This window comes from Rhopalosiphum maidis, chromosome 3, assembly GCF_003676215.2.
Source record: "Rhopalosiphum maidis isolate BTI-1 chromosome 3, ASM367621v3, whole genome shotgun sequence".
Lineage (NCBI taxonomy): Eukaryota > Metazoa > Arthropoda > Insecta > Hemiptera > Aphididae > Rhopalosiphum > Rhopalosiphum maidis.
This window is the reverse complement of record NC_040879.1, coordinates 57,704,290-57,848,468: the sequence shown is the minus strand read 5'-3', so window position 1 is coordinate 57,848,468 and position 144,179 is coordinate 57,704,290. Positions and strand designations below refer to the sequence as shown.

The 144,179-nt window shown below is 26.7% G+C and overlaps 8 protein-coding genes across 10 annotated transcripts; 6 read left to right on the top strand and 2 right to left on the bottom strand.

The window, feature by feature from the left end:
* Positions 1 to 3,457: 3,457 nt before the first annotated feature.
* LOC113556503 (probable G-protein coupled receptor Mth-like 5) lies at positions 3,458 to 27,718 on the top strand. The gene is made up of 6 exons (XM_026961476.1): positions 3,458 to 3,771; positions 20,923 to 21,148; positions 22,537 to 22,837; positions 24,316 to 24,588; positions 25,812 to 25,947; positions 26,963 to 27,718. Exons 1-6 carry the CDS (start codon positions 3,458 to 3,460, stop codon positions 27,255 to 27,257), a joined length of 1,545 nt encoding a protein of 514 aa, XP_026817277.1. The 3' UTR covers positions 27,258 to 27,718.
* Positions 27,719 to 46,814: 19,096 nt separating this feature from the next.
* Positions 46,815 to 58,479, top strand: LOC113557142 (dynein heavy chain 6, axonemal-like). The gene is made up of 24 exons (XM_026962474.1): positions 46,815 to 47,237; positions 47,306 to 47,730; positions 47,804 to 47,942; positions 48,010 to 48,546; positions 48,620 to 48,871; positions 48,971 to 49,406; positions 49,484 to 50,153; positions 50,388 to 50,834; positions 50,948 to 51,120; positions 51,224 to 52,121; positions 52,439 to 52,684; positions 53,358 to 53,595; positions 53,667 to 54,161; positions 54,542 to 54,714; positions 54,815 to 54,995; positions 55,068 to 55,247; positions 55,308 to 56,081; positions 56,149 to 56,389; positions 56,468 to 56,770; positions 56,836 to 56,987; positions 57,072 to 57,422; positions 57,487 to 57,579; positions 57,641 to 57,959; positions 58,074 to 58,479. The coding sequence occupies exons 1-24, from the start codon at positions 46,815 to 46,817 to the stop codon at positions 58,301 to 58,303; spliced, it is 8,376 nt and encodes a 2,791-aa protein (XP_026818275.1). The 3' UTR covers positions 58,304 to 58,479.
* Positions 58,480 to 66,655: 8,176 nt separating this feature from the next.
* Positions 66,656 to 70,165, bottom strand: LOC113558515. The gene is made up of 4 exons (XM_026963996.1): positions 69,976 to 70,165; positions 69,619 to 69,897; positions 69,254 to 69,533; positions 66,656 to 66,918 (listed from the first exon to the last, which is right to left on the bottom strand). Exons 1-4 carry the CDS (start codon positions 70,086 to 70,088, stop codon positions 66,772 to 66,774), a joined length of 819 nt encoding a protein of 272 aa, XP_026819797.1. The 5' UTR covers positions 70,089 to 70,165; the 3' UTR covers positions 66,656 to 66,771.
* Positions 70,166 to 72,490: 2,325 nt separating this feature from the next.
* LOC113556090 (N-terminal kinase-like protein) lies at positions 72,491 to 79,639 on the top strand. Its single transcript, XM_026960827.2, has 16 exons — positions 72,491 to 72,894; positions 74,224 to 74,373; positions 74,490 to 74,615; positions 74,690 to 74,877; positions 75,737 to 75,827; positions 75,892 to 76,203; positions 76,278 to 76,401; positions 76,611 to 76,708; positions 76,768 to 76,860; positions 76,934 to 77,069; positions 77,157 to 77,348; positions 78,204 to 78,335; positions 78,442 to 78,560; positions 78,730 to 78,843; positions 79,274 to 79,355; positions 79,408 to 79,639. Exons 1-16 carry the CDS (start codon positions 72,778 to 72,780, stop codon positions 79,536 to 79,538), a joined length of 2,205 nt encoding a protein of 734 aa, XP_026816628.1. The 5' UTR covers positions 72,491 to 72,777; the 3' UTR covers positions 79,539 to 79,639.
* Positions 79,640 to 93,152: 13,513 nt separating this feature from the next.
* LOC113557086 (protein transport protein Sec61 subunit beta) lies at positions 93,153 to 96,448 on the top strand. Its single transcript, XM_026962391.1, has 4 exons — positions 93,153 to 93,311; positions 95,709 to 95,806; positions 95,986 to 96,087; positions 96,348 to 96,448. The coding sequence occupies exons 1-4, from the start codon at positions 93,309 to 93,311 to the stop codon at positions 96,433 to 96,435; spliced, it is 291 nt and encodes a 96-aa protein (XP_026818192.1). The 5' UTR covers positions 93,153 to 93,308; the 3' UTR covers positions 96,436 to 96,448.
* Positions 96,449 to 97,235: 787 nt separating this feature from the next.
* Positions 97,236 to 111,997, bottom strand: LOC113558503 (WD repeat-containing protein 78-like; the record flags this gene model as incomplete). The annotated part of the gene is made up of 13 exons (XM_026963983.1): positions 111,802 to 111,997; positions 108,757 to 108,920; positions 106,943 to 107,041; positions 106,753 to 106,828; positions 105,557 to 105,670; positions 105,382 to 105,491; positions 103,875 to 104,116; positions 103,191 to 103,336; positions 102,531 to 102,694; positions 99,673 to 99,849; positions 98,385 to 98,558; positions 98,238 to 98,315; positions 97,236 to 97,313 (listed from the first exon to the last, which is right to left on the bottom strand). Coding segments are annotated over exons 1-13 (1,716 nt in total), but the record flags the coding sequence as incomplete, so codon positions are not given.
* Positions 111,998 to 114,053: 2,056 nt separating this feature from the next.
* On the top strand, positions 114,054 to 119,214 carry LOC113556684 (sphingolipid delta(4)-desaturase DES1). The gene is made up of 6 exons (XM_026961777.2): positions 114,054 to 114,444; positions 117,166 to 117,342; positions 117,434 to 117,573; positions 117,838 to 118,051; positions 118,146 to 118,357; positions 118,772 to 119,214. Exons 1-6 carry the CDS (start codon positions 114,363 to 114,365, stop codon positions 118,910 to 118,912), a joined length of 966 nt encoding a protein of 321 aa, XP_026817578.1. The 5' UTR covers positions 114,054 to 114,362; the 3' UTR covers positions 118,913 to 119,214.
* Positions 119,215 to 128,317: 9,103 nt separating this feature from the next.
* Positions 128,318 to 139,803, top strand: LOC113556764 (protein PAT1 homolog 1). Of its 3 annotated transcripts, none has more exons than XM_026961897.2 (14): positions 128,321 to 128,559; positions 131,173 to 131,263; positions 131,601 to 131,677; positions 132,791 to 132,922; positions 133,032 to 133,166; positions 135,145 to 135,273; positions 135,817 to 135,952; positions 136,858 to 136,952; positions 137,110 to 137,250; positions 137,641 to 137,772; positions 138,296 to 138,430; positions 138,501 to 138,659; positions 138,781 to 139,005; positions 139,147 to 139,801. In XM_026961897.2, exons 1-14 carry the CDS (start codon positions 128,527 to 128,529, stop codon positions 139,417 to 139,419), a joined length of 1,893 nt encoding a protein of 630 aa, XP_026817698.1. In that variant the 5' UTR covers positions 128,321 to 128,526; the 3' UTR covers positions 139,420 to 139,801. The 3 variants fall into 3 exon arrangements, with proteins under 3 accessions (XP_026817699.1, XP_026817698.1, XP_026817697.1); XM_026961896.2 differs by having other exon boundaries at positions 128,327 to 128,559; positions 137,107 to 137,250; positions 139,147 to 139,799; XM_026961898.2 differs by lacking the exon at positions 135,145 to 135,273 and having other exon boundaries at positions 128,318 to 128,559; positions 137,107 to 137,250; positions 139,147 to 139,803.
* Positions 139,804 to 144,179: the final 4,376 nt, after the last annotated feature.

Below are 144,179 nucleotides of genomic sequence, written 5' to 3'. Positions count from 1 at the left end.
TACCGAAAAATTATACTATTTTTTTTATGAATATTTGAATTTTATATAATATTATTTACAACGTTGGATATTCATACATAAATTAACTAGGTATTTCTTCTCGGTTGATTTTATTATTTTATGGTTTTTCAAAGTTACTTCATAACTTTGAAGTTAGTACTCTAAGTATTTCGAAGTATTACGATTTAAATAATTTGTTTATTCAGATATTATAAAATGTTTAATTTTATTTAGTAACTGCGAATTTCAAGATACCACACGTTTGTATAGTTGTTGATGGTAATATGTCATATACCTATACTGTGATATTTATCGTGTATTGTTACTGTAGTCGGATAACGTCGAAGGTATGTTTCGTTGTTTAGATGCGTTATCTTGTGTACGTGACGTTTACCAGAAGTCCAGAAGTAACAATTTGTTATCATTATTCACGAAACTATCCAGATGACCTTAATTAAACCAGCTGCCGTACTTACTCGCCGGTGATAACATCTCAAATACACACATTGATCTACCTTCACCCCTCCCCCCATAATATAGATAGCGGATATAAACTACGTTTATATTGGTTACTTTATTCACCATTTTAATACAACTCAATTCAATCATTTTCATAAGTAAATATTTAAATACTGTTTATAGGACCTACAGAATGTAGGCAAACACAGTATAATACAATGAACTGAGTGTTAATCATCAAATTTCACATAAACATCATAAACTATTCTAATTCTCGAGAATAAAAGACATCGCGACTCATGAGTACGATACATTTTTATGATTGTTAGGCGCGTGATTATAGTCGTCGATAGGTATATAATGATAATCAACCGTAAAATTTTTACAAATATTTTTATCACCGGAAAAAATAAACACTATTATTTCAAGTAGAATTATATAAATTGTGTGTCCGTTACGACGTTATCTACACGTCGATCGTCAATATAATATGTCATTAGTCACAAATGTATTCTCATAAGTTATATTTAGGAATAATTTTTCGTGTAGGTATATATAGACATTTACCGATTGTCGTGTAATAACGCATTTGGCAATTGGCGGGGCGAACAGCGAAAATTATCTCATTTCAAATTCTATTGAACTGTTTGAAATGTCACAAATATATAGCCTAAGAGACTCGGGCCGTATTGATCCGCTGTGCTTACTCTTAAAACGTTGCTACGAAATTTCCCGAAATAGAATTTAAATAATGCAAACTGGATAATATAAAGAGATGTCGCAGTCGGCAGGAAAAAAGTCTCGGGATAAGATTTTCATTCGCGTGGAGTCGGAAATTTAAATATTCTATAGATACTAATATAAATTGTTTATGATCGCACGTCTGTACCTACATAGTCTATACAGTTAGCAGTTACTAGTTAGGCATCACATTCAGTGCCGCAACTTGGTATATATTGCAGGTGGGTGTGCAAGCAAATATTATAGGGCCCATTTAGCCAAGAACCTAAATGCCTAATAGATCCTTAAAAATATAACTTTCTGTTTGTAGCTATATAGATTATTGTACATCGATGGATGAGGAGCAAAATGACTTGCAGTAGCTCCTAAAGAGTCTATTGGTTTTACAATTTCATTAGGATAAAATTGGGAAATTGGGAAACATCAATAATGTTTGTGTAAAACTATTAATATGAAAATAGGTTTCTTGTACTGTTATTTTTTTGTGCTTATTGTATTGTTGTTATAAATGTCACTACACAAAGTGATTTTTCAAACATGCACACCCCATTTTTATGCTTAAATTATGCATATATTCAAATTCTGATTTTTTTTTTTAAATCTTTAACTGTAATTATAAACGATATTTTTGAGTACTTATATTTTTCACAACATTTAAGGTATATCTTGTATTCCTGCGGTGATACCAACTTTATTTTTTTAAATGAGAACATATATGTTTCATGTTTTAAAGCAAAATGTCAATCAGGTAATTTTTCTGAAAATGTTGACGTATTGTAATCGAGATTTGAACGAAAACTTTCGGAATTATTTATTATATTTTATATATTGAAGGAATTAGAATAATAGACCATATAGGTGCAATATTAATCCATAAGCATTTAGTAATAAGTAGTAATTATATTCACGAATATTTTATATTGCATACCGAATTATAATTATCGAGCTCGTATCTATTTAAAAATTATTTTTGTATAATAGATTATTATCCTTAATTCTTAGTATTTAAAATAGAATAACTCCAGTAGTTTTCATTCAAATTTCGATTATAATACGTCAAAATTTTCAAATAAATTACTTGATTCACATTTTGCTTTAAAACATAATATATGTTCTCATTTGAAAAATCAATGTTGTTATCGCTACAGGATACTTCAAAAATGCTGTGAAAAATCTAAGTACTCGAAACTATGGTTTATAATTACATTTATAAATTCCATAACTCAGAATTTGAATGTGTACATAATTTAGGCATAAAAATGGGGCGAGCATGCTTAAAAAGTTACCTTGTAATATATTATAGTATACTTATTAGTTATTACTTATATGAAACGTGTTGTGGTGGGTGGCGCGGTGCGATAAACTATTTGGCATACATTAATTTTATACAAAATCCTTCTATTTTTAGATAATAAAAAAATAATTTAATTTCTAAGTACACAGAATTGTTATTATTAGCATTATTGAATTACAATGCTCCTATAGTTTAAACAATTTTCATTCTGATCAGACATATAATAAATCGTAACCATAATAATATTTAGAAAAAAAAGTTAGTTTTAAAAATGTAGGGCCCAGGGGTTTCGTACACCCCTAGCACCCCCGGTAGTTGCGCGGCACCGATCACATTAGTATAAAATATGGTCCGTTTTATAGTTTTTGGATTTTCCAAATCTCAAGTTTCGTTAACCCGTTTTCCACCGGCACTCAATCTCCGGAAGGAACTTAATTTTTATTTTCTGTCCTTCTTGTTCTTCCTCATAAAAACGAAACACTCGAATAATCGCGACGTCACAAACACGTTCGGCGTAGGTACGGCGGGAAACGTGTGCTGCGAGTGCGCGCCGCGTCCGGCTCGAACACCGTCACCACCACCACATGACGGCGGCGTCCGGTCCCCACCACTCGGAAACCACTGCCGCCGCCACACACCGCACCGGTCGACGGCGGTTAACGTGAGCGCGCGGTGGCGACTGACAATGAAAAAAACGTAACGAAACCCACCTGAAAACTACGAAATAATAAAACCAGACCCGCGGTGACCGGGCGCCGAGCTCGGGCGCGCGCGCACACGCGCACTCGAACCACAACCGCCGCGCAAGGCGACACGATCACACGCGCGCACGTCACGTTCTCCGCAACCGTCCGTCCGTCCGTCGCCGTATCGTGTCATCCTCTGCGCCGCGAACGCGTCGTCGTCATCGTCCACCGGTCCGAAGGCGGCCGCTCGCCATGTCGTGAACATGCGGCGGACGCGATGCGCATCATCAGCAGCCGGTCGTTGAACGGCGGCCGCGGCCGCGCTCTGCTGCGGCTGGTGTTCGCGGTGTTCGTGCAACTGCACGCCTGCGCGGCCGGACTGCAGCAGAACGCCGCGGCCGCCGAGAGCGCGGCCGCGGCCACGGCGGTGGTGCACAAGTGTTGCGGCCGCGACGAGATCGTCGTCGTCAACCGGTGCCGGCACGCCAACGAGACCGGCACCGCGCCCTGGACGCCCGAGTTCAGCGCCAGCCACGAAGACGAACCCGCCGCGGGACAGAACACTCTGCCGGCATCGTCCGTGTCCTTCAAGTGAGTCATCGGCGTGTCGTCCCGAACACATTATGTTGTATTATCGTGTAATAGTTTATAATATAATACATTCAGTGCTCGAATTGGGGGAGGGGGTCGCAGGCGGACGGATTCCGCTTTCGTTTTTTCCATAGATTACAGCGTCCGCCTTCATTTAATCAAGCGAGGAAAAATACTAGCTTTATAGTACCTTACTATGTGTGCAAGGGTTGTGGGGGACAATGTCCACAACGGGTTACTTTACTGCAATTTATCTGCCGTGGAACGGTGTTTTCTGAACTAAAACCAGCGTCCGTCCTCAATTCGTTTTCCAATTCGAGCACTGAATGTATTGCGTGTAACGTCCGCGAGTCGCGCGCGAAGGAAATGTCCATCTCCGACGTTAATACCAATGACGACGGCGTTATGGTGATGGTGACATTCCTACTGCACACAAACCGCGTTTGAATTTAACGGCGAAAAGGCTTTCGGATTGCGCCGCGATCCCATATAAGCGCCGCGTTGGTTTATTGTTTGTTTTTTTTTCTTACCCTAAAACGAAAAGCCGTTACTAAATCGATAACAGAACCCTCCCGCTCGACCATCGACCCCCAATCATCCCCCTTCGAGTGTCCCCGCCAATTATCTGCGGCGCACGCGACGTGGGCGCACACGATAACAACGCTCGGAAATGTTTCCGGCGCGTTTTTCCAGCGCTACGCCGGAGTCACCACTTCCTGCAGTAGTTGCCCGTGTTATTCATTTCGACGGTATGTATACACCCACTACGTTATTACGGTACACCTATACTGCAGGCGATACAAATGACAATGACACCATCTCCCGGCGCAGCTGCTGCTCGAGTCGACACGTTTAATGTCACGGAGAGCATTCAAATTTCATTTCAACCGCAAACCCCCTCGTATATTGTAATAATGTGCACGACGCAGTACTCGCGCCACTATATGTATTTACCGGACAAACGCTCTCGACGGAACGTGTTGTATAGAATGAGAATTTAACGGTACTACGCCGCACGTGTGTGTGTGTGTGTGTGTGTGTGTATGTGTGTAGATACTCTGCGAGCTCATCCGTTGTTCCGGGCTGTATATTATAACAATACGGCGACGGAGCGTAAGTAGGTACTATATAGATGAGCTATGCGATGTACTCGACGGGGTGTGACGACGGCGGTTTGTAATAGTACTGTGATTTAATAGTTTATACATTTTATGCGCGATAGTATCATCATCGTGTGTATGTTACGATAATAATATTATGCAATGATGCAATCGTATCGAAGGACATGACGTAGTCGCTGCAGCGTATACGTATATAATAGTAATTAATATTATTTTGTCGATTCGCCTGAGTAATATATTAAAAAAATAATAATAATAATAACAACAGCGATAATAATATAATAACCGGCACACGTGAAGAAAACCGTCACGACGCGGTGCTACAGACGGCGAAACGGTGACGGTCGATGGGGTGGGGTGAGGGAGAGAGACGGGCAACACACTCGTACAACAAACACGATCATTGTCACATTGTACGTTAGATACCTATCGCATACACCATAATAATATACGCATTGTATACATATTATTTATACATGTAGTACCTACAAAAGGGTAGCGCGTCGACAACCGAAATAGCGAAATAATAATGATGCGTTCAAACTGCTATAAGAGTGTGCGATTATCGAACAGCATGCAAATAATATTATCATGTTCGTAGCTATAACGTTTTAAATAATACCATTAAGTAACGCTTCTTTGATTTTATAATGTACCGACTACACCGATAATATACATTCTTAGAGCTGTATCTTTGTACTTTATCTATATACATATATTGATCTGATTCCATCATATTTCGGTATTCGTCCGCTATTATATGGTCAGGACTTTTCTGTGCGACCCTTTCAGCCTTGAAATTAATTTTTATTTCCTCCTACAAGGAAGGTATCTCTATTCTCTATCTTATATTTTAGTACTCGAAGACAATAATAACTGCTTAATACTTATACCGACCTTATTGACACAATAGTAATTATATCCATTTCATTTGTTTTTATGTATTTTATAATATTTGATTGAATTGTTGCCAGTTACTGCAGTTGATCCATATGACGTGTTTTGTATTACAATTATTTTATGCTTACAACAACTTATTTTTAACGTTCACTATATTGGTGCTCGAGTGTTGCTGTCGAAAATGATTTTTACGTACGAATGATTCACGTTCGTTGTAAACGCTTATTATGTTCAAAAAACATACAATACATGTAATACACACAATATAATAATAATAATAATAATATGATAATACGATATTCGTCATTCGAGAGTCATCGGAAACAGGTGTATGGCATACCAATATCATATATTACGTACCCACGCATGTTCGTTTTTTTTTCTGAAATCCGGTGGCTTATACCGACGATGATTACCTGACTTAACGTCTTAAATCCACACAACTATACACAATCATATTTTAGTAGATATAATAAAACAAATTTAGTCATTGGAAACGTACAGAAACTTTAATTTTAACTTATTTTGAATCTTTTTTTCTCCGTGACCTTAATTGAGGCGGAAAGGAGGCACAGTCCCCTTCGTGTAGCAGCTTTTAAGCACACATTTCAAAATTTTTGTCCGAAAAGTATGAAGGAGCGCTTGGAATTAAGCCGGTAAAGTAAATAGTTGCCTCTGCCAAATTAAAATGTTAGTGCTGGGTTACATAAACAATCACTGAACATTTAATGAATTTAGCTAATATGTGTTAATAGTCCCTTAACATAATTTAGTGGCTTATAATTGGCTTAAATTTGAGTGAACCGTTTAATTAATTAATTTTTTTACAAACGAGTTTATAGGTATTTTGGAAAAAATTTCAATTTTATTAAATTTGAGTTAGAGTTTTGATACATAAATACAAATCTTTGTAGCTTTGTAATTATCATAAATTTAGTCATTTTTTTATATTTTTTCAATGAGATATTATTATTAGGCATTATGTTTGATACTAGACGAAATCTGATATCTAGTGAAACCGATATTTTTCTTAAAAAAAAAAAAAACAAAAAAAGTGAATTATAGAAACATAAAAAATGTGACATTTATAAATTAGTTAAACCTCATATTGTTTTCGTTCTATTAATTGTGTTCAACAATATATCATTTTTAGCTCAAAAGTCTTGTATTAATTCTCAATTTTCAATTCACAGCCCTCTTTCCCTTAAGTTTTTCCACATTAAGCTATAACATTTCGTTAACTATAGCACTATAGTGCATTACGTAAAGAAATGTGCAGCTGGACAGTGTGCGCCCGGAATCCCGTACGCTTCCGACTTACTAGATCTCCCTGAAAATCCGTAAGCTTAGCTTAACCAAATAAATTACGATTTTGATAATATTCAATAACGATATGGTTCCGATACTGTCCGATATAACTACCAATCGGAGCAATGGAGTCGATTATTATTGATCATTATGGGTTAACTTTCTACAGCGGCGCCGCTGGTTGTGACAACGACGATGACATGTCAATAAAATATATATTATATAATAATAATATAATTCACACGCGTAATAGCGATTCCGACATTTTTTACCAGATAACACAACACCGAATCGGGGGAATCGTATGACTCGATATTTAGGGTGAGCTTTTTTTAAACACCCTCCCTCATCGTGGTGCCGCCGTGACGTGAATGCGCTTTGACTGACATCTATTTTAATTTAAAATAAATCGAAAATATATTAGGTTTTCGTCGACGTCGATCATCGATGACGTGCATTGCCGCATTGGTGGAGGATTTGTATGATACGCATACGTAAACCGTCGTTCAGAACAAACCGTTTCAGCACATTTTCTTCAGAACGCGTGAAAAATTATGTAGGTAAAACGTTTGAATTGAGTAGATATCACGCGATCGCGTATCTTAAAGGGATTTGTATATTTTCACTCGTTTCGTTTTGCTGGTTCTTTTGTCGGAGAGTCGACTATCCTGCCTATAAAACATATAATATCGCAGGCGCTGCGAACATAGGCGAGTTGGCTGTGAACATATTAATGACGATTATAATAAATAATAATATATACCCCGCCAATAACCGAGCCGTCGTCGTGCCGTGTGTTTTTTCTTCGTCTCGTTTATGTTTTTTTATGTACCGAACCTTATGTACTACGCGTGTATGTGACCGCGTATATATGGGCATTGCGAGCCGGCATTCCGGAAACCGGTTTTCAAAAACGTTCGCCGATTCGCATTGTTTTTCTACTATTTCTTACGCACTACATCCCGCGAATGCGTTTAGTACGTACGCGACAGATATATTGCTATTTATTTTTCCATCGGGACGGCTGACCATACGCGTAAAAGTGCGTTGCCCGCAGCGCCGCACGACTGTATAATATTATAATGATGATGAGCGTCCCATCGATTTAATATCCTCGAAAAGCTTGAAATATGATTCATTCGTTCGCCTCCGAGTAGATATATTTCGCCTTAGTATTATTATATTGTGCTGTTTAAATTCGAAACAGTATGCGAAACAGTGACGTGTTTTTTTTTTTTTTTGGAAAAATATTCCAATTTTTCTCTAGTTCTCAGTATACGCGCAAAAATGTTTTGTGCTAGGGTTTGGAATAAAATAGGATCTCGTGAATCTAGAATTTTTGACCACGGGCTATAGAAATAGTGTATAGAATTGATTATAATTAGTCATCCATCACATAATATCTTATCTCAGTACATCATAGGTTCATAAAAAAAGTTGCTTTCACACAATACATAATTATCTTTTTGAATAAAAAAAAAAAAAAGCCAATATTATAATAGTTCTAGCCATGTGTTATTTTGTTATGGGAAATAATAAGAAAGCAAAAAATGAAGGAAAAAAGTATTGACTTGATTTATTATACATAGTTTTATAATTTGATATATTGATACGGAAATGTTAACGTATTTATTCGTTTACTGTTTAGTTGTACGATACCTAACTTACCTTAACCAGTGTCCAGAACAAAAAAATACTGAATACATCACTTATTTAAGTCATTTTAAATTTATGATTTTTTTTTTCATGACATATTGATGATTGATTACTAAACATTTTCCATTTTTCTATAAAAGTCAAAAAGTATTATCATACTATAAATGTTTATTTTACATAAAGGAAAACAATTGATTTTTTGTACACATTACGCACATCTAACACGTCATGTATATTCCCAAATATGACAAATTCTTGAAAAATTCCGTCTACCCTAAAATATGATCTTATATGATATTCAAAATAAACGTTTTGGTATTCGTGTTGACACATCTTACTCTCTTCAATCACATACATACTTACACACAAAATGTATGTAAAAATCCAGACCCTTTAGTGTTATAAACGTATAATATTATGCGTAGGCAATATCGCCAGATAAGTAGAAAAAAGCTTTATGACTTTTATTTTTACTCTTTATTTAAAAAGGAAGTAATAATAATAATAACAATTATAGAACACCAGATGGGATACAAAATATGGACAAAAAATATATATATATATATTATACTTGCGGCCAGCTGGAATTGTTTCTGTTCAATTGCTACAGCTCAAGACTGTTTATTGTTAGTGTGGTTATTTTATGGCGACGATGGCATAATTATAATTTATTTTCTTTTTTTAACGTATAGAACTTATTTAAACTATAGATTGCGCACTCTTTTATAGTTAATTTAGCAGGCTTGTAAAAACAATCGTGTTTATATAAAACTGACAGAGTTTATTATGAATATCATTTAAGTTCGTTTTATTCAATTAAAAGCTGAAATATGCAAAGAATATAAGGTGTAAAACCGTTTGTTGAAAAAATAAATTTGAAAGTTTGTTGTTATATTGCCTTATAAAATCGTAATCGATAACTTTATAGATTATTATTCGAACAAATAGGTATATTATTAATCGTTATTGTCTAGATAAATAGATTCATTTCACTGAGTACCTAATAATATTTAAACTATAAAATATTATTTAATGGACCATTCGATTTGCGGGATTCCAATAATAATTGAATAATACATCGTTTTATAGCAACAGTATAGCATATATTATACTGGTTTTTAATACATAATTATGGCTCGTAAGATACTGCATTTGCATGTTTATTTTTTATGCAAAAATTAACTCATTTTTTGTTTTTTTTTTTTAATTCAATTTTCATTCAAAAATGTGAACGCCAATATTGTTATAATGTATGTATTATATATGTATATATGAATTTGTTATACGTAACCATAAAAATAACATACTACGAAAAAGAAATGTGATAACTTTCGATCCCTAAATTTGTATTTATTATCGAAATTAAAATCTTAAAATTAGATATTATGGCCTATCGGATTCTGGTGGATGGGTACATTATATTCGTCACGAATGAGATATGCATTAAGGGGGAGGGGATGGCTTCCGCGTGTACAATACACACTCCTCGCGGCGCTCAACAGTGTATTGTGGCACTGACCTTAACACTGACGAATCGCTCAATACGACATAATACACGTCTTATTATATAATGCACATTATTATAATATGAGTGTGTAACGAGTTATGTGGAATCGTACCATACAAGGACGGTTACTGCAGGCATCGCCCTCTTAGAATTTTTTTTTTACTTAGCTGGTATCATATATATATAATATAATATAATATTATGTATATATTATATACTGTTGCACGGTAGTGGCGCCGAACTTTAAGTGCAATTATTTTACTCGTAACCTTAATTACAAAAAAAAAATTATCATTATTAGTGCGTAATAAAAGATACGTATATGACGGTTATGTCTGGTTGAGTGACTTTGGTTTCTTGTTATTATATAGTATTTTATTTGATATATTTATATATAATATACCAATAACTTACCTTACTGCATATATTATTCACTATCTAGTTCAAAGATTCTCAATTTTTTTTTGTTTTTCGTGTACCATTCATGTGGTGTATTATATAGATCAGTTTTATACCACTAATGACTAAAAAGTATAAAATATTCAATAATGCAATACATTTATAACAATAATAACATATAAACATAATCATTATAAGTACATATTTAACAGTGTTTTGTGTAAGCAAATTCCAAAATAATATTACACCTGTTACAAATATCAGTAAACATATTTATTCAATAGTTTTCCGTACTAGCTCCACGAGTCTTGCGGCGTACCACAATTTGAAAACCATTTTTCTTACTTCAATATAGGTACATCGATACGATATTGGACGGTTATAGGACAACGAGCAAACAAAAGGTCTAATTATTGTATTTCAATCAATAGGTATCACAGAATTATTAATAAACAATAATGGCATGACACGACATTTTAATCATTTTGATATTTGTTTTGGGTTATGTGGTGTAATTATTTATTTTTTTACTATCAAAGAGCGAAGATTAAGGTAGGTGTGTTGCGAGAGAGGAGTGATTAGTATCAATGGGAAATTTAGGACAGTCCGAGTTTCGTATTGCTGTTTGGATAGAATTATTTAAGAAATGTATAGCTATGTTTGTATAATTTTCTGTTATAAATGTTCGTTGTTACTGAAAATTTATTGAAATTTACTCCAGTTTAATATGCTATTAGTTATAGTGTTGTTGGAAACATAGGGAGATTTATTGTTGAGAGTTGGGTGGATTTAAGAATGATACGGTATATGGCCAAGAAGATTTTTGACACTAAAACATGTTTGGTATCTTAGTATTTAAAATATATATAATAACAACTTTTTAGTATCGAAGTTGTAACTTAATTAGGTATTTAACTAATTATTGAAATGCTAAGTTCTGATGTTGCTACATCATTAACAAGATCTAGAATTTGCATGATTTTATTTTTTTTTATTCCATAAAAAAAATTAGTTTGCCTTTTGTTTTTCACATATTATTGTTTATTTTCGTCGAATATTCTTGTTTAATAAACATATTTTTCTTATTTTTAATAGTTTATCGATTTTAGAATAAACAGTTTTTTTTTGTGAACATTGGTGTTATAATAATTTTATTTTTATTTTAATAGTGTTATTATGGTAAATAACGGCTGGCATACTGATTATCATCTTTCAACATACAGTTAAACAAAAAAAAAAAATGGATAAAAAAAAGAATAACAAAAAAATGTAATAACGACAAAACATTATTGTTTTTAACTTTAATTTTTAATTTTTTGTCAAACGAAAATTATTTTTACAATCATTCTTATTCAATTTTACAAAAAAATTTTATTATACGTATATACAAAATACTATTTTTACGGTTTTAATTTAATTTTTATAAATACTCATAATTCATATTGTGATAAACAATAATACTACAATAGCATAATACTGTACCTATTTAGTGTTTATCTAAAACCTACGTATTTATGAGAAAAAAATAAAGTTACATAATTAGAAAATTATTTAAAAATTTATACCAAATTCCACATCTCTACTTTATAACGATTCGTTGAATTTAGTGTAGGTAGGTGTCCAATTCCCAAATATTACTGGCACTGGTTTTAAAAGTAATTATTTTACTGAAAATAGAAAACAAAACGTGTGACTTATTTTCATACAACTATTTTTTTACAAATTTAAAATACGAGTATACACTTTATTTATTATATTACCCGAGACAGGTTAGACTTTAAGTGACTATTGGGGCTGTTATATTGTGTTCAATTTGTCTGAGTACTTTTTTTCTAAGTTCGATGGCTGTTGCAAGAGGTCAAACTCTTATATAAATAATATCTACCTCATTTATTTTTTTCTATTTCGTTGAATTGAGTTGTGTTTTTTTTTATTTTGTAGAGTGAATTATATTTTATTACAATGGTAGGAGGTGATTTAATAAAGCTCGTTATCGAACACTGCAGCCAATACCGATATAAATTACGTGAGACCATATTATTTTTGTGACTTTTACAATACGTATACGCGATATATTATACAAACATTTTTATTTAATAATTTTCACAGAATATATTTTTATAAAATATATTTTAGTTGATTATAATTTATAATAACAATCTATTACAAACACCTTACAATGCCTTTTAATTAATTATTCTCATTTCTTTATCTGCAGTATTGATAATTATATTATTTTATTTATATTATGTATTACTTATTTAGATAATTTATAGTCCGTTAAGATTTTAGATAGGTATACAAATTTATACGTCATATATTATGATATAAAATAATCTATTTTTAATAAATTTGTAAAGCGTTCGACGATTTGGACTTTATTTCCTTAACACTGTTTTTTAAGTATTCTAGTTCAGTTATTGTTATTACTGTTTTTATAAACAAGTAATTTGAGTACCAATTCATATAAAAAAAAAATATAATAATATTATGAGGTACAAGAAAAATATTCGTATTATTAGAGATAAGATCTAGTGTGTTTAACAAGATTGTTTTAGGCGAACGGCATTCAACTTGATAAGCCTTTATATACTATCATACAAATACAATTTATGATTCATAATTATACTTATCATGTTACTATTATGAGACGTCCACAAATTTAAAATGTATTAACAGTGAATAATAAAAATGATTATTAGTTATTAATGAAACATGTTTTCAAAGCAGTTCTATTGTTATTTCGTTATTTACCAATCGTGAATCGACCAGCTGATGCATTATTAAAGATTTAATGGATTCGACTAAAAGCAATAATCTCCCGTAGGTCGTATTTAATCTGGAGATTTTTTTTTATTTGAAAACTCGATTCTTAAAAGTAATATAGTAAAATATAAACATGTATAACACATTAGCCACTAGTGCGTTTTGAAGTTGTATGACTTCAATTTTTACCAGGGTCGGGCAATCGACGGACCGTGTACCTTTTTTATTTAGCCTGTGCTACATTTTCAAATTACTTTATACAATTTTATTTATATTTTATTTTTTTTTTTTAAACTTAAAACATGTTGTTAATATAAAAAGTAAATGTTACTTGTACATTTTATTAACCTTTTTTCTCCCTCTATATTATTTCGCCTGCTAGATTTTAAAATTCTAAAAATTGGCACTCTAGTAACTTTGAGTTTCCCATCCCTGATCTATACCAAGTGTTTCATGACTGTATATGTTTATCAAACATACTAAGATTATAAGATATTTTCCAAGTATTTTCCAAGAGAAGATTTAATACATTTTATTCGATAATTCATAAAAAAAAACCTTATCCGTTCGGTCAACCATGTTTTTCTAAGCATAGAACCACCTATCCCTATAATCTTTCGAATACCTACATATATAATTATTGTAATTAATTGACTTATACCTACACAATTATTATCTTATAGAAATTATTATCATTATTGTCTTAGTGCTAAATACAATAATTGCTGATTGTTATGTTATGGTCTTAAAGTTATAAATACTTCATAAACACATCATTCTTCGTATACAAAACAAATAATACTTTGTATATTAATATCATTCGCACACTCTGATTTTTCGAACAAAATATAAACAAAAACGATTACGAGATTCCCTGTATTGTTTTGTTGACTTACATGAAAAAAAATTGTTTTTTTTTGCGTTTCAATAATGTATATAGATATTCTATTCGTACTAAAACTTAATGTAAAAATACGTCTTTTCGAAAAAGTATTCTATCGTAACAAAGAAAACGTACAATAATTTCTATCGGCACAAGATCGATACCGGTTCAGTACTAAAAGTACCTATACTCTTTAAACATTGTTTTTCTATCTAAATTCTACAGGCTTGGTCGTGTCCATTTGTTCGGGGAATACGAGCAGTTGGTTTCGTGGCCAATCCTAAAATCCCAATTATAAAAGTAAAATTTCGTTTAATATTTAAAAAGCGCTATACACATTAATAACTTTGTATATATACCTATACGCGTGCGTATGACGATCAATTAAGTAAATTGGGTTAAATACCGTAGGCCATGTTATAAAGATCAAATGGATACTGTAAATAATCTTATACACATTTGAATATTTAATGCTTTTATTATTTCCTCTACTAAAGTCTACAAATTTACTACAACTAGTGTGCCATTATTACCCAAATAGACACATAATATTTAATAGGTTTTGTATTTTTAAATTGTAATATGACTTAATTTTTATAATGTGGTATCAATATAAAATTCATAAATTATTGAAGTATAATAATTTATTTGGGTGCATGTAAATTATTTTGATTTTAATGACCTGAAAACTAAACCTGGTTGAAAACTATAGACTTAAAATCAATCGAGTACCTATATATTAATATAATTTTGTTTATACATCATAATTGTTTCATTATAATTTGATGTTTAAAATTACATGAAAATACAAATTTAAAAAAGGCAAATTATATAGATTTTAGTAAATAATAATATAAATTAATTTTTTTTAGCTAAAAACTTATTGTCGAAATAGCGAAATAGGTACTAATAAAAAATACATAGATATTAAATTTAAGTGTAAGTCGAAAATATAAATTGTACTGTTCCAGTACACCAATTTTGGACTTATAATTTAGCGATAAATTTTAATTATATATAGTGTAATAAAAACTGCCGGTAATACATTACATTTACATAAATAAAATTGACCCTGGTAAGACTATACCATCGGGAAAATTTAATAATTTTAAAAACTAGAAGAGTTTATCATACAATGTGGAGTGTTTATTACCATCAAGCATTTATTTTATCGACTGGATGAGCTATGATGACACATCAAATAAAATAGTTTTTTTTTTTTTTATCCAAACACATTTATTATTGTTTTCATCACATTTTAAAAAAATATGATGTTCTTTGTGATCATCTGCGATTAGCCCCAAACTTCACATTAGGTAATTTTTTTCTGGAAAAATGTTGATACCTAATGGCTAATAGTTTATATAGGTACCAGGTACCCATAGCTACTTTTTTTTATTTTTTAGCATTTCGTGTTTATTTATTTTGACTTTTTTTAATTAATATATTTTCAACAATTAATTTTAAACTGAATATAAAATTCTATCAAACTTTCGTCTCTCATTATTTACAATATTGTCAAGTGTGATAATATAAAATGTATTCGGTTTGAATAACATAGTTGACGTCCGCGGTTATTTATTATTATATGCAATGACAATAGAAAATAAATAATAGTATAAGTATTATATTAAACGTTTTTTGACATTCACTGAAATGATATACAAAATCCATTTCGTTCTCGGCTTTAAGTACCTCTTTATTGTTTGCATGCGAAAAATATATGTTTTAATATATTAAAAAGAACATTTTCTTAACGCCTCATAAAGCTAGGTATAAAATATATTATAATTGCAATATAATACCACATGCGATTATTTATTCTAAAACAATGTCCATGTTAATTGAATTGTTATATTGACGATTGTGATTTACCAAAAATAAAAATAAAATAAAACGTGAATTTAAATTGCTTTTCTGATTATTTTGCAAAACGAACATAAAAGCGAATTGATTTTGTTTTAATAATACAAACCGATATAGTTTCAAATACGTTTAGCCATTCGTGTAGGCAGCACGTTTTACGAGAAAGGCGGTATTATGAATATATATATATATATAATTGTACTCTCTTATTGCCCGGGATAAGAAGCCCTAAGGGTGGTTGTAAATTGTATCAAAGTTTACTCAGACGCAATTAACCAACCGACATCGGTGTTTGTAACTTTATGGAAGATAATAATAAGGACGTAAAGTAAAATAATTTATTATACTGCTTTCAAAGGAATACAAATTCCCGTACAAGCACGTCATTGACGTAGAAATGAATAATTAACTAAACAATATAACTCTTTGACTCTTTTTGGCTTATGCACATGATAATAGCTGTTAATATTTTATAATATGATGTTATATTGAATATTATTATACGACTTTAACACAAATAAATACACCTTCGCCACAATTATGAGCATGTAGGTACCTAATACATCACGAAATTGGGTTACTTGTATATGTAAAGGAAACCAAACAACTTTTTCGGAATGAATTTACATATAAAATACAATTAAACCGTTTAGATATTACACGAAGTAACATGTATTGTAATATAATAGGCACTGCAAAAATTCCCAATGTGAAAAGGCTTCAAAATTATACTGTCCTTAGGTTATAGTTTCGAACAAAATTAAATCAAAATAAATACGTCATGCAATTAGTTAAAATAATATCAAATCCCTTGCGCTTAAAACATCAATGTGATTGCAACTAAAAGCAATTATTAATACAATTATTGGTTATTATTACTATAAAAACCTTACCGTAGAATTTTTAAATTTTATTCTTAGAATTAATGTACAATTTTGTTTTTGTTCATATTGTGATAGACAAAGAAGCATTTCGACCAATACTTATATAGTCGTTGGATATAAGTATTGGTCGAAATTACATTCGAATGTTAAAAAATGACCTAGTAATAATATGCTACACGCACTGAATCCCGAATAATATTGTACAGGTACGCATCAAACAACTTGGGCGTGTTTAAATATAGGATTGAACGAATGGTAATTTTGAATTTTATTTGCCATTATAAAAAACGTGTGAAAAATATTTGTGAGAAATAATTCATTCACTTTCTTTTATAACGTATACTATTTACCCGGTTTTGTATTTTTGTATTAATTGTATTAGCTCTGCAATTATACGAAACGTGTCGAGTTTTGTGTTATTTTTAATTTTATTAATGTAAAATAGTTGATTGCTAAAAAATTAATATAGCAGCCATATAATCACATAAGTGTAATGATTGTAATATTTCCCAGAACAGTGGACAATTCATTTAAATTCACTACAGTTCATGTCTGGTGGATAAATATTATTAAATACAAAAATAAAATAAAATTAGCTATTTTTGTTATTATTTGTTGGTATGTAGCTGGACAATCACCGTTAAATTAAAAAAAAAAAAAGATAACACAAAAATGTCCGAATATGGAGCTATATTGGGCATATTATGTATCAATATTAATTTTATCAACAATAACGACCAATGCAGAACCGCAATCTCGATTAAGAATAATTTTGATTGCGCACGGAGACGTAAAAAAAGTATTATTTGGCGCATTGCATTCATAAGAACAACTATATTCGCATTCTTTAAAACATAAAAGGAAATCGTTTTGATTGTTCTTTCAATGCATGTAGGTATAACCGGCACCCTAAAAACTGCACTAATCGTCATTATTCATTGTCCATATCAAAATGTATGTGTAGTATAGGTACTTAAGTGTTACGGATAATTTTATAAATTGTAATATATTATATTATAGTATACGTATAACATATTACGGAAAACACGTGTCTCTGCGAATCATGGATGTATATCTACAACATATCTCATTATAATTTTTATATTTTATTTTATTCTAACATCCGAAATTTTTACTGTGCGTGTAGTTGAAATGATAATACATTCATCTATAACTGACTGCTGTCAATTAATGTTAACAGTATATTATGATTATAGTACAAAATTGTATGTATAAGTATAACTAATATACGTACGCGTCGCAAACTTAATGAGCATCGCGTTCATCATAATGATTATTAGGTAGTTCTCATAAGTTACTCGTATATTTTTTTTTTATCAAGCACAATAGATACTGACGATAGTGTGTAAGACTAATCATATATCATAAAATAATTTATAACCATTTTAAGAGCTTAGTGCTATAAATAATTACTCTTTTACCCTGTTAAGTCTGTTAATATAAGGTCGTTTACACATTTAGTGTACCTACTACCTATACCGTGTGCGGTGCGCCACACTGCCACCTGGCACCTGCCATCTACATTGTCTATTACCGAGTTAAGCTGCCCAACATATTATATTATTTGTATAACTGTGTGTGGGCGGTATTTTTGGTGTACTTATTCATACTATTACCGAGGTGAATACACAAATACCGCTTTAATAGTAAAACAATATAATATTATTAAAATATCAAAATAGGTTAGGCTAGGTATACCATTGTACCATATAATACTAAACAATTTTAATACTGTATAATAACAATTAATTAAAAAATTAAACATTATGTCGTTATTACAACATATCGCTAAACTTCTTTGAAAAATTTAAATTATTAATTAAAAAAAGGTATGCATGTATATTGATGTACGAGCACTCTAAGAAAATAACTATTAGACACGGATTTTTGAACACGGATTTACGTATATTTCTTATTATTTTATAGATGTGCCAATGATATCTAAATGTAATTAATCCAATAACTTAAGACTAATAACAAAGACTTAGCATAATTTAAAAAAAAAAATTACACCTACCTAACTACTTCACAAGCTTTTTAAAATTTAATTTGGGATTTTTAACATTTTTATCACGAAATATATTATTACTAGGTACCTCCTTTGTTTAACTATAAATTCAACTCTATTCTGAGTTAACATAAAATCATCAAACAAAGTTTGCAGGTTTATGTGCTTTATACCACAGCCCACCTAATACAGTATTATTTGTTGTGTTCGTATTATACAGTAATATCTTATTTTACATGTACATATTACAATGAATCTATCCAGTCCAACTCGAGTGTTTTTATAAAGGACTATTACTGCCTTTCTGCAGGTGTACATAATTTTTACAGCGATATCTTAGTAAAAAATGAAAATAAAAATGTTTTTGATTTTTGTCTTTTGCGCCAATCTCGTATAGTGCAACCCGTCCGATTATGTACGATAATAAATATTTTAACGCATTTGTTGTACCTATGACATCCATCCTGCTCGAGAAATAATAATATCATATACTGTGTATAGGTATTCTGGAAACGAGACGACTACGCGCAAAAAGTACGCACGATGAGTGCTTTGAGCGAGGTCTCCGCTCGGCATCAAACCCCCGGGATCAGTGGGTGGGACTTAGGGTGGTTACTGGATAATGGATATATTATATATATGTGTATGTATGTGTACGAAAGAGCGAGCTGAATCCGTCGACGACGGTGGTGTGTGCGTATACGAAAGCAATAAGGCGACGATGCTCAATCATGTTGTCGTTCGAAAGGTGCAGATCGATACAGACCGCACTCGCTTAACCGTAATAATCCACCGTACCCAAAAAATATACGTATTCGTGCGATATATGTTGGTGTTGGGGCTGTGCAGCTATACACTATTACACTCGCTCTGTCAAATAAAATAATACAGCAGCATTTTTGGAAAAAAAAAAAATTTAATAATTCAACATTACTTATACATATAAATAGACAATGGCGAACACGAAAATCTAATTCACGGCATACGGGGAGGTCGTTTATTAATCATAAACAAATAAATGTAATAATCAATACAAAAATACATAATATCATTTAATATGATACTATTGCGTTTAAAATATTATAATATTGATTTAAATATTACCAAGAACATAAAAAACGGCTGTTGAAATCGTATGCTAGACAATACTTTATTTTGGATTACATCATATCGTATAATATTACAGTTATTGTAATATATTCAAAGGGACTTCGGGATCACGTGTGTGACACAAAGGCGGGTTTTCGAACATTATTGCTGTTACTGCAGAGTTATAGAACTGGGTTTATACCTATCATGGTGCACGTCAATTGTTTGTAAATTATTAAGTCTATTTTATAATATTATTATTGTTGCACATTATACATTATTTGATGTGGGTTCACATTTCTTAATACGACAACGGTAATTCATTTATAGTGACAGTTATCTAATACAATTCAAAAACAGTTAAATTCGCGTCGTATTTTCGGTCCCATCTGGATTGCCCAAATAAAAACGTCTGATTTGCATAACCATATGCGGTTCATTATAATATTATATGTACGTTGGTATGGAGCTTATAAACTTTGAAACTAAAACAAATGTTTTTTGTACTTGAATATATAATTTACAATTTACATAAATTGCCAATTTCGTAGACTGCAGTAGCAACTCAATATTTTTAATTATTTTCGTTAATTTATAGAAAATAGAGCTTAATATATTATGATTGACTAATAACCATTAGGTATCGCCTAAATGTTTCCGACGTAGAACCATTAATGTTTTAAATTTTGAGACTGAACATACATTATAATTAATAGTTATCTTTTTTTTAAAAAAAATTTTAGATTAGCTACCGGGTTCCCAAACTGTAAGACCCGTCAACAATGGTTGGTGTACCATTACCGCGGCTCTGGCGACCGTTTGGTGTTGTATCCGAGCGGAAAACTCAGACACTACGTCCTCAAACACCAACACGGCAGCAATGAAGAACAACAGCAACAGCATCGAGACTTCATAGTGGATCACGAACGGTCCTTCGATTACGAACAAGGATTCTACTGTTTGGACAAAGTAACGATATAATTATTATTATATATTATTTGGCCATTGTGATCCTGCGCTTGCTTCGACAAGCGAAATATAATGGTTTTCGACTTTTGGAATATTTAATTGCTTGTGCATAGTGGCATATTTACAACTTTTTTGCTAGAGGAGGGGGGTTTGAAAAGTTTATTACATTATATGTTTATATGTATAGGTCAAAGAATAATATGAAATCAAGCTCTCTGTTCTTATTTGCTAAATCATCAATCCCTGGAGGGGGGAGTGGAAATCCCCAGAACCGCCCCCGTAAATACACTATTACTTGTGCATATTAATGGCATGATTATAGGGTTTAGTTAAAGGGGGAATATGAGAGAGAAAATATAAGGACAATATTATATTTATAATTATTTATACATTTCTGCTTAGCATTTACTCCGCTCCACACGAACTTAGAATTATTTACCTAAAAATGCAATATGTGACAATATTCTTCAATATATTAAGAAAATTTATATTTTTATACAATTTGTATAAATCAACTTTTCCCGGGAAAATGTTAGCACACATAAAATTATGACATTATTCCGATGTATCAATGTTTTAGTGTATCTCAGTTAACGGGCAAATCAGCAACGGTGTACCTCGCTTTGTGAACTAATTCGACTGAGGTGGGCAATCCACCTGTGACGTATTGGATCTAACACTTGGTATATTTTCGAAAGTGTTTTAAACTATTCCCTAAACTTTTCTGATATATTTAAGAACAACCTTATAACTTCCGTCAAAATCGGTTAGTCTTTGAGTCTACATAATGTATACAAACATGGTAACATTGCCTTTGGTTGTAAATTTATATAACAAACAATAAATTAAATATATTTTTTTTAACCCCCATAGCAACAAATGGTGGGTCATCTAGTAATTCTAGTCTATATCAATTTTTATTTTTAATTTATTAATGTAATCAATGTGAACCCTATATTAGATAGACAAAAAATTATTTAACTATCGTGAACAAAAAAAAAATGTACAAGTGAACCAACCTTTATCAGCCTATAAGATTAAAACATTAAACTAAAAACACCTTCCGAATTTCAAAGAATCTATTAATCTTACTGAAATTGGACTGATATTTTTTATAATATTAACGCGTTCAAACATACAAATTCTTTAGCTTTTTAATATTAGTATAGATATACTCGTATATAATATATATCATCCACATTTGAGGTGTTACTGGGGGAGGTTTATTTTTATTTCAAAACATCCTTGGCATTAGTTCAAATTGTTTAGCATTTAACTTTTTATACAATAATATATTTATTAATTGAAACACATACAATATGGTTATAAATAAAACATTTTAGTAGCTTTTTGAAGTGTTTAATTGTTATCATTAATGTTTCTCGCAGGTCATTGACATTGATCGTCCGGACATAAACGCACAAGTGGCCGTCATCTGTACGCCACAGATACCGTCACCCTGGACGGACTCTGATTTCGTTATGCGAAGGATCGTGAACCCTATTTGCCATGCCATTGCAATGGCTTGCTTGCTGCTCGTCGCCGTCGTCCATTTCGTGTTACCACAACTCAGAGACTTGATCGGAAATATGGTCACTACTCTAGCCGGTTGTATGATCGTAGCCCGAATTGCAAACATCGTTCGCATATTCGTCGAATACAACGGTCCCATCAGCTATTTAACAGCTGGTATGTGCATTGTGCATAATATGTATTTATGTATTTTAGGTACCAATAGGTATATTATATTGACCGTACATAGTAAATAGTTGTACTGAGACCACTGTCTGGAACCTTTTGAATTTTCCCGTTTAAATTAAAATAAATTTAATAATGTCAATTAAATGTATTCGTTTTAAATTACGTGCTGATACAAACAGAAGAGATTGCAGAGTATATTATTTAGTGTATTTTTTAGTATTTTAGTATTTTATTTATTTGTATAGGTAATAATAATAATAATAAGAAAATTACAAAAATCATTAATAGATTTCATAATAAAAAAGTATAATAACTACCAATAATTATTGATGAATACCTACTATAATATTAAGTTCGTTCAGGCGGTGAAATGTTCATTCGTTTTACACCTATGAACCCTGGGAACCTTTAAGTCTTAACCCTCTACAACATTAATATAAACACCTTTACTCCGACTTGTCGGCTGACGATGATGTTGTGATATTTATAGTTCAAAACATAAGCATATTATACATAATACATGCAGTTCTGTAACAGCGTTAAGTGTGTGTATTACAATCAAATCATTGACACGTGTACATTGCCAAGAAAAATACTGCGATAAATACCATTGTCTACGCCGAGCAACGCGTAAAAATATAAATCTGTTACAGTGTAATTACAAAAATGTAAATCAATGGTTAATGATTATCTGCTCCTCGGATAAATATAAATGATATATTGAAATTCAAAATCATACAATACTATAGGTACGCAAACCTCTTAGCATCGTTGTTCAGTTTTACTGCGAGTGTTTCAGTTAAATACGCATAATATTTGGCAGGCGTTTATCATAAGTCATGAGTCATAGTCCATAACATTTAAACTCTTTAGCAGTGTATATTATAAATCATTTCGCGTATACCTAATACCTATATCAATACGCATTTAACGTTGCGTTAATCACCGTCGACGGACGAGTGCTGTTGTGTATTATTTTATATTTTTATTTTTTGTTGTAAATTAAAATGGTGTATACTCCTATTTAATACCTACCTACGGATAACGTATAGCTTCTCAATAGTGCGTGCGTAATCGAAAGAAATTATTAAATTTATTAGTAGACAAGAGGATCGCCCCCCCCCCCCAGCCCCGTTCACTCAAACAAAAATAAATAGTTTGAAGTCCCTGATTTTAGTTTTTGACGTAATCATACTTTAAGGGTAACAAAATTATAGCGATATATTTTGTTATTATTATTACTATAAAAAATATATTTATTTTTTGTTCCGCACGAGACTGTGGAAAGTAACACATGTATATACCTTAATAAATACTTTATCAAAATAAATGTGTGCTCTTTAAAAATCGCTCCCCCTCCGCCCCGTTATTTTGGTCAGGATCCACCACTGCATAATTGTATTATAATATATATATATATATCCATTATCCGCGTGTATTATGTATGATTTTTATTTTTCCTTTAGACGCGTTTCTTTACACGTCCACGCTCGGTTCGTTCTTTTGGCTGAACGCGATGGGATACTACATTTGGCGTACATTCAAATCACGGAACGTATTCCTGCGCATTACCGATGGACGCAAATATTGTTATTACTCGCTGTACGTGTGGGGTTGCACGTTAACCATGGGTGGCATGGCGCTTTTTGCACATCTAATATTGGATTCACGTCACAACAACGTTAATAGAAACTATTCGTCGCATCCGTCTACGACCACGTCAATAGAAGGGGCCATAGGTAAGTCGAATCGAATATACATACGATTACTTGACGATAAATTGGGCCGTATCATTTTCCTCCAATAATAAAATAACGTTTTCCTCCGAAAAAAATTCTTTTTTTTTTGAACTCAAATCATGTCTATTTCCTTTCAAATATTAAAGTCATTACAATAAAGAGACAAATTATTTTATTTGTATTCGTGCATTTATAAAAATTTATAACACTCCTAATATTAATAATATATCTATTGTAGCCAATTAAGAAGTTATAATTTAAAAACTATAATTCGTACATTATATTTTAATTTGTTGTTATTATAATTCTAAATTATTAAAAAATATATTTTTTACTGTATTTTATCACAATAATATTTAATTTTAATTTATTTTATAAATTATATTTTTTGTTGACCTATGTATAACAATAATATCGAACAACACTTTTGAGTTTTGACCAGAAAATTATAGTTATCCATTTAAATTAATAAGAGCGTAACAATTTCTTATTTTGATAAAAAAAAAAAAAGGATAATAGTCGCAAGCTTTTTGTTTTGAGGATAATGAACAGTGGAGAATTACGGTACCTTGTTTTCATACAAAATGACTACAGCCGATAAATTATGTGAACATATTATAAATCTACCTCACCGGCGTGTTTTCCGTATGAGAATCTTCAGTTATAATTTTATAAATTATAATTTACATGATGACTAATAATGTGTGCGATAAAAGTTAAACATTTTCCAATAACGTAAATAGCTATATTATATAGCTACACATGAGAATCAAACATTGTTTTGCATTTACTTTTTTTCATTATTTGAATTACATTTATTTATAGATAATCCAAAAACGTATCTATGACTTTACAAATTCAATGTCATTTTTTTTTTAATCGTTTCAATTCAGAGAATTGTTTATCTTATTTATATTATACAATATTATATATCGTTGAATCCAAATAAATTTAACACATACATTGTAGTGATTCATTCTACACCTAATGTACAATAGAGTAGTATTCACTTGCCCGCCTTTTTTGTGTTTGAAATATATTTACTAGAACTCTCAATGTAAAATATACAAATATATCAATAAAAAAAACCCATATATTTGGTGGTTCTCTGTGAACTGCGAAAAACTATGTACAAGCTGCCTTTGCAGACGTGTAATATAATTACTTATACAGAAGTTGTTATGTCTGAAAACCTAAATTTTATGTTTTTTTTTTCTTCTCAGGGTGGCTCGGAATTGCAGTCATATTCGTCCCAGTCATATGTACGATTCTAGTCAATTTATTCTTTTACGTTTCCACCAAGACGGTTATCAAACGGATGTCGACATATGGTCAAATCCATCACAAAATGAAATATAGGTGAGAGTAATATTATTGTTACAATAATAATATTAATTAATGTTCAAAGAAGACTTTGATGTCGATGGAGTGTGTGTAAAGTATATAATATATGCTAATATATTTAAATATACTAAAAAATAATATTGTATTCGTTGTAATAATAATGAATTAAAAGGTTTAAAATTCAGTGGTAAATTTTTTCGAACAGTGTAAACTTGATTATTTACTTTCAAACTGCCTTAACAAATTCATCACAACTGTAGTTACTTTTAGACAAATTATTTCTCAACGTTTCAAAAACCTCTTGTGAGTCCTTGAAATATTATTTTGCTAAAACATAAGCCTTTTTTAATAAACTTTCTGGAAGAAATTATAATGTTTCGAAATTTAATATTAAAAACTTTGTAATCTTACAAGGAGCCTTTAGAACTCTTTTGTTAGAAATCTTTTAGATATGATGAATAAAAAATATAAATTCTTATCTTAAATTATTATTTTTGAATCAAATATTTACTTAACAAACCTTACAAAAATTTAACATTTATCAATTTATCTTAATGATGAATATTAAAAATATTAACCAAAAGCTATACACACAAATATTAAAATATAAAAACACTGTACTTTATAAATTACTGTCGTGTCCACTCGATTATTTACAACGATAAATAACTTTTAGATATTTGATGCTTACAAAACTTGGATTATGAAAAAAAATGTTTTATACACACAACGTCTGCTAATACAACAGATAAATAAATAATAACAAATAATTGAAAATCTGTTCTGTGAACACGACTTTGGTATGTGTTGTACATTTGCGAGACACCGAGAAAACACACGCGGAATCGGCGTCTTATTAAGAAATAATCGTATTATATTTTTTTAATTTAATACACTTACCCAGTGGCGTAGCCAAGGGATGTTTTATATGTTGAAATTACTCGTGTCTTACTCGTAGACCTAACATGCTAGTCGATAGTTTTATTACGTTTTTAATGAAGCTTAACGATATTTTATTTTTCGCCCGCAGTTTCGACATGTTTTCCAAACTGTTCGCGATCATGGTGGTCGACCTGACGCTGTTCATCTTGTCGTGGACTCAACACGACTCGCTGTTCTACGTGCACGTCGTCTTCAATCCGATCCAAGCGGCGCTAGTACTCTACGTGACCGTCATCCGACCGAAACGCGTTAAGTTTCTGCTGCGCAAGGCCTGCTGCTACGAGCGGTGTATTTTGCCGTGTTGCCGACCAAAAGAAACAGACGTACAAGCTGGCACCGAATGGGGAGAGGAAATGATGGCATTCAACACTTCTGACTATTAGCGATTTTTTTTCACCCAAATTTCATTTGACGAAACACGTATTACGTAATATGTTTTATAAGAATGTACGTACTCTGTGTAAGTCAGGTAATAATGATATTATTATATAGGTACTAATAAAAACGATCGTACGAAAACGAATGTCGTCGTATTTATATAACATTATGTCCTTATTCGATAGATATTACAAACCATAATAATTAGATTTTACATTTTTATAATTATTTTTATTATATATTTTTTTATATATATATACAAATCGCCATTACAATAAATGCAATAATAATATTTATACAAAATATATGTAAGATTTAGCGTGTACTTATTATAACTGCTGCTATTTTATCTACAGTGCCTACCTATTCCTCATTCCAAGTCAAATATAATAAGCAAATTTACACTACTACTTTTACTATAGGATATGGGTACAAAACATTCAATACTTAGTGATCTTGTTAAGTTATTAAAATTATACAAATGTGAGAAGTACTCCAATTATTGTTTTTATAAACAAGTACAATTTTGAATATTTGATATATTTGTAATAAAGAATTATTAACGGCTGCAACTTATTTGTGCACATTTTTTTACCTGAAAAATCGAAACTTTTTTGGGGGCACACGATGATGTTAAATGTATAACGGGTTTACGCACACGACAATAATTGTTATTCTCAAAATACAATCGGAAACAGAATTAAAAATAACATCAATCAATAAAAATATCAATAATTATCGCCGAAAGAAGTCAATAGAATCAGTTGAGCATCGTATAAACTCATAGACAAAATACCACAGTGTGAAATAGACCAAATTAAATACTTGCAAATAATGGGGAACTGATGAAACTGTTATTACGGAAAATAATAGACACGTAATTCTTAAGACCAAATTAAGTATAATACTCGTGTATTCAATTTATTAATTAACAACTATTATTTAGTGATAAGCAAGTATTAACCAAATCTATGAACTGGATACATTCATAGACAGTCCTAAGTCTGTTAAGGGGAAAAGAAAATGTATGTAAATACTTTTAAACAAGTACTTATTATTAACAATTATTAATAAGCAAATATTAACATGCAAGGTAACTAAAAAGTAACTGTGAGCAAATCATGTGCATATATGTATGGTTTAAAGCTCAACTGTTTTTTGGTATTTGTATTTTTTTAAATTACAAATTATTAAAGTGTATTATGTAAAAATAATTATTTAAGTTATTTTTCGTTTTAAATATTTAATTTTGTCATAGTCTAAACTTCTAACAGTTATGAAAAAAAAATTGAACGTGTGTACTTTTATGTATTTAAATTGCTATAAGTACAGTTCAGTAGGAATCTTGTATGTAATATTTTATCATAAATTAATGGAAAACTTCAAATGTCAAGTATAAAAATAAAAATATAAAATAGTAAATAGAAAGTTTAGAAAATACTAATGCAAATATTTGATCATAATTTTGAGTCATTCATTTTTGAATTTTTGTATTTATCATCGCATTTTGGAGATTCTGTAAACATGCTTTGATTTTCAACTTTGATGGTGGTTTTTAACAGAAAATTGAATCAGCTAGACTGCTAGAGCTTTGATAAAAGTTTTAAAAATCACAGTACCTACTAAACAAAAAACAAACAGAAGAAAACAATATTTCTTAGTTGACAATTCAATACACATTTTTCATAAGTTTTATTTTAAGTAACAAAGTTACTGAAATGAAAAAAAAGTTAAATATATATATTCACAAAATAAATTATTTATAAACGTTTGACGTTTTAAATTTTGACGAAATTCGTTAAAACCGTGAACATTTTCAAATGTTTTTGTACTTAAGAAGTTTTGAATTTCGATAGTTTGAAAATATGCTTCACGTAAAAAGTTCTTACCAAAATCTCAAAAATACAAAATCTGATTTTTTTTTAGACATAATTTAAATTTTAATAAAAAAATTGGATATTATTTAACAAAATATAACAAATTTAATTATTTTGTTTAATTGAGAAAACATTTTTCATTCATGGGAACTTCATACAAGAAGAAAGTTCAAATTTTTCACCACTTTAATACAGAGTACATATAATAAAACATTTAATTTATGCGATCTTATTGATCTTTTTTCAAAATTATTTCAATCTATCGTATATTTCAATGATATAAAAAAATGTTGTTTATTTTATCTTACATATGCATTTTATATAATAATTTTAAATTACATTTATCAAATTGTAAAATGGAAAGGGGTGAAACCTCCAGGGAATTGGTGTGGGTTATTAAGCTAATAGTCATTGATAGAAAAATAAATTACTCATAAAAATTAGTAATTTCATCGTAATATCGTATACAATCATTTATCATTTTTATTGAAATTTTACAATTCCATTACTGCTACCTATACTCGATTTGGATATACATGATTGTATTATGATATATCTAAAAATTAAGGAGGTGTGTTGTCTCTCAGCCTCTGTCTTATTAACGTATACCATACCAAAATGTATGTTCAGTGGTTTCAATTTTTTGTGTTCAGCTTAAATATTATAGTGAAATTACCTATTATAAAACTTAAATATAAGAACATAATTCGTGTTTTATCGATGATTTTTTTACGGTATTTTAATTTTTAAGAAAGTTAGGAGTATTTTATATTTTAATATTTCAAATTACAAAAGTACTTCCCCGATTTTGATTTTTATATTTCCTGATTATTTTGAAAATGTATTATTTTCTATTGATTATACCTAAGCTTAGGTAAAACTTGCGAGTTTTGGCCGTATTTTTGATATGAGTATCAAATTATTATTATTAAAAATAATAATTGAATTATTACTTGTTTCATTGATTTGTTATCGATATTTTACTTATTCCTATTATATTACCGATTACTCTTATAAGTGCAGAAATAAAATTCTCAAAACTTGAATTAATTAAAAACTATCTCAAAAGGACCATGTCTCAAACGCAGCTTAGTGGACTTGTGTTGATTTCAATAGAAAATTAGTGAGCTAAAATTATAAACTATGATAGTTGGTCAAGTCGTTTGCTCATAGAAGCTGAAAAACATTTTTAGTGTAATTATATTATTATTAAATTATTCAAGAAATTATTTTTTACTTTACATATTTGATACATTTTTTTTATTGATTGTTGTATACCAATTATAACAGACCAGTGTTTAATAAATTTTGTTTTCTGTTAAAATAGGGCCTTCAAAGAAATTGTATCCATGGAACTCAATAAACGTAATCCCACCATTGCCTATAGTCATTATTACTCATTGATAATGAACAATAAATAGAGAATACAGAGCATTAAAATCTAATAACTACGTCATAGTAAATAATAAATCTGTCAATTAACTTTTAACAATTATAATAATTACGTATAGTATACTATAATGTATATCATATTCTCACAAAAAGATTTCGGTGTTCCAAATAGTAGATTGTTAATAAATAATTGTATTGAATTAAACATATTTCTACTAAGCCATTAATTTCTAATTATCGAAGGTCTTGTATGTTTTTGGTCACACTTTTTCTTTTTCACGGGAATAGTGTCTGATTACCTACGTATGACGATTAATACGTTATATGCAATTATTGTTTTAATTGTGGTTATTATTTTATTAATATTGATATAGTATTATAATTTAAAATAATATTTTCAAAGTTGATACTGTCTAAATCCAGATGTTACAAGAAACTACCACACTCGAAGTGGAAGATTGGATTTTTAAAATGTAATGAAAATAAAAAAAAAAAAACCACACGCATTGTTGTAATGTTATAAAACGTAGAACACATAAGTAATATAAAAAAAACTAACAAACAGATAAATAAAAGAATATTTAATTCCTCTTTTTGCTGTTTGTACGAATGCATATTCTAAGCAAATAGGATTATTGTATAAAAGAGACTCACATAAGTCATAAACTCATAACATTACCCCGTGGTACTCCACAATTAATTGCCATCTCTTCACCAGTGATGTAATTTATCTTAACAGTTTGTTTTTTGTTATTTATGTAGCACTTGAACTAATTTAAACTGATTTTTTAAACCAATATTCGGTAATATGTTGACAATTTCATGATGATTAATCGATTCAAACGCAAGATCCAAAAAAATTGCTATAACCTTATTACGATTATTAAGTGCGTTGTATGTCAATTTATTAGCATTTTACAAGACATTTTTTGTTTTTAACCTTGGTTTTCTAAATTTTTCAAAAACTTTTAATCTAGCTTTTATTATTTTTTTACAAAATGCTAGTGAAACTGCTCACCATAAAAAATTATACTTATAATTATTAACACTCGTAGTAACTCCAATTTTTAATAGTGGCTTAATAAGTGCTAGTATAAGTTTATCAGGAAATAAACCTTCTGTTAAACTTAGATTATAGTTATATGTTAAGGAGTATTTATATTTTCGTACATAGAATATTAGACTAACATTTTTACTGAAACTATCGTCATAACCTACATAAGTATTATATATTTTTAGATTTGATATCATTTTTAAAATTTCATAAATTTGCAAGAATTAAATATTTTCTTTAAAAAACAGATCAAATGACTCTTTTATAATTACTTAAGCACAATTTAAATTTGATTGTTTAATTTTATTTGCTAAATAACTACCAATATATTAGTAAAATAATTATTAAACAGTAAACACATTTGAAACTTTGACTGGATCTTTTGATGAAACTATATTTTCATTATTAACAGTATTAATTTAATTTTGTCTTAATTTCTTTTTTTAGAGATTGTAATCATATTCATCAGCTTTCAAGTTAATTCTTTGCTATAGGGAACTCATTAAATTTTTTTTTTATAAAAATGAATTTTGGCATTTTTTTAAATTTAATTTAAGTTAATATTTAATTATTATTATGATATATATTTTAACCATTTTTTATAAACATATTATATAACTCAACATTAAATAACACCTTTCTCTAAATACCAAAAAATAGTAAAAATAAGTTCATAGGTATACTATGATATGATAGAATTCCGATTAACCGGACTAATTAATTTCAAGGGTGGTCCGGATAAGCAAATATTCGAATGATTGATATATGACATATCAAAAATTATATAATTATATAATTGTATGAATATATTGTATGTATGTATTTATTATTAATACAATTATTACTATAACTTAAAATTGGTAACAATAAACAAATAATTTTATTATAATATTTAACTAAAAAAGAATAAGCTATAAATACAATAACATATTTTAAAAGAAATTTTTAAGCCGTTAAATCTTTTTTCTCGTCCGGTTAGTTGGACGTTCGGTTGATAGGCGTTCGGATAATCGGAGTTATACTGTATATCTACTATGTTGTTCGTTTTTAAATAACAACAAAAACCGTTTTACGAGAAATATTGTCATTATATTGGTGAAATCCAAATTACAAATTTGAACTTCAAACAATCATAAGAAATAAATGTGACTTTCCTGTAAACTTTTTATTTTTGTTATAGATACAAAAACTAATGAGGAATTTTGTATTTTATTTTTAAATCTTATAGATATGAAAATAAAATTGTTACTATATTATGTATATCAATGGCCGTACATCGTTTGCGCATCACTCATTGTTGTTCATTTCGACCCTTTTGTAAAACCGTTGCGCTGCATCATTTGAATTTTGGGTTTTGCTTATGCATCGCTTGCATATAGATAGCCTGTTTACCATAAGTTTAATTATCATATATAATTTACACATTGGTATATTATTTAAAAACAAAACTAAAAGAAATTAAAATTATCCAAAATTCCAAAAGCGCAAGTTGTTTAATAACTTTCAACTTAAAATGTATGTTTGTAACATTCAATTTGCATGTATGATATATGAGTTGGAGTAGATATTTCTAATATAAACGTATATAACAAGATCAAACAACTTGAATGTTCGAGTCTCGGGTGACATGTAACCACGACCATTCCATATAGTTTTAGTCAAAGAAAATTTGTATTAAATACGATGTTTATTAGATACAATTTTTAAGCATTAATACTTCCGTTTTAATTTAATTTAAACATGACAGGTATATAATTTTACAGAACACAACTGCACACGACTGTACTGCACAAAAAGTATTAACAACTTTGAGCTGACATATTATACTAATTATGATTTTAGATAATAATTACGTGCACAATATCTTTCATTACAAAATATATAGGTAATATTACAATATATTATAAGCTAAACTGATTTAATGTTCATTGAATTGTTGTGTTTTAAACTATTTTGATTACACATAATAATAATAATATTATTGATATTGTAAACGAAATAATTTTGATACTTCGATAATATTATACAAGATAATAATATCGATAGCTTGTCATTTTTTTTTATACAAGTCAGTTACGTGTATTTCAAATAAAATAGAAAAAGCGAACAAAAGTTATATATTACTTAATACTTATTAGTTATTATATAGTTCTGCAGCATATTACATAATAAAAATACGCGAGCAAATTCGTCAATTACGTATCTATACTATATATGTTAAAATTAATAATTATATCTCTATTTAACCCTAGAATGCTATTACCTTATTTGCAGGTCTCGAGAGTTCTAGCAAACGCATAGTTTTTTAGTAAACCACACAATATCAAAAGTAAGATACAAATGTTTTCCACGTATTCCCGATGTCGTATAAAACATTTTATTTTACTAATTTAACCATATAATTTACGGTTTCTTGTGCTATTTTTACTAATTTACAGTTTTAAGTGCTATTTATAAGTATATTATTTATATAAGAAAGGAAATAAACCAGCGGTTTTCAACCTTTTTGGTTGCGTAGACCACCAATTTTGTGAAAAAATCTTTGAAGCCCACTAATAACACATCTATATAGTATATATACCTACCTATATATTCGCGGGTGTATCGGAGCGTATATGGGAGCATACACCGTATACCAACGTATACAGCGTGCTCATAACAATGTATACGTGAAAAAAAATTTCATTTTATAGGTATACGGTACGGTGGGTAAATATTGAGTATACGGTGAATCGTGGCAAATGGAAAAATAAATTGGCTTTTTAAATTATATTGCATAAAATTAAAATTAATATTTTACGGTTGAATATTACTTATCACGTCATATACGCTATACTCGTATAATCTAAGACCGTTATGGTATAATCGAATATAAGATAATTGTTACGGCTGTTATTGTTAGTATCATTTGCATTGTACAACGGTAGATATGTTTTATATAAATATACAATTTTTTGAGCGTATCGAGAACAATTTTTGGTATAAATATTGACTAGCGAGTAAAGTAAAAAAAAACTTTTTGAGATACATTTTAAAAAAATATGGAGTATACTTAAGTCATTATTTACCAATACATCCCTGCATATATATATATAAAACAATTATTTATCAATAAAAAAAATATTGAACCTAATTACAAGTTAAACAACTTAGGCAATGAGATTGTTTACATTGCTTATCTCCTACAAGAGAGTCAATATCTATATAGATTGAAACTGGATAGTTTATTGCTTAAATTCTGTAATATTATATTATGGTCCATGGCCTAGTCCCATACTACTCGTGGCCCACTGTAAGCCACGGCCCTTAGGTTAGGAACTGCTAAAATAAATGATTAAACTCCAATAAAGTATACAAATATGTAAACGAAAATATCGGACAATTTATTTCATTCATTTTCAATAATTTGATTATTTTTAAAATATTAAAATATACTGCAGTTATTGAATTCGTCATATTTACGGTCCAGAGCTGACCAAATACCGATGGTTCCTAAATACCTACTACCATATTCAAAAAAAAAATTTCGTTGACAATTGTATTTTGCATATTTACCAATTTTTAATGCTAATTTTTCGCTTATTTTTGGTATTTTTAAGCGCTAAAAATGCACTTTTTAATTTTTTAGTAAAAAAATATAAAATAAAATAAGTATTGTTTCAGATCGTTCTAGATGTATTTATTATTAACAATAAGTTAAAACATCAACGTGACTTTTTCGGACTAAACCGTCACCGACTAACTGCAGATGACTCACCACTCATAGCAGTATTATGTTTTATTTTATTAAAAAGTAAATACTTCTAATACTACTTTGTTCATTAAAATTACCAAAATGCTTAAAATATTTTATAGAATAAAATGTATAACACAATATAGTTATAAATATATATTATAGTAATATAGTAATATAGTATATAGTTATACATAGTTCAACATTTTAATACAAGCTTCATTTTAAATATTTTAAAAAGGTTGAGCTTTATTTAAAATATTTTTTATATTTTTGCAGTTTAAAATTATACGAACGATTTATCATCAAACGAATCGTTGCTAAATTTATTGAAACCAAAAAAATATTTAGACTAGTTTTATGCTATTTTTTATTTTATTAGTCACTCATAATTTCAAATTTAACACATCCATTGCAATTACCTGAGGCTGTAAAGGACATTAGCGAGATAATAAATTATAAAATAAATTAGTTACTTATTTAAAACGTATTATCTTAAAATAATTTTCATTGAGGTGGCCTACTTAATGTAGAGGTTCCTTCGAAACATTTCATACTTTAAATATACGATTAATTTGTCTTAATCAACATTACATTTGATTTAAAAATTAAATGATTTAAAAATCTTTTTACATTTTAATAGATCAAATATTTTTTAATTTCCTGTTACAATATTATTTTATTTAATAAGTAAAATAATATGCAATCTATTATTATTATTTATACAATCAATTATATTTTAGTTTATTATTATAAACCGTGAATATCAATATAACTTACTAATGTTTTATTAATAAATATAAATTTAAAATACATAAAGTTATATAGCTATAATCTATTATTAGTGCAATCATTTTTCAGAGAGCTTTCTAACATTGACTTATTTATACAAATCCAATAATTCATGTCCAAAAAAAAAGTTTAAAAATTAAATAACATTAGGCTTCTTAAATTATATTATGGTCTACGAAAGATATAAATAATATAATATAATAAATCACTATTCTCAACTTCTCAAGTATAAGTACCTATTCTAATATCAATTTTAATAACTAATCGTATTTGTGTCAAAATTACCATTATAACTATTGAAGTTAGTACCATTTTTATTTATGAAATACGATTATTATGTTTTTATTATCATTCTTAAAATTTATCTGATTAACTTCCTTAAAATAAAGAAATATTTTATTATAAAATAATATATGTATTGTACTTTATAACTTTTAGAAACATTTTATTGAGTATTGTATTTTTGATAAGGTATACTAATTATTGTTTGCTTGTAGAAAATGCTTAAGTCTTGGCTCTTGGGTAAAAATAAAGTTTAAATTAGGTATTTATTGTATTTAAGTTAGTACATAATAATTTATATTTGGCCATTTTTGTAACGTGATTTTTTTTAAGTAAATAATATTCAAATATTTCTATACAATCCATCAAAGTTTTACTACGGTTCTGGAATGCTTGTTAAGAACGTATCCTTAGCGACGACCTTTGAATCGATACAAACTAAATAGAGAATTAACGTAGGTACATTCAACCTATTGGTATGTTACAGTGTTTGTCTTGTTAGTAGGCCATCGCTATTTGGTAACGCCTTAGATGAGTGTTGGTATGTCAGCTCAAAAGAGTTTGTCAAAAAAAAAAAAATCAAAAAAAAACAGCAAGTATGATAATCTATCTTTTTATACCGCTGTGTAGGATCGTATAACTGTAATTTTTATTTTTATTTTGTTGGTAGTGATTCGAATAATTTTGTAGAAAATAATTTCACAATAGAATTGTCAAATGCTAAATATTTGCAGTCTGTATTAAACGAAAAAGAAGAACATGGACATTCAGTGAGTTTCCATAATTTAATAAAAAAATAACAAATATAATTATAACCTTATAAGATAGTTCTTACAAGTATCATTTTGAATGTTATCATTAGAGCTAGGATTTCTATGCAATAAAAAATTGTAAAATATGCATTTTATTTACCAAAATATGCAATACATAATATGCAAAAACAATTTTGATTTAAATATTAATTAATATTATTACATGCTATTATTAAATTATGTTTTATAAATTTTCAAACGTGAACTTAAATTCCATTTAAAATTAACAAGATTTCCAAAAATGTATAAATATGCGCAATTATATGCATTATATTCAAAATATGCAAAACCGTACTATTTAATCAAGAATAAGCCAAATTGTGGACATAACTGACAACCAATCAATTTGTACTTAATGAAAAAACATGCAAATGCATAGAAATTCTAGCCCTAGTTATCATTATTCACATGATGTAGCTATTATGTTTTATTAGTCCATCTCTGAACGGTATACTAAAACGAGAGAAAAGAATGCATTGTTCTGCAAGATTGATAAAGAAGTCGAATTAGACGACACTAATTATTGTAAGCATTTACTGTTATTGCCTAGATAATATTTGATTGTGATTTAATACATTTCGAGATTATACCATGTCGAGTTGAATGTTGTTTAGTTGTCGTCGAAATGAACGAGTCTAAAGATAAAACTATCGTCAAAGATGGAAAAATGCTAGTTAAAGAAGAACCACCCTGAAATATTGAACCTAGATAAGACCATCGAAGAATTTAAGACGGCGACGGAATTCAAATTTATTTATCTAGTTTACGCAGTCAGCAAAAAATCTAAATATTTTTCACCATATGATTTTAAAATTGTTTTGTTTAAAAATATCAATAAAAATTGTTTCTTTACTCTAAGTAACGAGGGTATGCTGTCTCACATTCAAAACGAAGTGTCATTCACGCCCTTTGCGCAATTTGAAGAGGAACATAAATTATATAAGAAAATCGTAAAAGTAAGTGAAGGTTTTTATATTAAATACTTTTAATATAATATGCATATAATATGTTATACGTTATAACCACTATTAATATAATGTTAAATTAATTTAAATATTGGTAGCAAATAATAAATTATAAATACAAATTAAAAAATAATAAATCATCTTAAAATAAATTATGTATGATGAACCATTTAAGACTATTTTTTAATTCAGATTTTGAGTAAACTTTCAATAAAAACGTAAAAAATTCATATTTAAACAAAAAAATTGTCATTAAGTATACGTAGTAGTTGGCGTACCTACTTGTGTAAGTAAACTCTAACTAAATACTAAGGTAATGTTGTTATTTATTTAGTGACTTTTAACGTTGTATATAATTAACACATTAAATAAACAACTGTTGAGCATATTTTACTATATAACATTAAAATATATTAATTAAAATTTTATAACACTGATAAAAGTATAAATAAAGACATAAAACTCAGAAAAACTATGTTGATATTTTTTTAATTTCAACTGAGAATCAAATAATTTACTTCGTGGCAGAGGCGTATTTAACTTATGTCTATAGAGGAAATGGTTTGTTAATTTAATAAAAAAAATTAAATTATCTATTTAATAAAATATATATTTTTCTTTAAATAAAGCTCTTGTTTAACAGTGCAGTGTGACAATAATACTTTTAAATTTTGAAGCTTTTATTTAGAAACTTATTTTAAATTTTATAATAATTTTACTCCTACTTATATGCATATTGTTAACGATATACACATGGCATAACATTAGGATTTATGCGATTTCTACGAACCTATAAAAACTTTGTTTACCTCTGAAATCCTCGCTAATTTATAAAAATAACTTCGCACTGTACTAATATACATTTCGGTGGGAGAATACTACAAATATGAAAATCTAAAAAAAATGTATTTTATCAACAGGCGAGAAACGTCATTAATAAAAATGTATTTATCTGGTTATATTTGGTCAAAAACAACTTGCAAAAAAAAAAAACTGTCACCGTTGCGGCGATGGAAATTTTGATATTAAATATGATTGTTTGTATAATTTTGTACACCACAGATACCGCTGTTTAAATACTACCTACAATGGAAGTGTCTACACTTCTGGTATAAGTACATTTCACAGAACAAGTACTGTCGGGCGAGAGAAGAACTACAAGGTCCGCTGTCGTTGTTCATGCTGTCCGCTCCACTGCGGGACGCATCGTTAAAGGTATATGACCTGATTTATCAGAGCGCGGCAATGAACTTGTACAACGGTTCAGTTATGGAAGAAAATACCCTTCAAACGTTTAAAGAACAACAGGTTAGTCATAACTGTTAATTCATGCAAATTATGAAAGGCGTGTTATATTTAGATATATTTTAATCCAACTGTTACTGTACCTAAATTATTTATACTCAAATTAGCAAAGTTTTTATTCTTTAGATATTAATAAAATAACAACGTTTCAATGCTATAATACAAATTGAACAGTCTGCTTTATGCTGTTTAAGATTAAGAACACAAGATAAATAAATGAGTATGATAATTCGTTGTTAATATTTGTTCAACTTTTTAATTACCTACATAGATCAATTGTCATTTAAAATGTATACATTTTTTATACAAAAATGAACAATATATTGTTAATTACACGCTCAATTTATTTGAACAATTTTTCCTTCTCTTTGTATTTATAAGTTTTAGTGAAATTTATAAATAATATTCAACAATAAAAAATATCGGAATAAAAAAAAAAGAAGTTTCGTTGTTTTCTAGTAGGTTTAAGTGTACCTAAAAATAATTTTATGAATAGGTAATTATTGCTGTTTAATAAAAAAAAAAAAATTATAAAAAGTTAATTCACTTTAAAATATAACAAATAATATATAATACAAGTAAGTATTAAATTGAATATTAATTAAATTAAATTAATAAATATTCACCTAATTATAATGAAATGACTAACGGATGTAATGAGTTACAAATACCCAAATCCAAAAACTTTTAAAATTTAAAATGTTATTTTTAAACGGATTGCTGTAAACTTTAATATTTAATTATTTAATTGAGAATATTCTTTTATACTTATTATATTTTTTTTACACGAAAAATGTTATCATTTTTATATAATGGTATTCGTATAATTAAACAATTTAAAAAAAAAAAATCCAAGAAAGTTGCTCTGTTGTATTTTTGATTTTATCTACATAACGGTTAAAAGTTACATATTTATATAATTTTTATTTTCTTAATTACAATTAAAATACTAAAATCGTTATTTTTCGTTTATCGTCAAATTTTTCAATATTTTAACTTAAACTAAGTGTAAAAAAAAATTAAAGTATTTATTTTTTGATAACATTTTGAGAAAAATTAACATATGAGAAATCTTTAACTAAATTTTCTAACTTTTTGATTAAAAAATAAAAAAGTTAAATAATTAGGTAATACCTAAATTTTATCAACTGACTTCGAAAAAAAATCTAAATAGAAATCTAAAATTGTAACTATTAATAAGTATCATAAAGAGAGCAAATACATTTTTAAAAAAAGTTAAGAACTTATATAAATGTCGAAATTATTAAGTACTTCGGTTATCCCCTTTGAAATTAGATACAACTAAATACAAATTTATTATTTTGTTAAAATTTGTGTTGCGACTGTAATATATCTTTTGTTATTTTTCTTAGTTTTCCTCAATTATTCTAATTTTTTAACAACGTCCCTTCCTTCAGTATCAACTAGGTCAAGTATCACATTAGAAACTTAAATCTTAATAACTGGGTACTATATGGAATATCCGAATATCTACCATTTATTTGTGTGTTTTATTTTCAGATCGTTTATAATAACGTGAGCATAATAGATCCTCAAATAAAACTAATACCTTAAAAACGTTTATTATTTTTATAAACTGCATAGGTACCTACGTAGAATCTTATTTTTGTTTCCCAGCATGTTACACATACATGACTTCATAAGCTAAGATAGCTCAGAATTTGAATCATATTTGTCGATATTCTGTTTGTGTCTCGTGCAGGAGAATAGCACTGAAGCGGCCATCGGACACTTACAGGGCCTACGCCTGGCGGTCAAAAACTTGGTGTTGGCCGCGTGTTCCAGCGTCCTGGCCGAGTGCGGATTCACCGTGGATGACTCAGAATTTCTAGTCACAAACACCTCACGTATAACACAGTCCCGAGGCGGTGGTGGTGGTAGTGGTATCACCAGCTATACGATGTCGTTCGTAAAACAAAGGACCAAACTGAAATGTTGTCAGAGGATATGCCGGTTCATCGTGTTGGTGGATTTCCAGCTGCAGTCACATCTCCACAAAATAGCCAGCAATCAGATCGTTCATTTTGAGGCGGATGTGCGCAGACATTACAAGAACGTTCCCGGCGAATTATATCAACTGAACGGCCACGACAACGACAACGTCGATAACACACTGGAAAAAGACAGGTCTTCGGACGATCCCAAGGTGAGAATAAATAATAATCATTTATCCGGTCGAATAGATTGTAATATAACAATAACATTATAATCATCGATTTCTATGTAAACAATATAATATTATATATTTCCAATACGTAGTCACCGTTGTTCATACTGGAGGCGTTTTTAACGAAAAATGGTATCGAGTTTGATAACACGCAAAGTGATTTTATCGCTTACGTGACGTTTTTAATGGAAAACTGGAAATGGATCGTTGTCACCCACGTTCCTCCGCTCCTAGATGACATCGAATTCAACGATTTCACAAAGTGAGTTTTAAATACACATAGACACCATTACGCAGTGTTGAGTAAACTGATTTTCATAAGTAATTATAATTATATACATTATACATCATATACATGATACTTAATCGTATCGTTACGTGGAATTTTAGTGATTGAGGATAAATTTATAAACATTTTAGAAATCAAAAGTATACTTATGAAATTGTTACTTTTAATTAAACAATTCTGACAATATTTTTAGGTGATTCGTATTTTAAATGTATTAATTTATTAAGTCCATTATTTTAAACCGATTCGATGGTAGGTACCTACTGGATTAAAATCATTCATGACACGATAATATATTGCTCATAATATATTTTATATAATAAAAAAATAAATCTTATAGACTATATTATCTGATCGAAATCTACAATACATCTGGTTTTAAGTATTTCGAAATTATCGCCATTAATTCTCATAAAATCTGTGAATAAAATAACCATAAAACATTTAGAGAAAATAAAAATAATAATATTATACATTTATACGCCGAGATCAATATATACATTCGTGAGTATTTTTAATATTTTATAAAAACATACAATTTGTTCCACATTACGTTATAATTTTTAATTTACCCTTAAAATAATGTTTAAATATTTTTATATAAATTAAGTTTAGAGCCGTGGTCATAACTATACTAGCTAGTAGCTTGTACATGTTTGAATTTATTTTTATACTCGTATACTCGTATTTTGGAATATTTAAAGTGTTAGCATATTACTGTATATTTTTGTCGTATTATAATATTTTTCTAATTTTTAATAATTTATTGTTTATTGATGTTTAATATGTTATTTTTTTTCATTAGTTTCAATTTTAATAGTTACTTAGTTTTATTTTTATATAGCAATAACACTTAACAATAAAAAAAACAATTAACTTAATAATTTTTAAGCTGTTTCCTTCGAAAATCAACACATCAATACACTACGTTTTCTAAATTAGAAATGTATATAAAAATTAAACGTTATATTTGTAAAGATTTATTTATTGCATGTTGACAAAGAGAAAATAAATTTAATTATTTAAGCATATGATTGCTAATATTAAGTTTCTTAGAGCGTATTTTACTAATTTCACATGAAAAAAAATAAATATTTATTTGTTATATTTAAAATATAACGTATAATGTAAAATGTCAGTAAATAACGCATTACTTACTGTAGGCGCAAATGCAACTAGAAATCGAAGATCCACCCCATGAATCAGAACTGAGAATTATTAAGTATAAACCAAATCAAAAAACGCCTGAAAATATTTGATCAGGCAATTTATGTGTCACCATTGACTTACGGGACATGATAGGCAACCTATTATACGATGACGACACTAGCTTGGGAATGGTTAGAGTACTTATAGAGTACAGAACAAAGAAACGGAAATGTATACATGGGATTTAGGATAATACAAATTAATTAGGAGGGAGGGGTTCTCTAAGGTTAGAGTCGGTTCGATGCAATGGCCATAACTTTAAGTGCCTGTTTAACTCAAATTGAAAACTTAATCGATCGCAATAACAATTTTAGCCCGTCGATTTGCGGTAATCAGAATGATCAAGTATGCAGTGATGGTCAATCACTGCAGTTTGTGTTCGACATTGACAGTGCATATCAAAGCTACGCGGAAAAGATATTGAATTATTTCACTACAAATTTCGAGGCGGTATATAAGTATTTGAAACGTCTGGAATATGTTCACATCATTTACAAGGAAAACGAAGACATCGATCGAGAAAGTATCGTAAACGAAACCAGTACGTATTTAATCATTCGAGTGTACGAGTACTTGCATAAAATTCACCATTCGTCGTATTGAAATGTACATATCGTTTTATTTTATTAGACATAAAGATATTTCAACAAATGTTAGAGAAATACAAACAACAAATAAGCGACGTAGATAAAATAAAGACCACGCATATGTTAGGCATGTTTCATTTAAAATTACATCTTTTGAAAAATGTTGCTAAACCTACCTGCGAATATTTATTAGATCTAGTGGAAAAAACGCTTGTAAAGTATGTGCAAAATAATATTAAACACGTATCGTATGCAGAAAAACTATCTTATAATAAAATATACCTTAATTTAGAGCAGGAAAACGGTTGGTGAATGAACTGTCAAACGAAATAACTGATTCACTCAAGTATCTTCACACCTCGCCATCTACTGCTGCGCAATATGTAGATTATAAAAAGTTCTTGGAAAATTTTTCCAAAAGGGTTTGTGTTTGAATAATATAATAATATTACCTACATACTACAATATTAAATAAAACATTTAATATTTCAGTTGGATGAAATAAATAAAAATCAAAATTATATCAGAGAACTTTATGACTTGGCCGAAAAATTTGATGTGCCTGTTCCTGATGAAGATATCGACAATTATAATGTTAATAGTAGTATTATTATTTTGTAGTTTAATAATAATAATATGTGATTTTTATAAAATATTTATTTACAGAAATTTTCAGATACGCTTACTACTTTACAAACAGCGTTTGAGGATATAAACAATGAACAAGACAAACTTATTAGAGAGTTCGTCAAAAAAATTGATATTCACATAAAAGACATGATTCAAGATGTAGAACAAATAAATACCGAGGCTAATGTAATAATAAATATATATATATGTGTATACATATACTTGTATAATATTCCAAATACAGCACACAATTTCAAATCTTCGGAATACTTTTGAAAATATTTTAAATAATTTATTCAAAATTCTTGTATAGAATTAAAATTAAACGTTTTATTTTTAATATTTATTGTAATGCTATAAATAATTAACTGTCGCAGTTTTGTACAAATACGAAGTACAATACATTTTCACATTACCTATAGTTTAAAATATTTCTGAAGACAAACATCACTTTTTTAATATTTTTATATTATTTTAAATACATTAATTAGAATACAATTTTATGGAAATTCAAATATTTATTCCAAATACTTTTTAAAAGTATTTTCCCAAGACTGTAAATATTTTAAAATATAGTTCGTATCATGTAATTTATTATTTTTTCTTTCAGGAATTGTGGTTAACTGATATTAGCAGTAATAAAGAAGAAGTAAAATTGGCCTTATCCAAACTTAATAACCGATTAGCAGAACGCCAAGAAGAATCGATTTTGTATGAGTCTTATCAGTGTTTCTTTCAAGTGGAAATAACTAAGTTTGATGTACTAAGCCATGCAAGTGAAGCTGTAAGGCTTAGAATTTTGCTATGGGATAGCTTAGATGAATGGGAAAAAAAGATGTCTATTTGGGAAGAAGATAATTTTCATAATCTAGAAGTAGAACAAATGAACACGTTCTTAGCGCTAAATTTAAAATATGTAATGCAATTCAAAAAAATTATTCCTGTATGTAAGCTCGTTGATCTTATTGACAAAAAAGTACAGTCATTCAAAGAAAAAATGTCAATCATAACTATGTTAAGAAATCCAAATCTTAAGAACCATCATTGGATAAAAATCGAGCATATACTTGGGACAACATTTCCAACTAATCAATCTCTTACTCTTATTATGCTCGAAAAGTTAGGTGCTTTCAAGTACGGTTCTGAAATAATAGATGTTTCAATGCAGGCCAGTTCTGAAGCTACTTTAGAGGCAATGTTGAAGAAAGTTGAAGATTCTTGGAAAATTGTAAATTTGATTGTACTTCCCTACAAAAATACTAATGATATTTTCATACTAGGTTCATTAGAAGAAGTTCAGGTAACATTGGAAGAAGCAAATATAAACTTAAATACTCTCATTTCATCAAAAAACACATTGATGATTAAATCAAAAGTTGAAGACTGGATAAATTCTATGGCTATTATGAATGATGTTATAGTAAGTAATTTTATAAATTTATAATTAATTTCTAATTACTAATAAATTAAATTCTTTTTTGAACTTTAAAACCGGTGAAAAATTTTGAACAAAATTTCATGTTTTAGATAGAATGGAATTTGTGCCAAAATAATTGGATTTATTTAGAATCGATATTTGCTGCTCCGGATATACAAAGACAACTTCCAAATGAAGCTAAATTATTTAATCAAGTAAATACTTCATGGATGAGTATAATGCAAAAGGTTGTAAAAAATCCTTTAGCAATAAACATATGCACTGAAACTGACCTATTGAAAACTCTTATAAAAAATAATCAACAATTAGAACAAATATTGTTATATTTAGAAGCTTATTTAGAATCAAAAAGAGTTGTGTTCCCGCGATTTAATTTCTTGGCGAACGTTGAACTATTAGAAATAATTGCTCATGCTCGAAATCCAAGAACCGTACAACCGTACATGAACAAATGTTTTGAAGCTATTTGGCGAATTCAATTTAAAAACGAAGACGGCAAAGGAAAGCACTTACAGTCGGTGATTGAAGAAAAATATAATCCAGATGTTATCGCCATGATATCTCCAGAAAGAGAAATCGTCCAATTCGTATCACCGATTAAAGCCACCGGGAACGTTGAATTCTGGCTGTCAAGGGTGGAAAAAGAGATGGTAAATACACTACGAACTCTCATGTCAATAGCCATCGAAGATTACAACGCAATTTCTAGAGAAGAATGGGTGTTATTACATGCTGACCAGGTTAAAATTTGAATACATTTTCAAACTGAAATTTAAAACTAGTCATTTTTTAGCTAGTGATTGTGGTATCACAGATAACATGGTGTCGTGACGTACACGAAATCTTCAAAATGAAGTCCAACGTACAAGAATCATTAATCAAATTTGAACAAAAATGTTTTAAATTAAGTATTTCTATCACAAAATCACATTGAAATCTGCTTTAGGGTTAATATGTTTATCACAATAACAAAGGCTTGTCGTTTTAGGACCTGAATAATTTAGCAGCTATGGTTCGACTAGGAAATTTGACTAAACTTCAATGTTCTGGAGTACATGCATTGATCACCGTCGATTTTCATGCGAGGGATGTGATATCTACTATGGTCATTCGCAAAATTAATAGTGACGCGCACTTTGAATGGTTGAAACAACTTCGTTACTATTGGGATAATATAGACGGTTGTGTCGCGTACTCTATCAATACTCGTTGGTCGTACGCGTTTGAATATCTTGGTTCCTCTCCTCGATTAGTAATAACACCTTTAACAGACCGATGCTACTTATGCTTGATGGGTGCGCTTCAATTAAGTCTAGGATGTGCACTGTCTGGACCTACAGGTACCGGAAAGACTGAAACTGCCAAGGATCTCGCGAAAGCGTTAGCTACACAATGTATCGTATTCAATTGTTCTGATGGATTAAATTATAAGGTGCAGAGATACATTGTATTATAATAACTACATTCATCTACTGTGAATGATTCCCATCCTTTATTTAGACGATTGGCAGATATTTTTCGGGCTTGGCTCAATCGGGAGTGTGGTGTTGTTTCGACGAATTCGACCGGGTAGGGATTGAAGTGCTATCGGTCATTGCGCAACAGCTAATTACTATCACAAACGCGAAACTGACTAATGCCAATAAGTTCACATTTGAAGGTCGAGAAATTAGACTTATTGGAACTTGTGCAGTATTTATAACAATAAATCCAGAATATGTGAGACGGAGCGAATTACCGGATAATCTACAAGCGTTATTTAGACCTGTGGCTATGATGATACCAGACTATAATTTAATTGCTGAGGTTATATTGTATTCAGAAGGATTTCAATCATCAAAAATATTGTCTCATAAAATAGTAAAAATGTACCAATTATGTAACGAACAGCTTTCCATTCAAAAACACTATGATTTTGGAATGAGGTAATCTGTAATTGTTTTGTATCAAGTATTATATTTCAATTTTCAATTGAACAACTATTTTGTATTACTATAGAGCTATAAAAAGTGTTTTGATAATGGCAGGATTGTTTAAACGAGAAAATCCTATCGTTGACGAAAATTTAATTTTAATTAGAGCGCTGAAGAATAGTAATTTACCGAAATTTTTAAAAGACGACGCCGAACTATTCCAAGTATAGTATACAATTTTCAATAACATTTAAACTATAATACAAAATACTTACATGGTTTAAACTTTAGGATATATTAAACGATCTATTTCCTGGAGTTTTCTTACCAGAAAATAATTTTGAAATATTCTTATCGACTGCCAAAAGTGTGATGGAAAGTGAAGGATATCAAATTAAAGAGAGTTTTTATATAAAAGTTATACACTTATTTCAGACAATAGCTATCCGACACGGTATCATAACTGTTGGTCAAACTGGAAGTGGAAAGACTACAATTTTAAAAATACTTAGTAAAACATTAATCGAGCTTTATAATAAGAAAATAGAAAACCGATATTATAAACCAGTGAATATATACCGTTTGAATCCTAAAGCGATTTCTATGAACGAACTTTATGGTCAATTGGACCTCTTAACAATGGAATGGAAAGACGGATTACTTGGAAAAATCATTAGAAAAACAGTTCAAGTGGAAAAGGAAGAATTTCAATGGGTGGTATGCGACGGCCCCTTAGATGCAATATGGATAGAAAATCTTAATTCCGTACTTGACGATACCAAGACTTTGTGTCTAGCCAACTCTGAACGCATAAAACTAAGCTCTTGGGTAAGAGTTTTATTTCTTAATTATCAGCTTAACATTATTATTTTATAAATTAATGTAAATCTACAATTTACAGGTTAAAATGTTTTTTGAAGTTGATGACTTATCGCAAGCCTCACCCGCCACAGTTAGCAGATGTGGAGTTGTTTATATAAACACATCAGACGTCGGGTGGTTACCATATGTACACTCGTGGATAAATAAATTACAAAATGACGTAATTAAAAGTAGTACAGAATTAAAAAATTATATGAAGTTTCTATTTAAAACTTATGTCGACGATGGTTTTTCATTTATAAACAAGTATTGCTTGGCTCCCATTAAACAGGTATTTCTATACTTCCATTTATCAGTTTCATAAAAAAAAAAAAAAAAATAGAAAGAATAGAAAGAAAAGCATTGACGCCTTAACTTTAATTTGTTTCAGGTTGAAATTAGTAAAGCGACTATGATGTGTACTATTCTCGAATCTCTATTAACTGACCCAGTTAGTTTTGATGCGTCAACAGAAATTTCCAAAGTCCAAGCATTTATTTATCAATCATTTATATTTTCGTATTTGTGGTCTCTGGGATCAAATTTAGTCGATTCTTCTCAAATAAAATTTGAAAATTTTGTTTTTAATCAATTTTCAGACAAATCTGAGTATGGTATTCTACCTGAAATGAAATTATTCAACGTATACTTAAATACAGAAAATAAGAAGTTTGAAAATTGGAATACCATTGTCCAGAATTTTGTGTATAAGACTAATACACCTTATTATGAGTTACTAGTGCCCACAGTAGATAGCATCCGGTATACACATGTTATGCAAAAGATAGTACAAATGAACCAACCAGTGATGTTAACTGGAACAACAGGTGTGCCATAATACAAAATTAAATGAGAGTAAATTACAAGTTATTTATGTAGTAACATAATCGTATTATAATGTTAGGTGTAGGTAAAACTTCGGTAGCAAATTTAATTATGCAAGACTTGACATCTACGGGCAATTGGATATCTGAAACGATCAATTTTTCTACGTACACCAATAGTAAAAGGACTCAAAAAGTTTTAGAATCAAAATTAGTGAAGAAAAAACGAAACCAATTCGGTGCGCCAGTAAACAAACGTTTGGCGCTTTTCATCGATGACGTGAACATGCCGATACCCGAAGTTTACGGTGCTCAACCTCCTATTGAATTACTACGACAGCTTTTGGATTTTGGTGGCATATATGATAGAGATAAACTGGATTGGAATGATGTAGAGAATATGATTTTGTGTACAATCTGCACACCTCCAGGAGGAGGACATGTATTGCCTCCAAGGTTTACAAGACATTTTTCAATAATTTACATGCCCATTACTAGTGAAAATTCTATGAGAACCATATTCACATCTATTTTGGATGGGTTTCTCGAAGAGTTTCCTTTAAATAGAGCTAATTCTAGTTCTGAAATAGTGCAAGCCAGCATCGAAATATATTTGCGTATTTCAAAAGACCTGTTACCAACTCCGGCAAAGCCGCACTATGTATTTAATCTTCGAGATTTGTCAAAAACCATACAAGGAGTATTGCAAGCTAATTTCGTCACAATACCGGATCGAACATGTTTATACAGGTATATTTCTGTCACAACTGAGAATCACGAATTAATTGCTGGTAAAATTATTAGATATTTTTTACTCCTTTATGGATTTAAAATTATAAAATTTAACTTCAAAATAAAAATAAAACAAATCAATATAATAAAAATAAATAACTTATGTCATACAGCTCAAACGTTTAATCATTAAGATTTCTTAATTTAAGTATAATATTTATTAATAAAATCTCTTATTTGATTTTCTTGCAGACTATGGTATCATGAAACATTGCGTGTATATCACGACCGTTTGATTTGTCAAAAAGATAGGTCATATATCTTTAATCTTCTTCAGGATGTGTGCACTCGTTATTTCAACACCTCCATGTTAGATATTTCCAAATATGCAAACAACAATCCATCACATCCTCCCGTGTTATTTGGTGATTTCATGGACCCAGTTTCAAAAGAAAGCCGGGATTACAAAGAAATAATAGACATCGATCAATTAAAAACTACATTGATCAAAAATTTAACAGATTTCAATATGACTTATAATAAAGACATGAACATCATATTTTTCATGGATGCTATTGAACATATCACACGTATCGCGAGGATATTGAGATCCGAAAGAGGAAATGCTTTACTTGTCGGAGTTAATCTTGTCGGCAAACAATCGTTAACTAAATTATCTTCACACCTAAATGCTTACAAGTAAGTATATGATGTAATTAAATATTTTAAAAATTACAAACACGAAAAACAAATAATGTATATAAATGTATACTGAAATTAAAAATTTAATTAATGTAATTTTACAAATTCAGGTGTTTTCAAATTGAAATAACGAAATCATACAATCGTACTGATTTTCGTGAAGATCTACTAAATCTTTATCACAACACTGGTGTGAAATTTGAAGATACCACATTTTTATTCACAGACAATCAGATAGTTCAAGAAGAATTTTTAGAAGATATAAGCAATATTTTAAATTCAGGTAAATCGATGATTATTCAAGCTAAATAGGTACCAAAATTAATATATGATTAATTATTATTTATTAAAAATGTGAATTTAATAATTTATAATACCAATTCAAGGAGAAGTACCTGATTTATTTAAACACAACGATTTGGACAAGATGATAACTGCTTGCCGGCCGGTAGCATTAAATTTGGGAATTGATGGAGCGAACCACAAAGAAATGTTCAGGTTTTTCATACAGCGCGTACGCTCTAAACTCCATCTTGTCGTGTCCATGAGCTCGATCGGCGATGCATTTAGACAGAGATGCCGGCTATTTCCTTCATTGATTTATAATTCGACAATAGATTGGTTTGATGATTGGCCGACAGAAGTTCTCTTGTCTGTTGCCCAAAAAAGCTTAGAAGAAGCTTTTGAACAACAAGATAATCCTAAACTAGTTGACAGTTTAACAGATATCTGTTGCAACATGCACTTAACGATTAGTCAAGCCACTGAAAAGTTTCGCGAGAAAACGGCGAGGCACTACTACGTAACACTCAAGAGTTATTTGGAATTTCTGAAGTTATATGTAAAAATGCAAAGATCCCAAACCGATAAGATTAAAAGCGATTCTGACCGGATTTCATATGGTTTACGCAAGTTGTACGAGACATTTGATATGGTGGGAGATATGAAAACAAAATTAAAATCAATGGCACCGGCACTGTTAGAGAAAAATGAAGCTACTTTAAAACTGATGGAAGGCCTAACCAAAGAAAAGGCGAGCGTAGATGAGGTCCGTAAAATAGTTCTTATTGAAGAGACAGCGGCGAAAATGAAAGCTTCAGCAGCGCAGGAAATAGCGGAAGACGCGCAAAGAGACCTTACTTTAGCCATGCCGGCTATGGAAGCAGCCAAGGCGGCTTTAGAATCACTTAACAAAAACGATATAAACGAGCTTAGACTGTTGAGCAAGCCACATAAACTCGTTCAAACTGTCATGGAAGCTGTGTGTTTATTATTTGGAAAAAAGTAAATAATCTATAGATAAACATAATATACATACGTAGTCTCATTAAGGAGATAGTTTTCTCGGGTTGCTACATTTTTTAAGATATCATTTTATTTTATTAGCATATTTTTATAATTGATAAGGAATATGAACCCCCAAAAAAAGACTACAATTAATTGTTGCAATAACTTTAGTAATATAGTAATATGGGTAATAAAAAGCACCACAACATTTTTCCACGGTGATAAATTTTTCAAAACAGTGCAACACATACATAGATAGTATATATTATTATACTTGAAAGGTATAATAATCATTGATATATATTTTTGTTTAGAACTGATTGGACTTCAGCTAAAACCTTACTAGGAGATACCAATTTTCTAAAAGTCCTGCAAGAATACGACACAGACAGTATATCCGACAAAATGATCAATCAACTTAAGCCTTATATCGAAGATCCGGATTTCAATCCACAGAAAGTAGCTACTCAATCAAAAGTTGCCAAATCGATGTGTATGTGGGTTCGAGCCGTTCACAGTTACTCTTTAGTATATCGAATAGTAGAACCCAAAAGAAAGAGGTAAAAATTTAATTTTTTTAATTTTTATTTTATTTTACCTATACACTCAAAACATTTAACATATATAACATGATAATTATCATATAGGTACATTATAAGAAAATAAATACTTCTTATATTATTTATAAATTGACCATCATTAAAACTGTACAGTTTGGCTAAATAAAATATATTTCCAGTGTGATTGTTGGTTATAAATATGAAACAAATTGGGACACATATATTAATATTAATGAGTAATTATTATGAAGTCATAATTATATAAATTATACAAATTAGTTTTTTAATTGAAATATTGTATAAATATTTAAAAGTTGTGCAACAACCAATTAAGTATAATAATAATGTTTGGTCTGGATTTATATTCTGTTATTTTTTATTTTCATCATAGTGTTTATAAAATTAATTATAACTAATTTAATCGTGATTAGAAAAAAATTTTTTTTTATGTATGTAAAGTTTATAAGGTATTACATATTTTTAAGTTTCTAGTGCAAGTGAACATTTAAATATATAATATAAAAATATCACAATAGGGAAAAATTTAACGTAATATTTTTAATATTAACGTAATTATAACTATTGTTAATTTCATTCATTTTTCAAAATAGGCTGTGTTTTTATATAATTTTATATAGGTAACTAATATATATCTATACTTATATATTATTAGACAACAAGAAGCCGAAGAAGAACTCAACGTCGTGTTGAAAGAACTAAGAACAAAACAAAAAATGTTAGCTGATGTAGAAGAACGTCTACAAAAACTCGAGGACATTTATGACCTGTGCGTTTCGGAAAAGAACAAATTAGAAATGAACATAGAACAAACACAATCGCGTTTAAGCCGGTCAGACTTACTAGTTGCGGCTCTAAGCGACGAACAACAAAGATGGGAAAACAATTTAAAAGTATATTTTTCACGCTGTTAATATGTAATTATTTAACCCTGGTTTCTGACGAACACGTTTTATGGTTACAGACATACTCTCGCCGTTTGTTAACTATAACTGGAGACACAATAATAGCGGCCGGAAGCATCTCCTATCTGGGACCATTTACAGATGAATATCGTAAGGAAATAACCCTTTCATGGTTACAGGAGTTAACACAACATAACGTACGATATACGCCAAATTATTCCCTGAGCTATATATTGGTCGATCCTTCCGAGTTGCGATCATGGAGTGTCTACGGTCTACCCCAGGATTCGGTTTCGACAGACAGCATGATAATCGCGACAAGAGCAAGTCGGTGGCCGCTGATGATAGACCCTCAAGGACAGGCAAATAAATGGATCAAGGGTTTCGAAGCAGACAATTCACTGAGAATATGCAAGGTTACGGATTCTAACGACAACTTAACGGACGCGATTATCGACGCAATCAGACTGGGTGGCACAGTGTTGATCGAAGGCCTTGACGAGCACATAACCCCCGCACTCAAACCCGTGCTAGAGAACGTCACGTTTTTACGAGTAACTATTAAATCAGTTAAAATTAATAGATTCCAAAATGTCACCAAAATATTTTAATTTTCTCTCCTATCTAACAATTCATAATAATATTATTATCTATAACCTTTCGTCTCGAATTATCTCAGACCCTGAAAAAAACTTAAAACACAATTAGTGTACATGATCTAATGAAAAATAATAAAACTATTTCATGACATTGAGCACTATAAATAAATGGATTTATTAGCAAGTATACTTAATTAACCTTGAACATTTTATTCATATCCTGAACACATATTTACCAACTTTTTAGTCATTAAAATTAAAACTAAATTCCATAGAATATCCAAAAAAAATACTGGTTGTGATTTATAAATAGTATAATAATAAATCGTTAATAGGATGGACAGTTTTTTATGCGTATCGGTAATATAGACGTAGAATACGACAATAAATTCAGATTCTATATGACAACCAAAATTCCAAATCCTCATTATCTACCAGATGTATGGATACAAGTGACGATAGTCAATTTTATGGTGACAGCAAAGGGCTTAGAAGATCAATTATTAGTGTAAGTAATTTAATACATATTTTAATATTTCAACGCAGTTTAAATTATAATAGTTAAGTAGTATAATATTAGTATAATATCTTAAGTCTAATTTCAACAGTCACGTCGTACGATTAGAAAGGCCCGATTTGGAAGATAAACGGACTGAAATAAATTTGAGTACAAACAACGACAATAATTTATTAAAAGAAATGGAGAACAAAACGTTAAAAATGCTATACATGTCTGAGGGAAATATTTTAGATGATGAAGAACTCATCGATGCACTCAACAATAACAAAGTGAACAAACAAAATGTTTTATACATAATTTTATGTTAATATTACTTTGTAATTAAATTTTAATTTTTTTAGGAATCATCAATTATCGTTACTGGGCGTTTGACTGATGCAGAAGAAATGGAAAAAACTATCAACATAGCACGAGAACGTTATCGAGCAATAGCAAAACGAGGTTCATGCCTTTATTTTGTTGTGGCTCAACTGTCTAAAATTAATACAATGTATCAGTTTTCTTTAAACTATTTTAATTCTGTTAGTACTGAAAACGATATATGTTAATATTATCTTCTTAACAAAAACTATTTATTTTAGATATTTTGTAATGCGATAAAAAAGAGTAACAGATCGCTTAAAATCGACGTAAAAATACCAACCATGGTCGAAGATATTACCATGGCTATTTATACGAATATTTCAAGAGGCCTATTTGAACATCATAAATTAATATTCAGTTTCTTACTTAGCGTCAACATACATTTACAAATAGGCAAAATCACTAATGCAGAGTGGAATTTTTTACTTTACGGACCTATAGGTATAACAGAAATAGACGTGCCGAAAAAACCAATGGTATTGGCATTGTCGGAAGACGCATGGACAACTGTAAATTACATGTCTAAAGTATTTCCTAAGTTTAATAGTCTTCCAGAAAACTGCACCCAACGTATACAAATCAAACTTGGTAACTTCGTTCAGGATATTCATTTAGATCCTGCAAACAATAACTCCGTGGTAAACTGGGATTCAATTTTGAACCCATTTGAAAAACTTATGGTCATAAGAGCACTTAAAGAAGAAAAATTGATTTGCGCGATTTCTAATTTCGTTAGCACTGAACTCGGAAAAATGTTTATCGAAAGTCTGGAAGTTTCACATCGTTTGTTGTACACTAACACATCATCGACATTACCATTAATTTATATAATCAGTGCAGGTTCGGATCCATTTGAGTCATTCCAAAAGTTTTCAACAGAATTTGAAACGATAGACAAGTTACATGCAATATCTCTTGGCCAAGATCAAGGACTTATTGCAGAAAAGTTAATAAAGAGAGGCAAGGAAAAGGGCGATTGGGTCTTTTTACAAGTAATATATTGTATTATGATATGTAACTATAACATATAAATTATATTGTTTTAAACATTATTTTAAGAATTGTCATTTAGCACCATCTTGGATGCCTCAAATGGAAAATCTAGTTCAAGAACTGATCGATAATCCATTGGATGTAAATCAAAATTTTCGACTGTTTTTGAGTTCAATGCCATCAGAAATTTTTCCTACTTTTGTCCTACAAAATTCTTTGAAAGTTGCCCACGAACCGCCAAAAGGCTTACGGGCGAAAATGAAAAAATCGTTCGCTGGCATGAATGTCGATTTCTTTGAAGATAATGGTAAATATAGTTATTTCACTAAAAATTAATGCACACAACATTTTTATGAACTACATAATACAAACGGTTTTAAAATAGCTTTTGGATCTGATTGGAGAAAAATGGTATTCGGGCTATGTTTTTTCCATGCCATCATATTAGAAAGAAAGAAATTCGGATCACTTGGATGGAACGTACCATACTTGTTTAGTGACAGTGACCACGAATATGGTATGCATTTATTACAGACGTACTGCTTAACCGCTAATGAAATACCCTGGGATGCCTTGCAATACATCATGGTAGAGATAAATTATGGTGGCAGAGTTAATGATTATTGGGATCAAAAAACCATGAAGACAATATTTTTAAATTTCTTTGATCCTCGTACACTCGAGCCGAGTAATAAATAAGAACAAATATTATTAGGTATAGACCTATTAATAAACATTTAAATATATTTTCAGATTATAAATACTCGGATTCTGGTATTTATTTTTGTCCGGAAACAGAAAACTGCACCACAATCAATAACTATCAGGCATTTATTAATAAACTACCAATAATTGAAGATCTAGACATATTTGGAATGCACAAAAATGCGAACATAGCGTACCAAGTATGAATTAGATTTGTGAAATAAATATTAATAAATATTTATACATAAATAGTGATAACATAATATAATAATTATATTTAAAAGACTAGAGAAACACAAGAGATGTTACAAACAATCGTTGGTGCGTACTCAAAATCACTAACAGGTGTTGCTAGTAAACCAGATGACGAAATCGTTATAGATGTCGCCGTCGATATTTCAAAAAGACTTATTAACTCCATAGACTTTCAACAAGCCCATTTAACACTATTAAAATCTGACGAAAAGGGACGATTGTCTCCATTATCTACAGTCTTATTACAAGAGATTGGACGTTTTAATACATTACTCGACGTCATGCACAATTCTTTAACTAACCTACGCGAGGCAATCAAAGGACATCAAATCATGTCTACAGGATTAGAAGAAGTTTACCGGTCATTTATGAAAAATACTGTAATATAATAATAATAATAATAATAATAATGTGTAATATCTAATGAATTGGAAAACTTCGAAGGTGCCGACAATGTGGCAGAACAGATCGTATCCCTCGTTGAAGACTTTGGGTAGTTGGATCAAAGACTTAATACTAAGACTGGATTTTATTAACGTGAGTTATATATTTGATGATTTTCATTGTGGTTGTTGAAAAAATATAAATATTTTTTAAGATCTGGACAAAGTTTGGAAGTCCTCCTTCTTACTGGATATCCGGTTTATATTTTCCACAAGGTTTTATTACCGGGTGTCTTCAAAGACATGCCCGGAAAAACAGCATACCCGTCTATAGCTTAAAAATCGATTTTGAGGTTACCAACATTGTTCTGATACAAGAGGAAATTTCCGCCGTGCATGCAACCAGCTTGGAAGAAGAAACTCGCGTTTACAAAGGCTTGACAGAACGAGAAGATGGGATTTACGTCCACGGATTGTTCCTAGATACTGGACGTATTGACTTGGATAGCAAACGTCTCGTGGACCCCATCCCGGGTAATTATAATTAAATCCAATCGTCAAACCGTATACGTGTATTTAGTTCTAAACATTTTTGTTGCAACCTTTATTTATAATATTTGTAATATTATATTATTTATTTGATTTCAGGTGACCTGTATTCTCCGTTACCGGTTATACTACTAATGCCCTCCATAGATATAGATACAAATAGTTTGCGATATAATTGTCCTGTGTATATAACCACCGCTCGAGCAGGTGTTTCTTTGACCACTGGACATGGCGCAAATTTTCTGATTGGCATATTATTACCGACAGACTTTCCGGAAAACTATTGGACCCTTAAGGGAACTGCTCTAATTGCTCAAATAACAAATTAATTCCTCAAATTTATGCATTTTATATTATATTTGATGTTCATGAACGATAAACAGTTAGTGGAGCATATTGTTTTGTATTCACATAATCATCTTATTGATCCTTTAATGGTTAAGTCAATACTTTAATGACCCGATATTAAAAACAATATTAATTATATAGTGATGGCGCTTAAATGTAGGCAATGGCACATTGTTTACAAAAAATACTGAATAATTTAAAATTTTAAAACAAATTATAAGATTATTATTATGTAGTATTATTATAATACTATTTTAAAGTTTTGTGTACATAATTTTATAAATGAAATATTGTCTTGGCTGTATAATGTATTTTATTTTATACATTTATCTAGATAATAATAATTATCATAGATACCAATTTTTTTTGTAATTTTTAACCAAAAACATTTCATCCAATTGGTTTATATTTAAATATTATTAGACGTAGACGATTTTTGGACTTTTTCAATAAATACTAAAAAAATAACATCAAAATCTTGATAACGCTGACTTCATTTAATTCGATCTAGGACACATCGCCGTTGCCGTTTTGCCGTCGCCACTTCGCCATAAAACAATATCGCCATCACCATTTCGACGTGAAGTCACTTCACCGTTAAAAAATACCCAATATGCATCTCTTTGAAAAAGAAAATTAATCTAGTTGGTACTTTAAGGGGTCAAAAATAAAAATGTTCAGTAGTTTTCAAAAGCCTTAGGAAAAACCCTAAAAAGTGACGAATTTGTACGCATGATCAGTTTTTGACCAAATCGATTATTTGATTTTACTGTAACTCAAAAACGAATCATTGTACCTATATACTTGAATTTTTCACCAAATGTTTATATTAGCGTTATATCTATTTACGATTAAATTTTCAAAATATACTGACTTTTTTTAAGCTATTTATAGAAAATTGAAAATTTTTCTAAATTTTTTTTTTTTGAAATTACTATAAAAAGAAATTGACTATCTAAAAAATCTTAAAAATTTAATACAAGGTTTATTATAAGTTGTACTTATTGTAGTAAAAAAAAAAAAGTCAAAAATCTTTAGTCACAATTTTTGTTTATAAGCATTTAAAGTTCAAATGTTTACGAAATACATCAAAATCGCGAAAATTTGCAAGGAATTTTAAAGTTGAATATTCTTAAAATTTTTGTGAATTATACCTAAGGTTAAAAATCCAAAACAAGGTTCTTCATAAGTTTTCCTTCAAGTAACTGAAAAAAAATTTTCTAGCGTTGAAATAATTTTCTGAGCGTATGAAATTTAATTTTTTACGAAATCGCGTAAAATTACGATGTATTACAATTTAAATATAGGTAATAATATAATATATCCTACTAATAATCCTAACTAACTGACAAATCGTCTCCATTTTGAATTTTTGCATACAATCATTGCATTCAAATTTAATATATCCATTATAGTGACTTATTCTCCATCTCTAATATACAGCAGAGCGATATCAGCTTGCCCACCTTTTTTAAATTTTTTTGGTGGACTTCTTCCTGCTTTATATTTGCCATAGCCTTATTTGATCTATAAATTCATCCTATCGAGTATTTTTTAACGGCTAAATGGCCTTACGTCGAAATGGCGATGGCGAAATGGTTTTACGGCCAAAGTGGCGACGGCGAAACGGCGACGGCCATTTGACCGTGTTCGCATTTAATTCAAGTCTTATTATTTTTTCCATCATTTTTAAATCTTTGAAAATTTACATTGAATACGTAATTGACTTCTTTATAAGTTATCAATATAATAAAACGCCACAATATACATAAATGTCTAATGTTTATATGGTAAAAATTCAGTAAAGCTGATAGTAGTATCTGCGTAAATTTGTCTCTTGCAAAACCATTTTCATGGAAAAACTACTGGTGATGTGACGTCTTCTCAATTTTCTATGAATTATCCTAATATTTTTCCGTGTTTTATGCCATAATGTTAGAAGTCACCATCTATTCGCTACTCATACAACTACTAATAGACCTGAAAATGTAACACTAACTCATTTCCTTACTTAATTTATTAATCTTTACTGATATCTAAGTAAATGTATATACAATTTATTGCAGTATCTTATTTAAATTTATTTTTAATCATTCATTCTCAAAACTGACTAGGTATAGATTTACTTGAAACTAGACAAAATTTACTAATTTTACTCAAATGTTATAGGTATTATATATTTATTTAAAACTTTCACCTCTGTTGTCTACTGGATAAAAATGTTCAAGTCCTGTCATCACTACTCAAAGTTTGTAAAATTATTTTCTGCATATCAGTTGTCAGTTGTCACTAAAAGTCAACGACACAAACAATATGCTAATGCACTGTGAAAAGTAGAAATGATGGGATCAATAAATACAATATTTTATATCAACATAATGTATATATAGGTATAGCGTATGAAAATAATAATATGCAATAAATCCGTCAATAGTTCGCAAAACCAAAATATAAACGAATAAAATAAATAAATATTATCATTAAAACATGATTTGTTTTTCACCATCAATATTAATTAAGTATATTAAACTTTCATAATTCAAAAATGGATACAATAACAAAATTTACGTATAGATTTTAATATATTTTATCTAAGCTAAGAAAAAATAAAAATAAAAAAACCTACAATGCCAACATAAACAATCCACAGTTACCTTTTGTAATCATTTTTTTTTTATGTTCAGAAAATGGTAGATATCTAACGTTTCAGAAATTGTCAATGTCGTTGTACCACTTATAAAAATTCAACGTAAAATGGTCTTTTAGCGGAAAGTAAATATTAAATGAAAAATGATTTTTAATACACTACATGAAAAAAAATGTTTTTAATGTTTCTTTTTAAGAAAAGAAAAAATATTATAGTTACGACACATATTCATAATCCGTATTTTAGATTGAACATGTTTTGTAACTCATTATTTTTAAAATATAAATATATATATTTTCTTATTTAGTTAATAATATTATGAATAAAGATTTTTTTTTAAACTAATAAAAAATTATTAATTAAGTACATTAATAGATGACCAACTAGCTATTATTACACAGAATACTCGTACTTTAAAAATTAAGCAAAGCTCATTTAGACTAGTATAATCTAACTAGTTGTAAAAAATTATTTTAAACAATTTCAACTATTTTAAACCGATTATACCTACCCTAACAGTTTACATGAAAATAATTTGTTGTTTTTATAAAATTTTTGATTTTTAATACTTGATTATTTGTTAATTATTATTTTTGCTAAGTATCTCTGTTAGTTGTAATCAAACAGTATTGTTATGCAGTATTTAAGTGCAACAAAACCGAATAGGGACAAATAGACGTAGTCGTTTGGATGTGGGGATAATTGGACGTAAAAAAAAAAATAGAAAGAAAATAAATAATATTATAATAGATCATCATCAAAATATATTAACCTAATCTAAAAATTGTTCAAAGTTATGACACAAACTAAAATATCATTGTTACGTGGAATCGCTCAAAATATTTCTTTGCATTAAAATAAAATGTTGATTATTTTTTAATATTATAAATGTATACATAAGAGGTAATATATAATTAATATAAATAACTATGTTTGAAATTTGAAAAATTTTTAAATATTTTAAACAATAAATAACTTTTTTGTATATATTTTTTATACATTTTTATGTAGGTACTATAATAAATATAAGTATACCTAGTATAAATAACTTTTTTTGATATTTTATTTTAATTGTTGGCGTACCTATTATACTATTATAATAAAACGTTTGTTTTGAATATATTTTTAATTTTAATGAGTAATTTGTATGTTTAAATATTTTTTATTCATTTTTGACTTATTATAATAAATATAAATTGCTTATTCATTTTATTTACTGATTTATAATTTATATATATTTATATTTTTTTACGTCCATTTGTCCTGGATCACAATAAAACACACTCTCTGAAAAATATTTTATTACAATTTGAAATGAAAAACAAGGAATTCGTTTTGCTGTAGCCCTATAGGCATGATAGATACTAGATTTTAAGTAAAGATACCGCGTCACTATACTTTTATCAAATTTTCTTATTATGCTTCTAATTCTATAATAATATTTTATATTATATTTAGGTATGTCACTATTTATTTATTTATTTTCCTTATTCGAAAGATTTAATTATAACTTTTATCAATACACATGTATAGTAAAATATTGTATAAATGGGTTCACGTATTCAATATCTTAAATTAAATCCTAATATTTTTAAAAATGTATTATGTATAGAAAGTTATAATAATAAAAAGCTTCAAGTCTTTGGTTATACTCCATGTAAAATTAATTTACAATTGTTTAATTTTTTAATCACCAATTTAAACAATTTGTAAATATATAGTTATTATTATTATTATTATTATACATTATTATTTGTTAGTATGTACCTATGTTGGTTTTTATACATCCAATTGATTTTAAATCAGGGACGACCAAACTTTTTTTAGCCGTGACCAACAAAAAATATACTACAGTAAAACCTCTATTAATGACGCCTCTCAATAGTGGACATTTTTAAATTCCCCGGCAAAAATATATGTAAATAATAGGAGTTATGACGTCTTAATAGTGGACACTCCTAATAATGGATGTGGACACTAAAAACTGGTACCAAAATTAAAAATTACCTCTCATTAATGGACACAATACATGTCAAAATTAATGTTTAAGTAAAAAAAATTTAAAATACTATATTTGTATAATATATATTCCATACGTTCATATTTTATCTTATCTTAATGATTTTCTTATTCGAAAAATGACAAATGGTAGCCAATTTGCAAATTTACTCTGAAGAGCAGAAAAAATTTACCCCAAAAAAGGTTACAGAGTTATCTAATTATACATAAACATTAAACATTTTTACACACTTTTAAATACATACTTAATATATAATAAATAATAAATTAATATTTCCATGTATATTATGTAATATGTATAATCAATTTTCTACAGCATTTCTCTATAGTGGACATTTAGTAATTTCTCACAAATTTCTTCTATGTAGAGGTTTTCTCAATAGTGGACAACCCACTATAGTGGACATTTTATAATTCCCCATGGCTGTCCACTATATAGAGGTTTCACTGTATACCTTCGAGGATCGACTACCGTTTATCGACAATGTTGATAGCTAAGAAAAATAAGTTATTAAGTTAATACACTATAAACTGTAACATAATACAGATGAGTGTTAAATTGTACAATATGTTTAAGTTAAAATTTTATTTTAAGATATTATTTGCAGCATTAAATGTATTGATACAAAGGATATGTTAAATTCAAATTTAATGTATAACAATTTTATACAATAAACGATTCTAAGCTGAGATATTTATTAATTATTAAATATAATATTATACCTACATTAATTTTATTCACTTCTAAGTCGTCCCGGAATACCTACAAAAGAATTAATTGTGCAAGTACGTCGTACGTGGTATACATAAATAAATTAAAATTAGTATAAATATGTTGAAAATTTGATTGTGTATAAAAATAATAATAGCTGTAACAATTGCGGATAATTGAGGACCAAGCCACTACAATTAATATTTTTTGATTACCTAGAGCAGGAAAAATCCTATTTGTAGTTTAAAAACGTTTTACGTTTTACATATTTTTTAATATAATAACTGCTAACTTGTATTATATTTACAATCTTTTCACTTTTGTATGATAAATAACGTTTTTATCAATATCAATCAAATAAACTAAAATAATTAAAATACTTTAGATGCCTAATGACTATAGATAGTTTAAATTTCGTCTAAACACTTTCAATAGTTAATTAAATATATTCAAATATTATCAATTTAGTAATACTTTAATGTTCTATTTATTTTTGTAGTAAACGTATTTTTGTATTACCTACAACAAAATAAGTAAATTCGTTTGAAGAACAATCATTATTTTTCGTTTAAACTTCAAATATCCAATTTTGTCAACACTTGAAGTTCAAAGTCAAACGCTATTAAAAAAAAACTCCCCTGTATATCATAATAGAATATACTCATAACTTAAAAGGATTTTTCCAGGATCACATATTGATATTGATATGCCTTTGATATTGCAACGCTTTAATATAAATCTGAAGATTTTATGAATTTTTATCTATGAAATAATTTGTAACCTCGTATCACAATTGTTATTCAAAATAAATAATAATATAGCCACAAAGGTAACTTTCAGTCCACATTTACTGCTTACCAGCATATTATGTTAATAACTATTATAGTTCCAAAAAAACTATGGTAAATCGTGAAAAATATTAACAACAGTGAACACGATAATTTTATTATCCAAACACGCATAATGTGTATATACGTTCACAACATATTATAGTAAACTGTTCGATAAAAAAATATTTACTCAAATAAATTACTGAACAAATAAAATAATAAACCGTAATAAAGCTGTATTTGTTTGCTTTCCGTAAACAAAATCGCCATATCGTAATTAAAAAATAATAATAATTAAATAAATGTAGCGCTCGTTTTCTTCTCAAGCCGATAAAATTGAACATGAAATAATTAAATATTATTTCGATGTTCACATTGAACATTCTCTGTATCGTTTCAACAATTAAGTAATATTACCATATTAGTAAGTTATTATTCGAATAGCTACAGCCTAATATTATATTATAGTATATTTAGCATAATTTATATCCATGATAATTTTAAATAGTGAGTTTCCTGTGAATCTGAGTTTTATAATGTTGATCATAATAATCAGGTTATAGATGAATTTTCAAGTAGATACTAAATTTGTATTGATCAAACATCTAAATGTCTAACCTAGTTTTGAGCCAACTAACCAAAATAATTTTAAAGTTATGACAATTTATGGCAATTAATAATATAATTTTAAATACCTAACATTTATATTCTGATTTTAAATTGGTAATTGGTATAATGAGATATTAAGACCAAGAATCTGTGTAATTAGTAATAATCAACATATTTCATACTTCATAATAGAACAAATATTTTTTACAAGATATATACTTACAGTAGCTAACCTACCTACATATAAACTTTCTTAAAAATTATAAATTTCTGGTATTGCATTAAAGAGGCAGATAGGCCTATGGTAACATAGGCATTTTCCCTATTGTCCATATACTAAAATTGAATAGTTTGATTTGGGGAAGCTCACTATTTAAAATTCAAAAAAAAAAATTTGTCACTTCACTAGAAATTTAGTTATTAAAATTTCAATATAGATAAAGTTAAAAAATTATTCAGTTTTATTTTGTTTAATAGTAGGTACTAACCTATTAGGTAATCAAATCCCAAAAATTCACAAATTATTTTATTCTTAAAATTATATTCCATTTTCATTTTAAATAAGTATCTGGTTTGAAAATCTAATAAAATGTTCCTCCGAAGTTATTCTAACAGACATTTAACAATTATTGAAAAGACATAGTACCTAAGACCTAAGTAGGTACAATTTTATTCGATAAGCGTTTTAAGTTCAAAATGTTTAAATAATTGTCCATCTTCACTCAATATTATTTTTTTGTATACCTACAGGATACAATGGTTTATTGAATTCAAATTTCAAATATATTTTATAGCAGATGATGCAAGCTCTCTGATTTTTATAATTTATATTTAAGATAATGATAATCGGTACCATTTACGAAGAACTTCAAAGAAATTAAAGAATTTTTTCATTCAAAATATTTACCAATATAAAAGTATTCTATTTAGATACGTAATTTTTGAATAATGTTTTTGAAGGAAAGTACATTGATTTTTTTATTTGTTTTTAGGGGGACTTGAAAGACTTTTAAGAAAGCTAATCATCAAACTATACCCTATCTTAAAAGAGAATAATCACTTTTCATCCATATCGCCTGATCGTTCCAGCAATGACAAGACTAAATCCCCCCCCCCCAACTTGCTAGCTGACATTTTCCAAAGACAACGTACAAACATTTATAACTAATATTCCTAATTAGTAATATTATTGTATTTAATTTGGGAACCGCCCAATAGTACGGGTCATTAGTAGGAAACATATAACAATCGGTCGGCCAACTAATTATTGTCCTTTGAGACAAGGTATAATATTATAGTAATACTATAAGTGATAATTATTTTAAATGTTTACATGTATTACAAATAATCAAAAGTAGGTAAATTTATTAGTTTGTTAATATATTCATATTAAATAATTTATCATGATATTTATTTAATTTTCATTATAATTTATAAAATTAGATAAATACTATTATAACAAACAATAATAGTATTTAAATATTAATAAAAAAATTTCCATACAAAATTATTAAGAAATAAAATTAAAATCAAATATTTAACCTAACTTTAATTTTTACACATTTTTACATGTTGTTTATTTACAAAGAACATAATTTAAATATAACAGCAACTACAACACAAAATTTTAAATTATGCATCACTGTCATTATCGAATATGTCATTATCGTCATCACTATCATCTTCAATGTTATCAAAGTTGAATAAACTTGTGTTTCGATAACTACTCATGTCGAACTTTGGAAATGATTTTTGTTTCAAATTCTCAGCTTTTAGTTCCTTAAAAATAAAAACATAATTCAAAATTTCAAACAAAATATTATTATAAGATAAGTAATGGATATTTCTAACAAAACCATATTGAATACATTAATAAATTAACTACAGCAATTAAAATATACTATAAAATAAGTACTTTTATAAATTAAAATAAAACTCTCGATAGTACCACAATTGAACTATTTAAGGTCATAGTAAACAAAACCAATAAGCCCTCAGAGATGAGAAAAGTATGATTTACTCGTAGAAAATATTTTACATGGACAATATAATATGGACTTTCTAAACTATAATAAGCCACATGTCATACAAGAAATAAGCTGATGCAGTCTTGCAATATTGTGTATATAATAATAATAATTAATAATATATAGGTACATTATTAAATTTATATTATATAGATGAAAGTATTTAGAATAAACCCATATTATTTTTAGCCACAGTGAGTCCACTTTAATCCTTTCGCCCTGTAAGTCGTGAATGTATATAAAATACATTTAAAAATTAATTCCAATTTCTGTTCTTTTTTTGTTTAAAATATTACATATTTATAGAAAATCAATAAGTTAAAAAAATGTGTTAAGAGGACGTAGTACCCGTATGTGTTGTCTCCATCTTACGACATAACAAATTTTCGTTCATTAGTTTCAATATTATGCCGTTAGTTTTGATATTAGAGTAAACTAACCTATTATAAAATTCAAATGTAAGATTATTATCCAGAGACCCACGAAGACTTTTATTGATAATATTATTCTTAAGTAGGTTATGACCTTTTTTAAACTGTACATTTTAAAATAATCATAACTTAATTAAAATTAACAATATCAATAAAAGACTAAGTAGGGCCCTGGATAATAATCTTGTCTTTAAATTATATAATAGATCAGTTTACTCATATATCAACTAACAGCACAATATTGAAACTGGTTAATGAAAATTTGCTATGTTGCACCTTTGTAAGATGGAGACAACACATGCGGGTTCTACATCCTCTTAATTTTTTTCATTTATACCTTTATAATCAAAGCTCCCACCTTCAGACTGAGGTCAAGAGCCTTTATTTTTGACACTGTTTTTGCAGTACTATGCCTCAAATGCATTCATAAATATTTAATGAATTTAATTTCTAGTCAAGGAAGACTGAATAAAGCAAGAATTAATGATTCAAATGATATGGTAACTAAGTATATTACAAAATAAAATATTAAAAAAAATAATACTCTATCAAAAACAAACAAATGTCAATACTTAAGTTTATTAAGAAATTGAAGAATTAACTAAAAAAATAATACATTTAAAATAGTATACATTGAATTTATTGCATCAATTTCATATGTGTTATTTTCGATGGGAAACTGAATATACCATAATATTTGCATTAAAAAATTGATTTTCAGATGTCATGAAATGTTTAACGCTGATAAGTAGCAAAAAAATAAATTACCCCAATATAAGTAAGGTACTCTAAAATAATTTAGAATTAAACAAACCAGTACTAATTGTTTGTGTATAGGAAAATATCTTATAGCATTTGACTGTCTGTCTATTTAACATTGTTAATTACGGTAATATCTACAGGACATAGTTAACTAGTTAACTTTACCTAAGCAAATCATCAAGTTAAAAACAATTAAGATGTATAAGCATTTAAAATAATATAGAGAGCAAACAAACAACTAAATTTAATATCTAATAAATTATTAATATATTAACTAATGCAAAAGTAAGAATGTAAGTATGAATATAAATAAAATGGTTAAGAAATAAATGTTGGTATTGTTTTTTTTTTTTTTAATATTTTTAACTATGATTATGCATAATATATAAAAAAAACTATCAGTGATTACTGAATGTGTTTTTTTATTTATTTGAAATTATTATATAATACTTTTTTTGACAACTTCGCACAAGTATAATTTTTAAACATTAATCATTGGCTATTTTGTTATTTTATAATACTTTTTAACTTCTTATAGGTATGTTTATTTCAACAAAAAAATATTGCTTATTGGCTATATCATTTTTATACCTATTATTATTATTATTATTATTATTATTTATAATTTTTTTTTGTGTTCTCTTTTACATGATAATAATATGATAGTGTATATATATGTGTGTGTGTGTGTGTGTGTGTGTGTGTATGTAAATGTGTAATGTAAATAGAAATGCTACAGGTAAAATGTATCTTAATTTTAAAAAATATACCTTAATAAACTTATTAAAATGGATATTTCAATTGAATTGAAAAAATTAAATTTAAACTGATGGGAACCACATTAAGAACCATTGCCACAAGCTTCATTATACTAAGTTAAAGTACTAAATTTACCTTCAATTTACTATCGTAAGTGACCTGTAACTTGACAGATTCCTTGAGGCTTACATCTGCTATTTTAACTGTACTATGTTTGTTTGGTACAGCCGGTTTATTTAATAAAAAATGTTTTTTATTTGTAGACGAATGATTATCAATACGACCACACAAATTTTTAGCATAACGCTCCATATTTTCTGAAAATTCTATAGAATCGTAATTTTGCTGTTTATTTTCAATAGGATCTTCCTCAATTAAATCCGATGGTTTAATCAATGGTTTTTCTGGTTTCTCTCTAAAAGACAATTAATGATTTTAAACTCACCGCATATGAAAAAAAAAACACTTAAAGAATAAGTATTGGAATTAAAAATAAATACTTAATGATTATTTTATCTTGGTAAACTCCCGAATGTGAAGCAAACATTTTCAACACATCTTCATCATCGTCAACGACATCTGACTGATTATTCTTATGTATCGCCGTGGCGTGTTTACCAGTCCATTCGAGGGTATCCAATTGGTCTTTGCCAATATTCAACGCCAACATGTCTGTGCACAGCTTTTTGTGAACGTCACGAATGTTCAGTTCAACGTCCAGCTGAGCAATAAATTGTTTCAGTTTCTCACCTTTGTCAGGTAATCCTTCAATGAATCGTCTAGAGGGAAAACAAAAAATTCAACATTTTAGTGGCCATTTAAACTCGCCAACAGTTGTTTTGGGACAAAATTCATACTTGTTACTGAGGATCTTGCGTTGTCGTTCATACAGTTCCTGTAGTTCCGCGTAAGTTTTCTTTTTAAAGTTCACTTTGTTCTCATTTTGAGTTTGAATTTTAGACGCGAACATTGTGCCAAGTGAATCGAATAAAAACGGATAAAAAAAAATTTAAATAATGAGTAATGTATCTTTGAAGCGGTCGTTTGCTTATGTAGTAGTCTGTTATCTATAAGATAAGAAGGCGGCGGTGATAACACTGACGAGTGATAAGCGAACGCCGTCAGGTGATGTACAACAGTATACAGACTACGAACAATGACGTTTTTCTCAGCTGTGCGTGGCATGACTACTGACTAGAACATTCGGAAATCAATAATATTGTGCCGGCACGTCGGTCGAGCATAATATACTTAAAAAATGTTCTTTTATATCTGTCGGTGCGTCAATAACGCGGCGGGTCCTGAATTCCTGATCCCTAGCCCTGGGGGACGTGGGTGCGTTTTGTAGGTCAGCTGCAACCTGACCTCGTTACGATTTTTGTGACTGCCGAAAACTGTTCATCGTTTATTTCCTCGCCCGTCATAATCTCCAATCGTGATTTTTTTGAGCATGACATCGAACTATTTGATTTTGTACACAGTTTTACGTTGTATAATTATAATTGTGTGCACTGTATTATAATAATATAATATTATAAAGTAATTATAAAAATGTGAAAATTCAAAAAGGACTGTTATGTATGACGTAGGTAATCATAGGCATTTTTAAAACTACGACTGACAAACGTCGAAATTTGTATGGAGCTTACAAACAATAATTATTTTAAATTTCTACCTAAATAAACAGTTATATTAATATGATATTTATAAAATACGGAGTTATTATATTACGAGCATGATTAACTAACTAATCATGATTACGAGTACCGATACCTATTTTTGTTATATATTGTGCAATGATTTATGAGTTTATGTGTTTAAATATTGAAACTATTGTGGTATATTTTTGATCAAGGATTAACTGTTATTAGATATTTAATAATACCTACAATTATACTTAATTTTTTGAAGGTGTCTATTACCTATTATAATTTACAAGTGTATACGTAGGCACGTAGCCATGTAGGTAGATATGTTAATACACGACAAAATAGATCTTTTTTGTCATGTGTTAATATATATTTAACTCGCCTACATAGTAGTTACACACGATTGTTAACTGAGATCTATAGATCTATATGAGAATAAAAAAACATAAGCTCATTTTTAGCAAAAAAATAAAAAATCGAAAAAGCCAACGATTATGCACACAGCACACAGATAATGCTCTTACTTTTAATAAATGTGAATATGTAATAATAGGTAATTTATTAAAATATCAAAGGCAACAGCCAAGAACACTTAATTGGTTCTACTAAACTCAAATTTGTCATGTATATTCGTAAAACGGAGACAACACATGTGAGGACGTGAGGATAGCGCCGTCGTCTAAGTATAATTTTCAACTTCATAATAATATAATGCATACAAATAATTATAAGTAATATAATATTATCTATTCAGTGTTTTGAATCATAGGACCAATGAGCCAGAGGGATATTGTACATAAATTTCATAAATTATATACATATATATATATATATCTTAGATCAGGGATGGCGAACCTTTTGATAACTGCGTGTCAAATCGAAATGATTGGTTTGATTTTATTTGTCTCGTGTGTCAGAAACTTTTCAGACATTTTATTTTGATTAAAAAATAATTAAACATATAAACATGATTTCATTTGTTGTACCATATTTTATATATTGGTATTTAAAATCAATGGTTGTACGTATTTAATTTTATGAGATTAGGAAATGGAAAATACAGATTACGTCGATTACGACATTACGTTGATAATATCTTATGATATATTACAATAATAAGTTAAAAATAATTTCAAATTATCAATAATTTGTTTGGAAAGTGAAGTAAAAATTATGAATTATACGAGTATTTAAATTGGAGTGTCACTCTGTGACACGCGTGACATAAGTTCGCCATCCCTGTCTTAGATCATAATATATTCGTATACGATGGATGGATATCCATATTATCCCGATATTTGGACCATTCGAAGAACATATTAATATCTTTAACCGTGATTATAAGCGACGAGTTTTTTGTTGAGACGTGCTATCTGCGCACGCGTGTGTTCGTCGCACATTTATTCTAATAACTTCATTCTCCTTGGGATTTCATGAGTGATAACTCAAATAAATATGGAACGAGTATACTCACGCAGTCGCAGTAACGCATTTCAAACTCGTCGCTAATATATGCTTCAAATTGTTTACATAGGCGAGAATATGGGCTATGGCTCTATAGTCGCGGTATATGATCTGTATATATATATAAAACCATGTTGGTGCGTTAGAATTTCCTGTTATCGGCGATAAGCGCCGCCGATTCTGTAGTCTGTACAATCAAAATAATAAAATATTATTATCAACAACATTAAAAAAATCGTGTGAACAATAAATATCATCTATTATTATTATTATTATTATTAATATGTGACAAATTTATTTTGTCAAATCAATCACCGTAAAACGTATTATTTATTTAATGTTGTGATTTTATTACTTCTGAGTTAGATGCATAACAAAATAGATAGTCATGGTTCGACGTAGTCAATTCATTCTTCATTTAATTGTTCTCCACTAATCGTTACTACAATATAATAATTAATAATATTTAATAGGCAATAGTTATGTTTAAAGTCGTAGTAGTCTAGATTTAAGCCCCCTAACGTACTCTCGTAAATAATTACAAATATGTGGACTATATTCTCAAGAGACTCGTCCAAAGATTTTCCGTACGAAATCAGCGAATCACCGAGTTACGGGTTCAATGAAAAAAGTCTGTGGAAATTGAATAAAGGAAAAAAAAAGGTAAGAGTGAAGTGTAAATTGTAATGGCTTTAAAAAGAGTACAAATTAATTCATAATTATTCAAAGATTTTTAAATTTCAGCAACATGCCTTCGTGGTTGAGTAATATTTGTAAATTTTATATAGATGATTTGTGCCCTTTGAATAACTTCAGAAGTAATAATTTCCTACAGTTAAACAAAATTGTCACAACTGTTTATCAATAAATTCCATACTGATGTTATACTAACCAGGTTATAATTAAAAGTTAATCAATGATTTTTAATTACAATTGTTAATTAAAAAAATCTAATTATTTCCTATTTGTATCTCAATTCATTATTATATGTTTTTGATAATGAGTATCTTCAATTAGTGAATTATATTAATATTGCTGAGCACTATCAGTCATTCAAATGATTGACACATTTTTAAAATTTTTTTAGATACAATGGTACCTAAATGTACATGGAAGAATTTTAATTATAACTTAATTTCTTTCATTAATACTATTGCTCATTTATGAAAATATTTTACAGAAAGATATTTTAAATTAATTTATTAACTTTTATTATATTTTTTTCAAATAATTTAATTATGGCCTTTTCATAATATATCTAGCCACAAAGGCTGCTTAAAATACATTTTGAGTAATACTATAAGCTTATCTTCCCAATAAGTATTTTTACTCTTAGAATTTCACTTAAAATAAACTATTTTAATTAATTTGATACTCATGCTATTGTGCCAAACATATTTAACATAACACAGTGAAATCTTTAAATACTGGACACCCTCGGCCGCCAAATTTTTGTCCGGTATTTACAGGAAGAAATATAATATTATAGAAATAAAAATTTGAAATTATAATTATTTATTTAGTTATTTATACATATACATAGGTACATATTAAATTAAATTTATTTTAATTATATTTATGTATTTTTAAAAATGTAAAGGTAAAAAGAAAAAAAAATGATAATATAAAAATGAAAACTAACATATATTAAAAAAAAAAAATCAGTTACTTTAGATTGTTTTGTATTTTTACACAGTCATTTCCTATGTTAATGCATTTTCTAATTCCACAAATTTATGATAGAAATGATTAAAATCAAAAGTTAAAATACCTTAAAAGTGTTTGTTATTTAGAATGTCCGGTATTTAGAGGTTTTCCTATAGAAAGGTGTGAAAATGTCCCCGTTCCCCAAAAAATTTCCGCTATTTAGAGATGTCTATTATGAGAGGTTTCACTGTATACATCAACAACGCAAAATTATGTATATAATAAATATTTTATATGTAATAACTAATAACAATTATATATATATGTATTTTTTTTTCTTAACAGAACACAGCACAAGAAGTTTCCATTTTTGAATTTTTAATCAATGATGACATTCCAGGAAGTGAAACCCGTTCAGCACTTGCTAAATCAGCTGTAAAACATTTGAAGACTTTAAAACATCCAAATATTCTTAGTTTTTTGGAAAGCTCTGAAGTAAATAAAAAAAATATAATCATATTGCATGGCTTTAACCAAAATAACTTACTCATCACTAAAAGCAATAATCAAGCATGAACATTTTTTTATCATGAAATTGAATTTATTTTTAGGTTAAAAGTATAATATATTTATCTACTGAATATGTTGAGCCACTTCAATCATTTATATCATCTCAAAACAACCTTAATACAGATATTATGAAACAGTACATTGCTTGGGGAATATCCAATATAATAGTGAGTAAATTTTTATTTTAATGTTATTCAATATAAGATAATTTTAAGTTAATGTTATTTTAAATATATTTCAGGAAGGATTAAAATTTTTAAACTTTGAAGCAAAACTCTGCCATAATAAAGTCAATATTTGGTCAGTATTCGTAAATAAAGCCGGCCAATGGAAATTAGGCGAATTAGAATATATGAATTCCGTTGAAAATTCTCCACCATCTTATGTTAGTGATTTATATCGTGCACCTGGACATCGACAATCACCGTTGTAAGATAAAATTATTTAATTATTTTAAGGTTGTCTGATTTTAAAGTTTTTTTTAATTGAATCATCTTAAACCAACAATAGTTCATATTTTTGCGTAAATAAGCCAACACTAAACGTTCGTTAAATACTTTTCAATTAGATGATTTAAAAATATTATATGGTTTTACTAATATTTAACTAACATGTCTAAAATTGAATACATCTCTCCCTTAAAATGCTTCTATAAAACGCATTTTGTAAGTACATTTGAATAAAAAAAAAATCATCACAAAGAAATTATAACAATTTTGATGATACATTATTATAAGAAATAAATATTAAATAATGAATATTTTTAACTTGCATAAATTACTTATTTTAATGTTGTCATTTATCTGTTATTTTTAGTTTTAAATATTTAAAAATGTTGTAAACAGTGTTATTGTAACTAGTTAATACTTAGTTTTGTTTTATAAAATAATTCAACACTAAACATTTGTATTTTTGTAATAAAAAATTTATCTAGTTACCTTTTAATTTTGTAACTAGTAATATAACTTAATTACTTTTTAAAAGTAACTTACCCAACATTGTAGTTGTAATGACTATAGAACAAACTTTATTTTAGTAAGAGGTAAATTAGTTTTAACATTGGATTTCTATAATCAATATAATATTATTTCTATAAGTGTGAATAAAATATTTAAGTTAGTAATCTATTATATTATTTGTACTTATCAAATAAAACTTTTTATCATTAAAAAATAATAACTTTATAGTTGATTATAGACTGCTAATATGCCTGGCATCTCTAAATTATTTATATACTTTTATATTATTATTAAAAATGTTATAATGAACAATCAATACTTATTTTTAGTTCAATTGATATTTGGGGTCTTGGTGTACTAATATGGGAAGTATTCAATGGCCCATTAAGTAATCAATCAGCCTTAAAAATGTCAAAAAAGGTAAACTAATATTTTACTTAAAATATACAAAAATAATTAATATTATATCATTTTAATTATACAGATTCCTAAAGAGATTTTGACAATATATCCAAAGTTGATAGCTGTAGATCCTATGAACCGTCCATCATATGATATTGTGATTTCTATGTTACGAGAACAAGGATATTTTGGTAATGATTTGGAAAAAACCATGACATCATTGAGCCAATACCATATATTAGATGATTTTCAACGAGCAGCATTTCTTGAAAAATTGCCTAGCTTACTGGAAACATTTCCCAAAAATATAGCCCTCTACAATGTGTTGCCTAGTCTTCTTGAAATGTTTAATTATGTTAAAGAACAAAAAGTTATATTTCGTTCAATGATAAAGGTAATCAAGTTTACTTTTATAGAGAATAAAAAATATATTCCTATACTTAGTCAATCTAATTTTGTTTTTACTAGTTAAGTGCCATGTTAGATGATCATGAGTTTGAGGAAAAAATAGTACCTTGTATTGTTAAACTATTTGAGTCCAACGATCGAGCTACCAGATTATTATTACTTAGTACAATTGAACTATATGCAAGTATGTACATAATTTAATAATTGTATGTCAATTATTGACATTTACCAGCATTATTGTTAGTTTTATATCAGTCATGAAATAAAATAATTAATTTATCATCATATGTTTATTGAATAAAGCAATTAATATTAATACAAATATAATTGTGTACCATTTTTTGTTTCATTATTTTCATCTTTATAATTTTTAAATAATTATTATTTTTTCAGGCCGATTAAAAGCCGATTTATTGAATACAAATATATTCCCACTATTAGTCAGTGGTCTAGCTGATGCTAATCCAACTATAAGAGAATTAACTGTTCGAGTAAGTTATTTATCTGAACCTTAAAGTAAATGTATATTAATTACAGACTTTTTATTTAGAGTATGGTTTATATCAGCTCAAAATTGAATTATAATAATTTAAATGTGGAGTTAATGCGACATTTTGCTCGCTTACAAATGAAAGATGATCAGGTATAATAGAACAAGACATGTATAAATTATTAATTAATAATAATATATTCATATTATATATTTTGAAACACAGGGTAGTATAAGGACCAACACCACTGTGTGCTTAGGTAAAATAGCTCAACATTTAGACCCAAAAAATAGGAGTAAAATACTGTCCTCAGCGTTTAGTCGTGCACTCAAAGATCCATTTCAACCATCAAGAATAGCAGGTTGTTCTAGTCTTATTCTTTATAATATATAATTCTTTTTATTTTTATAAAACAATATGTTTTAATGCCATTATTATTATTGTTCAGGTGTTTCAGCATTTTCAGCTACTCAACAGTATTATCCTTTGATTGAAGTATCGACCAGAGTATTGCCAGCATTATGTCAAGTAACTCTTGACCCTGAAAAAGGAGTACGAGATATTGCCTTTCAAACAATCAAAGGATTTTTAGGAAAGCTCGAAAATGTATCAGAGGATGAAAGATTAAAAGAAAAAATGGGTAGAGATTCTTGTGTTATCTAACATAAAATTATACATAAACATAAGCATGCAAAATTAAGTGGCAGGATCGGCAGCTATCACCCCTCCAGACTAAATTTCTTTTTTCAATTATAGTTTATTAATTACTTCAAATATTAGGTAATCTCAAATCATGAATAATATCAATAAATTATCTTTAAAAATATTGACCAAAATATCACTAACAATAAGCACTTAGTCACATTTGTCGCGTTCTTTTCTCTTAATTGTTTTTTTTAAGAATTTTGATTGCCATAGTGATCATCAATATGAATATTATCATTTCTGTCAACTATATTACATAATTCAAGTTGGTTCATGTACATAATATTAGTTTCTCTCTGTCGTAATCGTTATGTATGTTATGTTATTAACGCTCAAATTCTAACTATAGCTATAGTATATACAACATACTGCCTTGGTTGCCATTTGAGACATTTCAAAAATTAATTTTTTTTTCCAATATTTAATTAAACATCAACGAGACCTAACCTCATAGATGCTTAGCACTATTCAAAAAACATGTGTAGTCACTGGTCGCTACGTAGCGGCGATCAAACGCCCACATATCATCTATAGACCGCCAACACCGTGGTGACCATTTTCTGTGGCCTCTCAACAGAGTCACGGTGCTCGCTAGTTAATCAATTAAACATTAATTAGTTCTTCTTTGTGTTACTTAGTTTGTTTATGTCATACAAATACTATAATAATTTAATATTAATGGTGTACAAAAAAAAAAATATCTACTCCTTCAACCACTGCCAAAAGGGATCGCGCATGCCTAAAATATTGAATTTAAATAATAATTTTATAAGGTTATTATATTTTGTAGAAGAAGAAGTCACTAATACTACGAATCCAGCCATACCCGGATGGGCAGGATGGGCTGTTACTACGGTGACTTCCAAATTTTATTCATCCAAAATTCCTCAAAAAGATGATAAATCAATTGAACTATCAAAGAGTTAGTATTTTTATTTACAATGATTTTTACCTAATTTATTATTTATAATAATGTGTACTAATCCAAAGAATTAAAATAATTTCATCTTGTTTTAACTTGTTTTAAGGTAACTCAAACAATATAAATTTAAACAACAGTGAACAGATGTACAGCAATTTACCGAAAGACAATACTGTGAAAAATGAGTACAAAGAGAAACAAATAGATAATATAAATACCATACAGGTTAGATTTTTATTTTTACACAATAGTTAATAAATAATTTCTTTAACATATCATAATATTATATTTAAAATTATTTATTTATACATGCCATTTTTTTTTTCAAAAGGAGTTGATCTATTAATTATATATATATTTTTTGATTTTTAAAAATAAATTGTTTTATTTCTAGAACTCGCTAAATCACAAAAATTCCATGGAAGATTCTACATCGCCCAATGATTGGGATGATAATTCTGGATGGAATGTTGGAGATGATTGGGAGAGTATTGGTGATGACACTTCGGTAAATTACAATTTATAAAAAATGAAATATGGTTAAAATGCCAACAGTTGGAAAATTAAAAAATTAAAACAGATATAGAACAACAAAAGTCAACAGATTAAAATGATAAAAACTAAAACAATAACAAATAAAAACACAATTTTTATTGTAAAAAATTACCATATAACATACATAGATATTATTAAACTCACTTAATTTAAAAACCAAAATGTTAATCATGGTTTTCTATTAAATACAATTATAAGCTAGGACTCTAGAATCAAAATAAATTTTAGTTACAATAAACTAGATATTTTGATGATTGATCTTTTAGTATACACAAAATAGTAGATAGTATACCTATTAAAATTGTATTACAATTATTTTATTAATTTTTACTAATTATTAATTACGTTTTTAATATAATATTCAATATAATTTATTGTTATAGAATTCCGTAAAAAATAAATCTGATTTTGGTTGGGAAGATCAAGAGCCTATTTTATTGGAGGATCCTGATGAAGTTGCCAAAAGTGAGTATTCTATTAACTGTTTTAAATATGTGTTAACTAATTGATTATATAGAAGCAGAAGCTGAGTTGATAAAAGAAGAAATGCGTAAAAAACGTGAAGAAAGAAAACAAGAACGTATAAGACAATTAGAATCAAAACGTAACAACAAACAATCATTAAAATTAGGTGGTAAAAGATTATAACTAAGAAAAATAGTTAATACAAAAAAAATGTTAAGTTTTTTGTTAAGAACTATAAATAATGTTTAAAAATATCAAATACATGAATTACTATGACTTTTTAATTTATGAATTTACTTTTATAGCATACTCTTAGTATTAATACTAGGTTGCATGAACGTTCATTAAATATTTAATGAATCAATGAAATTGAATGAATAAACACTTATTCATCCTCTTAAAGTTCATAAAACGTTAAATAATGTTATTAAATCATTAAACTATTGGGTACTAGTTATTAAACTAAAGGTCCAATTTTGGTTTATTCAATTTTAGTCACTCATTATTCATTAAGCTTGTTGTCACTGTGCGCTTTGTCTTATTCATAATAAAAAGTGCTGAAAAGTTTCTATCACTTTTTTATAATAACCTCAAACTTCAACATAAACTTGGTATTATGTTAAAAACCAATACATTTTTATTAATTTATTTGTGCAATCTGAATGGCTCAATAAAACCGTTCATTAAATACATTTAAAGAATGATTTAATGCAACCAGGTATAAAATTATACATTAAGATAACACATTTTGAATACTTAATTATTTACTGGACTTAATTTTAATCTATATTTTAATGTAAAGTGATAATTTAATTTATAAAATATGATTTTTAATATCTTAATACCATATTTTTGCAGAAAAATGAATTATTTATCAACTGTTAATGAATAATATATGATCATTTAATAAAATTAACAAATAAAAATAAATTTCTTAAATGGTTTATAACAAAAAATTTGAGTCAAGTTTTATTGAAAGAAGTCCAGTACCCCTATCACAATTTTATCACTGTCGAAAAGTTACAATTGCACAACAACCGCCCTAATGAAAATACCTATTAGGGCTTCAGGTTTTAGAGGCATCCCGTACATTTTACTCCTTAATATCATTAAAAAAAAATTAAATGTATAGATATATAAAAATGATAAAACTTAAATACTAATATAATTGGTTTTATACTAACTGACTCATTAATAATAAAGTTTGATTTATATCCATGTTGCGTTTATTATATTTAATGGTAATTTTAAAAAATAAATATAAACTTCTTACTTCTCTCCTCATCATTCTTATTTTTGTCTATATAATACATTAATTAATTATTTATTTGAAAAATTTTCCATTTGGTTATGATAAAGATTGTAGATCATAATGATATCATGCTTATCATAATAAGAATTTTATGCCTATTTAGGTCATCATTTGTAAATTATTTTTAGTTTGTATAGAAGAAAAATTAATTTCGCACCCCCCTCCTCCCATGGTCTCAACTCAAATATGCCGTTGTTAAATTGTACCTGTGTATTTAATAATATTACAGTTTAAAAATAAAAAAAATAACTAAAGTATGGTAACAAAGATAATTAGTTTAATTCCAGTGGAGTATTAAGAACTGGGGAATATATTATGTATATACTTAATACTTATTAAGTCATAACACTCATAACAATATTTAAAAACTAATACACATACAAGAAAAAAATCATTATTCAACATTGGTTAATTTGATTAAATAATAAATATTATTGTTTTAATTTTATTTAAACAAATTAAGATTTATTATTAATTTCAAAACATAAGATTCATCAATATAAAATATATTAACATTTAATTTTTCGTGATAATAAAGTGAAAAATATTTTTTATAATTATGGTTTTGAATTTGTAGGAAAGTGCATTTCTTCTCGGTGATTGTGAAAGTAATTTTGTAAGTACATCTTTTTAATTTTTTAGGTCATTTTTTTACCTTTTTAGGTCATATTCTTCTTTTTTAGTTCATTTTCCGGTATTTTTTATTTAATTTTGTCAATTAATGTCTTTAAAAACATTATAAATAAAATGATTTAGGCAAGTAATATTATTAAAAAATCAATCAATAATATACTAATATCATATAAATATTTAAATTAAATTAATAATCATTTTAAATGCATTTTTTTTGGTTTTTTTAGTGCATTAAATTCACAGCCCTAGTGTTATAATTATTATCGAAAGAGGTGAGAACATTTTTTTGAAAAACATAATTTTCCAACTTATCATTACAATGCTCAGGTATCAATTTTTGGCCTAAGAAATTCCTTTTCACTGAAGCCTTAAAATTTTAGTTGTGCCACTAACAGAAAACTCTTACAATTGACTATCCATTTAATATAAAATATTAATTAAGATTATTCCCAAAATTGTATTCTTAGAACTTATAGCTAATAATAATATAACATTTTTAAGACATTTAATATAAAAAAAATTATTGAGAAAATAAATGTCAAGTATATTTAAAAATATACCGTGCAATAATTTGTATACATAATATTATCATTAAGTATATTGTATGATAATTATTATTATTTATAATCAATACTATTATTAAATAAAAATATATATTTGTAAATTGTTATACCCTCACAAATATTTTTATTTCTGTAAAAAAGTTTTGTTTATATGTATATTTATATGATTTTAAATTATTTAAATTATAATCATTAGGTATTTTATCAAAATGTATGCATAATACTTTTTTTGAAACTAAATAGTATAATTGGCAATTAATAAATTAATTTTAATTTTAGTTTTGTTGTTTAAAATGTTGCATTTTATTTAAGATTTATGAGTACTTATTAGATTAGTAATACTTTAATTACCTATGATCATAATATTTATTTACTGTGACTATACGTATTATAAATTAGTAGATAAATTTTGTAATTCAATTCAGTTAAATAATTTTGACAAATATAAAAAAAAGCTGTATAATTACTTAAACCTTTTTAAGTTAAATGACTCTGATTAATAATATTTGTGATTATCAACAGATTAAGACAAGTATAAACCGTGTATCAGTTATGTTTATAAAGATACCAACTTTTTAAGACATTTAAATAATTATTAAGAAATGTTTAACCAAAAATTACCTAAATATTTTATTAAATTTTAAACGAAAAATACTTGAAAATATTATGTATACACATATAAATAATTAATACCCAAATAATTTGGTCATTTTTTTTATCAAATGTATTGTTAATTTAACAATTGAATTAATGAAAATATATTTTTAATTTTAAAATATTACCTACTAAAAATAATTAATGTAGGTACTAATATTAAGTTTTATATTTATAATTTGTCTTTGATTAATGTTTTTGATATAATATATATACAAATACCATAATTTTTGAAAACATCGAAACAAAATTGTTCATGTTTTTTTTTTTTTTGTTCTTATTTAAGATTCTGAACGGAGTGATGAATGTATTGATTCTACAATGATGTGTGTTTTTTTTATTATTATTATTATTTTTGTGTCTGTTATCACGTTTTGGAGTAGTAATAATGCTTTGATTTTTGACTTCAGCCGTTCTTTGAAAAGGAAAATTTATCTAGTTGGTACTTTGGGGGGTCAAAAGTAAAAAATTTCCAGTAGTTTTCAAAAGCGTCAGGAGAAACCCTGAAAAAATAACGGAAAAACGAAAATTTTTAAGTATACTTAAACACTTCTTGGCAAAATCGATTTTGCTGTAATTCAAAAACAAATCATTGTAAATACTTAAAATTTTCACCAAATGTTTATATTAGTGTTATCTATTTACGATTAAATATTCAAAATATTTAGAATTTTTTTAAACTAAAAGTTTATAGTATAAACCATTGAAGTTTTCGATTTTTCTAAATTTTTTTCTTGATATGCCGATAAAAAAAATTTGGCTTTCCAAAAAATCTTTAAAATTTAATACAAGATTTATTATAAGTTGTACTTATCGTAGTAAAAAAAAATCAAAAATCATTAGTCACAATTTTTGTTTATAAGCATTTAAACTTCAAATGTTTACGAAATATATCAAAATCGCGAAAATTTGCAAGGAATTTTGAAGTTGAAAATTCATAAAATTTTTGTGATTTATACCTTAGGTTAAAAATTCAATGCAAGGTTATCCATAAGTTTTCCTTTAAGTAACTATAAAAGAAAATTCCAGCGTCAATATAGAAATAATTTTATGAGCGTATGAAATATAATTTTTTTCGATATCAAGTCAAATAACGATGTATTACAATTTAAATATAGGTAATATACTAATTATCATTGACTGACAAATCATCTCCGTTCAGAATCGTTTTTCGTGTACAATAATACCTGTCATTGCATTCAAATTTAACACATCTATTATAGTGACCAGTGACCTACTCTCCATCTGTACTATACAGCAGAGCGATACCCATTTTTCCACCTTTTTTTTCTTGGCTCTATTGTTTACCGAAGTACATTTTTATTTCATTTATAAACAGCTAATTAAATATAATATTAATTTAAAAATATATTTTGCATAAATTTTATTTGTGGTATTGAAAAAAATAGAAATGAACAATTTGGGGTCCAAAAGTGTAAATTGTACTTGGCCCATGAATTGGTAAATCAGACACTGGGTATGATGTCCTTGTAAGGTTATAACTTTCTTTGTTTATTTGATTATTTCTGAATTTAAATTGAAATAAAAACAGTGTGGCAGCCAGCAGTTATTTTTATAAATATTAATACTACTTTACTTAATTGATTTACTTTAACTAAATGTTAATAAATGTTTCTATACATTTCCATAGAAAATACCATGTTATCCAAACACATTAATTATAAATTTCACTTAACACATAACAGTGAACAAATTACCCATTCCATATGTTCTACAAATAGGTATATTATAGTTTTTCAATTTTATAATTTTCGTTTTGGACCCTATTAGAGATAATTTTTGGATCCACAGATCATGAATAAAACAATTTGGGTGCATGCTTTAGAAAATCTATACTTTAGAATATGAAATTATTGGAAAAACTATGTTTTAAAATTGTATTATTACCAACTTTTGGTGTAGAATAACTATAAAATATCTGTGGAGTATAATTGGGATGACGGGAAATATCAAAATACCAATTTTTAAATATAATATTGTTGTAGTGTAATTATGATCAAGTTTTATTTTGTTGTTTATGGCCAATTTTTATTATAATTCTACAAATTAAAATACAATTCCATATTATCTGTGATTAGTTTATATCTGATTGAGAAAACGAAAATTATAATAAAGTAGTCCTGAATTATATAGGTACCCACTGTGCAAAATACTTTTCTTTATCAAATCTTGTTTTTGCAGTTTTAAACCAAGATTGAACATTATTTTCATTATTTTCAAAGCTAGTCTGAATATTGCTGATGATTTTTTTTTAACACCTTATAAAACATATTAATTTTAAAATCAAATTATATTATTTGTACAAATAAAATATGCTCTATCAATCCATGAACAATTCATTACAAATTTTTTACTAAAAAATATTTCTATCAAACAAAAATTGTCTTGAATAAATTCAAAATTATGTATAAAAATCAACTGTTTTAGTGTATAAACATACACATTTTTCTTTAACATTAGTGTCTGCTTGTAAATTTAAAAACTCTATCTCTAGAATTATTTGAAAATTTTTATCCTGGTACCATCTGGTACTTAATATTGGCAAACCCATTTTTCAAACTATTCATTTGATCCCATAATCATTCACTCATTACCTATACAATTAGCAATTAGTCCAGAGTGAATTTTTTTTTAAATAGTTTTTAGTTCTTCTAATATAAATAGAACTAAATTATTTATAAATTTAAATAATAAAATAATTTTAAACTAATAATAATAATGATTGCAAAATGATCACCATACCATAAGTATACTGTACCTATATGCCTATACATTGATTTGATAAACCATCAGATATACTAGGCAACAGTTTAGTTAAATGATTTTCAGTTAGCAACATATTTTATTGAAATTGTAGTCAATTTTTTCCTTACTAGACAATAGTAGTAGGTTGATCCATAATAAAAAGACCAAAGATGTTATTTGTTCAAACTTCAAACTTCATTAATTAAATTATTATAATTTGTAATAAATTCAATTTATTCCTCAATTGATAATTTTTTATGGCTTTATTATATCGTGCATATTTTTTAGTGGGAGGGGGCTGAACTGTTTTTTAGGGGGGCTAGAGTTCCACCTTGCCCCCCTTGGTGCCATGCCTGTGCCTTTATAACATATTTTTGATTTTTAGGCACAAGCAAATAAACTATTTACTAATGGTGGATGGTGAAACTTTATATAATATATATTGTATCTATCTATCAATGGGTGTATTTTTTGTGTAGGAAATTACGTTGAATTAGATAATATCCACCTAGCTGTAATAAGTACCTCGTATAGTAACTTACATTTACTCCCTATGCATATTTAGAATGCCTATTATAATTTATACTTTATAGACTTTTAGTCGTATACTTTTTTAGAATAAACGGCATAGCAAATCGTAGAATATATAGCTTTCTGAATAAGTATAGATACAATATACATATACGAGGAGTGACAATTATGCAATAGAAAATAGAAAACAAAAGTAACTATTTCCAAATTATATCGTAAGTAGTATTTCCTATGTAAACAATTTTTTTATTTGACAAAATGAATAATGACGCAAAACGTACCAGTTCCTGAAATTTTTACAAAACGTACTATTTTCCATAGTACTATTAGTACTAACATAGGGAATTAAATGCACAACTATTTACATTGGTCTTAACTCTTAAATTTACTTTTTATACATCAAAATTGTTTAGTTATATTATTAATAAATTAAATTGTAAATAAATATTGTGCGGATTACTTATTTTCATTTGTTTATATATTATTTTGTATAATAAAATCATTAAAACGTCTCTACCTTAATTATAATTTTTGATTGATAAAAAATCTAAAAATGAATTTACTTTTCAACCCATCTACATCAACTATAACGTATCTTTGAACTGACGTACTGCTTCAAATTCGTTTGTAAATTAAAGCAAAGTTGTGGTCTTTCATATAGTATTAGTCAATACAAAAAATTTTGTTAAAACTAAAGAAATACAAAAAAAAAAAAATGTTTTAATTTTAAATATATATCACCACTATAATCACTAAAACGTAATAAAACAAATATAATTTTTTTTAGAAATGTTAAAATTTATAATATTAAGTACATTGTTATGTTAATATGTTATCATGGAACTTAAAAATATATATTACTGGAATATTTGAAACAGTTTTTGCATGGTGGGACATTAGATTTAGAAGTATAAGATAACATTCAGTGACTGTTTTGTATAAATGTTTTAATAATATGTCTATTAAAGTCGATTCATACAAATATTTTCTAAATTATATTAGTTTCTATAGCTGTTAAAACGGAATAAATTATGTAAAATATATTAAACCTCAATTATATTTTAATGATTTAATAATTAAAATTAAAATTAATATTCCAATTATATTTTTTTCGTAAATCACCCTGCAGTTTCATGGTAAGATTAATTTTATTGTTTCAAATATAGATATTAAGTATTAAAACACTTAAGTCGTCTAAGCCGAGTCGCATAAAAAAAATTATTCATTTCATGATTAATTAAAATTTAATCACCAATAATGGGTTACTTAATCATATTTAAGAAAACAGTTTTCTCATTATTTATTTATTAAATGTTAAGTGGCTGTTTGTACAACCCAGCATAAGAATAATTAAATAATAAAAATATCTGTAATGGAAAACGTGCTATTTCAAAATTGGTCATTCAAATTATTAAGACAACAAAACGGTTATTATTACAAATAATCTAGTTTTTGACTTTTTGTAGCACAAATTGCGCCATGATTAAATTCGAAAATTTAGTCTAAATATATAATATTGATTAATTATTTAATGATAATTAAAATACAAAAATTAGAAGCCTAACATAATATTATAAAATATCTCCACGAATAATACGAATATATAATTAATAAATTATATAAAAAATAAAATATTAATACTCACACAACGATTGTGGCGATCGTGACAATCAACATGTCGATTATGGATGACATTTCCGGAAAGAAATCGAAATATTTTTGAGTTTCCTGAACGTCACGGTAATTATAATAATTCAATAAAAAAATTTTAAACGGACGTAATAATTATGCAAATTTCAGCGATTTTTGTGCAAATCCATCATCAAAAAAATTTTTTGTTCGTGGTTGGGTATACTAGTGAAACGTCGCTCTTGCGATTCCAATGATACAAATGTCCTGCGAATTGTAAAATGCATTATACTACTTGCGTGATGATTATTAATAAAGTAAAAAAATTAATATTTTAAATTGGTTTCTATTCAATAAATCAATATGTGATGTAATTTTACGTACAATTTTTTTTCTATACCAAACATTTAAGTTTTTAAAGGTCTATATACAACCAGACTAGTCTTATTTTGAATATACTATAGGCAGATTAGTTTCGCTAGGCGTCTTCACACTTTTGGTTGCTTACTAATTTATACAAATTATGATATCATTCGGTTACTTTACGTATAATAAATTATTAGTGTAATATATAATTATTTCAAATGTATTTATTAATATTAGCAATCCAACTTATATAACAGCAATTATCACTTACCAATAGAGTGCGATAAAAACCAATCAAATATGTGCTAAAAGATCTTAAATATGCATAAATATTATAATTATACACTTAAAATGTTAAAATATGCATACAATATCAGAAAAATATTTATTTTTTGAACATTTAATTAATACAATATATTTTAAAAAAATTACAGAACCCTACTATAGGTACTTTTCTACTTTTCTTCTATTTTTTCGTCACTTTCATCATCTCGGTATACGTATTTTATTTCCCCCATTATTGATCTAAGCTCATATTTGGGAAAACTATTTATACCTATTACCATAGTATACCTAAAGTATTAATTAATTTTGATATGAAACAAAACTGTAAAAATATAATACTTTTTTCTCATTTTATAATAGACAATAGTATATATTTTAAAAATGTCTAAAAAAAAAAATTGAAAAAACTAAAATATGCAAATTAAATTGTAAAATAAGCCATTAAAATAGAAAAATGTGTTAATATGCAAAAATATGCACTAAAAAGTTTTATTTTTTAAATCGTTATGTCATGAAACAAATTTAGTGTTCACTTAGCATAATAAATATTCAAATATTTTAAATGCATAAAAATCCGTGCTCTACTTATCAGTTTGCGTGTAAACAACCACTAGTTGCTACTAGCTAGTACCTAGATGCACAAATATTTTATCGTACTACACTCTTAAATTTGCGTACCTAATAAAATATCGACTTTTTAAATAATTTTTAAATAATAAATGTTAAAAAATTTGAATTATAATAAAACATGTAAAACAACTATAATATTTAGTTTAAATTGTTAATTCGTTTATAAATAGTTATAGAATTTATTTTGCTGTTGTTGTAAAAACCAAATGATTATGTAGGTGGGTACATTTTATTTACAAAGACGAAAAACTTTAATTTATTGAAATGGAAAATTTATAAATGCAATATTTAAATCATTTACATTTGAAAGAAGACCAATAAAAATACAAATGCAAATGTAATTTGAGTTATAAAAAATGATTGGTTAAACAAAATTGCAATTAGAGAATATATTTTTTAGAAGATATAAAATAAATAATTTTTTTTTAATACCTACATGTAATAACTAATAATTATTTTTACGAGATGGTATATATTAAAGCTTATAACTTTTTTGGCACATTAAAATAAATAGTTATTATGAAAATGGTTTACATTTAATCCAATAAAACATTATTTAACGATGTGATTTAGTTTTATTGAATGGAATTTTGTGTTATAACTTTATAATCTTATACGAAATTAGCTTATACATATTCGGTTTATTCAGTTTGTGTCATTTCAACATCATAAGAGGTTTAGAGAAAATAGGATATTGTCGCTGGCTCGCTGCAAGAAAAGCTCGGCGCAAAGGGTTAAAACTGCACCGTCGTCCGTCGTTCAACGCCCGCCAGCCTTTCACTTTCCAGTAAGTAACTACCTAGAAGAATTCCTTACATTTTATCAATCATTTGTCAATTATCAATCATAATATTATATTATTTACCGTTCGGTGATAGTAATGAGTATTGACCTCTACTTAATACTTAAATAAAATGTGAGGTGTACTAGGTGTAGCATAGGCGTAGGTCATTTGGCGGGGCGAATGGGGGTCCCCCACGACTAAACTATACTATTAGTTAATTTCAGGCTGTTCTGAGGCACATAGCACACTCGTACCTAATATTGTTTATTCGCTATACATAAACAGCTATAAATATAATAGTATTATTAATATTTCTTTTGTGGCATAAATTCTAAGACCGTGACAATGTGACATAAACATTTAAAATTTCTAGAACACGTCTATAATATTATATTATTTAATATTTATTAGGTATATATATATAAACATTATAAACCATTCAAACTTTTTTTATAAATTCCTATGAGTTCGATTTCATTAGAGCGTTCATTTTCGTCGTTACGCCGTAACTTATACTCGAAATAGTATTGGCCAAGACTAAAGGATTTGGCTTTATTACATTTATTACAAAAAAAATTTGAACTAAATTTTGATATAATTATTGACCAATTCGATGCACAATCAACAATTAAAGGAATACGATTGCAACTAAAATAATTTTGACTTTAAATTTATGTTTATTAATACTGTTATTATAATTATTTTATCAATATACAATATTCTTATGTTTAAAAAAAGTTGTTTTCTATAAATAAGTTACTTTGTAATTTTCATATAATTACTAGCTATCCCCGTACACTTCGTCATCCATACAAAATGCACCCGTGTTAAGTTTGGTTACCTTTAATGCTAACAATGCTAACATTTAGCGTAAGGAAAAAAACTATTTTTAGTTTTGTGATTTGGTGTATAGATGATATCTTTGACATATCAATTTTATATAATTGTCCCGTCTAGAGTTGCATTTTTTCAATCGATTAACCGATTATGTTTCATTCATTAAAAATAATCTAATATTCGAATAATCGATTAAATAATCGCACAGCCTTATATTATGTACATTCAATGGTATTTTCGAATTCAATTTTTTCAGGTTTTCAGCAAAAATTGATTTAACCTACTAATCCACCGTATTTTTAATAGTAAGTTTAATTAATTTACTTAATAGCAATATCATATTACATAACACGAAATAATCTTAGTGGATTAGGCTACTCTAACCTTTATTTTGCAATATTTTTTTCAGCCAACAGACAACCTCAGTGGCTTATTTACACTTCACGCTATTAAATAAATCGTTTTATTTCGGTCAGAGGTTAATAAAGAGGTAATATATTGAGGTCATTTACCAGGATAAAAACTATCCTATCTTATGACGGATCACGGAGATAAAATTACACACATTGATCATAATGTCATTAAAATCGGTTGAGTAGTTGATACATTGAGAATATCATACTCGTCGTACACGAAATTTGTATACACAAATTACAAAATATAGGTATTAGTTAGGTATTTTCGTATTAGTAGGTTTAAATTTTTATCGAATATTACTTAGACTTTTATGACAAACGATGCAATTGGGTGTAGCCAGGATTTTTTTATGGGGAAGGCTAAATAATTTTAACTTGTGTTATTGAAAATCAAAAATAGCAACAAAACAGAAATACTGATAATTAACATATTAACGTTGTTTTGCCGTTAACGTATTTAATATTTCAAATAATTAAAATTTGTAAGACTATTTCCATATTTAAATTTAAAAAGGTTGAGAAAGTGGGTATCGCTTTGCTGCATTGTAGAGATGGAGAGTAGGTGAGTAGGTCACTTTAATGGATGTGATCTTAAATTTAAATGCAATGACAAGTATCATTGTATAGGTACCAAAAACGATTCTGAATGGAGATGATTTGTCAGTCTAGAATAATTAGTAGGATATATTATTATTACCTAAATTTAAATTGTAATATATCGTTATTTTACGCGATTTCGTAATAAATTAAATTTCCTATGCTTAAAAATGTCTTTCTATATCGGCGCAGGAGTTTTTTTTAGAGTAATTTGAAGAAAATGTTATGAAGAACCTTGTATTGGGTTTTTAACCTTAGATATAAATCACAAAAATGTTATAAATTTTCAACTTAAAAATTCCTTGCAAATTTTTGCGATTTTTGACATTTGTCGTAAACATTTGAACTCTAAAGTCTAATGCTTATAAACAAAATTTGTGACTAACGATTTTTGGTTTTTTTTTATTACGATAAGTGCAACTTATAATAAACCAACTATTAAATTTTAAAGATTTTTTGGAATGCCAATTTTTTTTATCGGTATTTAAAAAAAAATAAAACTCAGAAAAATCGAAAATTTCAAATGTCTTCATAAAATAGCTTAAAAAAGTCAAAATATATTAAAAATTTAATCGTAAATAGATAACGTTAATATAAAGACTTGGTGAAAATGTCAAGTATTTACAAAGGTTTGTTTTTGAGTTACAGCAAAAAAAAAAATCCATTTTGTCAAAAACTGATATTGCGGAAAAATTCCGGTTTTTCCGTTACTTATTTAGGGTATTTCCTGTCGCGTTTGAAAACCACTACTTTTGACCCCCAAAGCACCAACTAGATGAATTTTACTTTTCAAAGAGGGGCTGAAATCAAAAATCAAAGCATTATTTCTACTCCAAAACGTGATAACAGACACAAAAAAAAATAAAAACATGCATCATTATAAAATAAAAATACATTTTCCACTATGTTCAGAATCTAATATTTCAAAACAATATAAAAATACCGCCAATGGGGGAGAGGGGCTATAGTCCCTTAAGCCCCCCCCCCCTTGGCTACGACACTGCAATTGGGGTTTTATAATAAAAAAAAAAATAATAATATAAATATATCACTTTGTGATTGTATGAGTATATATTATAGTAGCCACAGACACCGAATCGTCTATAATATATATATAGGTATATACTATATACCTACAATTTACACATTAAATATTAAAAAATATTTGTGAAGAGACACCCTTTACACCTAAGAGAATGAAAAAAAGCTTACATCACTCTCTCAGACTGAATATACACATAAAATTTCATGACAATCGGTCAAGCCGTTTCGACGACATACATTTTCCATTGTGACACGAGATTTTTATATACCAATATACCTATTAGATAAATATTAAACATGGTTTTAAAAAAGAGTAGTAATTTTATTATTGTTTGGTATAAAAATTATATTATATATAAAATAATGTTTGCTTAAAAATAATTAAATGAAAAATAGTCGTAAAAATTATAGAACAGTTTTGTTATAAAAATTAAATTTGAATAAGATTATGAAAATGTGTAGATTCGCAAAAATTATTCTCCCCTCGTCCCACGTGAAAAGAGTCCGAGTTACGCCGACGAGTCGTAGTATTTTATTTATTTAGTATGCTCGCCTATTTTATAATAATAATAATAATATATTACGATAAAATTAGGATCCCCGTGTTCGCCGGCGACCGTTTACTAACCGCGTTCCGTCGGCCGGTCGGTCTCCGCCGGGCTCCACGCATTCCGCTTTCGCCTCCATGATGCCAACGCACGCCACTGCATTATCGCGTTCGTGACAACGTGTACGGTCCCGCGACCCGCAGCCGTCCGCATACACGTAGCGCTGAACCAGACGCGACACGAATTCACCGTTCCGACATTTCTACACGTCTTCACTATACGTTTTGCGTCCGTCCGCCGTTGTTGCCAGTCGAACAGTTTTTGCCGTTTTTAAATCAATCCAACAACAACCGTGAAAATGGTGAGTATTCGGTTTTTTAGAGTATTTATTTAGCGTCCAGACGATTTTCCCGTCATCGCCCATTTCTCCGCGTATTGTTTTTCCAAAGCCGACCGTCGCGATCGACGTGTTCGAGTTACTTGTAAGGGAACGATCGACCGGAACACGAAACGTGTCCCATATGCTTCCCGACGTTGTCTGGGCTTTTGCGCGCAGGTGCTTCTCTGTTCATATTATATTTACCGCATACGCTTTATTGCTTAATGGGGAAAAGGTTAGGTGGAAAAATGAAACGATTTTTGGATACGTGGCTAGTAATTTCGAATTTACAGTTGGTTGAGTTTTATAACTTATGTTTATATATTAAGCTACAGCGTATTTAAAGTTTGTATTCGGACACTCAGTGTACACAAATCATAACTTTCAAAACTTGTAAATTGAAGCATCTCATTAATGCATTTTGAAAACTGGTGAAAGTACTTACTGTAGATTCCTTGTTGCTGATACGGTATGTGGTTTTCTAGTAAAATTGTTACTTCAATGTACCTTGATAAATACTAAAAATATTTAATGTGTTAGCTATACGTCCTAAGAATACATAAAACAATTTTTAATGAGGTCGTCATATTTTTTTTATAATTTGCCAAACTAGTATGTGTTGTATTTTTTTAGCATTTATATTAGTATAAATGGATTTATTATAAAACTAAAAGACAAAAATATTATTTAGGGCATCTCGTAGATTTATTGATATTTACATGTTTAATTGGGTTATGAGCATATTAGAATTTTAATAGTTTACATAACTAGGCACTTTAAAAAATAATAAAATGCTCTAGATCAGCGGTTGGTAATTTTTTAAATTCTTGGCCCACATTCACAAATTAAAAAGTTTTGTGGGCCAGACAAAAATAAAAATTTTATATTCTTAAATTATTTACTGTCTTAAACTTTGAAATATAAAATGTATATAATTAAAAAATGTCATCATTTTAGAATTTAAGGCGGGCTGTGTACAATAGTTACACGGACCACTGGTTGTCGATCACTGCTCTTGATAATATCTTTACGTATACATTTTAATATTTAAGCTAACAACATAGAATTGATTATGCTGAGTTTGTGTTAAAATTAGCCATGTTGCATATTTGCAAAATGGAGATCACGCAAGTTTGGCATACTATTAAAACCTTGTAAACTAGTGGTTAACTCATTGTTAATTACTTTGGAGTATATTACATTGATAGTTGCATCTTGTTATTTTCAACTACAATACAATACAATACAATACTTTAAAATACAATTTAATTTATTTTATTTATAATAGTAAATTTTATTAATACTAATCAATAATATAATATAAATCACATCTACCTACATACCATAATAATAAAAATATATATAAATAAGATAATTAAGTTTTTAAATGCAATTAGTCGATATAATAATAATATTTTAGGTATCAAAGTATAGATTTTTTTTTTTTTGTGAATGATATTATTTTTTTTTAATTTCCTATTATATTTTACTAATTTTAACAACCTGATTAAAATATATATATATATTAAGTCTTAAATGCGTATGTATGAAATACAAGATATTAATGAAGTGCAATTGTTATGACTATAGTGTAACTAAAAATAACAGGTTAAAATTACCTACTGCATATAATTAATTATTCATTTTAGTTAGTTAATAGAAATATTATTCTGTGTGTTGATTTGAATAAAACAAATTTAAAAAACAATATAAAAATTTACACTTGTGACATCAGCTAAGTTAAATAGAGTGAAAAAAATAATTACTATTAAATTTATTATTAAGATATATTAAAAAATATAAAATATCTAGTTTTGAAATAAAGTACTTTTCAAATAGAATATTTTAATTATATACATGGTCATAACTCATAACTAAAGCATAGCCAGAAAAATATCAAATCGTTGTAATTTTAAAGCTAGAAGATATTATAATTATTCGCTTTAAACTATTGTCATTTGATATCAAAAATATAATATAAATAATTGATTAATTTCTACTAATATAGAAAGTTTTATGAAGCAATAAAAGCTGAAATAGTTCTTAATATAACTAAAGAATTTAAAATAGTTGATGCTTTTATTCATTGTTTGTAATTTTGTATGTAATGTAGTTCTGTATATAGTAAAGTTATAGTGATAAATATGAGTTGGTAATTTTTTTTTTTTAAATAATAAGAAACTATTTTTTAAAATCCCCAATAGTTCTTGTGTTATTTTACTTTTTTTTTTTCCTTAAGTTTGGACAAGATAATATAGCTTGAGTAAATATAGTCCACCAAAATTGGGCAGCACTTGATTTTTTTTTTTACAAGAATAACATTTTAACATATTTTATATTATATAATAACAGGAAACTAATTATATGTATTATTTTTAGCCTGTAAACCCAAGTGCAATGCAATCGGCCAATAATGGACCTAGGTCACCATCTAAACCAGGTGCATCTAGAACAGCCGGAAATGTGCTTAGACAACGGTAATAATAAACTTCAAATAAGCTTTAATTGTTAAGTTCCCCATTATTATTATTATTTTTAACTTGAATAATTTTCTATAATCATGATAAATTTTATAGAACATGGACTTTCAAATATGCATATATTTGTCATATACCTTTTATTTTTTACTATATTTCACGGGTAATTTATTTTATAGAAAAACTGCTGCACCTACTACATCAGTTAGAAACCGCAATACTGGAACTAGCAGTGGAGGCATGTGGCGTTTTTACACAGATGACTCACCTGGAATTAAAGTGTAAGCATTTCCTTAAAATATTTGATATTTAAACTTTATACAACAAATATAACAGTTTTTTACACACTTGCACAATTACAATAATATTTTATTTATTTATTTTAATTCATAGTTTTGTTAAAAATGTAAATTATTCATGTTAAAGTTTTTGCACTTGACACCTCATTATATTTACAATATACATTAATAAGTATTAACTTTATAATATGAAATATTTATTCATCATTGATTTAATTTTTTTTTATTGTTTATTTTTTCAGAGGACCCGTGCCTGTATTAGTGATGTCTTTATTGTTCATTGCATCCGTTTTTATGTTGCATATTTGGGGAAAATATAATAGAGCTTAATTTATTTGTTTAATTTATTTTGTATATAATTTATCTTAAGATCATTCCCATTTTTTTTTATAATAATTATTGAATTCTACGTGGCAATATTCACTATAGCATTATATTAATGGTTACAAAAAATTAAATATCAATCAATACAATTTTATCAATAAAAAGTTTTTTTTTTATATATAGATTTTTATATCCAAAATAATATAGTCTAGTATTGTGAATTAAGTGCCATGGTACATCTTATTCATAATAGTTCAACTATTATTTAAATATAAATTCATTTAAAAAAACTAGTATAAAAAATATTCAAACATTTGCTTATCAAAACATGTGTATAAATAATGCTGATGTCTTTATCTCAAGCATATAGTAAAGTGAACTATTATTGAGTCAGATTTATTTCTTACTCATATGTTGATAGACTAGCAGTCTAGACTTATCCCCATTGGTATCATCAAAATTATGTCATAAATACTATGTGTACTATACTATAGTACTCTATAGAATATAATTTACAATGACAGGATTACATAATTTTAATAAATAATTAAAAAAATATATTAATTAAAATTTGTATACCCAACACTCATTAAAATACACCATTCTATCCTTTTAAGTATACTTTAAAAATATACAGGTAATTATAAACATAATATAGTCTTTGTTATTTAATGTTTGTACATAATCGTTTAATCTTGATCAAATGAAAAATCCATCAAACATTAACAATGTACATAGTTAATAAAAAAAAATAAGACAATATTTAATTATTTAATAATATTAAGTACTTATATTTTTTATTTTTTCATCATTGTTTTTTTAATTATCTGAACAAGTTCTTGATTAGATATCATATTCTCTAGAGCTGTTAGTATAGAACTTTTCTGAAATTAAAACAAAATTTGTTTTACTTATATAATTTATAGTACAATTTTAATAATATGACATACTTGATCTTATGATTCAACTGTGAGAAATAGGTAATTTAAGTGGGTAGGTGTAGTGTATAGATATTTCTATGAAATTGCTAAAATACAGGTTTGAACTATCACATAAAGAGAAACTCAAAATGTTGCTTATAATTAGTTGTTAAAAGGAGTTATTGAAATTGATGAGTTAAGGTAGGTGGTAGATATAGCTACTACTATACAGTCTATACATACATTTGTCAGGTATTTTAGATGACATCGGCGACACTGAGTCCTTTAATAATAATGTCTTAATTTAGATACCTACTAAATAGATTTCTTAAACTTATCTTCTATTGGTACATATACCAAATTCATGGTTATAGAACTTGGAAACATTTTAATTTGATAAAAAATACAAAATTTCTTAAAAAATTAAACTCTTAAGGATTTTTTTTCAGACAACCATTTTAATTCCAAAATTTGTTGTTTATATTAGTTTATTTTCAAAAACTAAGTAATTATACCTACATTTTAAATTATTTTTCTTATAAATTATAGTTAATATTTACAGGTATATAGCAGTTTTAAAATATAATTAGAAAACATCTTTAAAACATAGCATGTTACCATAAACATAACCATTAACCATAAATACTTTACACATTTGAAATAGTTTTTTAAGTTTTTTCCTATTTTTGCAAAATTTTAAAATTGCAAGTGCCTAACTGTTTTTAAAATATGCTTCTCAATTACCTACCTATCTTCGCTAAATAATCAGAAAATAAGTACCTAGTATATACCTAAAATATATTATATTTACCTAAAAATGATACCTAATTATTGAAGAAGCACATACTATTAAAATTAATTATGTTCATTTGTAAATTATGACATTACTTGGAGAAATGACGGCGAAGGCATGTTACTGATGTGAAAACATCTAACTTGGCCATTTACATCTCCAGTGACAATATTCTAAAACTCACAATTAATAGTTATCAATGCAATTTGTTTATAAATAAGAATTAATCAAATAATACTTACATTACCGTATTTAGAAAATTTCACCAGTGAGAAATGTACACCCGTCTTGCACGTAAACATCATGACTGGCTCGACCGTTTTTCTTGCGAAATCCCAAATGCATATAACTGCGCCGCTGACGCTGACAATAACCGTAGAGTTGATTGGTGACCAGTCGGCGTCGTCTATAGCGTTCTAAAAAGTGAAAAAAAATTGCATACAAGTATAGTATCAGAAACAGCATTGTTTTTAAATATATAATCATTTTACGTAAGGTTGTTATACGTTCCAGAAAGTTGGAACTTTTACCGGTTTTTGACTTAGTGTACTGGTATATCTCGAAAATACATTTTGGAACGCTAAATGTCTAGATTTAGCAAAAAATGAAAGATGTTCAATTTCAAAAAATTTTTCGAATATGTAGATAATAATAAATTCTAATCGAGAGTCAAAATATGATTGATAACGAATATCATGGGATACAGTGATGATGTTAAATATAAAACTATAAAATAGCAATATTGGGAAACTTTGAGGAAAACAAACAAGTGTGTGTGTGCTATCAGCGGAACAGTTTACATTTTTTATTTTTATATTTGACCAATAATCGAAGCGGGTGAAATAGACTGATTACTAATGTTTTTAGTGTTTCGCGTAGTAATTACGAGTATATAGACATATAGTTATATGAGTAGTATTCGTTATTGTTTGATCAGCTAACTTACTTTAAAATAAATATCGAAGAATTCGAAAACAATAAACCAGATTGAAAAAATAAAATTGCTATAATATATTTTCGCATTACCAGCGCACAATGCGAATACAGAATGTGTATCTATTATTTTCTTTAATGGAAATATAATGGATTAATTAGTCTTAAGCTTGGTACTTTGGAAAGTATTTTATTAATGTGCAAGTACAACTACAACCTGCTACAAAAAGACTTGTTTAGAATTTTGCGAGTATACACCTATGTTAAACCTCAGCCATTTTTAAATACTTAGGTATAGGTATCTACCTACCTATTTTTTTTATTTTTAATAGTACCTAGGTAATCGTTTTGATGACTAAAAAAAAAGTATTATATTATATAATTATTGAACAATAAATACAATTTTCGTTACACATTTTTTTGTAATGTTATACTGTATAAAATAATATGTTTTATTTTTTTAATACCTATATTAAAATTAAATCACCTTGTATGATTCAATAATATTTTTAGTCTAATTTAATTTTCCATTTTGATATGAAATTACAACAACCCTAATTTTACGAAACGTGTTCAATAAACAATATACATGCATACACAATAACACAGAGATAGTAGTGGTACGTCAACATTTTCCATCCAAATTTTGATTTGCCAGTCGGCTCCGTATGTAATGAAAATACTCGGGCAGAACGGCGAAAATTTGATTCCGTAAACCGGACCATTATGAGCTCTAAAAATTCTGTCGTAATGATTGCAGCTGTCGATTGTATTCTGAAAAAATTATTAACTATATCAATTGACAATTATTTCAGTGTGTAAGATATAAGTATACGTGTGTATATATGTAGCTACAATTCTTTGTGTTAAACCTAAACGGTTTATAGTGTAGTTTGTTAATACAATTAGCCAGCCTTCTGAATAATCGGCTATACCTATCTAAGCATAGGACAATGAATTAAGTGTTTGGTTAATAAGTAAAATTAACAGCTAATCAACCTAATCATTCATAGGCGTATCTGAGGTACATAATGTATCAATAAAGCCCTTCCAAGCTCGATTTTTTTTTTTTTTATCAATAATCAATATAACCAATACGTTTGACATTAGCTGGTTAGATAGGTATCAATAGGTTTATTCTGCGATTCAACTATTTAAATTTAAAAAATTTTGATTAACTAATTTACCTTGGACCTATTATATCCATTGCATTGTCAGAACATGATAATTTTTATATTGAAAAAGTTATTTAATTGCCAATTATTACCAATTCAAAAGTATGTTAGGTACCTACACTTTAAATTTATATTGTTACCATAAAAAATTTAAAAATTACTCCACCTGTTCAAAAGTAAACATGTAAATATTTATGAACTCAAATTTATTTTCATTTTTGAAAATACACACTGGAAGTGAGTACAGAGTTAATATCTACTTAGCATTTTGCCGGGCGTAGGTATTATAGTCAATAAATAATACTTCATAGATATAGGTTACGTTGTTACGTAGGTACTTATGTTTACAAATTGGGTATGAATAATTTATTTTTTTATCAAACAAAAAAAAGTCGCGGAAGATATGACTTAAATTTTAACATATAATACATTAAGATACGTACTTAACCTAATAAAGTTCATATTCACCAAATTATATCAAAAATCTATCATATCTCTACTATATGCTGATGATTTTTAAATTGTCGTAGAAGCAATTAAATTAGTAATTACTATAAAACAAATATTACAAGATTCTACAAATAATGATCTAATTGAGTGACCATATAAATCCAACTATAGATTTTCAGTTAAATATTTTAATCATTCAATCCACTACTTAAATTACATATTATGTGTGTAGAATGTAGTATGTATATTTTGATACGGGTGTCGCTGGTTTCCGTCAAAAATTAACATTTCGTTTTCCGCCAATACCTTTTTCTGTCAAATTAAAAAAAAAAGTCATTCTTTTTTTCTGCCAGTTATAAAAATTATAGAATTTTTAAGTTTGGGAATCTTAACGTAGAGATTTAATAATATTAATTTAGTAACTACAATGTGTATATACACACTATATATATATATATTATATAGTTAAATAGTAATTGTACATCTACAACTACTTACTATTTACACTTATTTACAATTTTTTTCAAGTTATTATATAAATATAATAATTTAATGATTTGATTTAAATTATTAAAAAAATTACCAAGACAAAACATATGAATAATTACCGAAAAAATTAGTCTATATTTTATTCTTATGAAATGATTTTTTTTTTGTGAAAGTACCTAATCACTAATTTAAATATAATTATTTAAAGCAATAAATTACCAACATATTTTAGTTGTATATAAAAATAATAAATATATTAGGTGTTTATTATATTTTCACGGTATATGTAAAATTATTATTGTATTTACTTATTTATTGAACACAGTATTACATTTACATAGTTTTGAATGTTTTGATAATAAAATGTTATGTCTAGATTGATTGCTTGCAATTAAAATCACATTATATTTACAAAAAATATAATATTTTATTTTATATTTTATAAATTTTTACGTAATGGTTCTCAAACTAAACAAAATCGACATTATTAATACTAAAATATAAGTATATTAATTATATTAATAGTTACCGGTATAAAAAGGCATTTTATATAATAGTTTTAAAATTATTATTTATTTTAATGTTTGCAAATTGTCTTTAATTTCTTTAGAATTAATAATATTTCATATTTGCAATATTATGTTTTTAGATTTTGAGCAAAATCATAAACCTAATACTTAATAATTTGACAATGATGTATTTTTTGTATGTTTGTTATCACCTTTTGGTGCAGTAAAAATGTTTTTATTTTCAACTTTAAGGGCGAGTTCTAGTAGCATGTTGGATCTAGTTGATACTTTGAAGGTATCTACATGAAAATGAATAGAAACTGTAGATACTTGAAATGTTAATCAAATGTTTATTTTAGCGTAGTATAATTTTCAAAATATTATGATTTTTTTTTTTTTGTTTTATTTATGAACATTTAATATTTTTTATTTTTTTATAAGCAATAAATATTGATTGATAAAAAAAAGTTACTGTGTCAAAGGCTTGACAATTTAATAAAATATTCTTCATAAATAATTGATCATGTAACGGTGTAACTAAAATATTAAAAAAATAAATTAAGAATATTTTATAGCGATTTTAATTTAAAATTTAGACGAAATTAAATATTTAATCGAAGAATAACAATGTTAGTTATTTTGTTGTAATTTAAAAATATAATTTGTGAATGCTTAAAATATTTATTATACTATTTTATGCTTATAATAACATTTTAAAATGTAGTATTTTTAATCTTTTTTAAATCTGAGGACAGTGGTTAATCTCCACTAAGTTGCCATTACTAAATGTCTATATACCATGCTGTATATCGGAACACCGTTATAAAAATACCTGTACAACGAAACCAACTTTAGTACCAATAAAGTATGTACTTTTATTAGTTGGGTGAAACGATATGACCGTTCCCGGCATATTTTGAACGATAGTTGAAAGGTTGGATTTGTTGAGTCTTGCAGAATCGTTTCGGATTCCGCAATATATTAATGACATTTGTTCTGAAATCGATTTTAAAATAAAATTATTAAAATTTACATGTTTTATATACATTTTATTATAATAATTAATAACCTTTGTTTAAAGTTATACCCGTAGTAAAACGTGGTGTGGTCTGTGGTAGAGGGGTGAAGGGATCATCGATTTTTAACGATGATCGGACGTCATAATATTACATCCCATACATTAACTTATACTGTTCAACACTAACCCACCCAGATTTCTGTGTTCAAAAACACAGGACACATTTTCAGTATGAGTAGTGAAACTCAAATACACACTATTATAGTTTTATCATTGATAAAATAGAAATTTCTCCCCTGTTTATACCCACAGTAAATGCGTTCTCGCCAAAAAATAAACTGGTTCCATAAGGGAATTTGCCTACAACTGTTATAAATATACAATGAAAATGATTGTTCTATGCTGAGTATGTTCTAATGAGTACATTTGATCTCATCAACTATAAATAATATATGCCATTTGTTGGTAGTTTACCTGTGTTGTAAGTCTTGGAAACTCCGCCTGACCATTTCCGTACCGATCCATTGCCATCTACGGACAGTATAAATTCATCTTCTGATGTATAACTTTTTTGTAGAAACGATACAACACTCCATATAGGAAAGTTTTGTAATTGTTTCCTATGATTAATAAACATAAATATAATTATCAAGATTAACTTGATTTAAAAAAAAAAAATAATAGCAGTTGTATTATATAGCAATAATATTTTAAAAATGGCTAGAAAGGTTGAACACGAAATATAAATCTATTTCATTTGAAAACTCGACAGGGAATCGAAACTATGTCCCTCAAGATGGCTTAGTGGCATTAGAATACCTATTGGAAAAGTAGAAATTTTCCAGATGGGCTAGTTTTTGTATAGGCCACTTTATTAATACATATACATAATAGACATCTTTATTATGTATTTATATTTTATGTACCTATTTTCAAATCGATCAAATTAACTAAAGATGATACACTTATATAGTATTGTTCGAATTGTGAGTAGGTACCTATTTTCGAGTAGCTTTGCTTGTAAATACTACGAATTTTTAAACAGAATATGTTATTACATTAAACGTTACCTATGTCTTATTATCAAATTATTTTGTGGCATTGCTAATAATATTAAAAATAATAAATAACTACACAAAGAAAGAAACTATAATTCACTCGTTAACTATCACCGGATCACAGATTTCTTGGACTATGTCCAATATATATACGCATCCTCCGTGACTACCGACGACGAGGATGTTGGCGTTGGTTTTTGAAAAATCGAGACAAGTAATAGGCTTATTGAACTCGTACATTCTTTCCGGATAAACCGGATTCTTAATCGACCAACAACAAACAGCGCCTTTGAAACCGTTCGATCCGTCGTTCCATTTGCCGTATCCCACTGCCAAAATGTCCTAAACATCGATAATATGGAATTAAACACATATTTAAGTGTTAAAAATTATACATATTGTAATTATTTAAATCAATCGATTCTTTTGTTGTGGGATATATTTATAAATTTTAAGAATATTGTACTTGAAACTTTTCGATATGATGTATATGATGGTATATTTATATTATATTACTATTATTTTTATATTTATATAATAAATTCAAAACAGAAACATATTTTGCCATAATATTAGATCGGATCGAAAGTAAAATGAAAAAATATGTACCACTTATTATATCAATATATCGAGAAAATATGATTTTCTTATTAATTTAATTCAACTTTAATTGGAAGAAATCATTCCAATAAGCTTCAAGAATTTTATAATGATAATTTGCAGGATTTCCTACGAGTGTCTTAATATTTGATCATATGATAATATGATATAACCTCGGAGTTATTGAATTATCATTATTACCTACGTCGGAGTAAAAATTTACAGTTTTTCTGAACTTTGATAGCTGTATAGCTGACGAATAGGCAATAGCTACAAGTATAGTATGCTTTTATGTAAGTATGGCAATATCCAATTGCACTTACTATTGAACGGTCGTTATCAACCTTGAAATTAATAAAAAACAGAAAATTCATTGAGTTTATTGGCGATTGGTTTCGGAACTTTTAAACAACATAGACTTTGAATATACTATTAATGAATTTGCCAATCAAAAATCGCGAAGAAAACCTATATGTGTATTTAGAGTTATTTTTAAAATTATTTAAGAATCAAATTTTATTTTCATTTACATAATATAATTTAATAGTTAGTTTAGTATAATATAATAGTAACATGAATCTGTTTGTATTAAATAAATATTTATTTGTTATATTTTAACTTTGTTTTTTTTTTTAAACTATTGATGTAGGTACCTATAACCTATTTAACTTTACTTTTACTACTCTAATATAGTTATAGTTAGCTATAACTTTGATAACTTTGTATATAAAAAGAAATGTTTAGTAAACACCTAAATAGTCCATATTGAGTTTTTTCAATAATAATAATAATAATATACAATTTTTAAAAATATGTTTGTAAAAAGACGGCAGTCTGTTCAGTGCTATTTACAGAGCCACAGCAGTTAAATTCGGCACTGACCACGATGAATAACATTTAAAATCTTAGTAGATATCTGCTTTACAGCATTTATTTCTTATCCAAACATTAAATTTGTTATTAAATTATTGCAATTATTATAACTTTATGACGTAATGTATACTTACTTCATTTATAGTATTCCATACGAATGACGTGACCGAAAAATTCGATAATTTATCGTTTGAAAATTGTAATATTTCTTCTAATGTATAACGGTAAGACATTGCGTTCAGTTCTGTAAATAAATTAAAAATAATACAAGTATAAGGCACTTATGAATTGCATGATCAATATTCATACTGTCACTTGTATGCCGTGTTATGAATTCAATCTGTTTCTTGGAAAAATTGTTTGACGTCACAATTCGATCAGATATAAATAACATTTTTTTGAAATTGCGGTTTGGTTTGATTCCTAAAATATTTCAATTATTCAAATAGTGATAAATTGTTTCAATACGATTAAAATTTATAAGTCATGATAATGAACAATAAAAAAAGTGTATTTTTTGTTTTTGTTACTAATTAGAAAATTATATCTATAAAAATTTGACAATCTATTAAATATTTATAAATACTATTACTTTTATATTTATGTATAATAAATTTTAGCATGTTTATAGGCCTTTATGTAGCCTTTGATTTTAACTTAAATTTTTTTTTGTTTTTAGTTTTATTTTTTCAAATTTTAGATTTTTTTTCTTCAAATTTGTAATAAATATTACGCTACTTATTCTAATTTCTAACTGTAATCTGTAACTAAGGTGGATACATATATATAAATTATCTTAAAATCTTCTGAAATAGGTATTTAAGCGATTTATTTTCACTAATATTTAAAAGCTAACATGCGAATACTAGTTTTATAAAGTTAGAGGATTCATGGAAAATTCTAATTTACGATGTAGTACCAAATTTTTATATTCAATAGTGTATTCAGAATAATGAATACATAAAAACAAAAAATAGAACACTATGTCCTACCATTGATTATCCACGATTATGTAAACATCTCACTAACTCTTTAAAGTTTAGACCATAGAGATAGGGATAAAAATGATTAGAAGGATATAGTTACTATCTGACGCACAATAAAAAATAATTATTTTTATGAAAGGTAGTAGCTAAGGGCAAATTTTAGCCACCAACATTAAAATTGCACATTTTGAGAAAGGGTAGAACACAAAAACGGTATTAAAAGCTCAAAGCAGCACAATAGCGTAATAAGCAACATCTTTTTATAGCTGTATGTTTCGATAAAATATTCCTCTCCATAATATTCGTCGAATAATAAGTCGTACATGATTTATTTTGAATATAACACCCTCGTCTACTATACTGAGATCACCGTGCAGAAAAAATAACAATAACTTTAACACTAAGTCATTAACTATAATGGATGCCTAACACTGACAATTATATAGGTAGTATACAGTAATCATGGTAATGAATAATGATATTATTACCTAGTACTTAAGCACCTAGCTATATACTAACTTTGGATTTTTTCCATTGACATATTGCTACCGATTTCCTTTTGAAGTATCCATACAGATGCGATATTTGACTGATCCTAAATAAATCAAAAGAATTATTTTATCTATACCACTTTGTAACGATGGTTAATTTTAATTTGGACTAATAATGATATAAAATATAAATTAAAATATTGAAAACCATTGCCTACTTTTAAAGCGATTGCTTCTGTTTGTGTGTGTTGTGTTCTTTGAAAGTATCTTGAAGATTGCACAGCATCAGATAATAAATATTTAGTAGTTTTTGCTATCTATAATCAAAATAATACACAAATTAATTAATACCAAAAATTAAAATACTTTAATCCAGCGGTTCCCAACCCATGGATCGCGAGCAGCGTAAAACTGGGCCGTGGACCATAAAATATTTACATTAAATACCAACGTATATGTATTTAAAATAATATTATTATATATTTTTATTACATACCTTGTAATGAACTTAAAATGATCAGTAGAAAATATGTTATTTATAGCTATGTATTTGATTTTGTTAAAAAAATGTTAATATTTTTAAAATTTTATAGTCTGTTCATGCTATTACAGTAGTGGTTTCGAGTTTAATTCGGCATTAAGTTAGTTATTTTTGTATCGACTAATGAATGTATTAAATTTGAATTAAAATATAAATCATTGTATAAAAATACAAATAACTAGAGAGCTGAAACGACGTATCACCCTTTATTTCTAAGGATAGGTATATATGTATAATGGTATATGTGTATTATGTATTTTTTTTTTCAATTTGCTATATAATATATTTAATTAACTGTTTATACTATAAAACATTATGTAGATAGTTTAGGTTCATTGTTATAAATACGTATAATAGTTATATTGTTTATCATTTATAGTCGTAAATCAATACTGACATACGAACTATAGCACAGTGTAATAGGACCGAGATATTTAGCTTAAAAATAATTTAAATAAATTAAAATGTACATGTAAAGTATTGTAGACTGTAGTATTGATGACATTGTAGTGTAAATAAAATAATAAAATAAAATAAAAGTAACATTGTAATTTTTCAAGTTTCTACGATCAAAGTTTTTTTAATTACAACAAATATTATTTAAAATCATTATTTTTTTTTTAATGTGTCAACAATTACTGGAGGGTGTTCAATAACTGGAGAGTTCAATATTTATTTTTGGTAATTTAAAATTGTTGTTAGAACAACTTATAAAGAATCTTGTATTCAATTTTCAAGCCTTAGTTATACAAATTTAAATGATCTGATTTTTTAACTACACAAATTTCAATTTGCACATTTTCGTGATTTTGACTATGTATTGTCTTTATTTTTTTTAAATTACTGTATGAAAAACTTATGAAAAACTTTATATTTAATATTCAAGTTTTTTAACTATAAATAAAAATTTGATCAACGTTTATCGAAAAAAAACTAAAAATTTCAAAAGTACCTATAACTATATAAATAATAAAATATACTGGAACGGTGCTAAAATAGGGAAATTTATAAAATTGCTAGGTTATAGATAACGTATAATCGAGATGAAAATTTTAGTATAGTCAATATAGATAAGTGAAAATGGCTGCAGAACTTATAAATTAACATTTTATACTTGTAAAAATACTTACAAATAGCTTACTAATTAATAAGAAAACTTAAATTATAATTATTTTAACTTCTGAAGTACTTGCATAGGTAATATACATCATTATTTATTATTATTTTATGCTTTATGTATACACAGTTACATCTTCCATATCATAATGTAATATAATGTAAGATATACGATATATATTTATATTATTTACGCTAGGAATTAGGTATTACCTACAATCTTTAAACTTAAAACATTACTTAAAAATGAAACCATTTGAAAATTAAAATTTTAATAACATGGAATTAAATACCTATATATAATATATGAGACATTTGATGATTATACATTTTACACGATTACTTTATTTTAAATTACTTATCTCAAATACAAACCTCGTTTTGTGTAATCTTTGAAGTATTCTTGGTAGATAGTGCCAAAGACGGTAATTCTAAAAGAGTATTGGTTTCAGTTTCATACAATGCAGTTTTGAAAAGCTGAATTTCGGGTGTCTTAAATGGCTGATTTTGAATTTTGACTACTTTCAAGATTTCGATTTCTAAATTATAAATAAAAATTTTAATATTATAACAACTTATATTTTATTTGAAAAATTTATTAGAAATTTAATAGACCTTTGATTTGGTTAAAATACAGTGATACTATCAGGGACATAATTATAAGGAGGCGAAGGGGATAGATCCCCGCCAGAGCCTTATTTTACTAATATTTTTTAATATTTATAATTTAATAGTAATATAACTATAATTTTATAAATATATATATATATATTTTTTGGAAGTGATAACGTAGAAGGTGCACTTTAAAAATATTGTTTTTCAAGCTTTTTTGCCTACATATGCAGTGGCGTATTTAGGATTTTATAACTAAAATCAGTTGAATTATTGATTTTAATGATTTTATAAATTAGATTATATTAATAAAAACAATGCTTAAATCAATTTTAAATAAAATTTAAGAACAAGTTATTAAGAAATATTTAAATAATATCATTCTGTACTAAATTATCAGTGTTGAATAATACATAGATAACTTATCTAGATACAAATTATAAGTATACCTACATATTATCTAAATAAATAAATAAATTGATATCTAATTGGTAACTAAAATTTAAATTATGGAAACCTACATAAATCTCGTGTTGTGCACGTGTAATTTTTTCAATAATTGTTTACTCGTTTAATCATTTTATAAATCAATTATAATATATTACCACAATACTATATCTATGTATTGTATATATGAGTATAAATAATAATACAATTTGCTAGGCTGTTTCCCTATAATAATTTTCTTCTATGGTGTTGCCATAATTTTTCGATAACAATATTTTAATGTTCGGTAAATTATATAAATATAACTATACTCAAACATTTATATCTTTATACTAGAGATAGACACCACAATAATGTTACTAGAAGGCCAATTTTTTAAAAGTAAAAATCTAGCGGGCCAAAGAACATATATAGAAAGTAAAAACCAAAAAAAAAGGTCAATAAAATTTATAATTGCAGACATTTATAGTTCAATAATATTAGATAATAATTTATATCTAAATTTTACAATAAAAATTATATCGGTTTTATAAATATAATAAAATAAAATACAAAAAATCCTACAATTTTACATTTGTATAAAGTAATTTGAAATGTATCACGGGCCACAGGGCCAGTTAAAAATGGTACACCATAAAACTCCTTTGTGTCTTTGGATCACCATAACAAATTAATTTAAATGTATTATTATTTATTAAGTATAACCATAGTCCGGATTTAATTGATATTGCAACTTTTTTTTCAGTTAAGATAAATAAAATCTGATAAAATATATAGTCTATAAATACACTTTATGTTCCTTCATTCTTTCTACCTATTTAATTTTATAATGAAACTTTTTGCAATTTCCCACGGTTTTGGATTTTTTTTTAATTTTGTGTGTTTTAATGAACAAAATACTTAACTAAACTTAATTTATTATTACATAAATAGATTATTTAACAATAGTAATTAATTTAATATATAAAATCTTTATACATACCTATGTAACTTATTTGGTTTATTTTAGGCAAAAAGCTTTCCTAAAAGTACTATCGAGAACAAATAAATAAAGAAAAGTAATACTAAGTATACCTTATTACCTCCCGAACCTATTATTACAAGGTGAGGAACATGGTTAAATGCGGCACTTTTCTATGCAAATAATTTTGAAAAAATTTTAATTGTGATTAATTTTTTTTTTTAAATTTTTTTATTAATTTTAATTCAAAAAAGTAATACATTCATATATTTTCTTTTTCTAATTAATTTAACTATAATTAAGAATTTAATATAATGTATTATGTAACTTGCATTTTACAGTGCAATTTATTATGCATATTTTATGTATATTTTGGTATAATTATACAATTTTAATTTTTAATATACAATTTTTGTGTCTTTTTAATGGAATTAAACTCGGTCTCTTTTTATAACATATATCCCCCTCCCATCGAAAATTTCTGGGCACGCCACTACCCATTCTTGCTATATATTAAAATATTTAGAGTTCGCTCGATGCCTCAATGTCGTTATATTGTCCACGTGACATCTTGACGTATTCATTTTGAACCCCAACTGATATAAATACAAAACAAAATTTATTTTTTGAAGGCGATTTATTTTTATACAAATTTTTCAAACCTAAGGTCAAAAAGTTTTATACTATATTTTGGCACCCGGATGCCTCTCAAACATATGCTTCCCAGAGAAAGTGCCCTTAAAACCCTCCGTCAAATCCGGTACTAATGTAACACGAACACGTCGAACACCAATTTATATTACATTTATAATAAGAATAACATTTTCGATAAATGAGCTAGTGAGCATGATGTATACCGTATGTAATAACTAATACATATTAATACATTTAATCTACTCTGTGATAATACCTTGTAAATACTAAATAGTGAATAGGTACGTGAAAATAATTACAAATTGTTGGTTTAAATTTGGCAACGTCGCTTACATATATTTTATGCTCGTAATTGCGTTATTAATTATTAATATAATTCTCAATCACATTTTACTGACATCATTGTCCCGCGTCGGTGCGGTTTACCCATCTAATGAATGTGATGACAATTTACGAATATCTGATTAAATGAGAATCCAGATTGATTTGTTTATGTGTTATTAAATTGTGTTTTGTTATACCCAGTATTTTTCACAGTTTTCATCATACATAATACATATATATTATAAACAATGATAAAAATTTACTTATATACAATACACATAACCTGCCTAATTTATTCTGCTGTAAAAAGATTAAAAAGTAATAACATAATAAATCTTTTGTTCTAAATTTCTATTATAATTTACCTACCTGTCCAACTTGTATTAAGTATATAATAAAAGTGATAGTGCATTAGTGCATACCGTTTTCTAAACTTGTACATATTTTCTCAATATTATGCTCGTCGAAATGAAATATTTGTTGCAATTTCTGTGTTTTGAGTTTGTATTTATCCATTATACACTGTTTTTTTTATGTAATAATTTAACAAAATAAAAATTCATAGTTTTGGTTATCATTACGAATATGAATACTAAGTAGATACCTCGACTTGCAAATAAGTCCAAAACGTTTGTAACTGTGTTATTATCGATTAAACAGTCAAAAATACAAAGGTTAGCATATAATAACGAATCAAGAAAGTGGGTTGTACGATTGTATAGTGCTGTACCTATAAGATAATTGTATAAAAGACAATGCTTTTAAAGGTAAACACTGGTATACCAAGAACCAGGCTACATGGACACACGTATAGTACATATTAGTTGCATTATTAGTATATAACATAACAATATTGCGGACACGGGTTTTGTTAACAAAATACTTATTGCTGACAGTCGATATAAATTTAATAAAAACCATGTGAGTTGCGGACACAAATATTTCCCTTCGCAACTTTTTCAGGACTTGGACAAACTGTAAAACAATTTAGTAGATGGCAATAAAAATATTTGTCAGTACGACTATACATTGTATCTTGAAAAAGAACAATCGTTATTCTTAAAATGTTTTTTTACAAATACATTATCATCAACGGTATTATGCTAAACATTTTTTTGAAACAGCCTGTATAAATGCTAATCTATTAATTTCACCACTTGAATATTGCAACATTTAGTTCTTGTCGAACGCCTCCTACGCGCGATTTTCAAGTTGAAATTTTAATTTCGGTAATTTAGTAGTGGTGCTGGGATTATATTAGCCTGTTGCCTGGCATCCGTAACTCAAATCGTTGTTTTCCGGAACCCCAGTTGGGTTCCAATTTTTTTTTTCAAAGGTTACAAATTGTTACATAATAAAAATATAATAACATACCAAACAATATTTTATTTTTGACCTTGGCGGCCATGGTAACATAGGTAAAAGTACCTTATTAAGCACAGAATAAAAAAAAAAATGTAAAATTTATTCAGTACCTAAAGTATAGTTGTATTAGATAACAAATAATAGAATAGACAGAGTAAAATAAGTATTTGCTTATAAATATTCATTTCGATTCTTATTTTATCATAATTTCATCCTATACCTATTACTCATTATAAAATATATTTTTTTGTTGATCTTACCACGCATGTGAAAAAATCTTACGTATATTAAGATTTATCAGGTACTTAATTTTGAAATAACTATGAAAGCAGTTATCAAAGAATTTTCAGTTCCGTATTTGGTATTTTAGTTGGAAAAAGACACTATGCAAATTATTGTACGATAATAATTAATTATTAACATTTATAAGGATTTAAAAATAAAACGTTAGTCTGATAATTCAAATACTATTGTTTTTTTTTTTTTTTTTTAACGGGTTGGTATTCGTTAATTGTATAGGTAAGTACTTAAAATTAATATAATTAGATATTAATATTACACTCTCATATATTAATTTTAATATTGGTACCTAATACCGATGCGTGATTCTGAAATCTCCATCGTAGTATGGGTGATAAAGTAGAGGTCAATAGCCCAGTCAATAGACGCCATAAAAAGGCTGATAAAATATTATTATTTTACAGTAATATATTAATATTGATTAAGAATTTTGATAATTAATAAAGAGGAACCGTCTCAGCGGCGGTAGCGTCGGCAGCTTGCTGGACCATGGCCCGAGTGCCGGACAGTGAAAAGTGAAACCCGAGAAACTAATAACGATCGATAACGCAACATTATTCTCTTTTATCATCAGTCCGACGGTGGACCGACAAAATAGTCCGAAAACAAAACCGTTCTTTTATTCGTAGTATTGGTATTAAAACCGTGATTATAGTTTTTTTTTTTTTTTTCTCTCAATTAAAATGGTGAACAACAATAATAGTATTAACATGTAGTATTGTTAACGATAAAAAAAAAAAAAAAAAACGGTCGAATAACGACGACGTAAACACGGTATTGCGAACAGTATCGATACGATTATAATCGCGGTTTTGTAAATCGACGTCGATTTTCCTCCCCGTCACATTGTTGTAAAATTAAAGAACAATAACAACCGCAGAGGAAGCTACACGGGGCGGGGGGTGGGAGGCGGTGGGAGGAGGAGAGGACGGTTGCAGTCAGCTGCGCCCGGTGGACGGTTCAGAAGGATCGGAATAATCACCGCCTCCCGCCGAGCCGAGTAAGCGGGCCGCTAGCAGATAGGCAACCGGCACCGGTACGGTCGTGTCTCGCGTGGTTGTCGGTCGTGCTCGTCAGCGATTCAGAATTCCCCTGTTCAGTCATTCGAACGCGGTTCGCGCTTCGTGTCTGCCGTTGCGGCGCCGTGTCATTCTATCGCGACCAATCGATTACGTAATAAAAATAGTTGTGAGGTGCGCCCGGCGGACGGTCTGTACGGCGTGTGGTTGACGAGTTGGTTTTTCAGTTCTCTCGAGCCATGACGACTGGTCTTGTCGTCGTCATTCTGCCACAGCCTTTGTACGAATAACCGACAACTATGGGAGCCAAAGTGTCCAGAACCGATTTTGAGTGGTCGCCCACGGAAGAGCCGCACGCGACGCGTAGAAAAGAGATTTTAGGTTCGTATCTCTACACGTTCTAGACTTGTGTTCAATATTATCTGTACGTCGTCGCCAATATTTATCGCTTTATAGGTACCTATATACTTACGCATAATACCATAAATCTACATTTATGTTGTGACCTTAGCCCTTAGGTAATTAGGTTGGTTGAGTGTTGAGTTAGTTATAAAAAACACAATTTTCTAGAAGTACTTTTATGCTGTTGGTAGTGTATTTCTGGTTTTTTTTTTTTTTTAAGGAAAAAAAAGTTTGGTTAAAATTTAAATTATTTCCGTCTAATCCAACCCTTTATCATATAATTGAAATACAATTCTAAACTTCAGTGTAGAAATATGAATTATTTAAAAAAAAAATATAATACTTCAGTATTTTGAAAATATTACTTTATTTTGGAATTGATGTACATTAAATAAGTTCATTTCTGCAATAAAAATATATTATATGTTTGTCAGTAGAAGAAAATTAGTTAATTTTGAATATCACTATGTGTAAATGTATGCTATTCAATTTGTTCAATTAAAATAGATAGTTTATAATACATTATTAATTTTATTTTTAGATTGAATAAAAAATGAGCATAGGTATTTGAAATAAAAAAATAATTGAATAGAATTGTTTTTTTTCAATAAGGTTTATTGTCAATAAAATTCTAACTTAAAATTTAATTATTTATAGAGTTAATTTTTTTTAATTTTCTAGCCAAATATTGTTGATGGACAATTTTAAAACTAGATATAATTGGGCATATTCATGAGTCATAGCTAGGTACCTTTAAGCTTATACTTATGTTTTTTTTGTTATTTTAATCATTAAATAATATTTAAAAATTATATATATGATACCTAATATATACCTACCAGCCTAAATCAAAATTAATGAATTTTAATATGTTTATTATTAACAATTAAAAAAGCCATAAAAATATCAATTGCTTATAAAGCTATAAAATAATATAGATTTTATATTTAATCATATTATATATTTACAAGTTATGTAATATAATATTATCTTGAAACACTTTGCTTATTTGCTTGCGTTTTATATACCCAAGCAGGAAGTTGTGTCTGTGTATAATTATACTGATTAATAAAATAACAAATATGTATTAGTTACAATCACTCTCGTTTTATATTATAGGTAGGTACTGTATTGTGAATTAAAACCTTAGATGAAACACAATTTAAAAATATATTTTATTAAAATATTATAGATCCTTTACCATAAAATATGATTACATTTAATCAGTGGTGCCGTAAGTTTTTAAAATGTGGTCGGGCAATTTCTAAACTTTGAGGCCTCAATACCCATTGGTGTGAAAAACATTTTCAATTAAGTAAAAGGTGGAGGATAAAAATAAACATTTACTCATAACCTTAATATGGACTTTGGCGCCACTGCATTTAATAAAATTCAATAATACTAATTTATATATATAAACACATATTATAATATCTATTAATATATATTTTTGAAATTAGACAGTACATTACAAGCATATTTGTGTGACAATTAATTTAATTCAAAAATATTACTCTGTCAAATAAAATTAATTATTTAAATTATCAATTTCCATATTATGTATTATTCTTGGCAGCGTTATCTCTGTTGAACATTGACATCAAACTATAAATCATTTAATTATGTATAGAACATTTTATCAAGGATAATCATTTTTAGTTTTAGTTGAACTATAAATGTATATCTCAGTTTTATTAAGAGTTCAATCAAATTAATATTGTTAATAATAATATAATATCCATGATAAAGTTTGAAATAAAATCAATTAGTTGAATATTACTAAGATTTATTTTCTTATAAATATAATTGATTATAATTATTCGAGTAAATACTATTTAAAATTTATGTTTATATTTATTCATTTATTTGTATAATGTAGAGGTCTAAGGTATAATAATAATATAATATTATATAATGATTTTAGAAAACTGTAATTCTTCATAGTATAAATAACTTAAGAAAAATTCAAAGAGATGTACACAGTTGACTAGATTACTTTTATGCTATATAATTAGTACTTAAGTTAAGTAATTTTACTCTTTTTGTCATGTCATAAGTTGTGCATGTAAATTAAGTTTATTGAATTTTAATATCTGTGGTATGTTCATCATAATATGTGTTGAGTAAATTAAAAAAAGTAAAGTTATTTAATTTTTTAATACAATTATAAGTATAGGTATAAGTATTAAATTTTAAATCTAGGTACAGTTGAGTCACGATAACTTGAAGTTATACTAAGAAGGGAGATAAAAATTGCTTTGAAATATCTAACTTGAATTTATATTAATTTATATACAATATATATTTCTAGGGGAATAGAAAAAAATTCAAGTTGTTAAGTTTTTCGAGTTTTCGCGACTCCACGGTATTTGAAAATTGCAAATATCTTATAACAATTATAAATTTATGCTGAAGTATAATGTTTAAATAAAGATGTCTTCAGAGACATTTCATTGAATTAAATTTTTCCCAAATAAAATATGTTAATCCTATTAAACTAATTAATATTCTAAACAATTTTTAATTATTGAGTATGGTAAATATAACAATATTATATATACCGAGTGAAGTATTATTAATTATAGGTACTTAATATGTACTACACTAAATTATGCAACCAATTATTATACATTTTATTTTCCAATTATGTAAATTTTTTGTAAATTCAAATTTAGTGATAATGTTATTATTTGATTCCAGAAAAGTACCCAGAAATCAAGAAACTTTATGGCCCAGATAAGAATTTTAAATGGATTGTTGTAATTACTACAATATTGCAGTTAGGATCTCTTTTTTTGATTAGTGATTTAAGATGGCCAACTGTTATAATATTAGCCTATTGTTTTGGAGGTGTTGTAAATCATTCATTGATGCTTGGTAAGATATGATTTACTAATATTGATTATAAGGTGTTTGTTTAATTATTTTTTACTGCTATATTGATTACTATTTTAATAAATATTTTCAGCAATCCACGAAATTGCCCATAATATGGGATTTGGACCAAAATATCCAATGTACAATAAATTATTGGGTATGTTTGCTAACTTACCCATTGGTCTTCCATTCTCTGTAACTTTTAAACACTACCATCTAGAACATCATCGGGTAAATAATATAATTCATCAGTAAATTATTCATAGTTTACTATAGGTGATATATTTTACACTTTCTTATAAATATCCTATAAATATATTTTTAAATATCTGTGTCTAATGTAAAATCTATAACTACCGTTCATTGTTTGATAAAAAAAAATATATTCCAGAAATTTCTTAAATTATCTTTATTTATTTGCGTACAATATATTTTGCACTATGCATTTTTTAAACCAATACAATTTAATTTACATAATTATTTTATTATATACAGTACCAAGGAGATGAGAAACTTGATACAGACATACCTACATATGTTGAAGCAAAATTATTTAATTCAACATTTGGAAAGTTTATCTGGGTATTACTGCAGCCATTTTTCTATGCTTTAAGACCTATGTTTGTTTATCCAAAAAATCCAACTGCACTTGAAATCATTAGTGTTGCTATTCAGTTAGCATTTAATTATTGGGTATATTTATATTTTGGTAAGCTTATTGTATAAAAACTGAACTTTAAAATGTATACAAAATTTTTAAGTATTATTTATTTGATAATTTTGTATAAATAAATTGTTAATAGGTACAAAAGTAATTACATATATGTTAGCTGGTTCATTGATGGCAATGGGTCTTCATCCAGTGGCAGGTCATTTTATTTCCGAGCATTATATGTTTCACAAAGGATATGAAACATACTCATACTATGGTCCATTAAATTTTATAACATTTAATGTTGGCTATCATAATGAACATCATGATTTTCCATTTGTTCCTGGTTCTAAACTTCCGCAAGTAAGTGTCAAAAATAATTTCTTAAAAACAATAACTAACTATATATTGCTAACTCAAACTTTAATATATAAACAAAATTTTGTTGTAGTTTGTATTCTCATCAATTTTAATAGTCAATTATACTTATTTCATTTAAAATTAATGTTAATGAAGAATTAAACTTATCTGCTAATTTATTGTTATTTTATATTTTTTAGTTATATGATATGCAATATTTAATGTTTCAAATGCTTAATTATATTTTAATGCTATTTTATTTCAATTATTTTATTGTACTAAATTATTTTAAAATACATTCATATAATTTAGTTTTGTACATAACAATTATTTAATACAAAATAGCAACAATTTTAATATATTCTTACACACCAACTTTCTATATTAAAATATTTAAAAATATGTTCATATATTTAGGTCAAGAAAATTGCACCAGAGTTTTATGATAATTTACCTCAACACCATTCATGGACAAGCGTGTTATATGATTTTATAATGGATCCTAGCATTGGACCATATGCACGAATAAAGCGTAAACATAAAGGATTGAAATTTTAAATTATTTCTTATATATAAATTAACTGTAATCTGGATAAGAAAAGCCATAACTCAGTTTAAGCTCTCTATTTTTTGTTATTAGTTTAAAAAAAAAATAAAAATTTTAAAATTTAATTTGCCAAAAAATGTTTTTTTTTTTTCATTATTATTCTTCTTATTATTAATACATTGAATTTATCAAGAGCTTTCTCAATATTGTCCATAAAAACCAATTTAATAATTGTCATGGTCAGTTAAATGGTCCTTAACCAAAATTTATAATGTATTATTTTATTTTGTTATCTACGATAATCACTTATTTTACTGTTTGTTTAATAATACAATTATGATTTTTGTTAGGTTTTTCCAAAAATAATCTGTAAATAACAAGTATTAACTTCAAAGCATAAAGTTTTTTATTTTTTATTGTTATGTAAGAAGTATGAATATTAATCGTTAATAAATTTTAAAGGTAAATTTAATAATAATGTATGAAAGTAGATGTATCAATTATATGGTTACTAAATTTAATCAAATAGACATTTGATATCCAACTATTAAAAATAAGTTAGGTATATTGATGATTCCCACCAAAAATATAAAAAAAATTATTCTACTTATTAATATTTAATAACCTATCTAAAAAAAACATTAAAATATGCTAGAATCAATTTACTTCAAAAAGAATATATTTAATATATTATATATGATAATTAAATATTATACTTATAATTATTATTATAATATTCAGAAAGATGTTGGTGACTTTTGGACTTTTGAATAATCATTTTTATAGTTGCAACTTTTAAAAATATATCAACATTTTACATTAGTTTTGTCTTTATTTAATAATTATAATAATATATTATGAGTTTCCATTTTAACTATAATGTTCTAATTAAAAAATGTATGTCAGTTTCTATTTACATTAGTCTGATTATATTTAATCATATTTTCAAGTCATCAATATGTTTAATTTTGCAACTATTATGTAGTATACATTTTTACCTCAAATAATATTGATGATTAATGAAAAAATTATTTTATTTATCAAAATTAATTCACATATTTTATCATTAGAATTAATAGAATGTAAATTTTTTTTTTAATTAGTTACACTACAAGGAATTCATCATTATCTATTTACTTAACATGGCATTTAATGTTTCTAGTATAACATGACTGAAACTTAACTTAGTTATACTTATAATGAATATAATTTTAACATTAAAAAAAATGTATTATAATATTTTTTAGGTAAACAAGTTAGCAGAACAATACATTTTAGTAGTAGATACTACTTATGATTATTTTGAGAACTATTTAAATTGGAACCATTTATTATGTACAGCTTTTTTTTTAATTGCCTTGTTGTATATTGTATGTAATAAATTGATCAATAAATACCAAAAATATTATATTAACAATTAAGAACCAAAGTCTAATACATTATGGCAAGTTCCTTAAACAAGAATATTAAAATATTATTTATTTATTAGATAGTTTTTAATATTTATAGAGGAATTTTTATGAAATTACAGATGAAGCAACTACCAATATGCAATTTCAACAAATTATATTATAATTTCAAATTAAATCAGTACAACTCTTAGGAACTCAACAAAAATAAATTGTAGAATTTCTCTTAAAAATTTTAGTATATTTTTTTTTTTTAGTTTTAATTAATTAGCATCTACCATTAATATTCATACATTATGTACCTATTATTTATATTGTTTATACTACATGGAACTAACTATATTGTTAATAACTTATAAACTAAAATGCTTAATTTTTTACTTATATAATATGAAAAAAATATGTGATATTTTAAAACTTAACATTATTATATTATTTTTGTTTATTAAAGTAAAATTTATTTTTTAAATTGTTTGTAACTTATATTTTAAGTTTCAGTTCCTGATAATTCATTACCTATATCAAAATAAGTTCAACATATAAAATTGCTATATTATTTGATTTAATAATTTTATAGTGATGTACAGTTATTTTTTAGTGTGTGATTAGATCCCATGTATTTGTAATAAAATAAATTTAAAATAATTTAGTAATTTGTTTGTGTATACACACACACAGTTTACTTATAATTCTATAACAATTGTTTGTATTATAAACTAAGGAACTGTGTAAGTGGAACAACAAGACATAATTAAATTTCCACATAGCTCATCGGGACTAAGAAAAACTACTACCTAGTGAAGAACTAGATTACACATTTTTTTCACAAGTTATGTGTATTTGTATTCTGAGATATTGGTCAATATTGAGCTATATCTCTTATTGGTTCTATTGAAACATTTGAAACTAAACTTAAATTTGCTTTTTTGTGTGGAGTTCAGAGAAAAAAAACAATAGTGCCCTCTAAAGTATATATTGGTACACATGTAAATGTCAACCAATTACCTACTATAATTATTAAACAATAAATATTTTATTTCATATACTTATGATATCAAACTTATATTATTTTTCATAATTATAAAATAAGGTAAGTAGGTTTCTATCTACAGTTTTTGATTACAAATACACTATTTTTAAATTTTAATACGTATTGCAAGTTATATTTATCATTTATGTATATTTTACTAAGAATTTAAGTATAGACTTTAATGAAAATACTAGAGTATAGAGTATAACTTGTTTATGGTCGCAATGGAAACTATCCACAAAAATGTATACGGAAAATACGATGAATATTCCCACTAGAGTGACAATAATTCTTGGCAGAGAGCCTTATTATTTTAATTTTAGAATAACGTCATTCGTTAAGTATGATAAATTTAATATATATAGGTAGTTAATTTAAGAGGTTATTGAACATCTACAGATAGGTAAGATGCAACCTATGGATAGACGTGTACGTATATATTATATATATCAGAATATTAATTGAATGTCATCGCAATGTATTATTCTAATAATATTATCTATTATGAAGTACATAATTCATATAAAATCATTTTTAAGCAATCCTAGAGTATATTCACGTATTACAAAAATTATAGAGGATAATATTTTTAAGGGTTTGACACATATATATATCGGTTTTATATATTTTATTTTAAACTAAACTTTAATAATAAAAATATAATATTGTATATTGAAATGTTTTTTAAATTGTTTTGAGATATTATTTGAACAAAACGATAAGTTTTATCCTCATAACTATAATATTTTTAATGGATGAATTTACTCCAAGATAATTGAATTTTATAAAAAAAAATATTTCGCGTGAATACGTTTCATTTATGTTGTGTGTGGACCAAAAAGAAACAAACAATGCGCTGTAGGTACGTCTATACTTACCTATTTAATATCACTACTTGTCATTATGTAAATGTTAAATGTACCCATCAATACATAATACATTAATCATCATATATTCATGTAGCCATGTAGGTGCTAGTCACTGAGTACACAATGCAATCACTTTTTTAGTTGGCAGTTGCAACGATAAATATATAATAGGTAGGTTATTAATTTATGTATCTATTAATTTTTTTTTTATGATTTTTGACTAATTTTAAAAGCAAATAATAATACAATATTAGACTTCACACTATATAGTGCAATGTTTATAGTTTAAATGTATAACAGTTAATCCAAACAAGCCATAAATCGTACTTAAATTTGGTGTAAATATTTAATTGCTTAATTTACTGTTATATTATAATATAGCCAATATAGGTATACCTACCTGCTACCTTTTTATTTATAATTTATAATAATAGCTAGGTATATCGTTTATATATAGTCTAGTAGGTATACACAATAAACCTATTATCTTGTATACAACAGGTCAACAAACAAATTAACGATGACATGTTCTTGTTTAAATATTTGTTTGATGTATTATATGGTGTGTAAATATATGTAATTAAAGATTAAATACCTAATACTTTACCTGTGACTTACCTATAGCAATATATAATAAACGTGGAAACTAAGTGTTCATAAAATGTCATGCTTGAATATTAAGATTATAGAGGACGTTATGCCCATATATCTTAATGTCTCATATATACTTTATATACCTATTGTCTTACTACTCGTATGATGCACAACATGGAAAATTTAGCTGTCAGAATAATCCATTTTACTTTGTTATTTTTAATATGAATTGACCTACCTACTATAAAATTTAATGATAAGATACAATAAAAACATCTAGTATGTGTTTTTTTGATGTTTTAATAAAATTAAAAATACAAGTATTTTTAACAATATTTATTAATTATTATTGTAAGTACCCCAAACATTACTTATATATTATATATATAGGCTGATGTTTTTAGTTTTTTTATACTTGTCTAGAAATAAAATCATAAAGGTCGTGTATGATATATATCTATAAATGTTTTAACACAATAGGAAACTATATTTAAAATGTTATTTTGTTAAATTTGTCATTAGGTACCTATTGTACATAATATGTATATATAAAGGTACATTTATTTATAAATTTGTGTACATTAGAAAAATAAATTAAAAACATGTTTTACTTTTTTTTTATTTAGCAAAGTTAGTATTAAATGAGTATCAGTTTGGCCGTTGGCCTAATAAAAGTACATTTGGAAAATTTTATGTATAAGCAAAAAATATAAGTATAATAGACGAATTTTTCATAAATAGGCACAGTGCGGTCAAATGCTTAGCGCCAATATTGATGTAGTGAATAGTGATTCAAAGTTATTTAAATAATGACATATTTTTTTACATAAATATAGGTATCGTATATGTCATATAATAATGTCAGATTTTAATTTACATTTATTTAGGTGCCTATGTTAATGGCCTGAAAAACTGCTATTTCCAGTATAATTGATATACCTATACAATTTATGATAGGTCACGTTTAATATGTAAAATATATATATATATATATATTTATAAAATAAATTGGAAACTTGTACATTAGAGTTATTCGAGAACACTAAACTAAAAAATGTAAAACGACGTTTATACAAATACCCCCACTAAAAACGAAAAATGTATCACCGGAAAGGTTTAGCCGAGTAGCGTCACAAATAATAATTGCATGCACAGACATAATTGACTCGCACACATATACACCATACAAATTACAAATAGATTCTTTTCTTCGGGTTAATCGCATATTTTATACAATAAATCAATATACGATTTGTGATTTATAATACGTTTAAAAAAAAAATGTATCACTGCTATAATATAATATATGTTACTTATTGACTTACTGTTCGTGTCTATACCTAGGTAGGTATATAATTTTTTCAGATTGTTGAATATCAACAATAGCTAATCATAAAATTAATTACATCTTACATATATTATTGATAGTATATTGGTATACATACTTATTTCTTATTATTAATATTAAATTATCGTGATTATTAATTGTTAAATATTTAATATTAGTGCAAGTAAAAGTGATATATACTGATATGTATTATAAATACTAGTATTTATAATCAATGGTTATAGACTTATAGTTTACTATGAAAATAAACTTAGCTAATGCACCGAATTTAAAATTGAGCAAGGTTGATACTTTTCTGTGCAACTAAGTTAGTTGAAGTAATATAATTACATGAGCTAATAATAGAAAATTAGGAATATTATTATTCATACAGAGCCTCCTCTTCTGTAGGTTAATCTGGAAAAAAATAACAGAAAAATTATTTGAGTATCAACGTGATTACATAAAGTTATGACTAAAAACAATATAAATACATTATTTTTAAATGTAAAAAAAATCTATTGACAAAACATATGAATAGAATATAGAATAACATAAGTATGTGTATATAATTGAGATAGCTATTGCCACTATTGCTACTGAGATGATTTTCAACGTAAAATTATTTTTAATTAAAAACTTGTGAATATAAAACGGACAAAATATAAAAATATAAATTATCAGTACTTCAAATTTTTGACAGTATGAGTTAAATGTATAGAAAATAATTAAAAATAGTATCATAAATAAATTATATAAAATATTGTTATAAATATTGGCTGACACACAGTCCCCACTTAAAATCGGTTTTTCTAATCTAAATCTAACATTGTATTCGAATTTAACACATTTGTCATCCGCGGTGTAGTGACCTATAAAGAATGATACGTACATTTGATACTTATTATATGGCAGATTTAGTTCATTGGACTCTGATTTTAAAAATCTATTTAAAGTTAATTAAAAAATATAGGTTCTATAAATGCGAATTTTTCATTTTCAAATAAAAAAACTAGCAAAATTCGATAAATCTACGAGGCTTTCACGTATATTTATTACTTTAGAGTAATTTTTAATCGTTTAAATGATTTTATTTTATTTATCTATATGGCCATTGAAAAAATATGGACGTATTATAAACTTAACTACGCTTAACATTTATAACAAAATTAAAAATCACATTTTATTTTCAAATATAGGTATAACTAGAGCCTCACCTAAAATTATTTTTTTATTCTCAACAATTATGACCGATTTTTGTACAGTTTAATATATTTTATTCAGTTATCAATTTAATAGGTATAATTTGTACCTTAAGAATGAGTCGATGAATTTGTACCTAATATCTATAAATATTAAAATGATTGTTTTTTTTTTGTGTTTGTAACTACTAAATATATACACGATAGTCGATAAATAGTTAAAATATGTTTTAATCTTCAACTTTTACGATGGTTTATGATAATAAATTGGATTCAGCTGGTACTTTTAAGAGGTAAAAATTGAAAATTCCTAATAAATATATAAAACCAAAAAATTAAAAATTGAATTTCTACGCTAAGCAAGTTTTTGACAAAATTGTATTTTTGGTATTGGTAATTTAAAAATGAATTATCATGGGTGATATTTCATTAAAATTTTATAGGTATATTAGCTTTTACTACATATGTTACAAATATACAATTTTCGAAATATTTTGACTCTTTTTGAGTTATTTATAAACTTTTAACATTTATGATTTTTACTTAGTTTATGGAAAATGTAATAGAGGGTTCTTCATAAGTTTTTAATATAACCATTAAAAAATATTAAAGATGTATATATTATGGACAATTTTCTTTTTAAGTATTTGACATTCATATTTCAACTAAATTAGTCAATATTATGAACATTTTCAAATTATTTTATAGTAATTATCAATATACATAATTATTGCTCGAAATTTTATTAAAAGCTTCGTCATAACTAGTTTATATTGGAGCCAAAAAATCTAAAAAAATATTCAAACCGCATTTTGTCATATGATGATCAAATTTGGTTGAAAACAATATTTAAACAAAAAATAATGATTTAAAGATTTCAATTTTTAACGTACGTTATTCAATTTTTGGTAGATACCTGAGATACCTATAATCGCAATGACATTTTCAAAACATCTATGCTAATTTTAGGTACGATTACTTATTAATAGTACCCGACTTGTACTTTTTTTTTTTACAGTTTGTTTATTACCTTTTGTGTATTGAAAGTTAAAATAAAAAAATTTTATTAATAATCAAGAATAAAAATTGCACCATATACGATTTTAAAAATAAAATAAAATATTTGTTTTCCTTAAACAATAGGTAGGTATTTACAACCATACAACAAATGTATATTATAAATATATTTTCATAGAAATATTTTACTTTATACCTAGTTTGATATTAAAATTGTATGCTATAATTCGGGCTATTATTAAATAAAAAATTTAATCAGCCTATTTTTACTAAGTGTATAATATTATATTGTTATTATAAAGTAATTTATTTCACTTTTATAGTTTTATCGTAATACCTACCAATACAGAAGGTTCATTTAATTTTTTTCGAAAACATTGCATTTATAAATATTACTATATAGGTATTTAAAATAAAATACTATAATATACGATCAAAGTTTGAAGTAAGTACCTATGAGGGCATGAGGCTATGAATCATTTAAACATCAAATGTTTGTCCAAATTTTCACTTATGAAAACGTCATATAGGTAGATATGCGTTGTAACGTTTTACTAACGCATAATTTTACGATATGTAACATAATATGGTATAGATATATCCATATTTTGGTTTAGCAGTTCCAGTTTAGTTTTTTGTTGCTATATTAGAGTAAATTGATTTATTTTTAAACTTAAAGGCATCTATAAGAATATTATCTTTGTTTTCCTGCTAGTGCAGTTATTACATTTTTTTTTTATTTTTAAGCGAAGTAATCGAATTATGATTATTATTAAATTTAAAACATTTTATTTAGGTAAATTATTGTAAAAACCCAAAGAGAAAACACAGATACCTACCTAATGTTCTTACCTTTAAGATTAATAATAGGTCAATTCATTTTAATATTTGAGCTAACAACAAAAAACTGGAACTATTAAAAATTTGTGTATTTTTTGTAACAAAATAAACTACTAGAAAAATCTTGAATTAAATTTTCAATCATAAGCCATAAAAATTAATGTTTTATAAATGTTAAAGAATTTAACTACCAATTACCTATACCTTTATATTTTAATTCCACAACATTTTCATATTACGTGTATCTATTATTATCTCTCGTTTTTAATTTGAAAAAATAACAATTTTATTGATTATTGATTTTGCGTAACAATTTGTGTTTTTTTCTTTATTTTTATTATTTCTTCAGTTATTTTTAATATTACTATAGAAATTGTTTACTTTTGACCTTATAATGCACCAACTAGAACCTTTGAAAATCGAAGTATTTTTACTGCTTAAATATTAATCATAGATATGGAAAAATACAAACACTCGCCCAGAATTTTAAATTCAAAAAATATTAATGAAATTATTCATAGCCTATATACGTTGTTCTAAAATATTAATAGTATATAGAATAAATAATAAATAATGTTATCACATTATTTAGCATGTGCTCACTTGTCACTTACTACCCCAGTGGATTGTATTAATTTTAATTATATTATTTTATAACACCCGACGCATATGGTATGCGTGGACTGTAGTAGATGAGTACATAAGATAGGTATGTAAATGGTCCGTCTAAGTACTTTCACCGTACACATATTTAAAGATCTTAATTCACTCAATGTATCAATTGATAAATAGAAAATTCCAATAAGATTTTGCATAATTATTGTTTACTTAAGTGTCATTTGTCAGTCAGCAGAATAATATCGGGTAAAAATTTTGAGCGTATAATTATGTTAGGTATTTAATCTATTACAAAGATATTAAAATAATCACGTGTATTATCAATATAGCAAGGCATGATAATGAGAACGTTACGTCGTTACCAGAGATAGTTAACGTCAACCGAATAATTATTAAATAATTTTAAATTAAATATTTTAATAATTTTTGATCAGTTTCGATTCCGGATAGAGATGCAATCTCTCCATCGTCGGACGAATTAATCGACAAGCGTCCTGCTACCTTAGGAAGCCCGCCCAGAACACCGCCGATATAACCTCCAAATCGTCGTTGCGCCTTATCAAATGTTTATCAATTAAAAAAAAAAATTATTTAGTGCATGTTTTTCGTGTTAGTGAAACTGCAAAATACTATGGCTTAAGTTTGAAACGAGTACGGCACCGCGAAAAATTTCAGGTTTCTCCTCCAGAAAGGCAGAGACACACGTATCGCCGTTCGCCATGGACGGTGAAGACTTTTTGACGGATCAACAGGTAAATTCATCAATTTTTACAGTCCGGTTCAGCAGTGTATTCCAAATGTTCCGATATAGTATTGTATATCTATGGTCTCAAACGATAGAGCGTTAGAATCATAAGCCCAGATAAATCTTAATTCAGCTCCGAACGATTGGAGCTGATTCATACAAGTCCATTGTTGTCCGCCCAATAACGGAGCATATTAGAGTGATTGTGACGTATGGTAGCATAGTGCCTATATCAGTATTTTTGTTTCTAACTTGTTGTACCGTATTTGATCAGAAATTAGTGTAGTTATATGTCATATATTCTCTGGTTTTGCTTAGGTATCACAATACATATTATAATAGTACTTTTTCGATGCTTAAGTTCATGTTGTTAGTGCTGAATTATTACCCTAGCACTTCAACCAACCAATTTTACTGCATAAACCGTTCTTGTGTATACAAATTACTTTAATCTTAAACATGTATTGTTGTTAGGCTTTTAAACATATTTTTGTTTTACATTTTGCTAAAAGTAGTTTTTTCTCAAGACTTAAACTAATTATTATCTACTTAAATATAAGATTAATCTTAATAACTATTATTAAATGTTAATATAAACCTTAGGTATACCTACCAATTATCAAAAAATTAGGTTGGATGATTTCAGTTCACTAAGATGTTCATATTTAATGAAGTTCATCTTTCTATGTGTGAATTAATGATCATTTTACTTACCTAAATATTTTGACTATCTTCAAACCTAAATCTACTGAATACAGGTTCATACACATACCTAGTTTTATGTTTTAGAAAACTAATAAAACTATGTTTTAAAAACACCTTTCAATTTATTTTCTCAGTAATTTGTCTGTCCAATGAGTTATTTGTTGTTCATAAGAGTTTCGTTTCTGATTTGATTGTAATTCTTTCTCAGTGAATCTAATGACATAGGTGATGATAGTGTTTCAAATTTAGAGTGTTTGAATTCATAGAAAATATAATAAAGGTTAAAAATAAATCTCTTTGTTTATTTCTAAAATTATATACATTGATAGTTAAAAATCTATTTTGTTTATTTTGCTTTAAGGTATGTGTTTATTTTCTTAACGTCAGAAAAAGACTTTTACAAGTTGCCAAATAAAAAAAAAACATTGTATTTATTGTACTGTGTGATTGTGTATGGTACTTCAAGTCATTTTAAAGTTTATGACTGCGAAATTAGATTTAATATAACTATTTAGTATTAGCATCAATGGTGCAACTTGTAGGAGAGGGGGATACATAGTATACTTGTACATCTCTAAAATATAAAAGCCTCTTCCTATAATATTTTGAAGTAAATATTAATTTTATTTATTTATTAACATTAAGTGAAACCCTCAAAGGATAGATAATTAGGTATAGAAATACATAAACGTAGAATATAATGAGAACATCATGCATACAATTTAAATTAACAATAAATACAAAAATATTGTACTATAATATTGTATATTTTATAGTTATGATATATTATATATCGAGGAGTATAGATAATAATTCACTAACTCACCATTATGTTTCCAGTTATAACATAAAAATAATCTTTAATTTTTTAACATTGTATAGAATTGGTCACAGTAATATAATTATTTGTGGCTTAATAATTATAATATATTGACAAAATAACTTTGAACACAATTTAATGATATCTTTTTTTATCTATGGCCTATGGGTGCGGGTATGTCTATATTGTTTTCATGTTAATAATTTGTTATAAACGTACAATTCAAGTAAATTGTTAAATTGTGTTGTTTACAAATTTTTTATGGATTTTTATTATGAAACACAAATATTTTAATGTTTATATTATTTTTAATATTATCTATTACTTATATTATATTATAATGTACCTCAGTATTCTTAAAATAAGATAAACAATCTAGGACCTAAGTCTTCCAGTGTCAAGTAATGTTATTTCAAATCAGTCCTCAACTGAATGCAAATAATTTTAATAGCATTATTGACTTAAATGATTGAAAGAGAAGAAGGCGTTATTCTGAATTAAGCAGTAACTTAAATAAATACAATTTACTGGACAGAAAAATAATGTTATAATAGCTATGACAATTTTATTTTGCAAAGCTGGCTACTTTTGATTATGTTAAAATATAGAACACAAACATACATTTGAAATTATTTTTAATTTATACATAAGGAAAAGGGCTCAGGGTCTTTACAATTTGTGCACCTTCAAAAATATTTGTCTAGTTGTAACTATGATTAATATGAATTTTTACTAATCTAAACAAAATTGTATAATGTTTTATTAATACATATTTGATAATTGGATAACATGTATAATTTTGTTTTGTATGTTAACATTGTTAATACATTTATTGAAAAAAAAATATTATTATCAGTACATTACCAGATTATAATTTTAATATTACAATAATATATATTCTTGAAATCGTTGCTAATAAAATTTAATATAAAACTAATACTATAGTAAAAACCTTTCAAACAAAAAAATTATTATAATGTTATGCTATCTGGTGTTTAAGTTAGCAAAACACGAGTGCTTATAAATACTCACTAAATATATTTAATCTATTCAATTTTTATTTTGAATTTTAAACTAATAATTTTTATTATATAGGCAAAGTTTGATGATGATTTTGAAGAAGAAATTTACGATGAAGACAAATATGATGCTCTTAATGATGAAACTTTTGGAAATGATATGTCAGGTAATATTGTATATGATGAAAATAGTATATTTTGCATAATAAATTAGATGTTTGATATTTTAAAATACATTTATATCTATAAAAATGTGTATTTAATTTTGTTAATCTACGAATATTTATAGCATGATAACATTGGGAACTATTTTTATAAACAAAAATAGAATTTATATGAAACAATTTCCAACTTCTTGTTATGTTATTTTGTTGTTTACTAGAAGTAATTAATTCACAAAGAAATTCATATTATACTTTGTGAATTGTTTAAATATGTTGTGATTTCAAGTTACAAACTTGATACACAATTTTGAATTTTGTCATTAAATATTTATTCTTATAGATGGTGATTGGGAAGCTGATCACGAAAAATATGCTCAATATGATGAAGTTATAAAAAAAAAATGGCCTGATGAAACAGTAAGTTAAATTATATTGTTTTTATTTATTTTAATAAGTTGGTACATTATTAAACATATCTTCATTATTTAATGTACAACAGCTTACACATTTATTTTTATCAGTTAAAACATTATGAGTGCATAATAGAAATTATTACATTCATTTCATAAATATGTATAATAATATGTTAGAACTCAGGTTTCAGTAGAAATTTACTAATAGCTGATTAGTAGAGATTCCTCACACAATTTTTTTATATTAGATAATAATATTAATTTTGAATGTCTAGTAATTTTTCATGATAGATCAGTGGTGTCTTAACTTTTGTGAAGACTATGCCACATCATATGAGTAGAAGTTGTTGTGAGCCACATCAATTTTAATAATTATATATTAAAATATAATATGTAATTAATTTTAATTGGCATTAATATCTATCGTGGCCCACGAGTTGGATACCTCTGTGATAGATGATTTAAATATTTTCAAAAGGACGCTATACCCATATTTATTCTTAGTCGTTCAAGTGCACAACATATATTATCAAATCCATACTTAGCAGCTCATATTTGACTTTGTTAGATTTAATATTTTAGTGAATTGACCTTTATGAAATGTGTGTTTGTGTTTATGTTTTTTTTACAATAATTCAATTTTTTTGTGAAGTTTTGGGTATATAATAAAGTGCAGTTTAAAAATACTCATAACTTGCATATAAATGGAATTGTCGTAAGAAAAACAACATATGAACACAGATAAAGTTCTTACTATTAAGTTTCATAATTGGTTGATTCATTTTAATATTAATTCTAGCAAAGCTAAACATGAACTGCTGATTGTTGATATATTATATTACACAGTTGTAAGCTGAAGACAACAAATACAGATGTAACGTCCTTTTAATGTAGGTTATGTACAATATACCTATATTTTAAAGTTTAATCTTATTATATTATAAACTATTTTATCTTTTTCAATTTATTGTTATGTACCTAATTAGTTATTTTAATTTTCTGTATAATATTTTTATTTGTACTTACGATATCAGTATAATGTAATCATGGCTTTTAAAGTAAACAATTTAATAAATTGAAACTAATTTTGATTAATTAAAATGTTTTATTTTAATAGGAAGTCAATGATTATTTATCCAATTCAATTCCATCCGATCCAAATGTATTCACCGAGTCTTTGAAAACATTACCAGATCTAGAAAGAGAACTAAGACAATTACACACATTTAACCACCAATATGAAGTACCGGTAATTATGTTAATATAAGTAAACCACTGCAAATAAATTGTCTTTGCTTGTAAAATGATGTTACCTATATATTTCGCTAATATGTTTGTTAATTATTAATTACTTTCAGCCTTTACCATTACCTTTCCAATATCAAAATAATTTTAATTTTGTTAATCAAAATTATAGTATTAATCAACCAAGTAATAGTTGTGGTCCAATTAGAAGACCAATTCCAGTTCAAGGCTCAAATCCTATACCACGAGTAAATAATTGCATGCTCTAAGAATTGACTAGTTAAATTTATTTTATAATTTTGTTTGCCTTTTCACCAATTGTTATTATTTATTATTAAACTGGTTTAGCGTAGTAAACAGTATGCTTAGTAAATTACGTATAAACGTATAATATTTAATGTGCTTTAATTAACATGTTGACTGTAATGAGACCACTGGTATCTGCATAGTATCAGAATATAACAGTAATTTTACAAATGTGGGAAACATCTTTGTTACTATTATATGCTATATAAGCTGTGATGATCACATTTATTTATGAATGTGAATATTTTCCACGGTATCAGACTTAGTAATAAATTAATGAATATTTTAAAATATCGGTATAGAGGAGAACATTTTTTTTAGAATGATATAAATATATAAAAGTTGTCTTAAATAGATAATGTATGTACAATTAAAATGTATCAAATATTACTATAAAATAATATAGATTGTGACTATAAGGAAAACAACAATGCAACAGTCATATAACAGTCAATATGATAATTATAAGTAATAACCCTAATAACCCTGGCAATGGGTATTTTTTCAAAGCTTGCTTCTGTGTTAAATAATATAATTGTATAACTATTATATATGTTTTGTTAAATATAGAAATATAATTCTGACTTGTTTTATAAATGTAGATTTATATATATATATATAACATTTTTGAATTTGAATTTAAATATTTGACTTATATTAATTAAATGTTTGTATTGTATATATATGTATTGATATTCCGTCACAGTAATTGAAACTAGCAAGTATAATATACTATGTAAATATTGTGCCAACTAAATAAATTAGATATTTTCTATTTGTTTCATCGGTGATTGGTTGCTTTTTGTACTTATCTGTGTATAACTACTTTATAAATACTTATTTTTTTGTTTTATACTAATATATAAAATAATAATTCAAATATTACAATGTATGTTAATTAACTTTAGATAATGTAATTCTAAGTTAATAAAACACTTTTAATAGCAATTTATACAATCAGCATACCATCATATACTTTAATAAATTAATAAGCATACAATTAAAACTATTTAAATAGTTTAATGACCCAATTACTGGATTGTCAATTTGATATGTTCCTAATATTAATTTTTATTGATACAAAAGCTTAGATATTTTGGCCATACTGATAATTTAATAGGCTGCTATTATATTTCATTTAAAATGAGATTGTACCATTATTGATCATATGTCTCATTTGTTCCGATAAAGTTTAAATGGAATGCTTATGTGTATAAAAGAAAAAAAAACTTGTACACGAAATAAAATATAAAGAACAATATTTTTTTAGATTTATAATGAAGTATTGAAACTAAAATCAAAAAGCATAATTGTATTTACATTAGTTTTTGTACAACAAGTGTTAAGTTATGTCATATTGACATATTTTAAATTGTAATTCGGAACCTAAATTACCGTCATATTTTCCACAACTTATGTAACAAGTATACATGAACTCTAATCAAGTCTCACATTTTTATATTTATAAAAATGATTAAATAAATTTTGGGTTTTTTCTAGAGTTAAGCCAAAATTATTTGTCCTTTTTTATGTGTTAGGTCACACTATATGATATATTTTACTACTAAAATTGTAAAAAATGGATGGTTCTAGTTTTACCACTAAGACTTTAATCTTTTATTCGATAAAGTTGTTTAGATATTTTTTAAAAATGATTGGTTTTTGATTTTATTAAGTATTGACTACTTTTTATAGAGTACCAATTAAAAAATTTTTAAATCTTATTTAAATTATATGAATACAAATATTAATGATGAATAATATTGTATTTGGTTATGATTTTTAGCCACAAATGTATGTATGCATGAGTGCATGACTAGTTTTGCAATATTTTTTAATAATTGTATTGCAAGTTATCAATGTTGTTAAAATTATACGTAATTAACATGTTAATCGTAAAACTAACTCATTGTTTCATAGAATGTTTTCAACGCACCTCCTGGGTTCAGAGATGTAAATGTAAATGGACATATAGATGATATTTTGACTAAACCTCCACCAAAAGTCATTTCATCAGCAATAAGTGTAGCTGACTTGGAAAGACAATTGGTATTTGTTATTTTATTTTAAAACATAGTATTTTAATATATTAATAGGATTGGGATTTTGATGCCTTAGAAATGTGGTTAAAATGCTTTCTAAATATTGTTAAAACCAAATTAATTCAGTAAATTTAAATTTGCTTAATATTATAGTAGATAAGTGATCTGAATTATATTTTTATAACATATAGTATATTATGGAAAAGCCATTATAAATAAAAATGGAAAAAAATTTGATTATGAATAATGTAGGTACTTAAATGAATTGTATACATAATGTGAAACAGATCAAAATCCCAACACTATTCAATGATAAACATAACTAACGTTGACACCTCTATGTGTATATTTTTGATTTAAATGTATGTTATGTTTTTATGTATTAATTTTATGTTTAATTAGATAGTTGTTTCTGTAAATCTTTATATCTATATACATAATCTATAACAAAAATATTTTTTGTAATTAAAATCATGTTTTATTTTTACTATTGATATGAAAATAACAGGTACTTTAAAAGGATATAATTAATTTTTAATATTGTTCATAGATTGATGCTGTAAAAGTAAGTCCAACTTACAACCGTCCTGTGCCAGAGGTAAACCAAGGATATTTACCCTTTTCTCCGTATTATAAACGTGAAGTTCCCCAGTACAATTTATCAAACGTTCGTGTTGTACCAAAAAGTAATTTATTTTGCATCATAATTTTACTCTTTAGTTTGGTTTTTCTTAATAAAACTATTTATGTTATTTTTTCTATCATAACACCGTAATATTTATAATATAGTATAATAATTAAGGTTCAAAAATTGTAGAAGTTGCATTTTTTACTCCATGCTCTTTTTTTATAGCAAACTAAGCTGAAACCAATTTTATACAATGATGAAAAAAAAACCAAAATGTTTATGCATATTCTGTAATTTTTTTAAAAAAGTGCATATTTCCTTATTTTTGTCTAACTTAATTATTTAAAATAGATATTTTAATTTTCTAAAGATTTATAAAAAGTAATAAAAGCCATAACTTTTGTATAATGCCATTTTTTTGTTAGGGCTGTGCTTGTAGCATAATGTGTTACGATTTTTATCCAACCAGTTTTTCTTTATTAAATTTCAATAATATTATAGATATTTTTGATGAAATTATAATGTAATGTATTCATAGGCGTAGGCGTGTAGCCAAATCTTTTTTCAGAGTATTCATGAAGTCTACAGTAACCCATACATTATAATAAATTTAACATAACTAATACCATTAATTATAAATATTTAGTACTAGTATTTATAATCAATGCTTGTACGTATATTTTATAAGCATGTTTGTACATTTTATGGCAGGCAAATAAAACATAAATTTAATAAGAGTGCCAAAATACACCCTGCCACATACCATATGGTATCCATACTTATGCATTTAGGGTATGCAGTAGCAATATATTTTTTTTTTACTCATTCAATACATTATTTGTTTGTATATTTTAAATTTATTATGTGTATATTTTATCAATTTTAAATTGTATAACTTCCAAGCCTTAAGAATATTAATTACTGATTTGTCTTTTAAATAACATTACTGTCTTTTGATTTCAGATTTTCCAAGGAATAATAATAACGTTCCAAGAAATCTTATAAATAATGTTAAAAGATTTAATAACAACATGGGCTATCAAAATTTTCCTAAAATGGTTAGTTATATAATTTTTTTTTTTTAATTAGTGAAGCATAAACTTATATAATATCATTACTAACAATTTTGAGTTCTAAATTCATCAAGCCATTAGTAATTATTAAGAAAATGTTATTCACATGATATATAATTACAAACTTATTTTTTTCCAGAAGAATTACTCATTTGATGAGCAGACAGATTTTACTGATTATGGTGCTGGGTTTATGACAATGAGAGAAAAACATTGGTTAGCTGGAATACAAACAATCCAGTTCCACAATAGTAACCCATTGGAAGAAGATTACTATTTTACGGTTAGCAAAAAAATACAGTGATTACTAACTGGATCAAGTTTAATTTTTTTTTTTATATTTAATCATTTTAAACATGTTATATATTCATATTAGATAATAATAGATTTTTTTTAATTATTCTGAAATAGACAAATATAATCAAGTTTCTTATAGAATAAAATATTATATTTCAACTTTAAATAGTAGCAATTGTTTTGTATTTAGTTGATAAAAATGTAATGTTTAGTATCTGAGAATAATTTATTAAGTAAAAAAAGGAAAGTTGTAAGAAATCATTTAATATGGTAATTTAACATGTTTATAATGATAAATACGTAATTAAACTCAATATTTTTTTTAAAAAAAAATTACTTCTTTTGGGTATTTTAATAATTATTTTAAAATTTGCAGATGTATCAGAAACGTCATCATGGTTCAAGTGGACCAAAACCCAACAGTAATTTTCATCAAACAGATACCCAATCCAGATTTAACAATTCATATACACAATTACACTTTGAGAATTCTTTAGGAAAAGTCCTGGTATGTTACTTTTATTGATGTCCCAAATTATAATAAATGTTAAATATATTAACAATTATTATTTATTATTAATTACAATCTTTTAAGAAGATTTCTAATTAACCATTTTTTTATAAAATTGAAAATTAATTGATATTCTAAAATAATTAAAAATATTCATGTATATTATTTAATCTAATTTTAAAAACTAATCTTAACTATAAATTAAGATTTACTATTTTTCAACAATTTATGTTGAAAATAGTCAATTAAGTTTAAGCTTATAAATTCTTCTCTTTATGATATCAATGCCCATTAATAACTATTAAATTATAACTTTTTTGTAACATTTTATTAACATTTAATGATTTAATTTTTTAAGCATCTTATCTACTTGAGATAGGAAAAAAATCAACATTTTTCATTTAAAAATAGCTATATGCATATTTTTATTTCATGTGATGGAAAATAGTAATTTTTTAATTGTTAATTAATTAAATTTCTATTTTTTTAAATTCTGTTATTATGTTGTATATATTTTTAGATTGGTAGTGTGATAACTCCAAGAAAGATGATTGATATAGAAACAAATGACTTTGCACCCTCTTCTGCATCCTCAACAGACCGAGCTGTAGTTGCCCAAAAAAATTCAAAACAAATTCTTTTAGAAATTGAACATGTAAGTTTAATTATATTTTATAAATATTTGTATAAAGTATTCATAAAATATAAAATGTATTGTTCTTCAGATGTATATACCACTACTGAAAATAGAACAAACATATTATGCAATAAGGAACAAAGCACAAGCAGCGCCTACTGTACAACAATACATTGATGAACTAACGGAAATCTTGTCAAACCACTTACATCACTTAGTATCATATGTGACTATACGTAAAGGAAAAGTAAGCAATGCATTAGTATTTAAACTAGCAAAAATCAGTTTATTTTTATAATTATGATTGATGACTTTATGGCATCATAGAAAACTTATGAATTTATTTGTCTGTTTTATTTGGTTACTAGCAATTGGTACACAGAATTTTACCTCATCTCAAAAACCCATCATTTTTATGGAGTGTATTTTTCGGTCCTTCGATTTGTACAATAATTTCAAAAGATAATGAAGATCAATTATTATTACTTTTCTTACCGTACATAAGACAATGGATATTTTGTTTATGTCTCACTGAATTAAATCAAATTGCGGAATATTTAATGAAAAATCTTTCATATGTTTTGATAAGTGTTGTAAGTACACATATATATTTTCAGTTTTATTAGATAATAATAATAATAATTTAAACAAATGTCTTTAAAAAATTGCAAAATTTGAATATTGTGATAATATTCACTTATTATTATATTATTAAAATATATATTTGCTTTTAGTTTGGCATATCAGTTATAGCAAATATGATTGAACGAGCAGAAGAAGTTCGACCCACAACAGAACGAAAAGTATTGAAACAATGGAGTATTTTCATTAGCAATGTTATATGTGTTGGTTCAGAAAATACAATACAAAGACCAGTAATTGGTTTGGACAAAAAAATTATAGAACAGCATCTCACATATTTACCGTTAGATCAATCTATTACATTAGAAAAAAGATTAAACCTTGTACAAAGAATTAGTTTCTTGGGTGACACGACTAAGAAATAATTATTCATGACAAGCATGATTTTACTTTTGTGTAAATAACAACGATCACCATTATCACTGCATAGAATTATACCACAATGGATAAATTTCTTTAAGAACATCGGGGAAAATTGTAATCTCTCTTGCACTTTATTTTCTAGATATCTAAACATTTATATGTAAATAATGTTGGAAGTTTTTTGACTGAAAACTGTTTTATTGTATTAACTTTGTTAATATTACCGTTCATCGTAAAACACTTAAGATTTTGCTAGGTTTACTGTACATTTGTCACCATTAAACGTGGTGTTTTTTTTTTCATAATTATCTTTTATTTGTTCTCAACTCATTAATACTTAGTAAAATATGAAACAATTTTTTATTATAATTAGTTAATTTTCATATTGGTAATCATTTTTATCAAAGTATAATTTTAATTTTGCTTTAAATTTATTTTATATTAATATTATGAATACTTATTTTTATATTAATGTCGTTCCAATGATAATATTAATTAAAGGAACAATTTTTTTTTATATAATTTCTATTAATTATTTTCAAGAAAAGTAATTTAATTTAATAATACTAATCAATTTAATAATTCCTACATTTTTTTTTTTTAACTTAATTTATTCTATAAAATGACCTATTATAAATTTTATTTAAAATGGAATTATCTAATTAATAACTTTTAAATTATGAAATATGTGTATGAAATATTTACTATTAAATAATTCGAGCACTAAATATTTGGTAATTTATAGTGGGTATGAATCCTATACATTTACTGATAAGTTGCAATACTTATAGTAATTGATTGTGCAAGCTATTAAAGGAAAATAATTTAAGTACCTATATAGTTATTATGTGCAATTTCAAATTAAATTGACCCCTATCATTATATTGGGTTTTTAATTATTTATTAATTTAATAAAATGTATCTTTAATACTAAAATAGGAAATTTTAAACAACTGACCATTAAATAATTTTTTATCATTATGTCAATATTACATTTATGTATAAAAAAAATATTGTTAAATAAAATAATGGTAGTGTAGAATAAATTATTATAAAATATGTAGATCATATACTTAGAAATTATTATATTAAATTGTGTTAAATTATTGTTTTTAAATTTTAAAAACCCTAAAATTTTTTAAAAAATATATTTAAAATATTATCGCCATTGATGTATTGTAATATTTATATAGAATTGAGTGATTGGCATTATATTATAAATTATTTTACAAAGTCTCCCTATATTGTAATTAAATGTTGCTTAGTGAATTTTTTTATTTCTTTTTTTGCAAGTGTATAGAATATATATATATATATATATATATACATATGCTAATGTTGTATCATTTGTTTTTACCATTTTTTTTTTTTTTTAATGTAACATTGGAAAATTCTCTTGATACACTCTGTGGATGTAATATATAAGTATAAATAAATTATGTGTAATAAAATTTAGTTTATTTATATGTCTATTTGTATAATTATTTTAGAATTTGTTATATGTAAAATTCAAAAAATAAAAAATAAAAATGTATTGTTTTTAACTTCCTAATCACAATATTGTTTGTTTTATTGAATTGGATACATTTTGTTGCCAATGCATTAAGAGGTTTACTGTAGCTTGAGGTATGTCAGTTTATGAAAATACAATAATTGTCAAATTCTAGTTGCAGAATGAAGTATTAAAAAATTAGAAAACTTATAAAATGTTGGTAAAATAAATTCCGATTATAAATTGTATAAATTTAAACTTCAACATTTTATTTTTATTTGGTATATACTATATTATATTCAATATAATTTGTATACATAATTAACAGACATTTTTGGTATTAAAATTAACATCAATTTAACTATATATCAATAATTATTTACAACTGATAATTTATACAGATTTTAAATTCAATAGAGATAGTCTCAATGGTAGATTTGTTAATTGGAAGAATATGCAACTACCTGATGTGTAAACTTTCGTAGTATTAAAAAAAAAAATTTCATTCATATAAAAATAAAGGTTAGAAAATGTATTATTTTATATTTGTGAAATATAATTGCAATTTTTTGTATAGTCATATTACATAAAAGTAATCGGGAATTCATATGAGCACTATATGGAAAGTAGTTATTGATAATGTAAAAATTATAAAGGTAGATTAAATAGGTCACATCACCAGATGTCAGTACTGTTATGTATAGGGCTCGGAAGTTGCATATTTCTCTATATGCTCTCAATTTATAGCAGACCTAGCTGGAAATCTGAAGTATACAATGGCAAGTTAAAAAATTGAAAATTATAAAATGCATATTTTGCATATTTCATCATATTTTTCAAAAAAAATTGATTTTTTTTCTTCTTAAGCTTATATTAAATTTATATTAAACTTAACAAGTATTAGAAAACATTTATTTTTTTCGTAATTTAAAAATACTGAAAAAATATTTTTAATTTTATTTTCAGCTCAATAAGATGTCAAAATGCCAACCATATATATTATATTATATTATATATATTTTTAATTATAAATAGTTTTAATGTATATTATTAATTTATTAGCAACATCTGATGTATTTTATTTTTGGAATTTAGAATAATTTTTTGCATATTTAACATTTTTAATGCATATTTTGCTTTTTTTAGCTCCTACAACTTCTGAGCCTTAGTTATGTATAATATTTAAGGTTGAATTTATATAGACAATTTTGATGGTATTACCATTGAACTGTTTTATTCAAAAGGTCACAATCTTCGACTATATAAACTAAAAGACATGGCTTATCATATGCTTGTATAGGTATTTATGTAGCCATCATGTTTAGTGATTTGTAGTAAACAGACAAAATAACATTTCAATTAATAATTCAAATGATTCATTACAGTAAGTATTATATTTAAAATGAATGAGAACATTTTTGTAACATTAAATGTATTAGAAACCTCAATCAAGATTCTCAAATAGATTTAACAAAAATATATTGGAGCTTTTACCGAGAATGATATGTTAACACCTGAGAATAGAAAAAGTTTTTAAAATTAACATTAAAGAAACTTGTTGTTAAAAAGAAGAATATTAAAACACTTCAATAATCCAAGCGTCATCTTATAAAAAAAAATCAAAGACTAGAATTAATTTATTAGTCATCTTAAAACCAAAAGTATGATATCTGAAGAAGTCTCAACTATACTAAGGGTAATTTGAAAATTAATTAATTTTTTTCTGAATGTTGTGTTTATTTGTTACCTACTTACCTAGGATATATTTAAAATGATATGTATTTAAGTAGATAATGTGTATCTAAATTAATGTTTTTATTTGTATTTTAAATAATTTTAGCTATGGATATAACACCTTTGACCATATAAACTAATTGATGAAATGTATTATTTTTGTAGTATGTTGATATTGTAGAAAAATTGTATAATGATTTGTTTTTTTTAAAACTAAGCTATCTTTAAAATGAGTGTTTATTATATTTATATATTATAATATATACTATTATATACTTTATTAGTTTATAGTTTATTCCATAAAAGTATATAATATAGATTATAACCCCTTTGGTATACTTAACAATTATATCCTTTAGTTAGAGTTATAACCAAACTAATTAATTCTTTCAGATCATTTGGTCTTATTTAATTTAGTTAATTACTCTTAAGTGATTTTTAAATATTTTATATAATATATATAATCCATCTATATTGTTACTTTTTTGAAGGTGCATTATTTTTATGCAAACCAAAATAACATTTTAAACCAATACAACTTTTAAATACCTTTGATCTATTCAGCTATGAATATAGTTTAAATTTACTGATTTCAGGCGTCTATGCTAGAGTCTGCACATCAATTATTTCAGCAAGTTTTACTAAGAAAAATTAAAAATTATTCCTCCAGAACTGAGGAGCTTTGCTTTAACATTCAAATTTTATTTTGTTAAAGCATGTAGTTATGTTAGAAAGATATTTAATAATGCACTTCCTTATCCACAAACTATTCAAAAATGGTATGAAAGAGTTGGACTTAGTATAGAAGCTTTAGTTGCTCTTCAAAATAAAGTGGAAGAGGCCAAACTAATTGGTAGACGTGTTGTGTGCTCATAGATATTAGATGAAATAGCTATTAGGAAAAAAATTGAATAGACTGGTCATAAGTTTTCTGGATATGTTGATTTTGGAGTTGATATCATTAATGATAGTACACTAGAAGCTAAAAAAGCTTTAGTTATTATGGTAAGCTGTATGAATGGACGTTGAAAACTACCCATTTCATATTTCTTCATTGATGGTTTAGGTGGTTGTGAAAAAGCTTATATAGTAAAACATTGTCTAGTTTATTCATAAGTGGTGTAGAAATTATATCCCTCACATTTGATGGCGCTGCATCAAATATTAGAATGGAAAATTTTTTAGGTGCCAATATTTCTGTTGAAAGTATGAACTTGGTTTCCTCATCTTATATTAAATCGTCCAATTTATATTTTACTTGATCTTCCTATGCTAAAGCTCATCCAAAATACCATTGCAAGTAGACCTGCAATATACAATGATAAGAAAAATGCTATAGAGTGGTCAAACTTGAAGAAATTAGATGTACAAAATAATGAAGGTCTACTTGTAGCTACAAAAATTAGAAACATATTGAATGGACCCAAAAAATCAATTTTAAAAAATGAAGGTAAAGGTAGCTGCTCAAACATTAAGTTTAAGTGTTGCAAAATCACCCTTTAAATTTTAAGAATAGTGAACCTACTGAAACTTTGA

Excerpts from the sequence above, each read along its gene's own strand:
- LOC113557086 (XM_026962391.1), top strand. Across the intron at positions 95,807-95,985 it reads GGAAATGTGCTTAGACAACG|AAAAACTGCTGCACCTACTA; the intron begins GTAATAATAAAC and ends TTTATTTTATAG. Across the intron at positions 96,088-96,347 it reads GACTCACCTGGAATTAAAGT|AGGACCCGTGCCTGTATTAG; the intron begins GTAAGCATTTCC and ends TTATTTTTTCAG.
- LOC113556090 (XM_026960827.2), top strand. The coding sequence starts at position 72,778 with ATGTGGACTATATTCTCAAGAGACTCGTCCAAAGATTTTCCGTACGAA. Across the intron at positions 74,878-75,736 it reads GGACATCGACAATCACCGTT|TTCAATTGATATTTGGGGTC; the intron begins GTAAGATAAAAT and ends ACTTATTTTTAG. Across the intron at positions 78,336-78,441 it reads ATCAATTGAACTATCAAAGA|GTAACTCAAACAATATAAAT; the intron begins GTTAGTATTTTT and ends ACTTGTTTTAAG.
- LOC113556684 (XM_026961777.2), top strand. The coding sequence starts at position 114,363 with ATGGGAGCCAAAGTGTCCAGAACCGATTTTGAGTGGTCGCCCACGGAA. Across the intron at positions 117,574-117,837 it reads ACCATCTAGAACATCATCGG|TACCAAGGAGATGAGAAACT; the intron begins GTAAATAATATA and ends TATTATATACAG. Across the intron at positions 118,358-118,771 it reads CTGGTTCTAAACTTCCGCAA|GTCAAGAAAATTGCACCAGA; the intron begins GTAAGTGTCAAA and ends TCATATATTTAG.
- LOC113556764 (XM_026961896.2), top strand. The coding sequence starts at position 128,527 with ATGGACGGTGAAGACTTTTTGACGGATCAACAG. Across the intron at positions 135,274-135,816 it reads CTGACTTGGAAAGACAATTG|ATTGATGCTGTAAAAGTAAG; the intron begins GTATTTGTTATT and ends TATTGTTCATAG. Across the intron at positions 139,006-139,146 it reads CATATGTTTTGATAAGTGTT|TTTGGCATATCAGTTATAGC; the intron begins GTAAGTACACAT and ends ATTTGCTTTTAG.
- LOC113556503 (XM_026961476.1), top strand. The coding sequence starts at position 3,458 with ATGCGCATCATCAGCAGCCGGTCGTTGAACGGCGGCCGCGGCCGCGCT. Across the intron at positions 21,149-22,536 it reads GATTCTACTGTTTGGACAAA|GTCATTGACATTGATCGTCC; the intron begins GTAACGATATAA and ends TGTTTCTCGCAG. Across the intron at positions 22,838-24,315 it reads CATCAGCTATTTAACAGCTG|ACGCGTTTCTTTACACGTCC; the intron begins GTATGTGCATTG and ends TTTTTCCTTTAG.
- LOC113557142 (XM_026962474.1), top strand. The coding sequence starts at position 46,815 with ATGGTTCGACTAGGAAATTTGACTAAACTTCAATGTTCTGGAGTACAT. Across the intron at positions 49,407-49,483 it reads GATGTTAACTGGAACAACAG|GTGTAGGTAAAACTTCGGTA; the intron begins GTGTGCCATAAT and ends TTATAATGTTAG. Across the intron at positions 54,162-54,541 it reads AGAACGTCACGTTTTTACGA|GATGGACAGTTTTTTATGCG; the intron begins GTAACTATTAAA and ends AATCGTTAATAG.
- LOC113558515 (XM_026963996.1), bottom strand. The coding sequence starts at position 70,088 with ATGTTCGCGTCTAAAATTCAAACTCAAAATGAGAACAAAGTGAACTTT. Across the intron at positions 69,534-69,618 it reads CAAGATAAAATAATCATTAA|AGAGAAACCAGAAAAACCAT; the intron begins GTATTTATTTTT and ends ATTGTCTTTTAG. Across the intron at positions 66,919-69,253 it reads CTTACGATAGTAAATTGAAG|GAACTAAAAGCTGAGAATTT; the intron begins GTAAATTTAGTA and ends TTTATTTTTAAG.